The sequence below is a fragment of the Lycorma delicatula genome, chromosome 2 (assembly GCF_047948215.1).
Source record: "Lycorma delicatula isolate Av1 chromosome 2, ASM4794821v1, whole genome shotgun sequence".
Taxonomy (NCBI): domain Eukaryota; kingdom Metazoa; phylum Arthropoda; class Insecta; order Hemiptera; family Fulgoridae; genus Lycorma; species Lycorma delicatula.
In genome coordinates this window covers 159,916,951-160,023,081 of record NC_134456.1, presented here as the reverse complement: position 1 = coordinate 160,023,081, position 106,131 = coordinate 159,916,951, and the positions used below count along the sequence as shown (strand labels likewise).

General features: G+C 29.6%; 1 protein-coding gene across 1 annotated transcript; it reads left to right on the top strand.

Annotated features, from left to right (window-relative positions):
- The first annotated feature begins 23,887 nt into the window (after window positions 1-23,887).
- On the top strand, window positions 23,888-94,728 carry LOC142319369 (uncharacterized). Its single transcript, XM_075356582.1, has 6 exons — window positions 23,888-24,044; window positions 71,975-72,093; window positions 77,076-77,360; window positions 81,739-81,787; window positions 89,519-89,853; window positions 94,300-94,728. Exons 2-6 carry the CDS (start codon window positions 71,980-71,982, stop codon window positions 94,345-94,347), a joined length of 831 nt encoding a protein of 276 aa, XP_075212697.1. The 5' UTR covers window positions 23,888-24,044; window positions 71,975-71,979; the 3' UTR covers window positions 94,348-94,728.
- Window positions 94,729-106,131: the final 11,403 nt, after the last annotated feature.

Here is a 106,131-nt window from a genome sequence, read left to right as displayed (position 1 = left end):
GTACAGTACTGATTTTTTTCAACTGTTATTTTAAATAGTGAATGTTTCTTTGACTTGTCGAAAAATTAATTAATTTAAAAAAAATATTTACTACTACCATAATTTTTAGTCAAACATTAGTCTGTAGCTATCCATTCCTTCATTTCAGAAATTTATTGATTTTATCTGTTTCTTTAACAATATACCTCATTCTCTAGAAAATTCACACACTCCATAAGTTAAACACAAATATGTATGTTAAAGTATAATGTTGACAAGATGTGTTTAACGACTGGAAAATTTCTCTAAAACATGTACAAACCTCTTGGAAGTTTTGGATTCATATCCAGCTAATTTCAAATTTTAGTTTCCTTTATTTGATAACAATACTGCTATTGATAGCACTTAAACTGTATTCTATGTTTTTTATTTTTCATTTAGCCATACTTCATTAAAAAAAAGCAGTACCATTTGTGTACATTTTTTTTGTATTAATATTATTTAGTAACTGTTTAAATAAATTACAAAAGATATTTTTAAAACACTCAACAATTAAAAAAAAAAAATCTAAATTGAAATTTTGAACAGATCGTATAGATGTTATTATGCAAGTACCTTTAATTAAATATTAGTTTTACTGTTGAAATTTTTAAACAGAAAATAAAAAGAAAGTATGGTCTGGAAAGTGTTCTATTTTATAATAAATTAGATATTTCTGTAGGCTTTTGATGTTACTGTCCATGAATACTATAACAAATTTAATATTTTTACTTTCTTCTGTTTTAGGTTCTTTGAGCAACCGCTAATATTCTTCAGATATTTATTCTTACTTTTGGATGCAGTATTACTCATGATTTACATAGCCAAGCAGGTTTACTCGCATGCTTTCATATAAAAGCCCTTATAATGACAGAATGATCTCTTCTTTGATTTCATTTTTATTAATAATATTTTACTTTAGATCAACAGGCATGCAAACAAAGCAAACTTGTATTTTAGTCGATGTACAGAAGATATCTCATGCTGATTATGCTAGTTTGATTGTTAATCAATGAAATGACATATGTTACTAAGAGAGATGTATTTTCTGCTCCTTCTTACAAACTCTAGGAAAGAAGTGTCATATCTTATCTGTTTTAATAAATAAAAAGGAGACTATCAAGCAAGCACCTCCTGGTATTTGCAAAATAATTAAAATTTAATTCTTTTCCCAGTGATAAAGTTGAAAATTATTATTACTCTCACTAAATTAATTACATTTTTTATCAAAAGAAAAAAGATGTAAAATGATTTGTCTAGAAACAGCATCAAAATTATCTCCTATTCAATCCTGTACTAAAGTACACTGTTTTAAGGTGATATAAAACAAATTAATCCTCAATTGACAGAATTTTGGATTAATTTTCTGAAACAAAATAAAAAATTCATCTTGGAACTCTGAAAAAAGCCTAAAATCCTTTACCACCAAAATAGTATCTCATTTAGAAAAATGAAAAATATATGTTGAAATTTGTAAAAAGTTTGAAAATTTCATATTTAAAATATATTATTTAGGAGTTTATTTAGGATTTGGAATATTTTTAGGAGTGGAATGTTTACCTTCAAGTTTCTAATTAGATTTTAGAATGTTTATATTGTGATAACAATTCATTTAAAGAAAAATATTTGAGTCAACAAGTTAGAATAGTAAACAGTAATAGGTATTCACTGAAAGCATATTTCTACTCATATAATGAGGGTTTATTATCATTAATACACAATAAGGTTTGAAAACTGCTCCTTCTGTAAAAATGTTTCATTAAGCTAATAAAAATAAAATTTCAAATGGGTTGTTGGTTGGAACATGAAAGTGTACCCTGACATTCATACTGGAGGCATGACATACAAATGACTTACAAAAAGTTACCTTTAATAAATTTTAAAGGACTGTGCTAAAGCTCATGTGCTATCCCAATATCTCATAATTGTAACAATGAAATATTGATGAATTAAGACCTTCTGTTATTTATCCACTGGCATTCCAGTTGTGTACGTAAGTCCAGCAGTCAACACTCAGAAATTCCTTCAATGAGAGAAATTAATTTGTTCTCATATACTCCATAGGTTTTGGGCATAGTCTACTCCAACTTGGTGTGATCCAGCCCACTTTCTGCATCAAATGAGGAAAATTGCGTTGCTTTGAGTAACTTATCACTGAGACATGGCCTATAAGTGATTTTACAATCAAAATTTAAATAATTCTAGATGCAGAGAACATATTGTCCAAAAACACAAAGTTCTAGGGTGGTTTTTTTACCAATACCAGTAAACTACGAACTAGTTAATGAGGGCTTGTTGTTCTCATATATAGCTGAAAAAAATGTTTTTAGTTGTAGCTAACAGCTGAGAAAGTAAAAAAAAATAGAAAAAATGTATTTTATTCATAGTATGATTTAAAATAATCATACTAAAATTGTATTTCTGTAATAACAAAAATTCAAATATATTAAAATATAGAATACTTGTAATTAATACTGTGCATTACCTATTATCCAGATATCAGACATTCAACTACCTAAAAAATTCAGTATTGGGATTTTTTAAATATGTGTTAATATTTATAACACTATAATATATATATCATTATAACACTACATATATACTCGTAGCATCCCATCGCGACTTCATCCATGCTATATGTGTTTCTCAATGCAATCAGGGATGATTAGACAATCAAGTTTAAACAACCTTCTTGTCTGGGCCCCCTTGTGTTCATTAAACTCATGTTGTTAAAATAATAATAGTAAATAGAAATTTGTAAAAATTTCTGTTCTGTTCAATTTGTAAAAACTATTAATTAGTGTATTGCAATTTCTTAAGAAAAATAGTTTGGTCAGTACAGGACCCACTAAATGGTTTTTGGATTTCCCATCGTGGCTTCACTTGTGAAATATAATCAGATTTACAAGCATAAATTTCCATCACATTGATGTAAATCTCAAAAAGATTGATTCAGAAGCAGTAGCATAAAATGAAAACATCCGACATCTCACGTACCTTTGCAACCATCTTCACAAACATTTTCAGAGTCAAATCTTCAACCATACCTAGTCTGACCCCACTCCCCGATGGTCAGATAATGCAATCTCATCTGAGACTTCTCAATAACCAATCCTACAAACATGGTCGGCACTGACGAGAGTCAAGTTTGAAGTTTACAATTTGAACTGAATCACCGGTAATCATAAATTTTTGTCTCCAATAGCTCTTGACCTCAGAGAATTGATAAGTCGGTAAATACAACCAAATCTGCAGTACAGATGTTGGTTGAAAGAGCAGTAGCAGCTTAATAATACCAGCTGCCCTATATCAACCCAAACCAACACATTGCCACTGTTGCAATGCAACATCAGTATACTCGCCTTTACGAAGCGGATGGCAGAGTCTTTCTGCAAACCAGATTCACTGCCATTCATTATTTATTGCCTAATACCATGACATTTGGTTCAGAAACCACCTTTACATCTGTGCCTCTCCTAATGGCCACCTCCGAACAAGCATTCATAAAAGCTCAGTTGCAGTATCTTCATTTAGACTTATTACCTAACCTTGTGCCAATTATGTGGATCTCTTCATCACAGAAGGAAGACATCAGCTGTCTGGAGCACTGCTACCTCTTATGGCTCCTTTTCTTCTTCCACAATTAAAATGGAACGCAGAGTGGTCTGGGCCCTTACATTTACCTGCCACATGACTAGCCTCCCAGCATTTACAATAATGCTGCTCCCCTCCCCCCTCATATTTACTCAGCAGAGTACTGTGCCATGGGTAGTGTATCCTATTCTTGCTCGTAATAACTCTATCAGCCTTGGCTGACAGAATAACTGATGGATTTTTTGTATAACTGATGGGTGGTCTAACAAAATATACTCAAAACTGTTCATCAGTACAAATCGCCTTCATGATCAACTTCCTGATCACGGTTTCATCAGTATATGCATCAGTGTCTTTTATATGATCTACTACTCTTCTATCCATCTTAGAGAGATAAAAAACATTCAGTACTACGACTCTTTCCTGCAGAACAGCATTAAGGCAACCTGTAGTGGTCTTGTCTTTTACCTTAATTCGGATTTCTTCGTTGACTCCTTTCCTCAGTAAAAGGATATTGACAACTTCCTCTTCCATAAATCTCTCCTTGACCTTTTTTAAGAGATTAGCATATGAGTGTTCATTCATTTAAACTTCTGAAGTTCTAGTCCGGACTATGTTTTGCGTGTGACTTTCAGATTCCGCTTCTTCTTGGAGTCCTTCTTGTTTGTTTACCTGTGAAAATGAACAGTGAATATTACTTCTAGATTCATATTTCATAACCCATGGGTGCAGGCTTTTCAGATTTCAGAACCTGAAATGTCAGTACAACTTCATCTGGAAGAAGTACTATGGAACTACTCAGGGCCTGTTTCTTTATTGGCTGCACAAGTCTAGTGGCTGAGAGCTTTTTGAATAAAGCTGGACCTCCTAATTCTCCTCCCAATAATCTATTATGCAGAATTTTGTATTGTTAGTAAATAGTAACACTATTTTTTTTTTAGCAAATGAACTTGATAACTTATACTTCTGTGTTGGGAAGGAGCTTCCTAGGCGGTGTATACTTGTTAATTAAAATATACCATCCAATGTCTACCACAACTAGTTTCAAAACTGATCTATATTACAGCTTAAGTAATACTCAATAGCGCATTAGTAAAAAATATGATTTAAAAATGGTTCTACCTCATAACAATCTCTTTTTCAGTATCAGATTATTTCCTGGGGATAATGTAAGGTATTTTTGAAACTAGCATTCTTTATTCATTATAATTATAAAATGGTTCTATATGAGAGCCCACTTTTCTTTAGGCATAAATAGAAATTTTTTTTAAAAGTAATTTTCTTGATAAAAACTATTTTTACTTTTTAATATTAATTGTTTTGTTTGTTTTTGTTACCCAGTTTATTTGAAATAAAAACATGTTTTTAAAAAATAAATGTATTTTCTACTTTTTAATCATAATTAAATGATATTGCTATCAAATTTTACATATATATGTAATTTGAAGAAATTAAATTCTCAAAAGTTATAAACTCTTTTGGTAAAGTGGTTAATTTTAACATTATTATTATTATTTTTTTTTTAATTGTGCAGTATAAGTATTTAAACCGACAAGCAAGTTTTTATTTTTGTTGTTTTAATTCCTTAGCAAACAAAAGAATATTTAGGTATATGCAGTTTTATTCTATATTATAACCTGGATAATTAGTTTTCATTATTATAAATGATAGCAGTTATTTATTACTAAATCAGATGATTAGAGTAGATAAATTTTAGAAGGTAAATTTACACTAGTTAAATTAAAATCTGCTTCAACAGTCACCTGATCTACTGATACTGAGTTAACAGTCGAAATCGATCAGATTTAAAGCTATATCTATATTTATTGCTATATCTTTCTGATTCAGCTCCCTTCTTCAAGATGTTTCCCTTGTATTTATATAAAATATAGAAATATATAAAATTAAAAATGGAATATTGTATTGTCACCTGACTTTATACTGTGTAAAATTTCACCATTGTATGATGTCAGGAAATGAGTTTAATTAAGGTTGCAAGATTTGAGGACACAGTTGAACCATCGTAAGTTAAAGAAAAGCATATAATGAGAGCACTTTTTTGTTTTAGTTTATTGCTGTCTTTTATTTCTACGTTGAATTTGAGTTTTATTTAGTATTATTTCTGATAGTTTAAATTTTTATTTAATACTTCATTATTTTAATTGTTCATTATTCCATAATAAATGTTTTACATTAACAAAATTTTGTTTATATTTATAAAATCCATAACATGTTTATGTATGTGCTCTATCAGGATATATTCTTGGAACATAAACCATTGTCAAGGTTTGTAGAAGTATTAAAGTATGGCTACCTCCAGCTGAAAAAAAACCCCTTAAAATAAACCAAAATATATATTTAGTCCACAATTTTCTTTACAGGTTGAAAAATTATTTCCTACTTATATGGAATAAAGACATGAAAAATTTTATACTTTGGTAAATAATCGTAAAAAAAATTGTAAAATGAATAATTAAAAAGATTAATTTGTCTCATCCATGGGAGGAATATGTTTTCTAGATGTGGCATTAAAATGTTCTTTGGTACAAGTACAAGAGTACTTGTTTCATTTTCCTCAATAAGGTTTTATTTTTTGTGCACTACAGCTGATGAAATAGGGTATTATTAACTGAACTCTAAAGGTAAATATTAATAGAGATAAAAAAATCGACTTAAAATATAAGTCGAGGTGCATGTTGTGGGCTGTTCCAAGCATTTTGTATTAAATTAAACCTTACTACTTTTTTCTCCAATCACAATTTCCTAACTAAATATAAAAAATTCCATTTAGTGTATCATGTTTTAAGTTTCAAGTCCAAAGGAACCAATGAAAAGAAAAGATAATTTTTTATGTCTGCCTTTTTTCTAAACTGTTTAATACTAGATTTCTTTGTTCACAGTTATTTATTAGGAATATTAATTTGTATTAAGTAATTTTAATTCATAACACGATATTATGATGTCTTTGAGTACATTATAAGAATATATTTATTTATTATATAGTATAATGATCCATCATTCATTGTTTAATATACAAACTGAATTATAATTATTGTGATTCATCTTTTCTGTTTCATAAAATGGTTATCTTTTTCCCTACCAAACTTTATGCAATTATAATTTCATTAATTTACAGAAGAACTGGACATTGTTAGAATTTTTTTATATAATAATTTAAAGGTGACTGAGAATAGGTGTCAAGTAGTAGTTGTTATTTGAGTAACTGTTTAGTGTGTATTCTTTTGAATAGAAAAAAAAGTAATTTAGATTGATCATAACGACTGAAGTTCAAACCTACAACTTTGATACAAGAAAGAAATTACTGCACCCAACTGTACTTCTTTATTATTGATCTACTGTATAATCTCCATTCTTTATTAAAAAAATATGGAGTCAAATATAATTACTGGTGATTCTATGTGCATTATTCATCAATATTACAAAGATATTGTTACTTTAAGTTCTTAAATGGATTCTGTTTAGTATGGATTCTGTGGCATTCAGCCTAAACCCACAGAATACCACGAAAAAGAAAAGATAAAGAAAAAAGGAAAAAGGAAAAGACTTTGTAAGAGACATTCCATCCATAAAAGGGCTACAAAATGAGAGGAACCCAAATGAAGAACTGCTTCAACGTGCCGAGTTGCTTATTTGAGGATCTTATGCTATCTCAGGAAAATGCGAGTCTTTACAGGAAAGTAACAAAATACTGATAAATAATTTTCTCTTTTATTGATTTGGATGTATGTTTTAAAAAAGTAAGTATAGAAGTAATGCCGATCTCCATGGCGCAAGTGGTATCATCTTGGCCATTCATCTGGAGGTCCTGGGTTTGAATCCTGATCAGACATGGCATTTTTACACATGCTACAAATCAATCATCTCATCCTCTGAAGTAATAATTAACAGTAGAGCCAAAGGTTAAACAAAAAAAAGAAAACTATAAAAACAAAGGTTGGCAGTAGAGAGTGGTCTAATTATTATTGCAGATCATGGCTGATGAATGGTTTCTTGTATAGAAGAAACATTTTAGTTTTTCATGAGAAGATAGGTTGTAACTGAAAATTGTAAGGAATAATAACTTCAACTTTAGATAAGCATTAATAAATAAAAAAAGAAAATAATAATAAAAATTTAATTTAATAATAATAAATATATATTTTACTAATACAATTCACAAATAAAAGAAAAGTAAACAATTCTTGAAATAATTGTCAACCAGCCATGTCTGTCGGGAGTTTAAAAGCTCAATACTTACTAAGTTTTATCTTATAATAGAGTAAACAATAATTTAGAGATCATAAATAACAATATTGACAAATAATAATTTATAATGACTTTTTTTTTAACCTTTGGGTTCACAGTTAAATATTGCTTCAGAGGATGAGATGATTGATTTGTAGCATGTATAAAAATGTCATGCCTAACCGGGATTTGAACCCGAGACCATCGGGTGAAAGTCCAAGATGCTACCACTCGTGCCACAGAGGCCAGAAATTTATAATGATTTAGTAAACGATTCTATCACCTACATTTAGCTATATATATATATATATATATATATATATATATATATATATAAATAATAAATTATAAAATAAAAAATAAAATTAGACAACGGCACCTAACTCAGGAGTATGGCATTATGAATACTAGGGAATAGTCAAATACCTTAAATTACTCTCAATTTTAAGTTTAAATTAATTTATAGCTACTAAAACTGCCTGAAAATAATTCTAATCCTCTAAATTTAAACTTAGAAGTAGAAATGTGCTGTGAAAATGCGACCTATTAGCTCTTTTACTGCATTTATCTCTAAAAATGTTTATCATCAAAAACAGAGAATCTAGTTGTGCCCTCTAACGTAAATCCTATTCAGACCATCACATAACACATTCAAAAACATCAGCCAAGATCAACCACTAATCACCCCTCAGTTTCTTTTCCATCATTACTGGAGTCAAGACATGTAGCAGTCAAAATTTGGAGAGATTTAGTACTTCTATCATATAATTATAATGCAATTTAAATATTAAAATATGCTGAAAACTCCTACCTGTTTCCAGATACATCACATAATTTGAATGAGAATAAATTTCTGATAAAAAATCTGAAAAATTTTCAAATTTTCATATATCCTACAACCACAGCTGTTCCCCATAACTTACAATAGATCTAAATACTGCATCAAAGACATCCTATTTAGCCTTCAGTGAGACATCATTAAAAATAAAAATTTAATCTGCATCTACCAATTGTGTTTCTCTCATTTCTTCTCTCTGTCAGCCCATTGCTGCTAATAATACAGTGCTAATAATTGCTGCTAATAGTAATACAGTGTAGATCTGAATTTCCGTATCGTTGCTCTACTCTGCAGCAATGACTACAGTCAACATTACATGTCATCTGGAAAGAGCATCCACATTTGAATGCTTCCACATCATCCAAGTAGAGTAGGTAGAATTCGTAAGTTAAACCACACAAGACTGACTCCATTAGTTGTTCAAATATTGCTGATGCATTGCATAGACCAAAATGCATCATTGATAATTGCCACAGACCTCGTCCAGTTGAAAATGAAAACTTCTTCTTGTCTCCTGGGTGCACAGCAACTTCCCAGTATCCTCTCTTCAAATCTAATGTAGAGACCAATTTTGTACTCTACACACTCATCGATTCATAGTTGAGGGAAGCAGTCCTTCGTAATGTCATTCAGTCTTCTGTAATATATACAGAAATGCACCTCACCCTTCTTCTTGACTAGAACAGTAGAAAATCAGGGACTGTCTGAATCTTCAATGACTCCTTTATATTTCATATCCTTCACCATCTTATCTACTTAATCTTGTTTCACTACAGGAAGGTCTGTGATGAACTGGCTGGGCATCTTTTGTGTCGATGCGGTGATACAATTTATTTTTACGGCTCTAAGAATTTTCTTTTATTGCAAAGAGAGCTTGATATTCAACAATAAACTGCTGAAGTTGTTTCTGGTCTTCAACGCAGCGTTTGCAGCCGATATTAATTTCTGTAAGTGCTCATCCATTTGTCCCTTCTTCGGCAATTTCTCTTCCGAATCCCTAGGAGTTGGCGAGGTTCGCACTTTCCTGGACCGGTACCTCTTGACTCAGTTTGTTCGATCGTTCCGAGGTTTACCATCCGGACGGGAGCCTTCCTCGTATTCGAAACTAAGGAACGGTCAACTTTAACTTCCTTACTGGATACCGTACTGTCAGTTTCTATAACTCCTGCCGCTGCCCTGAGAGGATTTGACAATTCGGGCAATCACCACCTTTTCACTTCGTGCCGGAATCGTCTCGTCTTTTACAGTATCACTCTCGCTGAACGCGGTTCACTTCCCGGACTCCACATCGCTACTTCTTCGTTGTTCAGTCACAGGAGATGTCGTCCGATGTCTACAGTCGCGTTGTAAGCTCGCAGGATGTCCAGACCAAGGATAAAGTCGTCTTTAATCTTAGCGACGAATACCCATACTCGAAGACCGAAGCGACCGAGCTGTAAATCTACGCAGGCCTCGCTGATAAACAGTTAGAATATCTCCAGATGCAGTAATGACAACATAAGGTCGGTCTAGCATCTTCTTTTCATAGATACTGACGATATCTGGTCATTGTCGAGACGTTTAACAAGACTTGGCGAGGGGAAGGTGATGGTAGCTCCGGCAGATCCCTCCTCTGACCTTAGTTATCCTGCGGCTGAGCTGAAGTCGTAGACTTCTTCTTGCAGTCTGCTTTCAAGTGGCCTTGTTCGCTGCAGTTCCAGTTCCGTTGTAATCGTTCTGGTAACCGTCGGCGCCTTCGTAGAAGTCTAGATGTCGTTCGCTGTCACCACGATGTAGTCGATTCCCATTCTTTGAAGGCGAGACGTTTGGTGACACAGCGCGCCGGCTGCCTCCAGTCGCAGAGCCTGAGTAAAAGTGTCGTTGACTGACTTCACTGATCCGATAAGAAGTCGCTTCTTGATCTCGGCGTCCCGTAGCCCATAGATGAAAGTGTGTGCTACCTCCTCCTGGATGCACCCTGGTGGCAGCCCAACTAATGCCCGTTAAACTAGCTGCTCGATAACGGAGATGAATTACTACAGCATCTTGTTGGTCTTCTGGACTCGTCTGCGTAGCTCACACCTGTGGTTGGCCAACTTGTGTTATCCGAAGCGACCCTCTACGTTGCGATGATGTCGTCATAGCCGGCCGTAGATAGTACACCTGAAGAACTTCCGCTGCCTGGTCCTGAAGTGCGGTGATCAAGAACGTGGTCTTCCCCGCTGTTTTCCAACCATTATAACTGGATGCCACTCTAACTGCCGCTTGAAGACAGTCCACGATGTAGTTTTATCAAACATGGATAGCTTCACCGCCGTAGGACATCCCATCGATGCGCCTAATCCTTGGTCCTGTGAACTGCTAAAGCAAGATTCCCCGGCGCTACGAGCTACTTCTGTTTCCCATAGAATGTCCTTGCAGCTAATTTCTATAATGTTATTTGTATTAGTTCCTAGGTTAATACTGACTAACTGTTTGACTGCAGTTAACCTATCCTCTAATTTACAAAAGTCACACTTACACTGTCTACTTCATCTCTAAGTTCTGTATAAATTTATCCTCAATATAAGATATGATTACTCATTTCTTCTTTTAGTTTATTCTCATTTTCATTCATATTATATCTTATTTCATTCAAATTCTCCTTTAGCATATTAACATTTTCTTTCAGTTTACTCACACTATCATTAATATTTTCTTTGATACTTTTATTTATTTGGGTTAACAATGCAGTTATGTCCTTATTAGTAGCGGCCACCTCAATATTAATAAATTACTATTACAAACACAAAAATAAAAATAAAGTAAAAATTTAATAAATAGAAAAACCTTATCAATAACTTACAAAGCTATTGGCAATTTAACAAGATATCAAATCTCAAAATAAATAATACAAGAGTAAATGAAGCAATAAACAAACAGATACGCAACTTCCAATAAGAAAAAAAATTAATAAATAAAAATAATAACCAATAAAGATAATAATAGCAAATAAACCTTAAAGAAATATAACCCATCACTGACCCTCTAACGCTCTCAGTATACCACTTTTGACACCAGTGTCGCGTGTTCGCGGCTCGACCACGATATTGAAAGAATAACAGACTAAAAATTCTTATAAATACAATTTATTACTCTAAAAACAAAGAAAATCAAATAAATAAATAATAATAATAACAAAAACAGCAATAATAATAATAATAGTGAATATATGTCATACAAAATAATAATTCAAACCAGGACAAGATTTGTTTCAAGATAATTAAAATAATAAAAACCAGAACACAGTCTGATTTAATAAAAACCTTATAATGACCGCTAATAAAAATTTCTATTATTGTATTAATAACAGGATACGATTAGGCTAGACTAAAGTTCATACAATTCCATTCTCTGCAAATATTATTACTTTTATTGTTTACAATAGACTCCCCTTACTTTATGAATGAATTCAATACTCTCATTTTCACTACTATTTACCGATATCTCACGAACAACTTCCTGCACTCAACCAACGTCCACACTGGAATGCTTGTGACGTATTCTTCACTCGTTACCAAAAGCTTACTGTTACACAATCGCAACGAACATGACCTCGCAGAACTATTCGTAACTTAACTACTGACTGTTCCCGCTGATCCTGGCCGTATTTTTACTTCCTTGTACGAAGTAAAGGAAGTAAATGTGGTCGCAAAAAATTTCGGTTTTCAGATTTTTAGATAAATCTAAACTAAAAATTTCTAGATTAAATTATAATAATCTAGAAAAAGATTAAGGCAAATATAATTTAAATAGTTTACACTTTAGATATTTTTTTATTTTTAATGGAATATCCAATTTCATATCGATTATAGTTGTTCTGAGTAAGTTACATGATTGGTATAGATTTTAACAAAGAATTTTAGGTGGTACATATAACAAAAATAAATGAAACAAATAACGTGTAAATAAAAATAACACAGGAAAAGAAACATTCTTTAGAAAAAAGGAAGTAACATAATTAATACGAAAGAATACATAATAGTTTTTTCAAAAAAGGTAATCAATAGTTTCTTCAAAAATCGTATCTTTAATAAATTTGTTCAATTTAAAATTATATTAATTACAAATAACTATCATTAAATCCAATGGTACACGGAGACAATCAAACACACAACAGCTTCGCATATCACACTCAAAGCGTAGTAGCAAGGTTGATTCTACTCTACCTACTACAAACCCGCTCAGGCTGTTTTTAATATTTTACTGGGTTGTTTAAATCTAATAAGTAGATATATATATATATATATATATATATATTGCAGTGTGGTAGGTTACGCGATACTTAACAAAATGTCTTGAGTTGTTAGGTACATCCCAATCCCCGTAGGGGAAGACACCCACCTTATGACGATTCCGGTCGTCACACCATCACCCCGTTCCTAGCCCTGATGGTCTTTAACGGAGGTCGTCTTTTTGACCCTCTAACTGATTACATCTTACATTCCAACTCGGTGGCATTCCAACCACTAGTTGGAATGCCATCTATGTAACTGCTTCGGTAGACATTTACATCAGTGAATTTTTTGACTCAGCTTTTTCCTTCGCTGTAGGCTTCTTTCGTACATCTTCTCTGTTCTGTCCTACATCGTTGCCCTTTGACTAGACAAGAATATTTTTTTTTTTTTATAAGTGACAGTAAATTTCTCATACTTCAGATGCACTTTAGTACAGAGTTGATTAATCTCAAAAAAGTTCCTGGAAAAGTAATTTGATCAATATTTCAGTTCGGAAACGGGTGAAATGACTTCAGCCAGTTCGATGATTACTATAAGGTTAATGAAACTCTACGTCCAACCGAAGAGGCCATCACCAAGATTTAATTTCGAATCTCAAGACATTCCCATAAGTTGAGCAATGTAATTTAGCACAACAGTCGAGTACTTCGCAGAAGTAATATCACCACCATTTATTTAAACACTTCACTAATACCTTAATTAGTGAAGTGTAGTGCAAAAATTACCATTATTTACAAAGCTTAGCGTAAATCAATGAAGTGGTTGTTACGTAGCATTTGAGAAGCAGTTGACTCAATTCGATCTTTTTATCAGCTGAAACATGAATTAATCTACCATACTTTGTGGTGTTTATAAAACATCTGACTATGATCTGCAGACAATCTACTCAAACTATGAATGATATCTTTCTACGACCTCTGGTTGGAAAGCCGGATCGCAAACACAGATCAGTGAGTCAACAGTCTTTAAAAAAACCTCTCCTCTATTCCGTTCATGCGACGCAGAGCATTTTTCTATAGACCCACATTTCGAATACATCAATTTTTTTCCGGTCTTCCACCTTAATGTTCTAGGTCTCAAAGTTGAACATGAGTCTGGGAAGACTAGTACCTAAAGCAGTCTAAGCTTTGTATTCTTTGTGATTGCTCTATTCAAAAAAATCTGATGTGGACAGCACATGACTTCCTTGTACGTTTATTGAATTGCATAAACATATTTTTGCTTCTCTTCATTTAAACTTACTTCATTTAAAAGTGAGATATGATCCTCCAATTCTTTAATAAAAGTGGACAGTTACACAATTGTTAAAATATTAATTTTTATTAACATCAAATATGTATGCAGTTATTAATTCAACAATCTTGCCTGAAATATTAGGTTAGAGTAAAAGTCCCTTGATTACTTTTTAAATAAATTGTTTACCAATTTATTTTTTATTTTTTGTCTTCAGTCATTTGACTGGTTTGATGCAGCTCTCCAAGATTCCCTATCTAGTGCTAGTCCTTTCATTTCAGTATACCCTCTACATCCTACATCCCTAACAATTTGTTTTACATATTCCAAACGTGGCTTGCCTACACAATTTTTTCCTTCTATCTGTCCTTCCAATATTAAAGTGACTATTCCAGGATGCCTTAGTATCTGGCCTATAAGTCTGTCTCTTCTTTTAATTATATTTTTCCAAATGCTTCTTTCTTCATCTATTTGCCGCAATACCTCTTCATTTGTCACTTTATCCACCCATCTGATTTTTAACATTCTCCTATAGCACCACATTTCAAAAGCTTCTAATCTTTTCTACTCAGATACTCCGATTGTCCAAGTTTCACTTCCATATAAAGCGACACTCCAAACATACACTTTCAAAAATCTTTTCCTGACATTTAAATTAATTTTTGATGCAAATAAATTATATTTCTTACTGAAGGCTCGTTTAGCTTGTGCTATTCGGCATTTTATATCGCTCCTGCTTCGTCCATCTTTAGTAATTCTACTTCCCAAATAACAACATTCTTCTACCTCCATAATATTTTCTCCTCCAATTTTCACATTCAGTGGTCCATCTTTGTTATTTCTACTACATTTCATTACTTTTGTGTTGTTCTTGTTTATTTTCATGCGATAGTTCTTGCGTAGGACTTCATCTATGCCGTTCATTGTTTCTTCTAAATCCTTTTTACCAAATAATTCAATAATAAAAACTGCTACACCGTAATGTCAAAATTAATATTTGTAACCAGTATACATGGGTTCACTAAACGGAATAGTTTAATTATTATTAACTTTTATTTAAACGACACACTAGAAACCTGAAATACACACCAGAAATCTTGTGCATATTACGCACAAGCGAAAATATTTTCAACAATCACTTCAAATTGAATACAATTCAAAAATGTATTTTATTTTTCTGTCGAATTATTAAATAAAATTATTTTTTTTTATAAATATACAATTTTTATAAGAATTTGCTAAGAAAATCCAAAAATAATACGATTCTAAATTATAATTTTCAATTTATATTAAATAATCGGATGTTTCACACAATATATTATTTTAATTTTATTTTACTTCTAATTTATTTTCATTTTTTTATCAATTATGATATATTGTAAAAATTATTTTACAATCACGGGTTAATAATTATTAAATCAATATACTCGAATTTAAATTTAAAAAAAAAACAAAAAAACAAAAGGAGATGAAGTCTGATTCGAGCCGATGTGTCTTCCCTTTAAGATCCAAATATTTAATTAATTAGAATTTTAATTTTAATTTCAATTGTAATCAAAAAGAGAGGTGAAACTAGTCAAAATGAATTCAGGGATGGTCAAAACGGATATTTTCGTTGAAATATGAAAAGTGAATTTTTCGCGATCACATTATTTCCTTTACTTCGTACGAGGAAGTAAAAAAAAGTTAAAAAATTAAAAAGGAGACAAAATCTGAAGACTCAAATTTTTCGCAATCACAGTACTTCCTTTACTTCGTTGAAGAAAGTAAAAACCCTTATGTGACATCATTTCACTACTACATTTGAAATCAAAAATTAAGAAGTTATTTAATGAATATATACATTTTTTGTCGACTAGTATAATTCTTCATTTGATTAAAATAATGAATATATAAAGTAAGGCGAATCATAAGGTCAGCTCTAATTTTTAACTTTACCCATTGGGGACGGAAGAGTTAAATTATAAACAATTTGCTAACGCCGGAAAAATTCAATAAATCTACTTTTTTTAAGGTTTATTCTTTAGTACATAAAATTATTTAATCGACCCATATAAAGAATTAAACCGGTTTTATAATGAAAAGTTGAAATAAAAAGAATGTAATGAACAGTTCGCGTATCATTGTATGATGATGAACTTCGCTGCTTATAAAATACGAGTTTTCATTTTAAATAATTTAGAGGTTATTAATTTTACTTCGATTTCGTATACTAGAAACGATAAAGGAAACTGAACAAATTTGGCAATCGGTATTTTATTATTAGTATTAATATCATTTGATTCCTACTTCCTGCATTCTGCACGTTGAATTTTAATAAAGATTCTTTGTACATTGTTACGCCCTACTTACTGCTTTGTTTGGAATTAATCATCATTATAATACGACGGTAATCTGATTATGCCCGTACGAATAAAATAAATAATTGCTTCAATCGAAAGAGTTTTATTATATTTTTTTTAAATGTAATAACATTAACCGCAATAAAATCTGCATAATTACAACACATACTATAACTGAATATCGTTGTAATTGTGTAACGTATTTTGCGTAATTTGTAATAAATAGTTATAATTAAATGTTTATCGTATAATTTATTCCAAATGCAATTATAATATAATTAGTTTTTGTTTTATTAAAATGGCTTTAATTTATTACCAAACTTCTAAATACGGTATCATACTCGTATTAACAATCCCCTATTAATGTTAATGTACATTTATACGCATTGTAACAGCTTAACAGCATAAATTTTCTTTAAATTATATCTCCAACTCTTCCACTTAATCTTCTTACAAGAGCAGTGTACAGCGTACATCCAGATTTAAAAAATAAATAAATGAATTGAACCGAAGGCTATAATTCATAAAAATGGAAAAGTTGTAATTTTTGTAATCTCATCAAGTGAATCTTATCAAAACGATTTGAAATGATGATTCCGATAAGTGCGAAAGTAAGTAAGCTAAAGAGTTTAAAAATAACCGAATCCATGGCGAAGACTTAAAAATATTATTTACTATTTATCGTCATGAATCTCTCTGTAGCCATTTCTGTTTCATAGAATCCGCCGTCCATTATAATTCTTCTTTGTTTTTTTGCACTTGTTTTATCATCCTTTTTGTTCAGTTTTTAATTTTCATCAGCAAAGATATGCTTTCTTCTTTATAATCAAACAGTTGTTAATTCTAAAGTGGTATTGGGTACAAGATGATTTAAAACAAATAAATATATGAGCTAATAGAAAACCATGGACTACAACCATTTAAATAAAAAAAATTTAATTTTTGAGAGCCTCCTTCCTCTATTATGTGGCGGCTGGGAACAAATAAAACGCACTTTTTTATACAAAAATCAACATTAATCTGTTGTTTTGTACTATCTGCTCTAATTTTTTTTTATGAATTACGAATATTTCAAAACATCTAAGATACTAGTGGCACCAGTCTAGAATTGATTTCTTTTCAATTTTTTAACAGTAATGACGTTAATTATACAGTAGTTCTTATCGTAAATAGTAATTTTGGTTAACTTATCATGATGATGTTTTTTTTTCTTTTTTTTTATAAGTAACTTTAAAAATTAACTGTTTACGGTATCAGTCGGTTTGATGGACTTTGATGAATTTTTTATTATGCTAATCATTAGATTTTAACATATACGAGAATTTTTCCTTCTGAATATTTCCTTTTTTTATTCTAACCTTTATCTTCTAAAGTTTTACTTTTTGCACTTTCTTCTGTTTCTGAATTAACCAACCTTAGGCGCTTTAATATAAGACGATGAAAAGAATTTTCAACTGTTTTAATAAGGATTTGCCACAGCCAAATCAATTTTGTCAATTCGTCTTTAATTTCTTTCATTCATCTTCATTAATATCTACTTTATCATCATATCATATAACATATCTACTTTATATCCGACCTAATAATGTTCAATATTCTTATTAAATACCACATTTCATAATTACAATTAATCTAAATTAGGTGGTATTATTTTTGAGTGTCTAATACAACTAAAAAAATAAAGAAGAAAGGAAATAGCTAAATAAAAATACAATTTCTCACAAAGCTTCTAAGAAGACAAGGCTTTAATGGTGGAGCTTCTGCATAGGTTCATACAGATCCATGATGTCTTATCTTGTATCATACGGCATTATGATGCTCATAATCAGACAGATGAGTAGGCATGAGACGGATTCTCATAAGTCTGAAAATGGGAACATTTCACTATAGAGAAAACTTGGTCTGTTCTCAATGAGCTCTTAAAAATCTGAAGAAAAAAGTAGTACAGCATACGTATAAGCTGATAAGCTCAAAATCAATTATCAGTAATATACCCCAATGTATCAACTAATTATGGGTGAGATGAACCTCAACTGCCTGAAAGGTGCTTAAAGCGTACCATTACTGGATTTTTTATCTCGTTTCACAGTTGGTCTTTAGGTTCATCATGAATTTTGTTTCATCTTTTCATTATCTTTGATCCCCTTAGTGTTGAGCAGATTTATGTTCAAAGCTTTGTCTTTTAGACTTTGTATAAAGCTTAACTTCAGACTTAACTCGAAAGGGATTGAAATATTTTCTTTTACATCAAGTACTTGGTCCTGGATAATGTTAATTTGCCTTCTCTCGTCCTTCTTTGTTCTTCTCTCGTCTTTTTCTTTGAGTTTGCAATTTATGAGATCTGTTTGCAGTTTGGGTCCATCTTTCGTACGTAAAAAACTCTCATGTACTCCCTTATTTGCTACAGGGGCAGTTTGAGGTGCAGCAAGAGTAATTACAAACTTAATTTCGGCAATCCCATATACAGGAGAAACAATCGTTTCTCAACTAAAAATTTGGATTTCATCAGCTAAACATTTAAAATAATTTAACTCAAAGGAACGTTTTTTTAAAGCTTATAAGCTTTTTCTTTATTCTGTTCTTTCTCAATTTGCAACAAAGTAATTTACTCTTAGGGAACAACATATTAATAAAAAATATAAATATCATAATTGCATATTAAAAATAGAAAGCAGCTAACGCTGTCAGCAAAATTCATTAAAAAATATCTGATCAATTAAATTTACAAAACTATGTTTATTAGACACAATTTAAAATCATTAACGTGAGAAGAATGAAAAAAAAAGGTTGGATGGTCTCAATTGTTACTTTAAAATCAACTTTCTTTGAAATTTTAATAGCAAATTATATCATTAAATATTAATTACCTGTAGTCATTTTCAGCCACCTGCATTAAAATGTATTAATTCTTGACCTAAATACCTAAATTTTCAATTGGTTTTGTAATATATAATTTTTAACTTTTTCTATGAATTTTAACTATATTGTCTACTCATAAAGAAAATAATGATTAGTTTTGTGAGAAGTTATTCGTTAAAAAAAGTATAAAAAGAATAATAATTTCTTCAGCAGTGACGTGATTTAAAAGTGTTATAGTGACTTATACTTTATTGAATCTTCAGTTTATTAAGATTTTATGTACTCGTTCTAGAATTTTACTTTCAAATTATGATCTTTCAAATAAGAAAAAAACTGATTCTTAATTTTATTCACAGACACATCTTTATCCATGATTAGTCAAGAACTATAGGACCGAATTTCATAACTTTTTAAATAAAATTTGGAAAGAGCTTGCGTGAATGTGTTCTTCGTAATTAAATAAATTAATGGATAATGGAAAACTCTTTTTATTTTTTTTTTATTTCTATTTTTATTTTATTTATTTACATTTTTTATGTTAATCTAACAAAAATATTTTTTATCTAAACGTAACATATATTAAACTACAACCTAAAAAACAAAAAAAAATGCAATACTTCAGTACTTAATTAAAAAAAGAGAAATAACTCGCCTTTAGACATGAACTATGCTTCAAGAAGGTATTCTAAAATTATATTTTGCTCTTCTTAACAGTTCTGACGAAGACCCTTTTCGAAAGCACAATTCTAAAGAATCAATCATCGAATTTATTTACGCTTGAAAATATGTATCTGTAGTAATATGAGCTAATCGTTTATCGCTATGACAAAATATTAACAGTAATTTTTATCAAACAAGGCATCCAACGTGGAAATAACAGAAAAACTTCAGAAAGCATATAGACACACGTTTTCGCACTATACCAAACGAAGTATATCGAGTCAGGCGAAACTCAGATATTACAGGACAGTTGCGCTACCGGAGGCACTGTACGCGTCAGAAACTACTACAATTGAAGAATTAGGCATCATCACAGAAACAGAAAAAAATCGAACGAAAAATACTTAGAATACTATTTTTGGAGCAGTACATAGAAATGGCAAATGGATGAAGAGAAACAAACGAAAATTAGAAAAAGGGTTATATAGATTGAAAACGAAATTTGACAAGGCAACCGGAAATCAGAAAGAGTCAAAAAATCACTGAAAACAGCAGTCATTGATGGGCGTAAGTTGAATGTTACAAATAGAAATTTTACATAAATCAGCAAACCACGTTAATCATCAAACTATTAGAAGATACTGTGATCGTACAAGATCTTTGAGGAGCTTTTAGAATAATAGTTTTAAGATAATATGAAAGGTTTTCAGCCTAAAACCCTTAACCTATTACGCTTAACCTTTCAAATCAGCGTTAAAAGTTGATAACCAGAAATAGTTTTCAGTGAAATTGAAACGAGAGTATTTCATTTACTTTTATGTCGAGTGATAATCTTTTTAGATGAAATTTCGAGATTGAACTACCGAAATGATATCTGGTCAACCTTTTTGAGCATTTCTGATAGTGAAAATCACCATGAAATAATCTTTTGGTTCAGAGTGAAAAGAATAACCTGAATGTCAAAGATAAAGGCGAGTTATGGATTAACAAATATTAAAGGAATGTTGTTTTCTAAGACTAAGACTAATACCATTTCTTCTATTTCTTCTAAGTAATAATACCATTTTTACAAAACCCAAATGATTCTATTTAGTTATACGTAGAAGAACTGAAAGAAATCTGTTTTCTCCAAGCTAAACAAATATTTCAAGGCAAATGCTACTCAGAAATGGTAGAACGGTTGGGTAGTACATCTGAATTTCTGGGCACTACTTTATCTTATTTAGGACAAAAGCGGAGTATTACTATTGTCTTCAAAGGAATAGCACTTTCAGATTGGGATCTGAAACAATACTTAACTTAGACATACTTTGTACGATGTTTTTGAGTTTCTTTTGGTAACTGAGAAATACAGAACCCGATATAACTAAATAATTTTATGAGGCAATTCAGACCTGTTTTTCATGACGTGGGGAGATATGCACTTTATTACATTTTTTTTTTTTAGTTTACTTTATTACTTCTCTATCTTACAAAAACCAGTGATCGACATTCCTAACACTGATATGTAAAAATGTTATTAAAACTAACTGCAATCGTATGGTGTACTTTATTCCTTTTAGAAACCCCTTCATAACGATTTTGAACAACCTGTAGACGAGATGAGTTTTGGGGTGTGATAGATGTGCTTTTTTTAGAGCAATAACTTTTTGTCGTTTTCACCAACTTACTGTTATTACGCATGGAAGCCGAGAAGGATCCCAAACACTTCAACCTGTACTTATTGTGAACTCCAAAAAACTAGCCTCACTCATCCATTTCTGTGTAAGGGTGCGAGCACTTATACAGTCCAGATCGAAATTTCAGTACTCCCACAAAGACAAGATAGATATATAAGATAACGTGTTTTGCAAATCCGGAAACTGATGATAAATTAGAAATTTGTCAGAAAACATCAAAATGGTATAAATGTTAAAAATTCACCTTCAGATTTATCACGGTCAGTAATGAAAAAAAAGATCATTCCTAAGAAGCCGCAATTACTTTACAATTAGTCTTATAAGGGCCTACTAAATCTGAAAATTAGTATTTAGTAAGAGGTTTTCAGTGTATTCATGCTAAATTGTAGTGTTTCATTTGAAAACACTTAAAAACCATAGTTGGCCGCAATTATATTAATGATATGAGCAGTTTCCAGACCGATTTAAGGAAAAAAAACTACTAAATTTTAGTAAATCACTGTTATCCCTTTAGCTCAATGTACTGACAGTCAATGAACCTCTACTTTAAGAAAGTAAATTATAGTCTATGTTAACACTTTCACATCAGCTTAGATTTCAATTGATATGAGCTACGTCCTTAAAGAACGGCTAAGAATCAGAAAATATACGTTTGCCTCTGCAGCCTCTTCTACAATAGTGATTAAGTTTCCCTAGAATTGGCATAGATGATTTTTGGATAAAAAGCTCTACCTCCTTAATCCAGGTTAAATGTATAAAACCATGAGATAATTGAAGTCTTATTATTTATCATGAAACCCATCCATTAAACACTTTACCAATATTAGGTTTTTGAACACCTCTCAGCTCAATGATCCAGTACGCTTCTAATTGGCTTCAGCAGTCATCCGTAGCTATTGATAATGGTTTATATGACCTTCCACAGTAGCAATCGTTAAGCAATCTCTAAATTTGTAAGAATGTTCCTTAAAGCCTTAGAGATAATTAGAAACGCCACCTGTGGAGAGTTCTAAGCCTTTTCGTCATCGTAAACTGCTGGTGTTTACTTCACATCAAAAAATAATACGTGATCTACGGCTTGACTATAAATATCCACAAACGCCGATAGTCTGCTCCAGTTTCTATCTAGCAGGTGTCTGCAGGTCATTAGTGACAGCCTGACATTTCAATATTTTTTCTTACACAGCATTTTATTAAGTTCCGAAACCAGAAAACTGCGGAAGAACCCAAAAACACTTCATTTGAGAATTCCATAATGATGATTTTGAATTAATGTGTTACATTAGAATGACATATTCTGGTATAAATAGCTTGTTGGTCTGCGTGAACAGTTATATATCTATATCAGTGTTTGCTTAAGTCTGAGAAACCGATTTTCCGATCCGAACGATTCTATTAAATAATTATTTTTATATACTTACTGTCATTTCTGTAAAAATTTAACAATAAAAATAAAATTCAAAGCAATTTTATCAAGTATTCTCTTAGAACCCGAACATCGGTAATACAAATTGTTTAAAAAGTATATTTATACAGCGGTATTCTTCAACCACACTTATTTATTGAAATAATCAGTAAAGTGCACTCTGAAGAGGAAAGGTATTGATTAAACCAGTGACCATTGATTTAAAAAATTTCTCTACAGCAGCCTACAGTTTCTGCAGCAACTGATGCTAGAGTTAATTCATCCTTAAGGCTGATGTCCATACATTAATATACAGCTGTGTTATTACGTCATATGAGATTTTATGATGTATATGTATACTCAAATGTTTTTATTTTAGGTACGAGTATAAATATTTCTAATAATTTTTTAATACTATAAGAAATAAATAAATTATTATAATTGCTTTCGAGATTGAGTCTTGCTGTAACAAAAAGTATCTACGATGATGATGTGTAAAAGTTTTGATTACAATTTTAAATTATAAAATTTTATTTCTTGAGAATAAACGTCAACCGGATCTTTGTTATAACAAAAATTACTGTTTAAATTATTCTAAATATTATAATAACAGCAAATGTACTGTATAATAAGAGTGATGATAATATGCTTATTCCGTCATCCTTAATCTTTTTGTACTATTTTATTTTTAATAAAAATGTAATAAAGTAATTTGACTGAAGGAAGACCAGTAAGGACATATATAATTATTACCAGAACTCCCAACACTTGTTGCATGTTGTATTTCCATTGTATATCGCTCTCTCTTCACCAGAAGTTACCTTTAATCTATTGTATGTTCACCTCGGTTTCAGTTATTCGCTTGGCGTCGAAGGGAAACAACGGCAGTTGTACGTAAACAGATTAGCAGAAGCGGTAATATATATTTTTATTATTTAATAGTTTGTTTTTTATAGAATTACTTTATTATATATCTTAATATAACATTAAAGTTTTAATTTCTTAAATATCCGTTTTCAGTTAAACGAGATATTAAATAATACAAATATATAACGCATCGTAATTACTGATAATTTTCGAAATATTTTTTGATATTTTAAAAAAGTAATATTTTTATTTTATTTATATTTATAAATAAGATAAAAATAAATGACCAAAAAAATGTTTGAGCCGTTTACTAATAGATCAAAAATATTACTTTAATATAAAAATATTACAAAATAAGAAAAAATTACTTTTTTAAAGTAAATTATATATAGTTTTTAAAATGGCTTAAATGGCCATTTAAAATTTAATAATAAATTTAATAAATTTCATTTATATAAGCCATAATGGCCATTTAAGCCCATTTTAAAAACTACTTTCGTTTATGTTGAGTTATGAAATGAAATCCAGCATTACATAATTATAAGAAATATCTTTTCCCAGATCTTCATTTGATATGCTACTTAATAGATTTCAAATAATGTTGGTGTAATAGTTTAGAAAAGGTTATACTTACTATTTATCATTTTGTTTATTTTAAGTTGTCACGCATCTTTGATTCATACTACAAGGAATCAAGTGAACATTAAATATACCTCCTGTAAAAGATAACCCCCCCCCTGCAATAGTCTGATGATAAAAATAATTAATACCAATCAAGCTAATTAAAGCAGTAGAAACAATTTATATTTTTATAAATAATGAAAAAATTGTTTCAATATTGATATATTATTTAGAAAAATTTACCTAGAAATATCTCTTTTGTATAACTGTAATGTGAAAGTGATTTAATTTTACTTTCGCTTAGGCGGGTTAACTTGGTTTTATATCTTAAACAAATTAAAATGCACTGTAATTTTTGATCACACATTAAATATCTTTCTTCATAACTGGCATAAATCATCAGCAATAATCTTCATTTGTGATTTCAGTTGAAAAATAACTATTGTAGTTAAGTTATACATATTTGTCACTGTATATTAAAAACATACTATTATTATTATTTTTTTTTAATATTCTCATGTAATAGCTATTAATAAAAGAAAAAAATATCCCTTCGGTACCCCGGAAGGCGGAGGTAGATTTCACCGGTGCTAAGTAGGGGATAAAAAATATTTCCACCTCAAAGTTAAGAAAACTTCAAATTTACTCAATACGACAATGGTTGCATGTGTTAAAAGATTTCACATGTTTAGCATACGACAAGATCCATCTTACAATTTCAACAACATTTTGGTCATCCCTTGCCGTAAGGGAGTAATATCAAAAATTGTTTCAAAGTTTTAGGTAATGTTTAGAGGACTAACGGCCACTTTAAAGCGATTCGATGCTGTGCCTATTAAGAAAGATATGATTTTTTTGTCTACAAAATGCCATTTTTTTCACCCCTGGCTGGTGATATCAAACGACTTTACTTAGATAAGTTTTAGGCCCTTATCCAAAGAATAGCAGGAACTATAAACGAGTTCGATATTTTACTTAATAAGAAAGTTATAGCGAAATTTTGTTTTTTCGAAAAAGCCCCCCCCATTTTCACTCCATGATCTGATTTTTCCCATTAACAAACTCCACCGAAACTTTGGGTCGTTATATTTTATATATCAATTTGAAAGTGATTGGCGCAAAATTACGGCAGTTATCGTGTCGAAATATATATATATATATAAACTTTTGAACGGACGGTTGTTTTGGGGTCTAGAGGATATGAAATGAGACGATATGTCGAAATTTTTCGGAGTCGAATCATGGTACCCATTATAATAGGTAGCTTTCTTATGAGACCTACCTAATAGCCGATAGCTGAAAAACGGCTGGATGAAAAACGTCACTTATAGTAACTGAGTGTGGATTTTGAGAAAAATTAATAATTTGCCAGTTAGGATACTTTTTTTACATTTTCTTTTGTGATTTTCACTTGGATGTTATTAAAGTTACCATAAAAAGGATTTAAAATGGTTGGTACAAATTTCAATCATACTTGTTTAAATTTTCTGTAATGTATATATTTTTTTCTTTTGACGAAACTACAGCAGAGAAAAAAATTGCATAAATTCAAAACAAAAAAAAAATTGGGAATTAAAATAAAATGTCTCACCATTTTTTACCTTTTATTCGAAGCGAAATAGTAAACTTCACACTAAGTGTAAAGATATAATGTAGCCAGTACTATTACAGATAATGATGAAAAGTACCCGCGTGGGTGTCTCAGCACTGTTTTCGAGAAAAAAAAATTTCAATTACGTAACAAATTTGAGACGTAGCTATTGCTTTACCACAATATTAATACCTGAATAATAACAGCTCAGTAAAAATGTTATTTCCTTATATTTATTTACGTTAGTTTGGACCATAATTAAATAATTTCAAAAGTACAAACATTTTTCCTTTGTTTTGGTTATTTTTTTTTTGCTTTGGTTTACAAAAAGTGTAAGGCTATGATTTGTAGCAGTGCTAAGGATAGCTTCTTTGTATTTCTGTTCACAAATATAATTGTACTTAGGAAATATATATATATGTATATCTATAAAACCCCGAAAATGGTTTGTAGTTATTTACATGAAGAGTATTTTTAAGCTCAAATCGAGTGAATATTTCGTTTAGAATAGTTGGAAATGGGGAAAATTTGCAATTATTGTTCAAAATATCTTGAAATTGGTTTTTAGCTATTTACATGAAGATAACACATACAAAATACCAAGTTACTATCTTAATTTGTCACCGAGAAATTAAAAAATTAGTAAATTTCACTGTTGCGCCATTTTAACCTTTTGAACTCAGAATTTCAAAAAATCCTTCCTTAGTGTGCAATTGCACCACAAGAAGAACATGTGTACATATTTTCATCAATTTATCTTTAGTAGTTTTTGCTGGGCATTGATGAATCAGTCAGTCAGTCAGGACAAGTTGTTTTATAGGTTGTGTTATAGTTGTTTTATAGGTTTTATAGTTGTTTTATAGGCTATCTGTTGAATTATTCTGTCATGGTCAGATTACGACAGCTTCGTAATGTTTCATTAATTTTAATTAAACTTTTCTCCGTTTTATACTTTTTCTTATAAACTGATTTTTTTTTATTTCCATTATGTTTTAATTCTATTACATATTAAGCTAGCTTAATATATCAACACAGTAGCACATTTAAATAAATATATATATACGTTTATGTGAATTACTGTTAGTTTGTATACAAAAATATTTTTGTATAAAAAATTTGTTCTTTATCAAAAACTGATTAAATAGCGAAGCCAATACTTTCGATCACCAGAAAACTCTTTACCGAAATATATTGGTTTTTACCTTTCATTTATACCCGCTCCGCTTTCAAATGTATTAACGAATTCGCGATGGGAAACTGGTATAATAAATTATTCTCTGTTAGAACACTACATACCTTTTCTTTCTTTTTCCTGTTTAGCCTCCGGTAACTACCGTTTAGATAATACTTCAGAGGATGAATGAGGATGATATGTATGAGTGTAAATGTGTAGTCTTGTACATTCTCAGTTCGACCAATCCTGAGACGTGTGGTTAATTGAAACCCAACCACCAAAGAACACCGGTATCCATGATCTAGCATTCAAATCCATGTAAAAATAACTGGCTTTACTAGGACTTGAACGTTGGAACAGAACACTACATACCTGAAATATGTTTTCAGTGAGTAAAAAATTAGAAACGTATCTCACATGTTGGGGGAAGGGGCCTGTGATTAAATAAAAAAAAACTCTTACGCAGTTCTGCGCAAGAAGATCGACGTCTCGTTATTCTATTTTGTTTTTTCCCCCCGCTCAAACAAATACCCAGTTATCATGACCTTCAAAGTAGGTAACGCTACTTGAATACGCTGAGCAATATTGCTAACAATAGTTATCGCATATAAAGAAACGTCAACGTTCCAACTTGCAGGATCATTACGAACCACATTTCTAACTTGCCCCGGTCAGTTTTTCCAACATTAAATTGAGCATAACACAAGAACGATTCCACCGATCTTAATGAAATTTTCACATGCACATCCTCAGATACTCTACTACAGATTATCTAGATTCCAATGGAATATACTTAGTAGTTTTGGAATTTTTGAGATTTTATACGTAGTCCTATAAAACTATATAAACAAAAATGTAAATGTTCTTTTCTTCAGAATCTTAAATCTCCGAAAGTTCTTCACCGATCGCTTTGAAATTTTTACACAACGTTGCATTCGAATACGCGCGTGTTTTTATATACGTATTATTTATATAACTAATATGTCGCACCTGTGACAGGTAGAAACATAATTTTTTTGAAAAACAGCGCTATCTGTTGGTCATAAAAGCAACACACGTTTTACTAATTATTTTACGATTCCATTTCAATGTTTCCGATATATATGTCTGCTGTAGACTAAAAAACTACTGGACCGATTTACGCGCGGGGAAAATTAAGAAAAGGAAAAATCGGAAAAGGGAAAAATCGAAAAACGTAAAAGGGAAGAAGGGGAAATGGAAAAAATAAAAAAGGGGAAAACGAGAAAGGAAAAGGAAAGGGGAAAGTAAAAAAATAAAAAGGGAAAGAGAGAAAGGGAAATAATATATAAAATAAAAGGGGAGGAAAAGGGAAATGAGTGAAAGGGAAAAGAAATATGGTAAAAATGAAAATTGGAAAAGGGAGAATGGGAAAATTAAATGGGAAAGGGAGAAAGCGTAAAAGGGAAAAGTTAAATTTTGTGAAGTTCCGTAATGTTCATTTTGTTAATGTTTTATATATATAGAACACAATTGATTTCATGTATGTATATACTCAAAATTAGCAATAGCGAAGCAATACCGGGTCTGCTAGTAAATATATAAGGAAACTACAATTTAAGAGAATGGTATTTCCATACTACACAAATCTCAAAAGGTAAAGATGATTAATTTTCATCCTCCACTCCCATCATACGATGAAAAGTAATTCTACACCTTTCTTCGAAAAGTCAGTAAAAATCTTTTATGAAAGTTGTTAAAATTTAAAAAAAATTCGTTTTCTTGAAATTTGTAGCTAAAATGAATTTTTAGTTAGTGAATATTAAAAAATTAAAAACCGTTTTCAAAAATGAGATATATCTGGAATCAGAATTAAAAATCAAACTTCCTTGGATTGTAATTTCAAATTTTGTCTTCGTTTTGCGACTCAAAATACCCGAAAAAAATACACTATATAAATAATGTAACATATTTTACATGTTCTGAAAACACGAAAAGTTACATTATAAATAGCGAGACGTTATCTGTTTTAACTTTTAAAACAGTGGTCTATCGTGAAAAAATGTTTAGATAAATTTACGTCTGAAACCTTTCTACGGTTCATTTATTATGACTGTAAAAGAATCATTAAGATTGATCCTGCGGTTCAACAGATATAAATAAATAAACGCACGCTAATACTGTTTAATATAAAAAGAAATAAGCGATGGATTTTTACGTAACTTATTGGGTGATTTTATTTTGACTGAGTTTAAGTAATAGGTTACATAAATGGTAATTTTTTCTGGACACTCCGCTTTCTCTCGATGAAATGTATTTTATAATAACAGAAAAAATGTATTTTTATAAACTGTTTAATAATCAGTTTTAAATATCGTGAGGAAGGTTTTTTTGTAAGCATAAACTATAATTGTAACTTACTAGGCTCGCATAAATGCCGAAGTCAAAATAATTGTTGTGGTTGTTTACTATCATTTTTCAGCTTTTTTCTTGAAAACCAAATAATAACTTTAAGAATCTTTCATAGATTGATTTTTAAATATTTTTCATTAATTTCTAATCTAGTTTTTATAACTCTTAAATTTCTAAATTCCTCAAAAATCCGAAATTTAAGTATATTTAAATAGTAGGTATAAAGAATAAGTAGGTAGTATAAGAAGACCCACCGGGTTGGTCTAGTGGTTAAGGCGTCTTCCCAGATCAGCTGATTTGGAAGTCGAGAGTTACAGCGTTCAAATCCTAGTAAAGCAAGTTATTTTTACATGGATTTGAATACTAGATCGTGGATACCGGTGTTCTTTGGTGGTTGGGTTTCAATTAACCTCACATCTCAGGAATGGTCGAACTGAGAATGTACAAGACTACACTTCATTTACACACTCATACATATCATCCTCATTCATCCTCTGAAGAATTATCTAAACGGTAGTTACCGGAGGCTAAACAGGAAAAAGAAAGAGAGAGGTAGTATAAGAAAGCAATTTAATGAAGATATTAAATTAATATAATAGAACAGCTTACAATGCTAATCAATTGTTATTTATCTATTTTTGTAGGAATAAGTTAACAGGTTTTAATGTTTGACTGGTTACATATATAACATTAGTGTCAGTGAAACCTGTAGATTTTAACATTTAAAAAATTAGTTTAAGGGAAATCCCAAAAACAGTTAACCGTTCATAATTGTACCAAAGATAATAATTTAATACATCCTTAAATAATATTGATTCTCAGTGGAATCTGATCAGTGGTTACTGTTCATAAAAAATATGGTGGTGGAAACAGATGTGTCTTTTCGCAGTATGGGAAATAGAAACATAGAGTCTATAACAAGATTTCAAGTAGATATAGTGAAGGTTGTATTTGTTAGTTAACTAATTATGATTATGAAGAAATACTGCTACTTTATTTGTTTTTACTTAGAATCATACTAATATGTAAATATTATGTGTTTTTCATGTCTATATTAATATTTTTATTCTCCCGACTAAATAGTATAACTGCATACTGAGACAGTATACAAATTCGGGACAAATTCTGTATGTGGGAGTTTATGGAGGGAGATCTTCATGATTCCATGTAAAAAAAAATTACAATTTTAGCATTGAAAATGTATGAAAGATGTATGTAGGTACGTTGGCCAGCTTTTATTTTAAGATTGGAATATCTCCAGACTGGATGGACCAATCGGAATGAAATTTGGCAAGATAATTTTTGTATATGGGGCAATGATGCGTTTAATTTTGGCCACAATTGACCAAAATAAAAGAAAAATATGGACCGCTCATGGGTACTGTATATCAAAATTTTACTCAAAGGAAAGGTAAACTTTTTCGTATTCTTTAATGACATTTATGTAGGTAGCTAAGATATTTCTGATGGTGTTTTGACATAGTCAAACCCCTATTAGGGAATAAAAACACTTTTTTAAATTAAATATTTTTAAAATACATTTTTAAATGAAAATTTGTTGGTTAATAAGTACCAGAACTGTTTGCTTAGTTAGTAAAGTAGACTACTACTTTAAATCGCATATTATGGTTTTGTTTTTTTTTAATAAAAAAATAGAATTAATAGACAAATAGAATAAACATCCCGGAAATTATGCAACTCTTTGCCGGTTTTTTGTGATAAAATATTAAGCATATGTAAACTATTTAGACATAATATTGATAGATAAATTACTATTTTCAACCTTACGTTATGTTACAAAAGCAAAATAAATTAATAAGTAATAAATTAAAATCTAATCATTAGAGGTTTATTAAATATTAAAATAATTTTATTTTAATAAATTTAGCACTTGTTCCATTATTTAATAAACTTATTAACTATAAATTTTATAACTTATATATTTTAATAACTTTTCGTATACAAATTTTAATGTAATTTATTAATTTAATTTTCAAGAAATACGAGTATGTCATCGGTTTGATAATCTTAACAGTTTTCATAGGAATAATGTTACCAAAATTTGATAAGAAAGCATAATTAGTAAATGTAGAGCGCCTTGTCGAAATAGTGACAGCTTCTTGAAAAAAGATGATGAAAAAAGGAATCTGTTAAACTTAATATGAGTTGGTTTGGACAAAAGAAGTTTGTGATCATCGGCGAAAAGTAATTATTTATCAAATTTTCAACATCGTTGAACCCTAGATAATTAATAATTTTTAATTGTAAAGACAGAGTAAAATTACCTTGTATTACAGTTTTTAATTTACAGTAAAATGTTTCAGACATTTTGAAGTGTCGGTCAGTTTACTTATTTTATTTAAACCAGTAAATAAAATAGAATTTTTCAATTTATTATCAAAACAGGTTAATGCTTAAATATATTTTAAAATTTATATGTTAATTCGGTAAATACAAGCTAGTTTATGTGTGTGTGTGTGTGTGTGTGTGTGTGTGTGTGTGTGTGTGTGTGTGTGTGTGTGTGTGTGTGTGTGTGTGTGTGTGTGTGTGTGTGTGTGTGTGTTTGTCAACATAAAAGCAAAATCTTGTCACTGTATCTCATTGTACCCTTATCTTGTACATGTTGTATCTTTTCCTTAAAAAAAAATATAAACAGACAAAATGACAAAAAACTTGGCAATGTAATTCTCTATTCCTTAATATTTTGAGCTGTTTTAAACGTACATATAAACATATCTAAATTACCCTTTTAATGTCCATTGCAACAAGCAGCCTCAATTGTTTGGTTTATATGTCTAAGTTTTGTATTCTAGTCATTAACAACAACTGTTACTGATTAGCAAACAAAAATTTATTTGTAACATCGATAACTTTATTACAAGTATAACAGTGATTTATTTACAATATTATTCTTTATAAAATAAAACATTTATCGACACAAATACTAAGTGGGTATACAGCATTTATTAAAGGAGAAATTAATTTTTACACCTATTAACAACCTGATAAATAAAAAATTAATAATATACTCGGAAGTAGGAAATAAATTTTCATATAAAATTCAAAAAAATATAAAGTTTGTCAAGAAAAAATAGTTTAAAATTGAAATACAAAGTAATTGGTTAAAAAATATATAAATAGTGTTATGCAATGAATAATATTATATAAAAATAATTAATTAGAAAGAAATTTTATTCAATCTTATTCAGTCCATCAAAAATACGGTCAGTAGGCACACAAAACTAGCTCAATATTTTTATCACTGGACAGTGGCTGACTTTCTACACGAGAAAGCTGCTCTGTAAAACGGAAAGTGCGGATAACTGAAAAATTCAGAATAAATTCGTATTTAATTAATCTCTCTTTTGTTTTCAAAAATTGATCCAAATTTATAAAAGAGGATATTTTTTAAATCTTTGTTGCAAAACTATTTCCTACTCTTAAAAATTAATTTCTATACGATAACTGAAGACGAGTAATACTCGTAATTTTTTTAATCACCATTATCACTGAAATAATCAACAAAATACGTTAAATGTAATAGGGTAAAGTTGAAGTTTCAAACTTATTATAATATAATTTTGTTAAGTATGGCCCATTGGTATAAATTTATAATAACAGTTAATATTAAAAAAAACGCTTACCAACAATTGAATTTTATGCGTTCAAGCACTTTCGGAATTAAATTCCATCTTCAGGAGCTCTCATATTCATCCTATTTATAACATTAATTAAAACATTACATGTAGATTGTAAGAAAATCGTGATATTTGCGTAAAAACACAACAGTCGGTCGTCATATGTTTTAAAATTGTCAACGTAAATGTCTTGTCAATTTGGTGGTCTCAACTGTTCTCATATCCAACTGTTCAACAGTTGAGACTACCAAATTCTGACAGGACATTTACGTTGACATAATTTTAAAACATATGATGACCGACTGTTATGTTTTTACGTAAATATCACGATTTTCTTACAATTTACATGAAAAGTAAATTTTCATGTAAAGTTTTAATTAATGTTATAAATAGGACAAATATGAGAGTTCCTGAAGATGGAATTTAATTCCGAAAGCGCTTGAACGCGTCGAATTCAATTGTTGGTAAGCGGTTATTTGTATATTAACTATAATTAGTATATGCTAACTACATTTTTACAAACTTTTTTTAAACTTTTAACGTTACGAAAGTGAATGTACCAGATAATACGCTTAAAAACTGAACTTCCTTGGGTCTTTTCCAAATACTCGTTTCAGCGATGGATTTCTTGTCACTTAAACCAGTTTTTTAGCATAAAGATAAATTAAACTAGATCTTATTTGACGCTTATAATATTTTATTATAAAATCCAGGATGCAGAATTGTAACAATCAGGCATCTTCTTGGAGAGTTAAATTTTTATTTCCTTCACGAACTCATTATAAAATTTAAAAATATTTTTCATGAACAATATTATATATTATACCTTTAAGTCAAAGGATGCCAATTTTAATAAAAAATATAAACTCGAAATTCACAAATATTGTAAAATATATTTTTTTTAAAATAGCATTCTATGTTTAAACATCAATCTATCAATCAAGTTAAAACTTTGCTACGTGTAAAGAATGCTGTGATTAAAAAAAAAAAAAAAAAAAAAAAAATTAATTTTATCTTTATCCGATTTTATTTAGATGTTATTCGTTTAAAGATATTTAAAAAAAAACTGCTTAAACCTGGTTTTTCCCGTTTCTTACACCAGTTGTGCACATAAATAATCGCAGATTACTGCAATATTTTTTTTTGTAGTTTTTTTTTTGAGAATTATAAATTTCTACCAATGAAAAGCCTTTAGCGAAATTTTACAAAAAATACACAAATTTAGTAGTATATTTTTTAATATTTTATATTGCAAGTTGTTAACATATTATTTATCGATTAAAATATTTATTTTCTACATAAAGTATATTTTATTCTGGTTAGTATGGAAATCCCCAAATATCATAATAAAATTGTGTTCTTTGATGGGAGAGCGGTTTGTTTATTATTATTTCATGAAACATAAATTGCTAGAAATTCCATCATCTCAAGGTAGTAATAACCACGATTGAGCAATAACAGCTTACACTGCGCCGTCTTACGTAGCACCTTCATTTCCGTGTTTCATTTATCTTACTGGTTTGGCTTATAAACCTGTAACTGAAATTAAGGACTGATGATCTCACTATATTTTTAAATACTAGGTTTAGATCAATAATTATTAGAGTTACTAACATTTAAATGTAACAATAATTAACATAAATATTTTTGTAGTTAACATTAATATGATTCTGTTATAAATAAATTTCTTTTCAAAATCAATCTATTTTGACGATATTAAAAATACTCTCATTAAATAACACTCATAAATTAGCTATTTTAATTTATTTTCAATTTTATACGTAAAAGAGTAATCTACGCTTATTTAAAATTAATAACATTACTTTTTTAACAACATTCCTAAATTTACAACTAAAAAAAGATGAAAAATTAAAAATAAATAAAAATTAAGATAAAAATTAAATATATATATATATATGTAGAATGTTAATGTTAATTAAATATATATATATATATATATACGAGGTGCGACAATAAAGTAATAAGACTGATGTGAAAAAAATTGTTGCTTACCGTTTTAGTCATTTTAGTGTTGTCTCCTTCAAAGTAGTTCCCCTCTGATTGCACACACTTATTCCAGCGCTTCTGCCACTGATGGTAACATTTCTGGAACTCATCTTCTGTAATATCCTCCAAGACCCTCGTCACAGCTTTTTGGACATCTTGTGTTGTTTGAAAATGGTGACCCTTGACCGCCATTTTGACTCTTGGAAATAGAAAAAAGTCGCACGGAGCGATATCTGGTGAATAAGGTGGCTGTGGTAGTACTGAAATTTGTTTTGAGGTTAAAAATTGCTGTACTGACAGAGCAGTATGGGATGGCGCATTATCGTGATGCAGAATCGAATTATCAGCAATGTTGGCACGGACACGAAGAACTCGTTTACGAAGTCTTTCTAAAATTTCTTTGTAGAAATATTGGTTAACTGTTTGTCCAGGAGGCACCCACTCTTTATGAACAATTCCCTTGGAATCGAAGAAACACACAAGCATGCATTTCACTTTTGACTTTGACATGCTAGCTTTTTTTGGTCTGGGTGATCCCTTTGAGCACCATTGCGAACTTTGGCGTTTTGTCTCTGGATCGTATTGAAAAAACCAACCTTCATCACCAGTGATAACACAACTCAACAAATCTGGATTGATTTCCGTTTGCTCTAACAGATCGGCTGCCTCATTTTTCCGTGTTTCTCGCTGTTGTTGTGTGAAATTTTTGGGGACCATTTTTGCACAAATCTTTCTCATACCAAAATCCTCAGTTAATATTAGACGAACCGTTTCTCGATTGATGTTGAGTTCTTCTGCAATCATTTTCACGGATAATCTTCGATCAGATCGTACGATTTCACGCACCCTGGTCAAGTTGACATCTGTCCGTGAGGTTGATGGTCGTCCACTACGGATTTCATCTTCAACTTTCGTTCTGCCGTCACTAAAAATTTTATGCCACCCAAAAACTTGAGCTCTTGACATAACCTCCTCTCCAAAAGCTTTCTGAAGGTTATCGTAAGTTGTCGTCGGGTTTTCACGCGATTTAACGCAAAAAGAAATGGCATACCGTTGCGCAATATTTTGCGGTTTCATTTCTGTGACGAGAGACACAAACACGTGTTCACTTATTACAGCACAACTCACGACTGAGGAGTTGCATCAATGTGCCGCTTGGACTAGAAGTAGCTTATAAACCAAGGTCAAAGATGGTGTGCCTACGCAAGCTGCAGGGTTGCCACATCTTGCAAAGAAAAATCAGTCTCATTAGATTATTGTCGCACCTCGTATATATATATATATATATATATATATAGAATGTTTCTAAAATTGGTGAGCTGGCTACTTTTTGGTTTAGGTAAGCTGGAATGATTCCATTGTATGGATGGATAGTTGTTTTGTCTCAGCACTGATGTATGAAATCCACAGTGACGAAAAAATTTGATTCTGTCGTGGTTAAAGTGGTTGAGAAAAGCACATGCAGGTGTCATTCTAGGATCTTTGTGATCATTTGTCAACATTTTTGAACCCATCATGCACATAATTTACAATAGCCTAGAGCGTCAGTCACAATTCTTAACAATGTTATCCATGAAACTTCTAGACATTCTAGAGAAAGTTACTAATCGTAAAGCAACACAATTTCTCTCATTTTTGTATTCACACATTCATCATAATCGTCAGTCCGGACATTAGGCCTGCCAATTCTCTGTTAGTCATAAACATTTGAATGGTGTTCCTTAAACTCATTACATTGTTGCCTCATTTTTCTTTCACTGATTGTGGTAGGCCCATATGTTTCACACAATTGACGGTGAATTTCATTCAGCAGCATTATATCCTCTTGTGTTTAGAAATCTAATCACTGACTGAACTTCACAATTGGCAGGATTTGTTATTAGTGGACTCATTTTAACACACTATCTTTCAAAGACCACTTAAAGCTACTGTGGATGTGCAAACCAGTCAGTGTTGTTAATCACTAGTCATAACTCATCAGCCCTTACTTTTGAAATGCGCCTCGTAGATGGTACTAATTTTGTAATTGTAAGGAAATTCACTCCAAAGTAGTTCAACAGCATAACTGGAGTGTCGTGTCTGTTAATTTACTATACAATTTTTCTCAAATTTATTGTATGTAAATTTCTTACTGTTATTTATTGGTAACAGTGCAACATTTGTACTCAACTGCGTACAGATGTGCTGAATGTAACATTTGACTACTGTAATCTATACTATTACATAGAGGAAGAGGGGTTTTGTTTGTTCGGGATAAACAAAAAAAGCTACACGATCAATCAAAACCAAATTTTTAACCATGTTCTTGGCGTAACTGAGAAGGTTTTAAGATATATTTCATCTAGAAAAAAAAACTAAAAAATATATGTAATAATGGAGATTTGCCGGTTGAAGCACAAACTTTAATGAACAGTTAACTGTGAGTCTCTATCACTGAGTTAGCTAGGTTTGAACTTAATGATTCATCAAATCCATCGACTGAATAATATTACAAAAATAACAAAATTAGATTTATATTAAATAAAATAATATATTAAATGGATTTAAAAAAATTCTGTTTAACAATAATGGGGTTTCCATGGGGACTGCGCGTGAGGCTAGAGTGGTGAGGTATGCAAACACCTCCCTCGTGGGAGGCAAGACCAATCATCATCATCAACTGGTAAATATCAGGGTGTGTTCCTGGCACGCTGTTTTGGGAGGTGAAATGGGGTGCTCTTATAATATCTCTGCAAAAAATCGTCCAATTTTCAAAATTCAAACGTGGTATTTGTTAGTAGGTTAAAGGCTAACTTTTGCATGCATCAGGTACACTCTCGATCTAACAGATAACAATTATTCGGAAATATATATATATAAAGTTTGTTTATTTGTTATCGCATTATGAGTGAGCTGGCTATACTTTTGTATACGTATTCCACTTGTAAAACTAAACAAAAAAATATTCTTAGGAAAAATGGCAATTTCTCCTTCGTTTTTCCCCTGTCGGTCATTTTGTTATTTTTATATGAAAATCTAAATCTACATCTAGTTCAGATAGACGAATCCCATTAATATTTGATAAGCGTCTTGGTAATAAAGTTTTAAAATTAGCAAAAAATCAGGACTTAAATACCTTCGCAAATTACAAAATGGCGGTTATGAATTATTTTTCAATCCGTTTTACCTCCAAAAATATTTTCTTTTTTTCAAAATTTATGTTATTTGCTAATATATTAAGCATTTTATATGGAAAAAAATGCTATTTTATTTTTTTTAATCGGTTAACAAATAGCCGAGTTATGGCAGAAAATTGATGTAATTTTGTCTGTTTTCATGTCCTCCACTTTACGTTCAATTCGGTTAAATATTAATTGTTGTAACATTTATAGTTAACTGTAGTATATAAACTAGTATTAAGTTAATTAATAATTTTCCTGCAATAATAGGCCTAATAATTATGACACAAAATTACATCAATTTTGTGCCATAATTCAATTATGACTCCATAACTCAACTATTTGTAACCCATTTAAAAGAATAAAATGTCAATTTTTTTCAAAATAAAAGGCTTAATATTTTATCAAATAACATGAATTTTGATAAAGCTAATATTTATGTAGATATAACAGATTGGAAAATAAACACGGCCGCAATTTTGTAATTTTCGAAGGTCCTGATTTTTTGTTAACCATAAAATTTTATTACCAAGACACTTACCTTATTAATTATTAACGTGATGCTTAACTTGACGCTTATTAATGCGATTCGTCTATCCGAACTTGAGATATAAATTTTTATATAAAAATAAAAAATGACGGACCGGAGGAGAACGAAGGAGAAATTGCCTTTTTCGCTAACGATATTTTTCGTTTAGTTTTACAAGTAGAATCCAAAAAAGTACAGCCGGCTAACCATTTTAGAAACATTCTGTATACATACATATATATAGCATTTGTTTTGGAAAACTTAAATATATATTTCCCTCTCTGAAAAGTGAATAGATGTTGAATGTCTACAATTGACTTGGAGAAAAAGCTCGACAGCAATTTACTCCTCTATATTCCATTTTATTCTCATTCGCACTCTGTAATAGCTGCTAATGGACTATAATGATATTAATTTTTTTGCAGCGTGTGAAAAATGCGTGACCAGATTCAAACTCAGAAACTCCGGATGAAAGGTAGAGTCGCTACCGCTACGCCACTGAGATCGGCATTGTTTTTTTACAACTGAATAACATCCATACCAGTAGTTATTTATAGAAGTTTTAGATATTCGGTCTTTATGACCATAATGGAGGAAAAGAATAACAATGGTGATTCATAACTCGTACACATCTTTTATTAATTACATCTTCCACGATTTTTCTCAATCCCTTAATTGATATAGAGCTTAATATATAACCCCTTCTTCCACTACTAAATTTGAATAGCATTTATGATTACAACCTTACCTGTAAATTTATTTTATAAATAAATAAAAAATAACTTAAGTTGGTTTATTTAAAATGTAAAAATTGAAAAATATGTAAAAATGAAACCCAATGCATGGTACTCGCCGTACAGTATTAGTATCATAAGACGTAGTATAGAGTATATCCCCTTTCTATTCTGCCTTCGGTTTAAATATTTAAAAAAAGATTTATTAACATTGAACCTAATTAACTTAACTGTTATTTTTAAAGTGTTACTTAAATTGAGACAACGATTTTTTTTTTTTTGTTACGCTTTAACGGCTGCTTAACTTAATTTTATTTAAGCGTTAACAATGATTGATTGTTAGATATAAATGTTCTTGTTATTTATTATTCAGAACTTTTCTCGTTAATGTTTGTCATCAAAAATTTTGTTTAAATTAATTCCCTTTAAATTTTTTTCACCAGATATTCTCTTTATATTTTTAAAAATAATAATTATTACATCCGAAATAATTAAATAAAAAATTATATTTTGTTTCTTTGAATGACGCGTATTTATATAATTTTGCTTGAAAATTGATTAAGTATGATGCTGGTAGTCACTACTAACAACATAATATATGTGTAGTTTAATGATTTTTATATCAGTGTTACGAATTTATTATAAAATACTATCAAACTTTACTGTTATTTGTATATAATTAGAAAATAACTGTACACCAAGTTTCTTTGTAGCGGCCGTCGTGAAATAAAAGTAAGGTAAAAATTAATTTTTTTTCTCATATCACGTAAATTGTACACAAATTATTTTAATAAAATTTAAATAAACATATAATAAAAATATGTTTTCATTAATTTTTTTATCTGTTTTTGAATCAAACATTTTATTTTAATTTCGTTGAAATATTGCTGATTGCCAACTTTTATTTATATATAAAACATTAAATTAAACATTTAGAGCAAAAAGTATTTTAACAAAGCTTTTCAGGGTAGATTTTTATGAATAATGTAGTAGTTTCCCGGTACGTCTATTGATTATAAATGAAAGAAGACTGCATTATAGATCTGGAATTAACGTAAATCAAATTTTACGGAAAAAGGTCAGTTAAAATAAATTATTATTTTTAAAAATAAAATATATACATTTTACACACACGCGCGCGCGCGTGTGTGTAAATATATATATATATATATATATATATATATATATATATATATATATATATATATATATATAATATGTTAAAATTATATAAAATGATTATATATATATAATAATTTTAAAAACTCTATAAAAACCATGATAGAAAAAAGGAAAATAATGATAATGGTGAGTATAGATCTTTAAGATTTTCTTTATTTTTTATTAAGCGCAAATATCTAATATTTATGAGAGTTTTGTCTTGATTTTATTTTTTGGTGGTGACTATATAATTTTTTTCAAGTTATTTTTGTTTATTTTTTTGTTTGAGTTTGTGGTGATTTTATATATATGAACACATATATATATAGATATGTTTGTGTGTGTGTTTGTATATTGTTTTAAGTGATTGGAAACTATACGTGACTACTCTTTGAAGAATTCGTGTATATGAACGTATGTATCCACTCGTTTGCTTTTTCTTTTACGGTTACTTAGAATGCTGGTTGTAGAACCAATGTTGTAACTAGGATCTGAAACAAAAAATTTCAATTTTTCCCCACATAAACCTCATACTCATACAACGATTCAATCTTCTATTATTCAAGTTAATATTGACTATATCTGCGGCTTCAGTCATAATATTAAATTAATCTAAATTATTTTTTTATCATTAAGTAAAAGAAAGCCATTAATTCTGAGATTAGTTCAAGATATTAGTATAAGATTTTACAAGAAAAATAAAAATAATTTCATTTTATATTTTTTTAACAAAACAAGTAAAAAACCTAAAATCTATTTATAATGATATAAATAGAGTTTGAACGGTTTTTTAAATTAATTAGAAAAAATTTAAAAAGTAATTTATTCATTCACTTCCAAATATTTTCGTTTTTATAACTCCTAAGCTTTTGAAAACTGGTATATCTTTAAAAAGTTTGATGTTTTTTGATATTATTTTAACTCAAGTCTTATCAAAGATTACAATAGAAACGTGGACATTAGTCTACCCTCTATGATAAATATCTGACTATTTTATCAGCAATGATAAAATTTAAGTATCAATCCTGTCTGTTAAACACAGAAAAGCATAAAAGTTTCACTTATCTTCTTATCACCGGGACAATGTTCAAAGGCTTAAAAATTTGTCATAACTAAAAGGATTTGTTGATCTTCGATTCGTCCTTAAGCATTTCAGTTTTAAAAATCAGTCTTAAAGAAGTTTCCATGCTCGATAGAAGGAAAAGGTTTTATAAAATTTACGATTAAACAGAATTGAAAAATTTGATCGTATTTGCATACTCAGAATTAACTATTATTCTACCTATTACTAAAGGGCGTTTGTATGTGTGGCTGTCTGTCTGTGTGTGTCCGTCCCCCTTAGCTGACCGGCACCGGAATGTACTGACCACTACCGGAAAATTCCGATTCGTTAGTACACGTATCGTGGTGGTCAGATGTATACTTTTTCTTGTTTGACCTCCGAGACCACTATTAGGTATTACTTCAGAGGATGAGATGAATGATTTTTAGCGCGTGTGAAAAATGCCATGCCTGATCGGGATATTGCCATGCTTGAGGTGTATACTTGTCTTCCACTAAAACATCATCTTGAATTGAAAAGTTTGCTTCAAATGTGGCACGTAAAATTGTGTGCGTCATCATTTTTTTTCTCATAAGAAAGGATGATGCGGGGATTTGTTTGTTTGTTTATCGCATGTGCTCACATTTTTATTTTAGGTGGGACATTTTTAATTTTATTTTGGCGCAGATTGGACCAATGGTGGTGCCCCGGGCGGCTGCGCACGGCGATTCTCTTTCAGCCGACTCTCTCTTGCTAGAAACAGACAGTTGTCAATTAATTTAAAAATTATTTATTTAATTTGTAAGCGTAGACTATTTTTATTTATATTTTTATTTATTATTATTATTTATTTAATTTTATTAATAAAAGAAAGGGATTGTTAGATAATATTTAGCAGTAAAAAAAAGGATTTTTTATTTAGCGAGAAAGAGTCGTTGGCGCGCATCCGCCCGACACATCACATGGTCTACTCTGCCCCAATAGCAGCAACTGAACCGGGAACTAACACAACCTTACACGAACACACACACAAGACTATACGAAGAAGCCAACTCCCTGTTATCAATATGGCTCGCGTTAAACATTACATTTCTATTAATAACCTTTAAATTCTATATATAATCACTCCTTAAGCCGATTTTAAATACAAAAGCACCAAAATGTTAAGAAAAATATTTTCTACGCACTAATATTTATTTTCTTAAAACATCTCTGTAAAATACTTAATATTCTCACAAAAATGAGGATATGAACGCGTCGACCGTCCAGGGAGCAGAGCCCCCGGGCTAGATGGTCGGCGAGCGAAGCGATCCCTGACCGGCTAGTTATTTCACTGTTATAATAATGTCTTATGTAACAAGCTACTTATTTGCTGACAAGAGTAAACCCATTTTTGCAGAAACTATAGTGAACAAACAAGTTTTGTGCCAGATCTGTGTGCAAACAAGTTTGCCCATATTAAGATTTACAACTTGATGGCAAGCAGAAAATCGTGTCACGTAAGATACATAAAAAAAGAGTATGTTAATTGAAATTCGTTGAGAATGGTTTGCTTAAAACGATTTTAATATGTATATATGTATGTGTATATATATTTTTTTTCTTCTTCTTTAAAGGGTCAAGGTTAAAGCTTGACTTTACTTCAATATGAAGTCTCTCTGATTAATTTATTTTAAATTTCATTCGATTACGTAAAATGCCTTAAAGAGAAGAACTTTTTATTTATTTTTTTCGAAACGTTTCAAATTGCTTGTAGATGTTAAAAATAATTATACGATTATAATTTTTACAATAACATTTACATACGCGTTAATGTTTGTGATAGTTCCCCCGACATCTGATTTGAGCATACACAAATACAAAAATATAATTTAAATATGAAGGTATAAAAATAGTTAAAATAACCTCAGTATATAGAAACTAAATAATATCTCTATTAACAGTCTAAGATTTCTTAAGCCTCTTAAGAAAATTTGGCTAGGCAGTTTTCTGTGCGGTACAGTAACTGTGCGCAATTACCATTACGTAGGTAAAAATATATGCTAATTATTCCACTCAACGGTAATAATAAAAACTTCACCAAAATTTCCCATTTAAAAAAAATTTCAACTTTGAATTTTCTCAAAATTATTGGTCGTATTTCTCAATCAAAATTGGTAATCTATTACATTTGAGATTTTTAATATCTTCCATAAACAAAATAAATTAAAAGAAAGTTAGTTCTCATTGTTATAATTTTACATATTACGGTGGCTTAGTTGCAGAATATCTAGACAAAATTTTACCGATTAAAGAATTGTTTTAAACACATTCTGTTCACTTCAATATCCTATCAAAAGCCCTTTAAATTCCAAATGATATTAAAAATATGATTATTAAAAAAAATATATTTCTTTAATTTTTATAAATTCTGAATTATTCTATTATAAGTTGTTTTAATTATTATATATAAATATAAATAAATAGTTATAAATTTATCAACATTTTTAAAGTTTTTTTGATTGGTATATTATGTTTCATTAAAATTAAAACCGTAGTGTACGTCATGAAATTTTTTTATTACGGAGTTGTTTATTACCTTCTAAAAAAAAATCACGGTTTCGGGAAGCGTACGTATTTTAAATCAAGGGCATCAACTTGCAACAGCAACTGTTCGTACTGTTATTTCCAGTTTAAATAATTCTACCTTGTATGAGGTAGCATATATTTATTACAAGTTCCTGTCCGAAAACAAGATTTGAATACAAAGAAATTACTCTTAAGACCACAAACTTATAATTTTTAATAGCGTATGCGGACATGGAAGAATCGTATATACACTCAAGTTAACTCTGTTAATAGTATGGTGCTCTTTACCTTAGAATATACGATGAGCTATGTAAAACTTGATATGGATTAAAATAAGTAGTATTCCACGTTATTCATTTAAATGCGTAGTAACGCACGCACAAGCACGTAAGTTTCCTACACAATGTCACTGATCAAGGTTATTTATTTTATGCATTACAACTTGCAATAATTATAAAAAATTGTATTCTGAGTTCTATTTTATTATATTATTTAACTGTAAAAAAAATAAGCGCTGCCTACTCTGTTTACAAACATTTTGTATTGATACTGAAGGGCGTCAGTACCCTGAACTCCTGTGATGGCCCAATTTCCCATTTCTCTCGTGAGTAAAATAATAATAATAATAATTTAATTACACTTTCACAGTTTCTGAATTTTATTTCCCATCTCGTATTTTATTCTCTTCTGTGGTAACTCCTACCCCCAGAGAATCGCTAAAAGAGTCTAGTAACTGGAAAACCCTTCATCAGATTATCAAGATTTTAACAACAAAAATAAAAAAATAAAATGTTTATTTTATCTAATTTTCGTTAATCTGTTTAATTTTCTTTTACAGAATATATTTTTTATTTCCTAAAATAATTATGGCGGTTTACATACACCCTTTGAGAGCTATTTTGAAAAAGGCGTAAATGTTTTGTGCAGCCTTTTTCAAAATGATTTAGTAAAGAACGCTAAATTATTTTTAAATAAATTTTTCATGGAGTACGTGAGTTCAACGTTGAAGTAATTTAACTTAGTAAAATTAAAAAATAAATTAACAATTATTTCTAATGGTTGTAGAGAAATTACAAATCATAGCTAAATAGAGTATTTAATAAAATTTTATAACAATTTTTGAGATATTTAAGCAAGTAGAAAAATTCGGTAAACTACATTGGGATGTATAGTTAACTTTAAATTTCTTAAAATAAATGAAAATTAAATTATTCCATTTCTTTTTTTCTTTCAACCTTCTGTTTTTTCATTAAGAAAATGTAAGTCTTAATTTATTTTTGAACTGAAATCTCATAAAAGATCTCCGTGACGGAATCGTAGCTTCTCTATCTTTTATCCGGAAATTTTTGGATTCAACTGCTGGTCAGGCTTGGCGTCCGAATATCTTCCAGTATTTGCAGTTACTCAAAGGTTCTTGCTCGCGTTCTAGACTGCGTACCCAGTACAGTTAAGGTATATCTTTCTTTTCCGTGACAACTATGGCTAAACTAAAATAAAATAACCTCTACCTTGACAGATTGAATAATCTTAGGAAAAATATTAAAATTAACGATGACTTTAAAGTTAATATGTTACTACATAAGTAAATCTCTACTGGTGTAGTTGGATAGCAGTTTTCTCAAAGCCGTTTAATTATTTTAATTCTTCATTTTCAGAATCAAAAATATTTTACTTTATGAAAATGTTATGAAAACGTTATGAAAATGTATATATATATATATATATATATATATATAACAACAATACGTAGTAAGTAACAAAACAAAAAAATAAAAACGATTTTTTATGCCTATGTTGTGACCAGTGTAAGATTTATCCCATTCGTTTGCTGATAGAAATAAGAAATACTGTGCCATTGTTGTATTGCTTAATAATGCAGAATAATAATAATTGTAATGTTATGTCATACTGTTGTAACTTCTTTTCTTTTTCTTTTTTTTAATAAGGTACATGAGTATATGTTATGCTTTGAAAATTTCTTTATTTTATTATTTAATAGCAGATAATGATACGTAACTTTAGAGTTGGCCTGTAGTGTTACTTGTACCGCGGCAGCATAATAATGAGTATAGACCGATTCTTTCACCATTTTATCGTCATATATTATAATTAATTTATACCGTGACCAACTGATGTTGCTCACGTCATCCACCTAATCACTGAATCAAAAATAAAATATTGAAACGAGATTTTTAACGCAACACTACTGGAATAAACGTTTTTACTCAAGTTATTGTTTGTTTTAATCATTTTGATACTTAATTATTTGTCATAAATTAAATAACTTGTCAAAGCTGTTAAAGTTAATTTAAAAATATAATTTTTTTAATCACAAACCGTGGAAAATTATACGAGGGCTGTCCAGAAAGAAACTTACGTTTTGAAACAAAAAACCAACCAAATAAAAAAAAAGAAATTTTATTACACTCGTATATATTTGAAAGGGAAACCCTAAAACTATTTTTCTACATAGTCGCCATTTAATTTGAGGCACTTACAATAACGATGCACAAGCTTTTCAATTTCTTCTCAGTAGAAATCTGCCGTCTTAGATTTTTGGCACCCATCTTGCACAAAACATGTGATAACCAAGCTTCCCCGATCGTATAATCAAATAATTTTTATAACAACAATAATTTTAAAAAATAAACTTGAAGTAACTGCAACAGAAGCACCAGTCGTTGAAGACTGTCGTAAAGACGACTGTAAACTTCTTGAAGTAAGTTATTAAAAATTATTTTGTTAGAAAATTTGAACTCGATTTGTCATTACAAAAGTTGACCTTTTTAAATTATTAGCATAACTGACTTATAAACAAAAACCTGCTGATAATTTAAATTAATTAATTAATTAAATTTTTTAATCATTAATATGCCGCTGATACAACAGCCTGAAGTCCAATAACAGACAGTGACTGAGAGTAATAAATTTTCTGAGCACGTGAAAGATGTTATGCTTGACCGGGATTCGAACCCGGAACCTCCGGATAAAAGGCAGAGACAATTTCAATTGTTTACGTGTGCGCACAAGTGTGTAAATACATATACACACAAAAGAGAAAGAGAGGATATGTAGTCCATAATCTCTAATAGTACTCATAAAAAAAATATAAATAAAACTCATCTAAAAAAAACCATCATCACTATCATTTTTCGTTGGGGTTTTATCTATAATTAGTACTAAAATATGAATACTGTTTCCAGGTAGATTTAACAAAATTAAGAAGAAAATTCTTTAATTTTTTTTCTTATATTTCTAATTTTTTTATTTTATGGAAATTCTTCATTAAATTCTTTCTTTAGAAATTCTTCTTTCTTTATTAACTGGATTAGAAAAACAGGTCGCTATCGAATAAATTTTTATTTCTTTTTTTTATTTGAAAGTACTTTAATAGCTTAATATCATAAAACTTAATTATTTTAGGTGTGCACAAAATATAACCGATTTAAAGTCTAAATGGTATTCAAACATGTAAAATAAATTTATGTTGCAAAATACGAACTCCTTTTTTGTTTAATGTATACTTTTAAAGTAGATAGTAGAATATAGTTGCGTTATATTTCACACAGTTTAACAGAAATATGAATATGAAAAACCATAAATAAATAATTAAACGATGTCATGTTTAACTTTAACTTCAAAGTACGCAAATGTTGAAATATTTCTCACTTCTTTTTTTTTTTTTTGATTACGGAATAATTTATTTAGTGGATTTAAAAACGTTTCTAATACCTCAATTATAGAAATAATTACGTTTAATTTTTGTTTTGTTATTAAACTATCAAAATTAAATTAAAAATTTAGAACTTTTAAAGAATTTTAAAACTTTTTAGCGTTTTATTTTGAATACTGCAAGAAAATAGGTAATGATAATATGAGTTATTGTGTTTGAAAAGAAGGATTTTAATATTTCAAGAGGAAAGGTATGTGGTAGAATCTTGCATATAAAAACACTAAATCAGTAAGCCTTATCTTAGTCAGATTTATTTTATTTTATTTTTTAGTAGAAAATAAACTTTTATTAATTATTTTTTTATTTTTTAAAAGAAAGAAGAGGTGTAAAGCGTAAAGTAGGGCAAAGATTTATGCGAATGAATCAGATAGATAATTGAAAATTCATAATGAAGAAAATATTCAGAGAAAGAAAAGCATAGAATCATTTGCTATTTTAAGTCTATTTTACGTATTACCTTAATGGCCTTTTTTTAAAAAGTACCATGAGATTGAAGAAATTTTTTTTTTTTTATTACTATTATATTCCTTTAATATTGAATTTACTCGAATTTAAAAAAATATATACATTTAATTCATTCAAAAATTTTCGGATTGTTGTATGTTTTATGCAAAAAAAGGAAAACCAAATTGAATTAACTTTTTTCCTCGTTACATTCAACTTGTTTCCTCATTGGCCTAGTTACATCAGTAAGTAACCTTTCAATATTTAACCCCTTAAACATAATTTAATTTTATCTTAATATTAATAAATTATTAAAGAAATCTGGGATGTTATTGCTATTGCAATTTTTTGAGTGATAATTATTTATTATAATTTAAAATCACGAAACATACTGACTTAATTTATGATAATATTAAATTTGGGATAATAAATGTACATATTTAATTTATGACAATTCTTTAAAAATATAAATTAATCACATTTCAGTCGATCTACTTTATTTGCCGATTGTATTATTGAATAAATTAAAATGATTAATTTTTTGCCTGGTGAATAGATAAGAGACTTTTTACTTTTATTTCTCTTCACAAAGTAAAAATAAACATAAACTGTTAGCTGAAAGTATCTATATCAAACTACTTGATATAACATATGTACTACACTGCATATATGAAACATAAAAAACATCGTCAAAGCTCTTTTATCTGAGAATAATAAACATTTGCTAAAAAGCCTGCTCAAGTAATAAATATATTGAAGACTTCGCTGAAATTAAGGCTGAATTTCAAATATATTTCAGCGGAAAACATATGGATTGAATGCAGAACCAAATGACACCAAAAAACATTCCTGTATGAAAAAATTTAGTCCGTCTAAAAAAAATGTTCAAAAAAAGAGAAATAAGGAATTTATTTATTCACAAGCGTGTGTATTAAAAATCATTTAGAAAGATAATAATGGTAATAATGCTACAATCAACTACATGAGGAGTACCGAGCCATGATAATGCTTTCGAAGATGACGCTTTAATCCTTTCCTTTTCAAATCAATATAGCCGATGATGACTTAAACGTCTTACTTAAGACAAAAGCTTTTACGACGGAATTTAATATATTTAGGGTAACTCAGAAAGAACGTAAGAGACTCTCAAACTTCTTCTACTGGTGAAAATAAAGAAAAAAAATTCAGATAAACATAGGTCTGGAAAGGTTTCGTTACCGAGTGGCGGCTAGCGAAAAATTTCCCCCTAATCTCTTCGCCTTCGGTAACATTAAGCCAGACTGTTGTTCTAGGAACCTAGATTAACAGGTAAGTTTAGTATTTTTCTATGAAACCTGACGTGAATTTAGTCGTTTTCTATGATCTGAATTGAAGAAAGTAGATCCAAAAATTAAATTTTTAGTCGTTTTCCAGAAATCTAGAATAAAAGACTGGGATCAAAAAACACACTATTTTATGTTTGGTGTAAAATAGTTCTGTTGGATGAGTAATAAACAGATTAAGTTTTAAGCAAAACTTGTGGAAAATTTAATTATGAGTAAAATGATATGAATAAAGTCCACAGAAACAAAATACAAACTTAATAATTTTGAAGTTTATTAAAAACCAAATTATCAAAGTCTGGCAGATTTTAATTAGGTATTAAAGAAAACAAAAGAATGAAATATTTTACAAAAATAAACAATCAAACTTTAAAAAAATACTTTTATCAATCTTTCAGGTAAGATTTAAAATAAAACTACTAAATTGTATTCCTTAATTTGGGTCCCAAGAATTACAGTCTGGCTTATATTTATCGAAGGCGCAGAAATCAGGGCGAAATCTTTCCCCAACCACAACTCGCTAACGAAACGTTTCCGAACCTATGTTTATATGAACTTTCTTCTTTATTTTCACCAGTAGAACAAGTTCTGAATGTATATTTCATTCTTCGTGAACCACTATGTATATGTGTCCTACACATGTTTACACAGTACGTATTTCTTTCGGTTTTTTATGTTGTTATTTGAACTTATATACGTTTGTGTTTTAGTTTATTAGTAGGGAAATAATCGCTTGTTAAAAATAAGTTATAAATAGCCATGCGTCTCCCATGCTTAATCCATTTACCGAATAAGCTTAATAAAACATGTGTGAAGGCGCCCTTCAATTAATTCTGGTCGCTTAATTATTTTATAATGTTTTGCACGCATTTCCTTCTCAGATCGGTGCCTTAATTTCAGTAATCAAACCTATTCCCTTTCTTTTAACGTATCTGAAGCCTTAATTTATTTCATAATTTATATTCAACAGCCACAATTTTTTTCATTTCATCCAGTATTTAGTTGAATTGTTTTTTCAATATTCATCAATAGCCGCTAAATAAATCTAACTGAACAATCGTATAAACAAAATGAACCTAGTTTCTGGGAGCGATATTAATTTCTACCTATCTAGTTTGATAACAAAATATATGTTGCCGTTAATTTTTTTTTTTTTTTTTTTAATAAAAGAACGACAACTCGAATTCATTAATTTGTTGCTTTAAACAATCAAGCTCGCCTTTCTTTTGATTTTGATAATATCAACCAGTTCTGTATAATCGACGCAATACCGAGTTGCTTTTTCAGAGTAGTGAGTTTATTACACAGCGATTCCTATGTTGAACAGAGAGATCACTTGTAAAGTTGAATAATATCCGCTTTTCTACGGCCATGATGATAGGTAGCAAGATGGCAAACTCAATGAAAAACGCAAAAGAACCTATATAATTCCTCGATTTTTCTATAAAGCCTGACAGTGTACAGTTTTTTACTTCCTTATACGAAGTAAAGGAAGTATTGCGATCGTAAAACATTTCGATTTTCAGATGTCAACGGAACTATCCAGTTTGACCATCCCTGAATCCACTTTGACTACTTCCGACGTGATGTCTGTACGTACGTATCTCACATAATTAAAAAACGATTAGCCTGTAAGATGTTAAAATTTTGGATTTAGGACTGTTGTAACATCTAGTTGTGCACCTCCCCTTTTGATTACAATTGACTTGTCCAGAAGTGTCCAAAAAAGCCAAAAATCCAAACAATTTGGATTTTGGACTTTTTTTTAATTGCGGCAATAAGCCCTCGTTGAGAGCTTTTCAACGATATATCATACTCTTAGGTGGTACTTATTTTCATTGGTTTCAGATTTATAGCAAAATAAAATTTTAATGAATGAAATATTTGGATCTTACAAGGGGAAGGCTCATCGGTTCAAATCCGACTTAATCTCCTTTTTTTAACTTAAATATATTGATTTAATAATAATTATTAACCTCTGATTTTAAAAAACGTTTTACAGTAAATAATTCAGTAATAATAATAATTAAAAAAATATATGAAAAAATATCAGAAGTTATTAATGAAATAAAATTTTATGTACTTTTCATTAAAAAAAAAAAATATTTGTAAATGTAATTTAATAGGCGTACAAGCAAGTCATGTGGTGTCACATCAGATCTTCTTTTCATGAATGACTGCGTTATTTTTGGGAGTGATTAGTACCGCCACGTAACGCCACATACAAATCTAAACATAACTATCGCACATCTCGATTGGAGCTGGAGTAAAATGTTTTTACTCGGTGTTTTTTCATATAATCAACAGAATTCTTTAAAAATATACATTTTATTTTTTTTTTATTAAAAATTTTCATAAAATCTGAAAGTGTCTTCAGCTTTATGTATTGTAGCCTATTTCTGACTATATGTCACATGACTTACGAATTTTTTAATCGACTCACTTGAAATATTTAATTTTTTTTCTAAATGAGGAGGTACTACAGTGGGAATAGTTTCTGTATTAGAGGTTAATAAAAACAATTTCTAATAATAAATTGTTTATACATTTCTCTAACTTTTTGCTTTTTTAACACATTTTTAAAACATTTAAGTTAAATGTTTTGCTTTTTTAACCTATCAACTTAAATGTTTTTAAATTATTTTTTATTCGGTGTTTTATGGGTGAAAATAAGTTCTATAACAAGGATATACAGTAAATTTTAACGTATTTCTATAATTACATTTTATTAAAATAACTCAATATATTGTTATTTAAGGAATTTAATTGTATTTTACTTTACCTTATAGCGGAGAATCTTATTTAACTCAAAGTTGTGATTCTCTCAACTTTTATAAATTATTTGTTGGTTTAATATATCATACTAGAATATTCTTATTCTTATTTTTTTTTCTTACTATGTTTTTTCTTTATTTTTGATAACTTCTAAGGAGGATAATAATTTACAACTTGAAACACTTAGACAACTTAAAAAAAATGGTAACAACTCTACACAAATTCCGGGATGGTTCAGCAACATTATTGCCAGATTTTTATAATAGTTAAACACAAAAAATTTTGGAAAAGAAACTTTACGTATAATATTTGTGTAAAGATCAACGAGTTTTTAATGCAAGCAATAAGAATATCGGTCATACTAAATTAACAGCTTTTACATTCGTCAAGAGAATTTTTTTCTAGTTATCTGGAATAAAATATTTTATTTATCTAGTTCCACTCTGGAATGAACTGGTTCACGATTGTTGTCATGCATTCATCGCGATGTAAATAGCATATAGTTTTGGCCTTATTCTTTTCGTTACGTGATCAATTCGATAACCTAACACGGGTTTGTATAGTTGAGTTATGTAACTTGAAATACCTGAGGCGTAAGAGATTGTAACATTGTCATCTCTGTTCTTCATACAGCAGTAAATCAAAACAAGTTTTGCTATATGAAATAGTTACACTGCAATCTACATCTAGCGATTGTACGAGACTTTTTGAATAAACGGTATGAAAAATTTCGTTGAAAAAATACTCCTGTTAATTTTAATTTAAAATTCCTATTCAATAATTTTACTTTTTATAAAGTTTAGAATAATTTATATATGTAGAAATTCTTTTAACAATGTATGAATAAACACCATCTTCAATAATTGTCTATTCTGTAGTCATTTTATGTTGAAGATCTTGTTAAACGTTACAGTATTTTTTTCCATGCAAATAAATATTCCTAACCCAGTGGAATGTAACCTCCTTTATTCAGTTTTAAATTAAGAAAAAATATTTATTAATAAAAATATTCGTTAAAAATAAATCGTTCTAGTAATGAAAAATTCCATAAGGAAGTAACGAAAAGGCTTCTTTTATATATTGTCTAGAATTCATGGTATCGAAATTAAATATTAGAATAATTTCTGGTTTACATTATTAATATTTGTAATTTTAAATGTTATCTGAAGGTGTTATTGGCATAATCTGAAGTAACTTTTCGTGATATACAGCTAATTGATTCATATATCCGACTAGGATGGACTTACAGACCTGTAGTGGAAATACTCCCTATACTAACTCGATAACATTATTCGACATTATAAAATTGCATCATCGCTAAAAATTATTAAATTATTGATTTTTTAATAGAGCTATATACAAAATAAGTTTATTTTTTTACAATTTAACAGAAAAATAAACAACTCAAATCATACATTTACTCGTACACATAAATACGAAAGTTTTTTTTTTACCTCCGGGACCACCGTTAGGTACTGTTTCAGAGGATGAGATGAAATGACAATTTTTGTAGCGTGTAAAAATCCCATAGGTTGAGATGCTAGCCTCCTCGAGGGTTAAGATATTAAAGATATTCATTAAAGAAACGAAAATTAATCCGTTTCCTTCCTTATATTTCTCTCGCCATGGCAACAGAAATTTAATGAACTAAAATGACTAATTCTTTTTTCTTTAATGAATATAAGAAAAATATTTAATATTCTCACAACCATGAGAACAACAAAAGCATCGAGGGTCCAGGAGTTCCGCCCTGACCCGCTAATCTATAATATTTACGCCGATTTCCAAAAAAAGTGCATCATTATTAAAAATAACTTTACATTTTATCTTAATTATATATGTAAATATATATATTTTAATATTTAATGAATTAGAAATGAATATTAAAATCAACATTTTTTTTTTCATACGAGTAGGGTAGTGGTTGGCAGCTTAATCCCGAACAGTTAGGAGTTGCTGTGAAAATTAGCCTGCAACTAGGTTTTATATACAAAATAAATTTGAAAAAGAAGTGTTTCCGTTTGGCAGTTGTTTGCACAGAAATATGATGAAATCTCGAAACTACACGATATTACCTAAAAATATCTTCTTAACTTCTTTAAAAATTATCGTATGAAAATAAAGTACATTTTTATGAAGTAAAATTTCAGCTTAAAATTATAGAATTGATTTCCTTACTTTATCGTTTAAGTATTCTGAAAAACGGTTTTTATTATGTCCCCTTTATTAATTTAAACATTCATCGCCGTACTATCCCCTCTTCTCAAAAATAATAATTTAAATCACGAGCATTACGAAGTCGTTTTTGTATTATTGATCGAGGAAAATGCTTTATAATGAAAATAATGCATCATAAATTTTTTTTTAGGCTTTGAAAAGACGTAATCATAAATGACGTCCAAATTATTTTTTAATGATAGATGAATTTAATTAATTTGAAAAAAATACCCAATTATTTAAAATTACTTTTCTTTAGTTGCAGTTTATAATGAGATAAGCCTTTTATAGAACCTACTATGCCTTTAACTATAAAAATGAACAAATTACGTTAATAACTGTATAATTATATACTGAAATAACCATTCAAAGGCTGCACTTACATATGCTTCAAAGAATGAAGTACCTGTTAGATAATTTCTTCAGAAAATCTTATTTGCAACTAGTTTTCCTTGTTGAAAATGACGTAAAAATCTTAAATCATTATTATTTTGCGATACTTTAATAATACGAAATAATAAATAAAAAAATATTTAATCACCAACGTGTAGATTAATAAGCAAATAATATTCAGTATGTTAATTTAATTTTTTCCTCATCTTTAGGTTTTTATTGAAACTTCTGCAATGATGGTCATGCATTTGTTTATCTGCTTTCTATCAGTAGATATTGAAACTTAAGATGTTCGTAAAATTATAAGCTGCATAAGTGTATATTCATCTTTTATGGAATATTGAAACTATTAACAAAGAAATCCTGACTTTTTTTTTAATTTTGCTTTCACGCATTTAAAAAAAAAAAAAAATTATAAATTATAGTTATTAGTTATTATAACCAACCGAATGTGTTGTCAAACCATATTCTATTGGTTGAAATTAAAAATATAAAAAATTAACAACTTAAAAATATATGAAGAAGTAAGGACATCAAGATAATAAAAAACTGAAATTACTACTTTAACATATGAAATGTACTTCATTAGTTAGTTTTTTATAAGATTATCTTTGCCTGAAAAATACTGTTCTTTTTATTTTCATTTCTATTTTTTTAAATTCATTCTCTTTATCCTCTGAAATTTTATACAAAGCAAATTTGCAATCAAAGAATATTGTTAAACATTTTTTATTGATTTTAGAAATTTTGATTTTTATCTAACCATTAATACAAGTATCTTACTCTGCGATTGTAAATTTGAATTTAAAAAAATAATTTAGAATTATAAATCAGTGTGGAATATCTTTGATACAAGTATTTAACACTGTGGTGCTTGTAGTTGAAATTTGATATGACTACTTGTTTTAAACACAAATATATATATATATATATGTGTGTGTGTGTGTGTGTGTGTGTGTGTGTGTGTGTGTGTGTGTGTGTGTGTGTGTGTGTGTGTGTGTGTGTGTGTGTGTGTGTGTGTGTGTGTATGATATATTGAAGCAGGTAAATTCAATTTTTATCATCTTGATGTCCTTGGTTCTTCAGTATTTTTAATTTGTTTCAACTATACATAATATTGTATGTTCATCACACATCTGAGGTTTTGTTTATGAAAAAAAAAATTTTTTATTATTAAAAACATGATTTCTCCAGATATAATAACCTAAAATTTACTGTTCCTGTAAATTCCATAGAAAAAAATTAAGAAATTTGACTTAAAGGATTTTTTATTGAATTTCATTTTTAAACTTAATAAACATTGGTAATAATGTTTGTTACATTTTAGAAAACTGGAATTTTGTGTATTACTATTTATTTATTTTCATTACAAAAATTATAAACCTTTTAAAAATATGTTTAAATAGTATAATTTTTTGTTCTTTTATATTAATTTTTCCCTGGTATTTATGGATTTAGGTTAAAGGTTTTGGTATAATTTTATAGTTGCATACTTTTCTAACATACGTTCCATAGAATGCCATTGAGGTATATCATAAATGAATAATCACATCATTTTACAGTTCTTTCTTGTAACTAAATAATAATAAAATTAGTACCTATTTAGATTTTTCAGTACTTATTTATATTTCTATTAATACCTTATTTACTTACTTCTTAGATCAAAATACAACTTAAACTTCTGACACTAGGAAATTAGAATTTTCCAGAGGGCTCATTAGGACCTAATAAGAAGTTTTTCTGTTTAATTTAAGCCCTCAAAGACAAAAGGTTATGATAATTCTTTCTATTTTTAATTACCAAAATAAAAAATTGAGCATTTCAATTTATTAAATCAATATTTCACTGGCAGGATTTTCAATTATGAATTTATAAGATTACATTACAGTTGAATAATAAATTCTCTGCATTCCTGCAGAGAATTGAATTGAATCAGGTGAATGTAGAAATATTGCTTTGTTTTTATTCAAACTACTCTTAGAAAACTTACAAACCAGAAATTCTGTTAATGACACATAAGGATTTAGTTTGATAACAAACTTAAACTCAGTGTATAAATATGAAACCACTTACTCATTCATCACATTGGCTTCTGGGACCTCTAATTCTAATTTTAAATTTAGATTTCTTTGTACCAAATAGAATTTACACTTTTGTAAAGAACTGTTCAAAGTTGTCACTACAATGACTGCCAATAAGGTTTTGGATGATCTCATAAGGTGAATCACAGTTACATATATAATTATTATAAATATACAACCTTTTTCTATCTAAAATTACGATTCAAATCATATTAAATATGGCTAAAGGAATAGAAATGATAAATTTTGATGATACGGCCCTTGTCTGTAGCATATAATATCATGAAAATGATACAGATATATGTGCCGACATCCCTTTAAGAAGACTTGGAAGAGACTTGAAGAATGATAGTTACTCTTAGAAGAATATAAACTGTTTAAGGGTAAGCTTGTGTGATGATCTGATCTTCCGGCAGCAGGAAAGACAAATAATCAAAATAGGCTAAAACACTGTAATGTATTTTTAAAAGTGAAGGGCTACTCAGTAATTATTTTTTTATTAAAAAATAAATTAATTTTATTTTAAAAACACCTGTAATAAACTACCGATAATCTGCTAACATCAATATAACATAATTATAGGAATAATAGTATTTTAATTATTATTTAATTAGCTTTCCTTTTGTGAATTATATTGTTAAGCTATAATTAAATTCTATTACTATAATTATACAATTTATGTAGACATGTTTTAAAACATTAACCACCAGTCATGGTACAATGATCTACTTATTTCCCTATTTGAACAATAACTTTCATTGTAGTTGGTGCTTAATGTTTTTTAGTAGTAAAAAGTAAATTAAATAATTAAAAGTAATTAATATGTGATATATCAACCTTACCAGCAAATGAGTGTTAAGTCCTTGAGATTTTTCGGTTTTTTCAAACCATCATCAGGAGTTAAAATATTATAATTAAGTCAAAAATTAAAATAATTAACTCTTTAATACTAAAGAGTATACTGTTAACATGCAAATAGTCATGACTGTATACATATTTTAACTTTTGACTTAACTATAATATTTTAACTCCTGATGATGGTTTGAAAAAACCAAAAAATCTCAAGGACTTAACACTTATTTGCTGGTAAGGTGGGTATATCACTTATTAATTACTTTTAATTATTTTATTAAAATATACCAGCAGAACCACGTCGAAGAAATTAAAAAAGTAAATTTTAAATTGCTAAAAAAAGGAAGCATTGCCATTTTACAATAGAATTTTAAAAGGTATTTATGATATTTAAGGTGAGAAAATCAAAAATGAAAATTTTGTAAACTAATGAGGTGAAAACTGAACAATTAACATTTAGAACATTTTTTACTAAGAAGAAATTAACTTCTGATTTGTAAAAAAATGCATCCAGATAAAACTAATTTAATATTAAGTAGGTAGTAGAAATTATATAATAATTCAAGATTTGGATCTATATGAAACTAATAATTCAGAAGACTCGATAGTTGCAGAGATGTTTAAATTCGCGAAAGATGAAATAAGCGAAAAACTAGAGAACAGCTTCAATAAAATTTGGGAAAAATTCCCGAAAATTGGAAAAAATTTCAAGAAAATCCCCGAAAAATGGAAAAATGCCTTAATCCATCCACTTCATAAAAAAGGCGGAAAAACCGATATAAATAATTACAGAGGAATCTCACTGCTTTCAGCCTCAGTAAAATACTATCCAAAACTCTACTTGACCGCATACAACCCGCAGTAGAGAAAGAACTTGGAGAATACCAAGGCGACTTCAGACCAGGCCGAACCTGCGCAGAGCAAATTTTTAACCAAACAAATTCTACAATATCACAAAATAAAAACCCCAAAACAATAACTGTTTTCGTTGACAGCAAACGACTCCATACACCGCGAAACCCTCTTTAAAACGCTCGAAGAATTCAAAATAGACGCGAAGCAATAAGCATAATCAAATAAACTGTAACCAACACAAAATCCAAAGTTAAGTTCTTGGGTGAACTTTCCGACCCTTTTAAAATCAAGACAGGAGTGTGACAGGGAGATAAACTGTCCCCAATCTTGTTCAATTGTGCACTGGAAAAAGTGATCATAAAATGGACCAAACAACTTGAGAAACTATACATCGCGAACACCCTATTTATAAGAAACAAAGGACCTAAAATAAACACACTACTGCTAGCAATTGCAGATGATAGTGCCATCTTCGCTAAAAACAATCAAGATATAAACTAAAATACAAAAATTAAACGAATGCGCAAATAAAATAGGATTTCAGATCTCCTTCGAAAAACGGAACGGTTACGGAACGGAACGGAACGGAATGGAACGGTAAAGGAAATAAAAAAACCGAAATCAAAATATCAAAAATCAGTTCCAAAATTTAAATCCCTCAGCAAAATCATAACCCGTAACGTTTTAGACAAAAACGCAATGAGAGATAGAATCAAGAAAATGAATTTCTCCTTTAAGTTAACAAGAAACACCTACAATAAAAAATCACTAACATATAACACTAAACTAAAACACAAAAACACTACAACATAGTCATTTTACCCGATACCTCGTATGCAGCCGAATGCCCCAAACATTTTCAGATAAAGAAATTTTCATAGTGGAAAAAAGAATCCAGAAACATAAATAAAATCTATAACAGAAAATGAAGGTTACAATTTTACGGCACTTATATAGTATGGACCCACAAATAGTTACAAAAAAAATCCTTGATAGATTTAATGCAGCAAAACCCTAAACTCACATGGTTCTCGGAAGTCGATAAAGACATTAAAATATGAGACATAAACGAAAACACAGAAGAAGACCAAGTTTTAAAAAAAACTTATAAACGGTAGACTCCTAGAGAAAGCCAAAAGGCCAGGCATAAAATGGACTGAAGAAAGAAAACGAGAACAAAGTAACAGAATGAGAGAATACTGGACGAACAAAACGAATAATTCTGTTTGACTTTATGTGTGCGTGCTCCCTAGAGGCCTAATCGAAAAAAAGAAAAAAAAATGTTGTAGAGAAAAAATTAATTCAGGAAACCTGACCAATTATTTTATATACCATTATTATTATTATTTTGGTATCTTATCTACCATTATTTTATCACTATAATTATAGTATTATTGTGAAGGTAAAAGTATGTTTACATGTAAATAGCAATTATAATTAACTGATAGAAGCTTATATATTCTAATATGCATATAACTGCATAACTGCAATAACTTAATTAAAAAGATGAAATGTAAAACTTATTATAAAATTATAATTTGTTATGGTTGTATAATATAAATTAATAATTTAATTGTTATTGTTTTCCTGTTATAATTGATATTAAGATATAGAAATTATGTATAATGTAACCGAGTAAAAGATAGTAAATAAATTAACTTTTAACTTTATGTTGACTTTTTCTTTATACATTACACAAATTTATATTATGTGCAAAATAGTCCATGAAACTTTTATTTTCTGTTGCGTTTTACAGATGATCATGAAACTTTTCGTTTAGCTGAAAAATAATTTTATACTAGCAGGATTTTGAAATCATGATTTTAATTGTGGCACTATGTTAATGTGCAGCAATACAAGTATTAAGTAATTTTAATTGTTTGTTAAATTAAAAAAATATTTTTGAGTGTTTCAACTATTAATTTATATTTACAAAATAGTTATAAATTTAAAACAAAACTAAATGAAGTATACTTGCCAATTATATGTAAGAAAAATTTTGAAAATCATTAAAGAAGTTGGAAGGACATAAATTTTAAAATGTGATTTTCATATGATAGTTGCATTAAAAGTAGAAAAAATATTTAAATAATCTGTAAATCACAATTAGCTACTTAAGTAAATTATTGTGCGGTTGGATGCTCACCAATGTTACAGTAAACTATTACAAAAAATTTCTATACAACATTGATGTAGAATACTAAATTAAGAATTATGGAATAGAAGCTTCCTTTCACCCTTTAAAGCATACTTTATCAGTTAGGGATTGTCACTTCCAATGGATCTGATTAAACGACTTATAATTCAATTGGGTAATTCCATATTCTGCCAATCTCCAAATTTGTTCCTTAGGAAACTTATACCTATTGTTGAATGACGTTTTTTTAACTTTAATGGCAAAGCAATTTTTATTGTAGATTTAAACAAAATTGTTGTTCAGTAATATATTTTCCATCTAGTTAATAAGGCCTAATTCCAAGGAACTGTGGGCAGGATGGGCAGCTGCTGCCTGGAGATCCTTGAACTTTCCTTTGGGTGGAGTTTTTTTTTCTATTCCTTAAAAGATAGATCATCCTTTCTCACTCCACGCTCTTTTTTGTTTTCCTTGTTTCCTGTCTTCCCAGTTTTAGTTTTATGGATGTAGATCTACATTGAGGATGGTGGGATCCAGTTAATTTTTTGTGTAATCTGGTGATGGGCTGTCTACAGAGCAACTCAAGGACTTTGTTTCCTTTCTGATGGCTGCATAATAAGCCTAACAAGTAAATTGCCTTTTTGGTTAAACAAGGTCTCTTAATTTCTTGTAAAATTCAAATACAAATCAGATAATGATTGTTATTTTAGCTCAAAGATAAATACAACAGTGTTATGTATAATTTTACCCTGACATTCTTTTTTATGTAGTACTTACTTTACACCCTTTAATCTACAGGAAGCTACACGCTGAGTAGTTTTAGGTTTTGCAGAAATATCAGGTAAAGAAATGAAATATTATCTTACCCAATTAACTGTCATCTCATAGCTTAAGATATTATTTACAGCGAAATGTATAATTAGTATTCATTTTAAATAATTTATTTGTATCAAACATTTTTGTTTTATTTTATTTGAATTTTTTACCTCTTATGTTTCTGATGTTTTTCATATTGTTTCAACATTATAATTTATATTCACTTAAAATTATATATTATTCTAATTTCAGTGCCATAAAATTTCAAAGTCCACAATGTTGTTTGAAGAATTAAGATAGCCTTGTAATTAGAATTATGTATGTGTGAGTTACATGTATTTTAATTGTAAAGTAAAAAAATTACGACTTCTTACAAAAAAAATATGCTGCATTACAAAAATTGTAATTTAAAAGCTACCTTCCTAAAATAAATCAATATATTTAATGTTTATATTTAAAGTTTAGTCTGGTAATTTCAGTTCATTAATTGTTTAAATATGTTGTTGACAAAACATTTTTCTTCATTATAATTTTACAGTAATTTCATAGTACTGCATAAGTCTATTGGTGCATTATTAAATTCTAACTCAACAATGTCTGTATTACATATGTAGCACTAAATAAATTTTATAATTTTAGCCAGCCTAAATAGAAAGTTGATTTAAACAATTTCATCACCTTAGATTACTCAGCCTTAATCTGTTCTGAGATTCTTTAAGTCACTTAACATTACTGAATATAACTCACTGTTAACATTTGATTTTGTTGTTGAGAGCAACTTTAATATCATTAAAATACAATTAACTTATAACTGGGTGCTGCAGCAAGTTAAGAATTCATTTTTTTTATTTTAATGTATGATTAATAAACAGTGTTGTGGGAATGAGATTTTCATTGTTTTTTGTTTTTTTTTTTGAGGTCACTGATCAAATTAACTGTAAATTAATGATTAAATTATTTATAAGTACAAATTACGATACAGAGTATCTCTAAAAATATTTTTTGCTTCTTGTACTCCATTGTTTTAAATATATTTTTATGACCTTATTTTTTTTATAAGTACTTGATTAAAATCATGTACTTGACCATCATATTTTATTAATTAGCAGAATAATAATGACTAACATTATTTTTTTTTACACTATTGTGTATTGTGTTCATATAATATCTTTATGATGAAAGATAAATCAATGCCATATTATATAACATTTTTACTCCTTGAACCCATGTGATTGTTTTGTTTTGCTTTCAGTGTTTTGTGTTTTTGTTGTATAAATTATGTAACTTTATTATGTTTTTTGATATGATAATCTTTTATGGATGTAAATATTAAAAAAAAGAAGAGATGCTTCATAATTTGTGGAATTTTACTTCCAGAAGATCTTGTTGGAGCTAATTATATGGTTTCTTTGTCAGTAGAGGATAATCAGTAACAAACAGATAATTACTGATCAATATCCTAAAGTTAACTTAATTATAGATGCTTTTAAGGCACTGATAAATCTAAAATTAAACAGTGATTGGAGTTTGTAGTAGTGCTGGTCATTGAAAATTAAAATCAGTAGTGTTGTTCTGTGAAAAATTACTTTTGAGGAATTAATTTTAGAAGTATTGGCTTTTAAAATCAGAGTTAATGGTTCAAATATTGCTTAGACTAAATAATATTTTAAACCTAATGTTTAACTGCTTAAACTGTAATAGGCACTTCATATTAGCTGACATGTGATCAGAGGTGGGGCTAGCAACATCTCTTCCTTGGGTATAATTGGCTGGGAAATGTATGTAGCAACACTTTTTTCCTTTGCATATTAGGGAAGAGCTTTTGGTTTAATATCACATCAATATAATCTTACAAAGCTATTTGTCTTAAAACTGTTTACCCTCATACTTCATTGGCTGCAGTAAAGATTTATGTAATCATGTAGGTTTCTGTCACTGTAACTTGCCCTTCTAAATGTAATTGAATGATTATTTTCATGATACACAGTATGTCTGAAATCGCCTTCAACTGCTCGGTGCAAGCCCCTTGGAAGGCTGGAATGTCGTTGAAAAAGCGGCCTTCCATCTTCAACTTGAGTTTTGGGAACAAAAAATAAAACAAGTCGGGTGAATAGGGCGGGTAGGATAAGACGATGATTTGATTTGCATAATAACGTGTTAAAACTCAAGGGGGATTGACGATTGCGACACATCAGGTGTTTCATTACTTTCAAATAAATAGAATTTAGAATTCACGGTTTGACCAGTTGCGCGCGCACTTTCGCAACGTTTTGGTCGTGCATAGCTGTTGACGGCCTTCCGCTTCGTTCGTTGTCATCCAACTAAACTGTACCGTCTTTAAACCGTTTCCACCAGGTGTATGTTGTACGAGATGTGGGTTTATCGCCGAATGTTTGCTGTATCATAGATACAAGTTTCAACAAAAGATTTTTGAAGTCAAATATAAACTTTTATCGCGCTTCTCTGTTCCATGTCGCGAGCTCGCACAAGGTCACATGAACACAACGTACGCGGCCGAATATAACTCGAGACTTGAGTGACGAAACGTGATGAAATTTTGTACACATTCATCAGACATCGTACTAAATAGTTCCTTGGTTGTCCGAGAGATGGCGCTACTTGTATAGACTACAAAAATTTAGTTCGGAAATTTTTCACTGTACGTTAATACTTTTTTAGTTTTTTTATTGAAATTATAACAAATATATTTAAATTTGTAGATAAAAAGATATAACTACATTTTACAAAACTAGAAAATAATGTATCATGATATACCTAAACATGTGTGACAATAAATAAGAAGATCAACATGAAGGATTAAGTTGAGAATAGGTAAAAATCAATTGATTCTAAAATGTTATTAATTATAATGGCTTGAAAGTAAAAGTACAGGAAAAAAATAATTAAACGCATTATTTAAGGATTTTTTTTAGACAATTAAAGGTGAATCTGTAGTGGTGATTTATAAATGATCGGAAATCTACAACCAATGACAAATTATATGACAATGGTATTAACAAATTATTTAGAGTAACCAAAACAATTTTTAAAAACTATACTTCGTTTTGATCAAGATAAATTTTTCCAATAATTTACATTGGTCTATACTGGATGAAGAGTCCAGTTCAGTGCAGTAATTAGAAAAGTAATATATTTTCTATTAGTTTTTGTAATATAAAAATAAATAAGCTCTTAAAAAATACTTTTAAGTGAAATTTTTTATTGTACAAAAATGTATATAATTTTGCTTATATCTTTTTATTAGTAGTCAAATATTACTCATTTGCCAAATAATTTTTGGCAGATTTCAAGAAATTACTAAAATCTTAATATACATTACTTTATTATTTTTCTTTTCACTAGTGTAAAGATTACTTTAATGTAACTTTAGATGATATGGTCAAGGATATTATGGCAACTAAACTAAGATTTCCAAAGGCAAGGTTTTTATGATCAACATGGTTATCTGTTGTATAGGTACATTTCCACTAGAATTATTGATGCGATACATTGTAAATCAGACGCTGGCACACCTATCAAACCTATTATTATAAATTATTTTATTATGTTGGGTTTTTCCCGCATACTTCTTTTTATGCGTTTATTAACAACAGACGTAGCTATTTGATAATAACTAGTCAATCCAGTTTTAAAACAAGTTAGAATGAATTTTTTTCTTTATTCACTTTGTTATTACTTAACATCCGTTGTAATTTTATATTCCGTGTAAAATCAATGTATCATTTCTTTGGAAAAAGCCAGAAAAAATTAGTCCTTGAAATTGTAAAGCTTGGAATCATGAAATAGTTTACCTTCATCACAAATTTATATTTTTGTTAATACATTTCCAGAAATGAATATTTTGGTAAACTATTTAAAAGCTTTAATGTTTTGTGTTGGATAAGAAATTAAACAAAATTGTTCTATTTCATTTTTTTAAAGTATTTTTGTTACTATTAAAATTGCAGGGTACAGTTAATCACAACTCATTAGCCATTGTTATTTAAATTAAGTGAAATTTTCCACAGAATGTATTAGCACACATTTATTTCCAATTGGAGGACTCTTCCAACTACCTCGTTTAAAGTGCATTTTTTTATCTTGATTTACCAACGTGCTTCCATAATAAAAACAACTCGCGTATTAAAAACAAACAAGGAATTGGTTTAACTGGTAAAAAAGGATCTGAATTTTACTTATTTTTTTATTGTTAGTTCAATTTGAAGCCAAATATCTCTTGCAATTTATGAATATAAAAATATTATATATTTAAATAATAATATTTTTTTATTATTTATATTTTTTTTATTATTTAAAAATAATATTGTTAAGCAGTCTTAACCATTACTATATAATTATTTTTCTGTACATTTCAGAAATCTGAACAGAAAAATAATTATTTTAAAATTGGATTTTTTTATTTTATAATATTATAAATGAAAACACCTGAAAGAGGATTTGTAGGTCTTTCATTATTACAAAGTGTTGATTAATTATTCACTGACTTTTTCTTAATCATTAAGTGATGCATGATGAAAACATTTTAAATAAATGCATAATTAATTTCAGAAATGTTATTAATAGTTTTCTGAATAATAGACCTTGCTTATGAATTCAGAGACCTTCATTCGCCTTTATAATGAATTTAATGAAAAGAGCTCAGCAATAAAATTGAATTATTAAATGAAAAATATTAATTGTCAATCAGAATTTATCGCGGAAGGTTTGGTTAGTGACAAAAATACATTTATGTATTAGCAGTGTTCTAACCATTGTTTCCAGGAATGTTGGATGTTTAATGACCTATGACTGAGGCGTATGACCTATGACCTCTATACTTGCGTTATTTTATTCAATAAGGACAAAATGTTAAAAAAAGAAGAAAACCAGCATATAATTATGAATATTTAAAAGGCATATTGTGGTACTGAAGTAAGAGTACAATCTCAGAAACAAATGTTAAACTTAAAGATGGAGCGTTAAGAATGGATAATCAAATTAAGTCCTATTTTAACTCAACCTTATGGCATTTTGTGTGTTTGTATCTTTGTGACGCAGTTACGACAGAAAGGGTTTTCAGTTTTTATGAAATTATGCATTGCGGTTCTTTTCTACTAGCGGGAACCATAAATTTATAACGATTTCTTTTATAATTTTCTGTTTCTGATGGCGATCATTAATTGGTGCCAGTTAAGCTATAGAAAACCGTGCCAATTTTAGCCTCAGTTACAGTTACCCTGAAGGGTGCTCTTTGTACATATTACTTTGTAAATGCTAGTAGTTCTGTAAGCAATGAACCTCGCTTGTCTTATAATGAATTTAACGAAACTGAATAAATAAGATAAAAATTAAAGTACAAAACAAATTTATCGAATGTAACTGATTATGATCAAAATAATCTAACTATTAGTAAAACCCTAAGCTATTTTCACTATACAGAGCATCACACTGATGACTATCAAGGAGGTAGTTCCATTATATTTCCATAGATATGCAGTGTATTTTTAATAAGGGGTTTGGTGCAAAACAAAGAAAAATAAGTTTCTTAAAAATCAATGAAAGATTAATGCTGTACTGTAACGGCCTCAGAAACACTGATAAGTATAAAAGTAGAGAAAATGTAAAAGAGTGAAAAATTACATTTTTACCTCGTTTTTAAGTCCGAGTATTTTCTCTTGATTTATTAATGTGGAATTCCCTAATAAAAACAATCAAGGAATTATCTGACTGATAAAAAAGGTATCCGAATTTTACATAATTTTTTCGTTAGTTCTATTGAAGCAACGTATGTCTTGCAATTTAGAAATATAAGAAAGATACATATACGTATGTACATGTTTCTTTTGGAAGACACATTTTTGAATATATCTTAATATATTAGCAAAGTTTTTCTTTTTTTGAGAGGAGTATGGAAATTTTTTTTAAAATCTCGTTTCGGAGACTTTAATAAAGAGGTTCAAACTCTTTATACTAACAATGAACATTAAAAAAACTAAATATTAGCGTATTTAATTTTTCTTCAAAAGAATGAGTGAAAAAAGTCAAAGTGCGAAAAATAAGTCTATACAAAAACTAATATTTCCTGTTTTGTGTAGTAGAAATCTTTGACCTGGGTTAACTGTATTCTAAGATATGTAATTTCAATAATGTAGTGGTATACATCTAACATTACCAATGATGCTGGTTTAATCCAGTTATAAATTCCCGCAGGCCTAACCACATTATATTTATTGTCTTTTTATTCTTGGCCTTAACAAGTTTATGCTTTTACTTGCCATTTAAAGTATCTTCTTAAATTGCAATTAATCGACGTTGTTTATTAATATATTTAAGTAATCTTTTGTATTTATTCAGTGTTGATAATTGGGTCAAAACTTTAATTTTTTTTATTATTATTAGATTTTTACATCTTAATTTAAGAATTGTCAGTTTTCGTAGACGAATATTATGGTAGAACAATTTCCATTTATTAACTGAGAATATCAGTTTATAACTGGCAGCCTGCGAGCTGTTCAAGACTGCAATATGTTTATCGATGAGCTACCAACTTACACGAGAACGAAATTTGTTTATATTTTGTTTTACGGGTCAAGAAATTAATTTCTAATCGACTTTAAAGACCCCCAAAATCTTTCAAACAACATATATGTTAATAACAGATGCTATTTGCCGAAATCTTTAAAATAAATGTTAATTGTGCCAACTAATTGAAAAAGACGTTTTAAATTATTTAAAGTTTACATATTAAACTTTAAATAATTTAAAACGTCTATACGAGCGACACAGTTTATGTCGTATTCAGATTTTATTTTTAAATTTTAACGCAATATCAATATCGTTTTTAAGGTAAAATAATGTTGAAGCTTATATTTTATCCATATACTGAGTAGGCTAGATTTTTTTTTGGAGAGGTGGGGAATCCATTTTACAAACGCTGAAGCAGTGTCGGGGTCGCTAACAAGCCCCGCTATGTTTTAGGAAGAGCGTATGTATACCTGCGCACTACCGACTACACTTCCACCCCTGGCTATCCATACTCCCTGGTAAAGCTAATAAAGCATTCCATCAGGAAGGGGGTGATCGCTCACACACACAGTCACACGTCATATCATACTACAAGTAGAGATCGTAAGCTGAAAATTCAATACAAATTCTTACATGAAATTAAATAATCAGAACAAAACACAATACAAACATCAAATGAACAATGCAGTGAGCAGCATCAGCACACAGAACACTGCGCAATACTGCCAGACACCTATGTACAAACACAACTAATCAAGGAACATAATATACACAACAAACAATGTAAACAACTTTTTTTTTCTTTTCTTTTTTTTACATACATGTTACATATTACCTAAAACTAAACATCATATACATAATAGAAAATAAGAATTTACAAAGTATGTCACACCAGCAGCGCAACCCACAGAAACTGTACACAGCTATTACTCGTGTCACAGGTACAGTACACACCTAAGTCCAGCCACCCAGGCCGCCATCCAACACCTTTGCGAAGTACCCGCAGCTTCATCGCGCCAAGGTGACCCTAACACGCCCGGGGGCCCTCTAGTCGCTCGGCCGAGAGCCTACCCTCCGATGCCTAGTTCTTATGCGGGTCTCCTCTCAAGTATTTAGGTCCTTTGAATACTAGATCGTGGATACCGGTGTTCTTTGGTAGTTGGGTTTCAATTAACCGCATATCTCAGGAATGGTCGAATTGAGGCTGTACAAGACTTCACTTCATTTACAATCATACATATCATCCTCTGAAGTATTATCTGAAAGGTAATTACCGGAGACTAAACAGGAAAAAGAAAAATGTATTTAGGTCCTGCAGGACTGTCCTTGTATACTCAGCAACAGCCCTCAAATTCATCTCCAAGAGCAGTAATATATCTTGCACTTCTTCTGGTGTGAACATACCCTCTTTTTATAAAACATCTAATAGATCTTTTCTCTCACGATCGTATCTTGTGCACTTAAAAAACACATGCTAAGCGGTTTCCTCCTCGTGGCAGACAGGGCATTCATCGGGATGGTCCAGGCAGAATCTGAACCCTCCATGGCCCGTCAGCAACTACGTTAAGTAATAGTCTAGGGAGTCGTGGCGTCTGCCGCTCCAGCGGTTGACATCACCAAGCACCCGATGCGTTCACGGTCCCTTCTAGCACCGGTCCCATCTCCGCTGCCATAAGTTGTTCATCTCGACCATTATGTTGTTATTTTGCTGCCTCCTTTCTTCTGGTGGGAGAGCCCCCTCTAATCTCCCACATCCTTCTCGGTTGCTCAACCACCAGTTCGATATGAAGAAGTCCCGCTAGAACCTATGCAGCTGCTCCTGAGATAGTCCGGTATCCGGATATGACACGTAGACAGCACCGTCTGTGATGTGTCGCCAGTATGAGTAAGCAAGCTATGTGACTCGGACACTAACCCATGTCAAGCGATGGGAATGACTGTATGATCCTCTTCATATTAAAAAATCATAATGAAAATGATACGAAAGTTTGAAAAAATTGGAAAAGTTTTAACTAAGCAAAACGTAATATTTAAATGTTATTGTAAATCTCTTATATATCTGGATGTAGAATTAAAGTAGAAACATCCCATTAAAAAATTTTATTTAATGTTGTTTATTAATTGATTTTAAAAAAAATATATATGATTACTTTTCACAGGTGTACTAATTTTTTTCAGTTTATGTAATTTGTGTTCATCGTTGGTTATTTACAACTCATCACATAACGGTCGCACCAAATCTATGGTGCTATAGTGACCATAAATTATACTTTTTACTACACTAAAATTAAGTTAAAAACTAGAACATGAAGAAAAGTTATTTGCCATTTTGATAAAACATTTCTAGCCTTTTTAAGTCTTGGAAGAATTAAAGTTGTAAAACGGAATGAATTAAAGTTTGTTATTCGCCAAAAAATTAGTTAATAAAATAATAAAATTAAGTTTATTAAAAAACTCGTAATTCGGAACTGTTAATTTTATTTAAACATAGATAGATAAGTTTGAAAATCTACTATTAGAAAGTTTTGTTTTGTTTAGAAAGATGACAATTGTAGTATATGATAACATGTTTTAGCTAGTACAATTATTTTAAATCTTTACTAATTGCGGGTAATTTTCTCATATCTCGAAGGGTTTCAGCCCAACCAATTCAAATGATTTTTTTCGTAAATAGTAAACTTATCATTAATTTAACACTTTATGAACCGAAAAAGAAAAATTGTCGGTGAATTTTTCATAAATTGCGACAGAAAATCAAGTTGAATAGAAAACTTACTGAGCTTCATTCGCTCTTTAAAATAAGCTAATATTCTTATAGTTATTAGATATTTTAATTTAAGATCAAATGAATGATTCCAAAAATTCCGGATTCAGATCCTTCAAATAATAATCAAATAACCACGTTACAACCTTAGTCTAATCTTTGATCTTATTCTAAAAATATGCATTTTATTTGATAGAAGTATCATTACTCTTTGTTACAAAAATAACTGGGATCTGTTCTTAATAGTTCTATCAGATTTTTGCCAAGATAAACTAAGGAACCTTTCTTCTCCTGTTTCATTGAATTTTTAACTAACCCAAAAGATGCTTTTACAGAATAATTGGTTGAAATTAAAATTTTAAAAGGAATAGTAGCTTTTTGAAATTGGTAAAAATGATAAATGTATCACTAGAAATATTTATATTATACATCTGACTAAAATATTTACTATATTTATGTGTTTATTTTTTTCAGATAAAATGGAATTAACAAGAGTATCAAGAAGTATTTTTGTACTTCTAGTTGCATTGTTGGTTGAGATTTCATCATTACCGAGCCCTAATAAAAGGCCAGTTATTATTGATTCACCGGAGGTAAACATTTATTTATTTTAGTAGCTAGCTGCAGGCTAATCACCAAAACTATAGTTATTCATGAAATATATAATGTATGAAAAATACCAAGACTTATTGGGATTCAAACCCAGAATTCCAGACGAAAGGTGAAGACACTCTGACAAAGAGGTCGATGGAGTGGACCTCTTTTCATTGTCATTGGTGGTTTCCTTATTGATGACACCACCCGTGTTAAAACTCCATTCAACTTATTGATATTAAATAAACAATTAACAGTTTTAAAAGTAGATACATGCATGTATGTAATAACTATTTATGATTTAATATATTATTTAAACCATTTTATTCTGTCTAAAAGATGTTAAGATGCAAGCATGTTAACATAAGCATGTTAGTGTTGCAAGCAACACTAACATGAGCACTTTTCTCTTACTGTAAGGATGAGGTGTTATTACACAGCTTAGCCCAGTGATGAATAGAGTGAAATTTTTACTAAATATGAACAAATAAGTTTCCTATAGCCATCTGCTGTTTGACACTACAGCGCATCAAGTAATTCATGGATTTCATATGCTGTCATATGCTAATGATGTTCCTACAGAAAACTACTGAATCATAATTCATCGTATTCTTTCTGATTATGTATTCACAAGTACATTATGGAGCATTATAGTACTAATACACATAATTTGTGTTATTTTGGAAAATGCTACCATGGGCTGAAACTATTTTAAAGATGCTAGACTTTTAATTTTAATGGAACTATACAATGTCTTAATCACCAGTCCAGGTGAGAGCCTTTTATTCTTCCACCTTGCAGAAGGTGAAAGCTTCCAGGTTTTTGATAATATTTTGGCCTAATATTCTCAATACCATTTAAATGCATAGAGTTAAAAGATAAAAAAAACTCAAAGTGCTTAGTTTTATCTTCTACCTCCTCTAAGAGTGAAAAAAGATAATTTTTTTTAGACAGAATGGAATTAATACAAGCATCAAGAGTATATTTATAGTTCTGGTAGCCTTATGACTTGAGATTTCATCAAACACAAGTCTTCATAAAAAGGCTGTAATTACTGAATCACCAGAAATGATTACAGTTATAAAATTAATTGTTTAATTTTATAACTTATATCAATATATAAGTTAGTATTCCTTTATCAGAATATTCATAAGTTATAAATATTAAGATTAAATAAAATCTATACAGCATGAGTTCTTTGTAGATGGCAATTAATTACTTGCCCACAGATAGGTTTTACAAGAAATAGCAAGCAGTTAAATTAATAAAATTTCAATGTGCTCATTCCTTTGAGACATTAAGGAACTGTGAGCCCAATGAATAACAGTACTTCAAACTTTTAATTTTCCAAAATACTTTGCAATTTGGAGAAGTTTAAATACTGTAAATACACATACGTAACTTTTATTAATTTTATACCCTATATTCATAAAAAAAATTATGTATTTTTTATTACACAAGAAAAAAGTTAATAATTATATGTAATGCTTCAGTAAGTACTGCTATGTTAATACGTAATTTATCAAACTACATCTAAGCAGCAGAATAAATTTGTAAGAATAAAACTTCTATATTAACATTTTTCTTTTCATATTCTGAGAAAAGGCATAATGTTTAAATTGTATGTTTTATTATTTTAATGTTTTTAGTGATGGCCCTGTTTAATGAAAAAAATCTATCTTATATACTATTTTAATAATTTGATATTTGAAGATCATGTGAATTTCTAATGTATTTTAATCATATCTGACGACAGACTGACAATTATATTGATGAAAACCTCTATGGTTTGTTAATGGTAAGCTTATTTATGTTGATAAGTTGTTTTAAATAATATAAGATGTATTTGATAATGAAAAATTTTAGTTGTTTTTTCTCATGATCCCACTATTTTAAAAAGAAAAAGGAATATGGTTTATTTTCAAGTGTTTCACAGTTTTCATTGTAATCACTCCTTTTTCTCAGCCTTCTTTATTTTATTAGATATATATATATATCTAATAAAAAAAAAATATATATATATATATACTTCCTAACTTATGTATGCTGTCTGTCTCATAACAGTTTTTTATCCCAAGAACAATGCAGTAAGTCAATTTTTTGTTGCCTTCCTGTACAATTTTTATCCTCTACTACCAAAATAAAAGATCCTCATCTCTTAATACGAGATCTGTTCAAAAAATAACTGAACATTTTTAATTGAACACCAGCTATTTAGTGTTGTGCAGTTGACAGCAGCATTGTGTTCCGCATAACCTTCTTTGTAACCACATGTTCTTGGATTGTTGATATCTCATTCAGATTTTGTGTTATTGTTATTTGAGTGCAATGTGTTAAGTGTTTTTGTAATGTGTGATTTCTGGAAGCAACGATACAATGTAAAATTTTGCTTGAAACTGGGGAAAACTTTCACAAAAACATTTCAACTTTTGAAATAAGCTGACAGAGATGATGCTCTGGGTTGTACGCAATGTTACGAATGGTTTTCATGATTTAAAAGTGGTCATCAGTCAAGTGGAGTTCACCTCAACCAGAAAGGCCTTCAACTTCAACTGATGACAACCATGTTCAGAAAATCAGTGATCAACTGCAAATCGCTGACTGACTGTCAGAGAACTTGCAGAAGTTAGCATCTTGATTGGATCATGCTATGACATTTTGCCTGAAAAACTGAATATGCATCAAGTTGCAGCAAAGTTTCTTCCCCATCTGATGACCGAACAGCAGAAAGAATATTGAGTGGACGTTTGTCGGCAACTTCTTGAACAAGCCGATGATGAGGAAAGGATCATAATGGGAGACGAAAGCTGGATTTATGGTTACGACATCAAGACCTCCATGCAAGGATCTCCATGCCCCAAGAAAGCACATCAGTCTCGATACAGTGTCAATGGGAAGGTCTCTGTTTTTTTCGATTTTAATGGAATTATGCATTTTGAATTCTTGCCTCAAGGTGAAACAGTGAACCGTGCTATCAAGGCATCTTACAACGGTTACGTGAAAGAATCTGCAAAACGAGACCATTCATGATGCAAGACAACTCATGATTCCTTCACCACAAAAATGCGTCAGCACACTTAGCTTTGTCAATTCATCAGTTTTGCAGAAAAAATCAGATGATTGTTCTTTCTCAGTCCCCCAAACCAGGCTCCTTGCGATTTTTCTTATTTCCAAAATTAAAATCATTGATGAAAGATGCCGTTTTGAGAATATTGATGACATTAAAGCAAATTCATCACGATCCTTAAAGGCCATTTCAAATGAAGCTATCCAGGACTGCTTTGCAAAGTGGAAACACTGCTGGGAAAAGTATGTGATTAGAGGCGGGGAGTACTTTGAAGGGGACAAGAACAAAGCTTTATAAAAAATTCTTAACTTTCCGCCTCCACATTGTTTTCATGGAAACAAAAATAATAAACTCCAGAGGCTGGAGTAAATGAGTTATGTGGGATGGAAATGTAAACTTCTATTACAATAGTTATATGGTTTGCATGGGATTGCATTAATTACGGAATTAAATGGGTGAATGGATGGAAGAGATAATTAAATATTAAAATTTAATAAATATAAAAAATATTTTATTACTTGTCCCTACCATTTTTTGAGATAGAAACCACAGGATTTTGTAGGGGTTTTGATTTGACATCTTCAAATATTATCTAAATTCTTTAAAAACCAATAAACATGGTCCCAACTGTCTAGAAGTAATAACAGTGAATAGTGCTGGTTTCTCACATTTACCTGTGGCTGGCTGAAATACTTTCTTAGCTCCTTTCAGTGAAATAGATTTACTTGGTCTAGGAATCAGATTCAAACCAACCTCATTCAAGTTTCAGATCAAGCTATAAAACAGAACATTTTGTTTACATGATAAACATGCAAAATAAAAAAAAAATTGGTCCACTGATAATTCTGTAGTTGCACAGTAAGCTCTATTTATATTTTCTGGTAAATTTATAGCCAACCCAAGCATTCTTTAAAATTGTGCTGCATTTTCATCTCACTAATGACAACATTGTTAAAAGGATGACTATTTCTAGAAGAAATCTTACAAACTCCTGCTTTACATCAGTTGTCGATAACACAATATCCAAATCTTACAGCTAAACAACATATTGAATTAATTTTAGTTTATCTTGCTGAGTTTTTGTTGTCAAGATTTTTACTAATATAACTCATAAGTGTGTTATAAAATATGAAAAAATATTTGGCCTATCTATACGTCCAACCATTACACAATGTTTTGAAAGGCTTCATGAATTTCTTTAAAACATTATTTCTTCAGTACTTTCCCTCTTTTTTTAACTTCCATTCTGAAAAAAAATACAAAAAATGCTTTAGGAAAAAAATAAAGAAATGTTACAATCCTAAGTTATATAAAGTATTCCTACTCCACTCATGAAGGGTTATTTCCTGGGATTATTTTACATTTTATACAAATTTTTGTATGCCTATAATAATTAAACTCTAACATATTTTTCCACAAAATCATATCGATTCTTCTAAATGAGATGGCAGAAGTTACCAGTTATTCTGTATGACTATTCAAAATTAGGCAATGATTAAATAATTTTGAAGCAAATATTTCTGAAATTAATTATAGCACATTTTGTGATGATTAGACCACACAAACATCAAATATTTTTTTTAAATAGCCTATCGGCTAAAATAAACATTTTCTAAGACAAATTGACATTCTAAAACAAATTAACCTTTTCTAATTAATTAATAAATTACAGATGTAACATACATTAACATAAAATAATGCACAATATTTACTAAAATTTTCTTATCATTTATATTAAAAATTAGCATACATGTAATTTAGTTGTCACCATAACTAATTACATTATGCTAATAATGTATGTATTTAATTTTATATTTACTATTGCTATTTACTCTTTAGTTTGTTTTAACTTGTTTTAGAGATTATACTTCAATTTAATGCTATTTAAAAATCTATTTTTTAATGTATTTTCAGATTAACACCATTGGCAAAGGTGAGGTGGGTGCTTCATGGGGTGGATATTCAGCTAGTGCTGGACTGGGAGGTGGACTTCATGCTGAAGCAAATGCACCTGGTGCTGGGGCAGCTGCTGGTCTTGGTGGAGTAAGTTATGCTGGAGGTGGTGCATCTGCTGGAGCAGGGGCCAATGCTGGAGCAGGGGCCAGTGCTGGAGTAGGAGGTGCTGGTGCAAATGCAGGAGCTGGTGCAAATGCAGGAGCTGGTGCTCATGGTCCAGGATTCTTTGACAATGTTTTTAATGTAATTACCTATTTTTTAATAATTCAGCTAAGTATACATACCTGAATTGTGAATTTACTTTTTTTTATTTTCAGTATCATTAGTCAGTTAACTCGTTTGATGTTATTCTCTATTCTTTTTTTATGCTAATCTTTTAACATCATCCAACAATCAAATTATCTGTTTTATATATTTCAATCTTTGTCTTCCTCAACAGTTTTTACTTTATATTTATCTTAATGCTTGGCTCATTAATTGAGTTGATTTCTTTTCAAGATTCTACCTCAAAATTTCTCTCTTCTCTTATTTGTCTTCATTTCTAATTTTTTTGACAAACCTAAAATTCAATATCTTCTCTCATCATTCTTTTCAAACCATATTTCAAAGGTCTTTATTTGTTCTATTTGCTTTTCCTAGGACCATGTTTCACTACCATGCAGTTCTTCAACCTAAACAAATATATTTTTTATTATATTACACCTTATATCAGCAGTTTTCATCTTTTTTTCATGAAAACAATTGTTAATTGTGCCAGTCTGTTTTTGACTTTTGTATTAATTTCTCCACCTTACGTAATTTTACTTTCTAAATAACAAAATTCTTCCACTTTAAGTATTTCACATTAACCTATTTTAACATTTAATTCCTCAATATCCTCCGTTATCAAATTTCATTACCTTTGTCTTAGTCTTATTTATTTTCAGATTAAATATTTCTTCTAGCGAAAAATTTCTTCTCTCATCTTTGGTTTCTGCCAAAAGAAAAATAATATACTAATATAATAAACATTATTGATAACTAGTTAGTAAAAAAGTTACTTCTTAGTATTGACTAAATTTAATAGTAATTACTCTAATTTAATTAGAATAAAAATATGTGTTTACAGTGTAGAAATAATTGGAAAACTTTTGGTGTCTTGTGAGTAACCATAGATGTTTACTACTTAAATAAAAAAGTTTTATGAAGTGCAAATATCATTAACATGAAGACATTTCAACTCAAACCATATTATTAAAAGAGAATATTTCATGGTATACATTATAGTAAAATTCCTAAGTTTTTTGCCAGAGTTGAGATTTCAGACATAGTTAGTTTTTGGGTTGATATTTCTGTACTAGTTAGGTATGAGGGTATCATTCAGGGCAAAGTTGTTTTCAGCCATGAGGATATAGTTTAACATCAAAAAAAAGTTATTAAGTTTGGTTTTGTTTAGATCAAACATGTATGAAGGAGACACAAGCATGTAGCTGTTTGGTGTAGTGGTTTGAGTAGCTGCCTTAGATTTTTGTATGAATGTTTTATGTTTATGAGCAAACGGGTAAATGAATCAGTCAAAGTTGGCCAGAACCCCAAAGTGAGAGAAACGTTTTTTTTATACTGATATAAAGATCTTGCTAAAAAGGGGAAAAAATCAGACTATTTTTATAGATCTATTGTATTCATTGGATCATCAGTTACATTTCTTTACCTAAGTGTATGCAAACTATATCATATTTCAAGAATTACAATAAGAATTTGGATTTATTTTCTGTGCTACTGTTTATATTATCCCTGATTTTAATTATCTCAATTGATGCCAGAAATCTTATCCAACAATTTTCTTTCCAAAAAGTTTGGTCAAATCAATTTGAATGTTTGTTCTAAACAAAAAATGTTATGCAACTAACTCCACTGTGTAGACTTTCATAGATTCACCATCTCTTTTTATTCCAACTTTTCAGTCAAAAACTAGAAAATCAATGCTACTACATTCAAACCATAACATGAGTTTTTTTTTAGGACAGTTGTATTATCATATTCATAATGGAATTCAGTTTCTTGGAAAGAAGTAGCCACTTCTTAAACATAATTGAAAATAAATAAACAGTTATTGATGTATTAAAACACCTAGAAAAAAACCTCAGTAGGGTTTTCTAAACAAAAACAGTATTTATATATCTCTAAGATAATTGGGCAAAGAAATAAAGCCCAAAAGAACCAGCTACTTTCCTACTCGCTATAAGACATATACATACATTATCAATGCATCTCTTGCCTAACTGGTACATTTGCAAGATAATATTTGTACAGTAAAATTGATCTATTTTCAGTAATTTACTGATTAAATAGCACTAATCAACTAAGTTTGGCTTAATTAAGTTATCTGGGGAGATAATCAATTATAAGCATTAATTCATATGATTTTAAATTTATTTAATGTACCTTATTTTATCTTGCTCACCGATTCACTTCGGTATAAATGACAAGAGAGACAGAGATTATTCACCACAAATGCAATTTAATAGTGTACGGTTTATAATTTGGAAAACATAAAGATTAATGAAATAATACTTATTGCAGTGGTACAAAATTTTGTGAGGATAAAAATATTAGCTTGACATTGGTATACTTGTCAAGCAATTTACAAATTAATCTTTAATATCTAGAACAAGTAAACTGCTACTGCATTATTCATTATCATGCCTTTATTTGTTTATATTTCATAATAACAATTTATTAATTTCTTTACTATTTAGGATAGATACTTTTTTTTATGTAAGTAACAAATTTACAAAAGATGGCCAAAGTGAAGATATCAAGTAGAGAAGCAAAGCCAGAATAACTTTCATTCAGATAGAAAGTTAATTGTTTAAACCATACATTTAACAGTTACAAAATAAATTTTTCATCATTTGGAGATAATCATTTCATCACAGTGAAATATGAACAACAGAAAATTAGAAAGACAAAGTAGAAGTCTTTCAAAAATTGGAAAATGCTGAACATTAGGTAGGTTTATAACTCTAAAAATAGAGAAGAGATAATCTTATAAAAAAAAAAAATAATTACAATAAAGTTGGTGTAGGCTGTCTAAATTAAGTCATTTAGGCATAATTAATTTGGTTGTAAAAGGAAGCATAAATGCAAAAATAATCTGAAGGAAGAAAAAGGACTACAACATATAAAACAGGATGGGGCATATAGGAGGTACACTGAAGTTAAAAAATTAGCAGAGTAGAAAAAGACGGAAAGAAGCATAAAAAAAGACTGATAAATTTTTAAAAGTAGTGTACATAAAACAATCTTGTCATTTATGGTTGAGTTACTGAATTATACTCAATTTAAAGGAAAAACATTTTGAGCAGGGAAAGTTAGAAGGATGGTTTGTTATGATGCTACAATTTGGAATGTTGACATTTCTTTATCTGTAGTATCCAATGTTACCAATACTGTTTGGTATAGTGTAACCTACTTTGAAGGTCATGATGATTGGATATGTGTTTGAGTGGGGCAAAAGGGAACAAAACAATGAAAATTTTGTCGGTCTTCTTGCACAGAAATGCTTTTCCAACTATATTTTTCAATCTATAAATTTTCTATACAAGATTTTTTTTATATTAAATTCTAATTATAATAAATGAAATGAGACAAAAATTTGGGTCTCATAAAATTTCATTCAATGAGATACAAATTGATAGCTCAAAAAAAAAGATTAATTCAGTGAATGAGACCCAAATGTAGGTCTTATAATTACAGTCCACTTTTGTTTACAAGGATTAAATAAGGAAAAATGAGATATTTCAGTCATCTAAAATAACAAAATCCAAGAACTGTAAATTTATGTGGTTCACAACACACATTTTATTGTGTTATTAAATTTATATCCAATTTGTTTTATATCACTCAAATTTTATTTAATGTGTCACCTTGTAATAACATAGTTCAAAAGTAATTTAAATATGGAAAAAACAAAATATTCCTAACAATGAGTTTTTGAAAATATTTAAAAGAATTTACACTATTTACAAACTATTTTATCAATAATTATTTTAATCTAATGGTAATTTAGAAAAAAATAATCCAGGCACATGTGCTAGCACATCTGCGACACTGGGTCGTAATTTGTTTGCAGATCTAAATAACAAAATTATTCTATAAATTAATTTTGTAAAACCCAGCTATTATTTTAGCAACTTTTAAATGAGATATGCATAAAGAAGCTAACTATACTCTTGGAATAATTGTAATTTGTTGTATTACAGTATGACATTTTTGTTCTGATATGTTAGAAGCAGTAATGACCCTTAGCAGTTGGAAATTACTATAAATTCCTGACACTTTAAATTGCCTTGTCTGAGGATCAAATTAAAAAAGTCAGAATGGTAACCACTATATCAACTGCCTTGCCAGTTGTATGTATTTTTCAAACATTTGATTTCAAAACTTGTTAGATACATCTTGATAAGTTGAACATCTGAAACATTACTTAATATACTTAATGATTTTATTATACTCACAGTAAATTTACATTCTGTAAAAAAAAAGTTTATAATAATTAAGTTTTATGATCTACAGACTGATTTTTAATAATTATATGATTGATTATTTCTAAATGTATATTATTTTTTTATTTTTTCAGATCCCAATTTCTGTTTTACAAGCAGTTAATTCATACTTAAACCAAAAAGGTAATTATTAGAACAAGTCTTTTATACTTCCTTGTACAAAATAAAGGAAGTATTGTAATTGCGAAAAGTTTCGGTTTTCAGATTTCAATGGAAATATCCATTTTGACTAGTTTCAATGTGATGTCTGTATGTACGAACATATGACTCAAAAATCTTGCATAACTCAAAAACAATTAACTGTAGAATGTTGAAATTTTGATTTAGGACTGTTGTAACATCTAGCTGTGGACCTCCCCTTTTGATTGCAATTGACTGGGCCAAAAATGTATAACAGTCAGAAACAAAGCCGGGTTTCAATTTTAGATTTTGAACTTTTTCTTACCTGCTGTAATAAGCCCTCATTAAGGGATTTTCAACAATATTTCATAAATGGTAATTATTTTCATTGGTTCCAGTTACAGCCAAATAAAACTTTAGTTAATGAAATATTTGGATTTTACAAAGGGAAGGCACATCAGTTGAATCTGACTTCATATATACATTTTTTAACTTTTTTTTTTTTAATTTAAAAATACTGATTTATTAATAATTATTCTGGTTGTAAAAAAATTTTAACAATAAATAATAATTCAATAACAACAATACAAAAAAAAAATATGAAAAAAAATCATTAGTTATTAGTGAAATAAAATTTTATGTACTTTTCACTTTAATCCAAAAATCATTAAATCAGAGGTTAATAATTATTAACCTCTGATAATAATCAATCATATAATTAATCAATATATTTAAATTAAAAAAAAGTTAAAAAAAATATATGTATATGAAGTCAAACTCAAACCGATGTGTGCATGGTTACAGATCTGACATGTTCTCACTTACACCACATATCTACTACAAAATTAATATATAATCATAAAATGCTAAGGAAATTTTTAGGGTCATTTTTCTACAATATAAGTGAATATTACAAGTTAGTATTTCGTGATGAAGACACGTAAGCGGTATATTGTTTTAAAAAATTAACTTAAAATTTAATTTTTTTTTATTATGCATTTGTTTCAGTCTATTTGATAACAAATATTGCTATAAAATTTAGTAACCTTCTGCTGTTTCATTTTTATTTTTATTCTGTTGATGGTTACTTCATAATTTAAAAACATAGTATTAGATAGATAAGACTTACAAAAATGTAATAAAGGGACTTATACTCTATCCTAATATTTCAGGTATGATTGTTGAATTAATAATTGTATAAGTAATTGATGTTAATAAAAACTAATATTGTAGCAATTGTGTAATTGTCCATTTTATTAAAGAACTGAAGGATCATATCTCACTTTCAAGTTTAAATGAACTGCAACAAAAAATGTAAATATGTAATTTAATAGGCGTACAAGGAAGTCATGTCGTGTCCACATCAGGTTTTTTCTTATAAAAATCATCAATATATACAGCACATATTAATTCAACATTTTAATAATGTTTCATGTCAAATCTAAGAACAGCAGTTTAATAATGTTTCATATGAAATCTAAGAAAAGATCATCATTCAATGTTTCTTATTGTTAGATGCCTGAGCTAACTGTGCAATGCCAGTTTTTTCTTAATAACATGAAAACTACATCCAGTGACCATATCAAAAAATTATTTATTGAAAAAAACTTAAGGCATCATTACTTTCAAAGGTAATTTGAATAGTATGTGAGCAATTAATTTGTACAATCTATTATTATCAGCTCTGATTTTCTGCATTATTCCATCTTTTGCATCATTTTATTTTCATATGTTATTTCTATTTATTTTTTTATGTGGACAACTACATGTAGTTCATGCATAAGTAAATATTCAAACTTAACACTTTCTGCACTTTTAATGAGTCCAACTTTTTTCAGCTTTTACTAATGTATAGTTTACCTTGTGAGCTAGATATTCTACAATTCTAAAATTGTGAAATAATCAATATTTTACAAGTTATTAGAACTTTTTCTTCCATTTGACCTTGCAAAGTTGATTAAGAAGTCCCTTCTACTGTGCTTTTACTGGTAGCTGTCTTGTTAATAGCACCTTTATGACTTCAACAATAGTCACTATTACCGTTGGTAACTCCAGGGAAAATGATGCTGCTAATTAGCTCTGAAAATCCCTTTGGAAGAAATTTTTCCAGTATTTTGAAACAAAGACATTTAATATTTGATAATTTAAAAGTTTTATGATGTTTCATCTTGCTGTTCAACAGACAACACAATTGTTTGACAACATCAAATCTTACAATTTTTTCACATCACAGTATTTTATTAATGCCCTATGAAAGCAGTATAAAGCCAACCATGTGAAGCAGTATTTTACAACTAAACTGCCTATTTCCAACAGGAAAGTCTTCAACATTGCAACATTTGTTTTTAATTTAAGCTTAAAAATCAGAGAAAATCTAAAACCTCTTACTGCAAAAATCTTAAGATTCTCAAAATGCTGCAATCAAACAGATGAGAGTTCAAACATGACCTCTGCGAAGTACTCTATTGAAATAATAAAAAGAGAAAAGCAGTTAATAAAAAACGAATCTTAGCATAATAAATTCTTCTAATATAGAAAGAAATTCCTTTCTTATCTTGCTAAAAGAAAATTTTTATTTTATTTTATAATGTCTTTTTATAATAACAATAATTGACTGATAATGGAGTAATAATTTAGAAGTTCTTTGCTTGAAGGTTGATAAGTCCTTTTTATACTATCATCAATGGTTTTTATATAATATTTTTATTATAATTTACAGTACAGTAATATTTCATCTTAATTTAATATTGAAATCTTTCTTTCAAACGCACCATCTACATCTTCAGTTATGTAGTATTTATTAAAATATTTTTCACACTATTATTAGATATATAACTTGTATAGTCAGCTAAAAGTCAACTGAATTATTGCTACTGCTTTGGTTTGGTTGTTATTGCTAACTTAAAATTAGATTAATTATCTTCACTTCCCTCTCAATTTATGTAAAATACCGTACTTACTAGTATTATTCATGTCATTATGTAATTCATGCACCCAAATTTAAAAAAAAAAATTTTAAATATTCAAAAATAAAATATTCAGTTAAATAAAATTTTCTTACTAATAATAAAATTTTAATTTTATTATAAACCTATGTAAAATTGTTTCCTCACATAGATTACACACCTACCTTTGGGTAAAACATAAAGGTCAAAAAAGTGCTTGAATTACATTTTATGATTTATTTATTTAGCATATGGTACCAAAACATACACCAATTACAGTCAAAATTACAAACAAAGATTTAACAAACTAATATATGCTACTGATTCTGGAGTCGCCATCAGGAAATCTTCAGGATTCCCTTCATAAGCTGTCCTAGGGCAAACTTCTGTGATGTGTCTAACAGTTTGATTTTCACCACACTCACAAAGGGGAGTCGGTGTTTTACCCCATTTATACAGGAAATAGGCGCACCTACCATGCTGAGTTCGTATTCTGTTTAGCATTGACCATGTCTTATGTGGCAAGTCAAAACCCGGTGGCCTTTGAGTAATACATGGGATTTGGTTATTCTGCTTTGTGGTCCATTCTTCACGCCAGGCGTCACTTAGGTTAAATTCCTCCTCTGTGGCAGCAACTGCTGTTTTGATAGGTGGCTTTCTAGATCGAAGGCGACCACGATTGGCATACTCAATGTCCTCATGTATTGGTAGGTTTCGATTGTCCATAATCTTCTTGTACTCTCTTACAAGAGCATTCATACAGCGCAGGTTTCGGGGTGGTATGTGACTCAATACTGGCAGCCATTCCACGGGAGTAGACCTGATAACATCAACAATCATTCTCATAGTGTTATTAAGTTGAGCATCAATTCTATGAACATAAGGGCTGTTAAGCCACACTGGCGCACAATATTCAGCAGCTGAGAAGACCAGGTTCAGAGCTGATGTTCGCAAAGTGGAAGCCGATGCTCCCCACTTTGTTCCACAGAGCTTATGTATAATGTTGTTTCTCATTTTCAATTTCCCTGCAGTTTTCATTAGGTGCTCTTTAAATGAAAGCGTTCTATCAAGTTCACGCCTAGGTATTTCGGTGTCTTATTTGAAAGAGCCATGTATCCTCAAATAGAATTTTAAGCTCCCTATTAGCAAACTTGTTACTCAGATGGAAGCATGACACCTCTGTTTTACTAGCATTTGGTTGGAGGCACCATCTCCGGAAGTACCTTCCCAGTTTCTCCAGGGGTCAGCCATTAGGACCTCCTCCGACTCTTCAAATGATCTAAATTTTATTGTTATCACCCAGTCATTGGCATAGCCATGCTTTTTAGATCTTTTTAGATCTGTGGACATGCCAGAAACATGTCCACAACATACAGGCTGAAAAGGAGAGGCGCAAGTACCGACCCTTGTGGCAGGCCGATCCTGCCACAAGGGCAGGTTTCCTCGGTGAGCTTATATCCGATCCCATGATAACTTGGAACATTCTGTTGTTCAGCATGTTATTAAAGAGGCAAGCTGTTAGTTTGCATGGGATTACATGGAGGACCTTACAAATCATACCTTCTCTCCAGACAGTGTCATAAGTGGCCGATAAATCAACGAATGCAGCAGAAGTTTTAAGATTTCTTTGGAACCCTGCTTCAATGTACGTTGTGAGTGAGAGAACTTGGTTGGTGCAACTTCGTTTTGGCCTAAAGCCTGCTTGTTCAATTGGTATAACATCATATATCCTCTGACAGATTCTGTTGTAGATAAGCCTTTCTAGTAATTTATATGTCACTGATAGCAATGCTATAGGCCTGTAGCTCTTAGGTAAGTTTGTTGGTTTCCCTGATTTTAAAATAGCTACTACTTTAGATCGCTTTGCACGAAAACAGTAGTGTGCTACTACCTTGCACACTACCGGTCTGCATTATGTCAGTGAAGAATCTGGCTAGCCAAAATTTTGCGTATTTTCCGCAGTTTAATAAAAATTCCGGATTGATACCATCGAAACCTGGTGCTTTCCCTGCAGCAACATCTTTGAGCGTCGACTCAATCTCTTCAAGTGTAAAAGGGTGAGCGTACTCAGTCTCTCTGAGAAACCCTCTGGGGATGCACTTCTTAGCGATACTTATTATTGCTCAAATAAATCTGGTATAGTTTTTGATGATTGGTAGTATCCAACCTAGGCATTTATCCAGATCCCTAGAAAAATTTTCCCAATTAGCCTTTTTGAAGTTCCAACTAGGGCGGGGTACACAGGTCATGAGAGGAATTCGGCTACCTGCCTCTATAATAACTGGACAGTGCTGGCTGTGGGAAAAGTCGCAGAGAATTTTTCGGGTGACTAGCAGCGGCCGACTTTTGCTATCAGTTGAGGTGAAACATAGATCCGGCTTATACTCCTGCCTCCAAGCCACTGATTTAAAAGTAAATCGGTCTTTAGCATCAAAGACAAGACTAAGATTCTCATCCTCAGCCCATCTCACCAGAGCCTAACTGTTCGCATCACAATCCTTATATTTCCATTGCTCATGATGGCTATTAAAATCATCCAAGTAGACCGCAGGATGAGGTTGTATTTGGATTACTGACGTTGGCCATGATACAGCTGTAGGTTTATAGATATTGGACACTGTTATACTTCCGATTTTAATTACAACATTATGAATTTCATTGCCTGTGGAGGTGGAGATGAGAGTGGCGTTTTCTATATCACACCAAACGTAAGTAGTGACGCCATACGCATCATGGTATATGGCACCAAGTAATTCATACCCAGGTATTTTGCCTCTTTTCTGCAATTGTTCCTCAGTGTTACAATGTGTTTTCTGGATTGCAACCAGATCAATATTGTTGTTCTTCAGTAGTTTCGATAAATATTGGCTCCTAGAATAACTTATGCTTTCCATATTTATGTGGAAAATTCAGATTAAAGCTCCAAGATTTCTTGTTGGCAAGTCCTGAAAAGGACTGTTGGGTATATCTAGCAACATGCCCTGCAGTTTGTAACACTGTAGGCTTGTGTCTGCGTGATCAGGAGAACCTATCTTCTTGGTTTGTCTGACTGCCAGTATCTGCTAGCTCATTTAGCGTTAACCAGGGTGCACCACATGTAGGCGAACTAGCTTTACACCCTATGCATAATTTAATGCATAAAATTTAGGCATGTGAAAATATAGATGATTAACTGCTTTCCTTATAACGTGATATTTTTAGGTAGATTTCATAAAAAAGCTACCTATTGTAATGGAAACCATGATTGACTTCAGGAAAAGTTTGACATATATTCGCATTTCACATCCCCCAGACCCCAAATCCACCATCAGCACAAAAATTTATACAAACATTTATATATATATATATATATATATATATATATATATATATATTTCACTTTCTTGTGGACACAACAACTGCGGTAACTTTATGCCAATCACTATCAAATTGTTTCTTAAAAATAACTCATCCCAAAATCTCAGTCGAGTTTGTTAATGGCCAAAATTGGACCACGGGGTGGAAATGGGGAGTTTTTTCAAAAAAACAAAATATCACTATAACTGTCTTATTAAATAAAATATCGAACTCGTTTAAAGTTCCTACTATTCTTTGAATAAGAGCCTAAAACATATTTTGGTAAAGTCTTTTGATATCACCAACCATTGGCCCAGGGAGTGGAAAAAATGGGGTTTAGAAGAGAAAAAAAATCATACCTCCCTTAATAGGCACAGTATCAAATCGGTTTAACGTGGTCGTTAGTCTTAAACATTACCTAAAATTTTTGCCTGTAACAATTTTTGATATGACCAACCCTTACGCCAAGGGATGCCCAAAATGTTGCTGGAATTGTATGAAGATGGAGAAAGTTGTGCCTTAGACAGTAAAAAGATATGAATGAAGATAAAAAAAATATTAGTATCCAAAATCATATTCAATGGCTCTTGTAGATTACTTAAATTTAAAAAATTATGTGAAATTTCTTGCTGTTGAAATTTTTACTCCCACATGCTTTTGGCATTTATTATCTGTTACCAATCTACTTACTTTTTAATTTATTAAAAAAAAAATTAGCATAAAAATCATTTACACATTAAATGTACATTTAAAAAATTATTTTAGCATGTAACTTTTAATATTTGAAATCATAATATTAGATAAATAACATACTCAAATTTGAAATATTTGTGAATTCTTTCTGATAATGTAAAAATTATTCAATATCGAAATTGGAATTAATTAGTTCATTATTGAACTTAATTTATTGTGGAACTCCACAAAAGGTAATGAATAGAAGTGCTCCAGAACTGGCTTGAATGTTTAAGGAAAACATTGGAAAAAATTTGTGTAGTTATTTAAATACGTGTTTTGTTAGCATTTAAAGAAATTAGTTTTATTTAATTTGTGGTATTATTTAAAAACCTATTGACAGTTTTTTTTTTTTACCAATCAATTCTTAAAATCCTTTAATTTAAATTAAAATATTTTGTATGAAAAATCTTTTAGTTGGTTTAATAATTTAGTAGAAGAGCAGACTGAAGAATTATAATAATGCTGCTTCTCACTGGATGAAATATTATGCTGTATAGTTAAAAAATAGTTCAGTTTTTTGTTTCTATAAATATTCCACAAATGGATAACAAATCCCTTTTTTATTAAAGTTAACACACATGTAATTATAAATCACAAATATTACCTTTGTTTTTTCAAGGTTAAATCTCACTTCTAAAATAAAAAAGGAAAATATAGTGTTCTGATTGTTGTCTTCAGTAATAATAATTGTGTACTAATTAAGTTAATTTCATTTTAGGCCAACCTGGAACTCAACATCCACATCCTACAGGTCCTCACAATTATAAAAAATCAGTAGCTGCTTCTGGAGGTAGTGCTGAAGCAGCATTACCTGCATCAATACCAGTTGAACGATTTTCTGATGCAGAAGCTGGTGCTCATGCAGAAGCTGGAGCTGGAACTGGTGTAGGTGCAGGTGCAGGAGTAGGTTCCTCTGCTGATGCAGGTGCTCATGCAGAAGTTGGTGGTTTTGCCGGTGCTAGTGCTGGTACTGGTTCTGCAGCAGCTGGTGGTAATGGATATGCTGTTGGCAGAGTACCACACAGAAATAAGGATTATGATAATATTTTCAATGTAAGTGTTTTATGATAAATCAATCCTATATAGATGAAAGGTATGGGTATAATTTTAGATATGAGTAAGATTCTCTTCACAACAATATGGGTTGAACTAAAATAAAGTCTATTTTTTGTTAAATTTCCTCAGACTTCTGTAGATTTATCTTGGCTTAAATATCAAGCAAAAATATTTTTTTTAGCATTACCTTGCATAATAATTACTTTATTCAGTTAACAGCATTTGTCACAGAATCTAACAAATGATTATTATTATTTTATGTCAGTATTTTGTTATCATTGTTTTGATAACATTTTTCTTCATTACATCTCTTCTACCAATTGTAATGAATCATGTGACATAATTTTATCGAACTGATTTCAGTTGTAGTTCAGTTATCCATTATATCTAGTAGATATCATCCATGGGTCTACTATATGTTTATATAGAATAATATTCAAGGTTTTTTTACACAACTGCCTAAAAAGAATGTAACGTTTTTTGGGTGTATGTAGTATGTGTACTTGTATGCTTGTTCCACCGTATCAGCTCAATAGCCAAACCGATTTAGATGTATGAACCCATGTTGGAATTCTTACAATACAGGGAGTGTCATAGGGTATATAAATATGTACACAAGTATGTTTAATTGTAACTAAAAGGCCACAAAAAATCATATATATGATTCTAAATGGATAATCGATAGTATTTTCAGTACCAATTTATTTGTGTCAAAAATGTTTGTTTTAAGATCTGCTACGATATTGTATGAATGAATTACAGTAATAAAATTTATTAATTTATTTAAAATTATTATTGCTGTTGTTATTTATTGTTTATAAACATTTAAGAAAAAATCTTATGATTTGATGACAGTATGTTTGATCAAGTATGTTATTTCTTTTTGCTCTTATTTGTTACTGTTACTTCTTCTTACTTATTATTTATAAACATTTAAGAAAAAAAATTTTTGAAGGCAGCATGTTCGATCATGTAAGCATGTTCCTTATTCTTGCTCTTATTTGTAGGTGTTGCTTCATCTTATTACTGCTAAACATTAATTAACAATCCCTTTCTTTTATCAATAAAAATAAAATTAATAAATAATAATAAGTAAATAAAAATAATTATAAAATATAAATAAAAATAATTTACACTTAGAAATTAAATTTAATAATTTAAGCAATTGACAACGGACCCCTTCTAATGGAAGAGATTCATGGAGGCAGCCTCCTGGTGCACCACCATTGGTCCAACAACCACCACTGATGGAAATGTTGTTATATCTTCGCAACCAATCTTCCAATTTTCAAAATTGAAACGAGGTATTTGCTACTATACTACAAAATCACGATGGAACCTAACCAGAACAAAACGTTTATCAGCAATGTTTATTCAGCAGTTGTGTTTTTAATTTTTAATAGTTATCTCTTGTACTTTATTTTATTTTTGTGCATTTTATTGTAAGTGCTGTGTAAAATTGATGAATATGCAAACAAATACATTATTTATTCAAAAACTAACTGCAAGCTTGCAATGCTAATCTAATGCACATGTCAGAAATAAAATCATTGCTTGGCTTAACCTATTTAACAGATTAAATATGATAAACATGATTTAAACAGCACAAAAATGACAAACAGCATGATAAATTTGCACCAGAAATATATCAGAAATTTTTGTTGTAGGTAGCCAGTTATGTCATAGTATAGACACTTGACTAAATTAATTTTTTTTCTGAATTTTATGGAAAGTATGGCTTCAGAAAATATATACCAAGGAAGCATGATGAAAAGTATGGTATTAATTTTTTTTCTTTTACAGATCCAAGGTTATATTATATTATAGGTTTAAAAATATGTCCTGGGTGAAAGCCAGATGGACCATTTCAAATAAATAGTAGGCTGATAGTTTTACACCTTAAATCTTGTATTGAAAATGCAGGGTGAAATAACACTCTTGATAACTGGTTTCAAACTATGATGAACTGTAGTTGAGGCAATAAGGGACAATTTCATTTGTTTTAACTAACAATTCACTCAAAAAATATTTTTTGATCAATTTTCAGGAAATCATATGGTAGTATATTTTCATAAAAAAAGAATGCATTGTTATCACCATTATCATGTAACTATTGATAATAGCACATGAAATGAAAGGAAACTATAAATTTATCACATTATATTGCCACCATGTAAGGCATATATGCCACCATATGAGGCAGGTATGAATGACAAATTCTGCACATAATATGTGAATAACTAAGGTTAAAATGTCAGAAGTTGGCCAGTGGATGTCTTCTAGAGTTTATTGAAATATTGCTGATATGAGCGTATCAATTATTTACAACTCTAATATAAGAGAAAGGCCATTACGTTGAAGAAATCTCTTGAAGAAACATGCATTAACGCTAATAAATAATCATAAAAAAATCACTATTAATGAACACAAATATTCCAAGAACTCTAAAATGAAAATAGAAAACATCAGAGTGTGGCACTAAATTTTGCTCCAGATCCTACCGATTGAAAGTGTTGCAATATTTGCTCTAGAAAAGAAAAGAAAAAATAGAAAGAAAAATAGAATGACAAAATTTTTGAAAAAGTTTTATTTGTTTGTAATATCATAATTTAATTTGTATAAAAAAGTAATTAAAACTGATTAAACCAAATCTGTGAATAATTATGAAAACATATTATTATTAGAATAAAGATATATTACTATTCTTTGTTTTCAAGCAAAATTATTATATATATATATATTTTTTTTTACATATTTTTATTTATGGTTGCAACAGCAAAATATTATTTTATAGGTTTCATGTACAATAAATTTTATTTTTTAAATACTTTAATTTATATAAATTTTTGTCAAATTATTACTATTTATCATTTGACAATTGTTATTAATATTACATAAATAAGTCTCTGTAGGTGTGATGTTTTCAAATACATTAAAAAATTGTATGTTTTATTTTATTTACAAGTATATTACATTTTTAATTCAATAATAATTTGTATAATTAGCAAACATATTTAAAATTTAATTAGATTTACTATTCACTTTACAATTACAAAATTTAAAAAAATTATACTGAAATAAAACAGTAGTTTTTTATACTACTAGTACTTTTTTTAATACTACTTTTATTAATTTTTAATTTATGAAAAATATATTCCATTAAAAATAGAAATTGGCTTATTAATACAATAAAAATACACCTTAAATTTGATTATATATGATGACACCCGATAGATACCATGTGATTATTAGTGAATAAATTTTCTGCATGACTTCAGCAATATTAGCCATATTACGAAAACCAATCACAATAAGTCATATAACCTTACTCAATAACCAGTCTGGCCTAACAAAACTCACACATGCAGGTGCGATCTAGTTTACTTTATTCCAGCTACAGTGTTACTGACCTCTAATGGACTAACTACAATTTTACGTAGAGTAATACAACCATTAAAACAAAATTGAAATCAAGCTTTCATTCTAAAAGAGCAGTCCCCTTAAGCTGAACACAACTTAAAAAAAAAACTTCTATTTTATTTTAATCCTGAAAATATTAATATTTATCTAATTCTTTGGAATAATTTTGAGGCATTTTACAAAGAAATAAACTGTTTAGAAACACATTTATTTCTAATTTATCTATAAATGTACCATAATAAGATTGGAATGCTTGAAAGAGTATATTCTGCACTTATTATTTATTTATATTTATCGAACTGGATGTTTGTAATGGAAAATTTAATATAAAATTAAATATCTATACATTCATGCCAACAGACTGTATAATTTAAATTTATTTTTAAAAAAACGTAATATCTTTTCCTTTCATTCAGCAATGAAAAACTTTTAATTTTTAATGTCACACTAACCATCTTTAATGATTTTGCCACAAAATATCGCAGTAAGAGTGAGTGATTGAAAAAGTTATGAAGCAAATTTTTAAAAACATTATTATCATATAAGTTTTATTCAATTTTTCATTAAAAATTAATAGTTCTGCATGACTGTAAAAAATTATAGGCACTCTAGTTCTTTTCATAAATACAAATTCGGATAAAACTATTTGCTCTTCCATTTGTAATTTAAGTATTGTGTTAAGTTTATGCTGGCTCTAGTTCATACTAATTTTATTTATGAGACTAGTATGTTTTTTGGATTACTGGCATAAAATTAGGCAATGATAGTATAGATAAATATGTCAAAATTATATGCCAAAATTACAGTTATAAGTTACACATTGCATAAACTTTTGGTATAATTGCAAATACCTGTCATGAATTATTTCAATACAAAATAATTTAATTTAAAAGATAAAATTATACAATTTATTAGTTATTCTATAATGCAGTTAGCTCTAAATAATTATAATTATTAAATTTTTGTTTATATTTAGTAAATAAAAACTGTTGAAATAAATTCATAAATTTTTATCTGTTTCAGATTCCAATTTCTGCATTGAGATCAGTAAATCAATTGCTCAATGGATAAGACTTAATTAAAAAATATACTTATTTTATTATAAACTATTTTTCAACATGATGTCATTTTTTAACTATATGTGATTTGTTATAAAATTTATATATATAGTTTTAAGTTGAAATATTATTTTGTACAAATACGGTATAACTCATAAAAATAAATTTTTTTATTTATTTTACCATCGTTATCTTTTGAAAAATTATAGACCGCTCAAATGTTCTACATTAAATAAAAAAGTAATATTATTATGTTATTATTTATCCTCGAAAAGGAAATGAATATTAATTTAAGAGACTGAATATAAGTATTTCATTTCTGATTTTTGTAAAGAAATAACATATTTATTCTCATGTTTAATTTATTATGTCACAATAAAATTTTCAAAATTTGTTTATTTATTTTTCTTTAAAAATAACATATAGCATTAGATTTAACTACATGTTATATCTTTAGTAACCGCATTCAAATGTAAAATTTCTTCCATTCTACTTGTTAACCTTTGAGATTATCACTGGATTTTTTATCACTTCCTTTCCTACTGTTGTTATATCCTTCCAGTGTTTACATCTTCCCCCTCAAAATTTTGTTGGAAGCCATAACATAACTTTCTTGAGCAGTATTCATAATTTATTCTCATTAAATCTCTATGCAGTTTTAAATGTCTCACTTCTACTACATCATTTTTTATTACATTATTTATTTACATTATTACATTATTTATTTTAACTTCATGCTGCACTAGACATCAGTAGCATATTTCATTAGCAATAACTTAATTCTATTCTCCTTTATTCTCCCATCACTTTTATCACTGTTTACTATTCATTACATTCAACATATCCTGTTTAATTACTTGATCTTGTATTTTATATATATATATTAGAATCTAATGTATAATATAAATATACATGTAATAAAATGCATCTATTATATATAGCATGTGACACACATTATTTTAATCCAGGGGTAAAATAATTTACATAATTATAACAAAAAGTTTTTTCTTATATAAATAATACTATGAATTATTTTACTAGAATATTTTTCAGATTCACATTATTCCAATGCATTGTTAAATAATAATTAATATCTATTAAAATAAACTACCTAGTACAGAATATTGAGATGACACATATTTTAACTTAATTTTACCATGAAAGTATTTTCATGAGTCAGAAATCATCCTATCATGATTTTTTTTAATTATGACTTTTTTCAGTCAGTCATGACAAAAAAATCACGACTGAGAATGTGGGACGCACGAAAATATTTTCATGTTAAAATTATATTGAGATATATTTTATCTCAATATTCTGTACTAGATAATTTATTTTAATCGAATTTAAATATAATACTTTTAATATCTTTTTAGTCTTAGTTGAACTGCAGCCTAGAGGCAGACACAACTCTTATTTGTGCTGTTAATGTACCTATGTCTTGTTTCATCTCAGGTCTATTGGGTGAGGATATAACGTTAACTCTAATCCATCAACAGGAATGCGGTTAAAAGACAATGATGAATATGTGGCATCCCAACTTGGTTTTGTTTTTTCTACCGCCTAGTTTGGCAAGATTCTTCTATATATTTCTCTCTTCTTATATAAATCTTAAGAGACCTCTCTATTTCAAATTTTATTTACTAACCTACTTCTTAACACCCTTCTTTTCAAATAACCTTTCAAAAACCTTTATTTTTCCCTTTCCCTGCCCATGTTTCATTACCATGAAATGTTATATTCTACCTAAATATTTTCAAGGATTTCTTTCTAATTGTTATCTCTATCTTGATAGTATTGCAGTTTTCTTATTGTGTTCATGAAAACTCTCCTTATACCAGTTTGCTTTTGATGTCTTCATTACTTTCTCAATTCTTTGTTTTTACAGCCTACATAATAAATTCTCCCACTTTTGGCATATTGTGTTTCCCTATCTTAACATTTAACTCATATCCTCCTATTTCACATTTTCATTACCATTGTATTAGTGTTATTTTTTTTATGTTAATATTTCTTAGTAATAAATCTGTGGCAATCAATATTCTTCTAATCATCTTCTGTTTTTATCCAAAAGGATATTGTTATAAGCCAGTTTTATTAATATATTTACCTTTTCTCCTTAAATAGTTACTTCACTTTCAATTTTTCCTTGAAAAATATAAATATGATAATTATTCTGAAGTAGTACTGAAATTACTGAAGATTCATTGAAGTCATTTGGATTTACTCCTGCAGTAGTAGTGCAGTTCACAAGAAGAATAAATCAATCAAAGGTCAAAAACTATAGTTTGACAACTATTTTGTCAACCTGTTTCACCGTTGTTATGTTGTCTGAACTTGTAATTTCAAAACTGGGTGCTCAAGCTAATTTCATTGCATCCTTGTCTGAAATTAAAGGCAGTTTACTGAATTGACTCACCCAAACAGTTCCTGCAGCATAAATATTTTACTGAGACAAACACTTGAAATAAATTGTATGATGAAAAGTAGTTGTCAAAATATAAGTTTTGACCTGATACTTGATTTATTCTTCTTGTGAACTGCAGTATCACTGCAAGACGAAATCAAAATGACTTCAATAAATCTTCAGTAATTTCGATACGACTTCCCTGATACAAGATAAACTCGTATACTATATCACTTTTACCACAGAGCATAAAAGTTTGACGGCCCATGGATTTGGTTTTCCTTTTATGTATTGTTTCACAGAAAGTTTACCAGTGAATTGAATGATTGCTTCATCAAAACATAATTGTTCTTCGAGATGCAATTCAGAACATCTCTTCTTTATCATATCATAAAGTGGTCGCATTGAAGAACCTACTACCCTCCCTTATTTTCTTCTGGTATTTTAGTGTGGTAAAGTTATTTACCAAGTGCAAATTTGAATGCAATTCAAAAACCTATCATGGGCAATATTATCAATGAAAAGATACATTTTTAAATTAGTATTCCAGTACATCTTAAGTCTGGGGAACTTAAGATTCTTAAGATAACTTAAGATAAAGTGTAATCATTGTTTGTATTTTTATTGCTTTGAAGTGCATAGTTATTTGTTATTACTTCATCCGGTACATATCTTTTGAAGTATCCTACTGGAGGGAGTATTTCTAAATCATCCTCTTCAGCGATATTATTATTTACATAGGCAGGAATGTTGACATCTAAAGATTTGTTATTCTATTGAATTAGGTTTTTATCTGTTAGATAGAAGTCAATATTACATCTTTCATGAGAGTTACTTAGAAAAGAATAATTGTGATCTGTATGAAAATTAGAATTTGAAAAACTTGGATCGTCATAAATTTCATTATTACTAAGAGACTGATCCAGATCATCTAAAATTATGTCGTTAGACCCTACCTTATCAGCACCAAGACGTAAAAATTTCTCTACACTTTGGTTAACATAATATTCTATATTGTCTTCACTACCACTGAGGTCACTACAGTTAAATATATCAAAATTCAATAACAGTTCTTGAATTTCTAACACGTCTTTTTCAACATGAAAACAAGTTTTACAACTTGGTTTGTTGCTCATCTTTACTGTAGATATTTATAATAAGTAATAAGATTCAAATACAAAAATGTTCCTAAGTACTCACTAAATAAACAATAAAAATATGTTGATACTAGAAATTATATTTTGGGATTAACCATTTACTACAGAAATCAACTCCCAGTGTCTACAATTGTACACATATATTATCTCACGTATAAAATACATAGAATTAAGAAAAAAATTAAATTTTTTCCACTGTAGGTCTTTAAAATATGTTTAAGAATGTAAACACATTTTTCTTGCTGTCTAAAAACACAAAAACAGAATTACCTAAACTACAGAACACTTTCACCTAACTGCAGACAACAGCTGACTACAAAGAAACATGTGAAGAAAGTTCAAACACTTCTCAACAGGAGCTCTCCAATCTTCATTACACACTAGCACTAATCTCTATATAACTGGATACAGGATCCTTATGGCGTAAAATGCAATTAAGTGTTCAATATTGAAACATATTCCAGCACCGCAGAAAAGTGCCTGAGTAATAAATAAAACCATTGTACGCTTGCTTACGCGACTATAATCGTGATGGTAGGGATGTTTATTTTACAAAAGTCAGATAACCAAAAGAACAGCCATTTTCGCGACACACGCAGAAATTTACAGACAGTTGTAGAAAATGTATATGGAGATCAGATATATAGTTATATATAGATCAGTGTTCAAAATACAAAATCAGAACCCTCCTACAGCATCAATTTAAAATGTGGTTTTATTCCCACTGTTACAGTTACTTCTGCACATGTGCCCTTTTATTTTATTCTAGCCACTCATTTGGTGGCACTAGTTTATGCTTCAAATTTTACCAATTCCAATACATGGGATCCTCTATCCAGTTACATAGAGATCAGTGCACAGTAGGAGTATTTGTACAGATACAGACAACTAAAGAAAACTTAAAAAAAAACAGCTGATTCTACAGTTACATCAGTTTAAAGTTTATGTGTACAAATGTACACACCAGGTCTGAAGAGTATCATTCAAATCACTTAGTTGTCCTACTACTTTATTTTTAATACCAGGTAAATCATTAATATTATTTATTCACTGATAGAGTAAGCTTGTGATCCTCAAACTGAAAATTTATAAGAAAATAAAAACAACTAATAAATAAGATGTAATGCTTTCTAGATAAAGGCAATAAGGATGTCGCCTACTTTTTCACAAGAAGATTACTTTAACCCATATCATGCAACAAAATAGCATCATATCATGAAGAACTAATGTGTATACATACATCTACATCTAGGGATCTCAAATAACATTTATTTTTCAAAGGATACAGCTCATTTTTTCATCAATTATTTTTCATCAAATTTCAAAAAATCCTTATAAGATAGGATACAATTTTTTATTACTAATTTCTAGATTATTATACTACAGAAATTTGCATTAAACAATTATGTTATTCCTCATAAATTTTATTTACATATAAAGTTGTTCTTCAATATTGAATTGAAACAGTGAATAATGCAGTGTTTCGCTACACAAAAGGAGTATATTAATTTGATATTTCATATTATTTGTCCTGGACTTTCTTATAGCTGTATTGCATGTCAAGCCTCCGAGGTATAAGAGACCAATAGTTCCATGGGTTTCCTCCTTGAATTCAGGGCAGCACATTATGAATCACTTACATTTTTGTCCGCATATTTTCAGATGTCTTTTTTTATTGAAATAAAATAGTAGACACTACTGTCTACAAGATTATGCAAATACTAAAATGTTGGTGTAACATTTATTACAAAGATGTAAATTCAAAAAGTAAAACTAAATCTCAAGTCTTTTATAGAATAATAAAATACATCCACAACAATGAAATACATTTAATAAAACCACAGTAAAGAAATGCAAGTGACAGCTTTCCTTCATGAATACTTTAAAGATATTGAACACCCCAGAACTTTTTCAGGAATAAGGTTTAAATTACACTCACATAATATAGCTATAGCAAATATGTATCATATTCTGTCTTACGCCCTAATTTGTTTACACTATTCATTAATGATTTACAAATCCATCTTTAAATTTTTGTAGTTGACACAAGCATCATTAAAAGTAGATAAAGACTCTTACAAATGAAAAATAATTGATATTTATATAAAAAATATTTTTTCAGTCATTTTCAATAAACTGACAAGTTCTAAACTAAAACAATAAAAAAAAGGAAAAAAATTAGTATTTTAAAAATTTACAATAAATATAATCTCCAAATTTCTGAATAACCAATCAGTAATTCTACAATAAAAAAAATCACGTAATGCCAGAACATTAGATCAAATTATTACATCAGAGGTTAAATAGGGTAATTGTAGTGATCATTTACCCTAGAAAAGGCATTCAGCTACTTTTTGGCTTTAAAATATTGGGCACCTCAATGAACTAGAGAGCATAAAAGGTGGCAAAGGTGACTTTGGCAACATACACAGCCTCTTGGGTTGGGGGTGTTGTACTTTGGGCTATTTCTAAGGAGAATTTCTAAAGCAGATTTTTGTATAATAAAAGTGGTAATAATCACTATATGAATACACAAAATACGTTCCAGAGATTCTTTTACACAGTTACATTTCCTTATCATGATATTTAAGAGACAGATCAACTCATTTCAGAAAAATTTGTTTCTCAAATTACTTTAATCATTCATACTGTACCAGGAATAAAAATCAATAAATCATAATAAAGATTAAGCTGGAAAAGTTTGAAAATGCGAAATCTCACTATGTGAACAATATTGTGACAGATGACAAAAATTGGTTGTTCTATTATGACCCAACCACGGCTCAGAACAAAGTATGAGTGTTCAAGGATGAGCAGAGTTCGTGGCTGTTGAAAAATCCACATCAGTTAGGAAGAAAATGGCCATGTTTTTTAGCTGAGAAGTCTTTTAGAGCAAGTTTGGAAACAAAGAAGACAGGAACAGGGAAGTGGTATACTGAGGAATGCCTGCCTAAAGTTGTCCAAGCTTTCAAGAAGCTACAGCCAAACTTAAGAATAGACTCATGGTTTCTTACCACAACAACACTCCAAACTTTGTTCTGAGTTTTTGGCTCAGGAAAAAACAGTTGGAGCACTCTCCCTACAGCCCTTTTATTTTTTTTATTTTAGCCTCCAGGAATTATCGTTGAGGTATTACTTCAGAGGATGAATGAGGATGATATGTATCAGTGTATATGAGGTACACTAAGGTGGACCATTCCTGAGATGTGTGGTTAATTGAAACCCAACCACCAAAGAGCACCGGTATCCACGATCTAATATAAAAATTGGTATAAAAGTAACTGCCTTTACTAGGACTTGAATCCCTACAGCCCCAACCTCGCTCTACGTCACTTCACAATGTTCCCCCAGGTGAAAAACATACTGAAAGGGTGGCATTTTATAAGTATTAATGATCTCCTAAGGGCTTGGGATGAGTGTGATGGAAATTATTTTAAAAAATTATAGAATGTTGTCATGTTTCAAAACTTTTCTAATCCCCTTTGTATAAAACTAGTAAAAACTATAATTATAGTTAAACTAGTAAAACTATTTAACAGAATTAATTGATTGTTAATTTACTGATTAAATCAGAAATTCTCTGTCAAATTATTTTTTAAATCTGATGTAATTGTTTATCAGCCGGGATTTTGTCTGCTAAAGAACTATTTTCATTTTTTTGAGATGACTGATGTTGAAAATAATTTTCATCTGACCTACTAATAATATGGTTAAGCTAAAAAGATATTTAACTAACCACTTACAAAATAAAGAACTGAAATGATTTTCATGGTTTGGAGATATTGAAGAACAGCTTCAGTATCTTTGGAAAAAAGAGCTGCTCTCTGTTCTCTAAAGTTACAGAGCAGTTTGTAATTTCTAAGTCAGGATTAAAATATAAAACTGATAGATCCCTCTTTCTGGCAATCTGTAAAAATACATAACAAAGGTTTCTTAAATTATTCTAAATCTGAATAGGCCAAAAATGTAATGACACATTTGCAGAAACTTGAGAAGCAAAACATTTGAAATTACTTTTTTTAGAAAACCATTGATTTCTTTCTAATAATGATGAACTTACAGCCTAATAATAATAGTGCAGCATAATTACTGCCAATTTTTATAAGTTGCAATTCATCTCATCATTTCTGTTTGACAAATATTATATTTTGAAAAATATATTGTACAATGATCAATAAAAGTGTCAGTATACCACATAATAAAATGTACGATAAAACTAATTTATATGCGTATTTAAAATTAAAATAATAGTTTGAAGTTACCCTTCATTTCTAAGATCCTTCAACTTCCATGTCAGCCATCTTAATATATAGATTTAAGGGGAGGGAAAACAGATTTTAATTGAGATAACTCAGTTACAAGTTTTTTTGTAAAACACTTCGACATTAGAAGATCATAGTTGCCGTCTCGCTGTGTACCAATGAAAACCTGCTGTCCTTCCAACCGCTAGCAGGTGGCAACCTGAACCACAATGGAGCCAAACCAAATTCTACGGTATTTATCCAAGAGCAGTCTATGTGATGAACTCAAGTAAACTGCTCTGGTCAAGGTTGTTTACCGATTTACGGTCGACTAATCAACAGTCAATCAAACGACGTGATCAGTTGTTCTTTCCGGTTGTAGATTGACAATATAACCAAGAACTCAAACCCCTTAAAACAGAACTTTCAAATAAATTTCTTAGCGGAGATCAAACTTCTCAAAAAAGTGTAATTGAATAAAAGAAACACAGAATTAACTTAAAACTACTTCTTCAGACCGAATTAGTTTTCGATATTTAAATTAGAGCACTCCATTACTTTCTGTTATATCTCGATAACAAAAATTATAAAGCTATTAATTATAAAGTAATTTAATAAAACTATAATTATAAAATTATATTTGAAAAGGCCCATACTTATTTATTTATTTCACAATGAGTTTTATTAGAAAAACGTTTAGGCCCGGCACAGACGAATATTAGATTTAGACGAAATTCAGATATTTTACGTGCGTTGTAATGCAAGTTGCGACGCACGTAGAAGCATTACTAAACTTTCTGTACGACTAGTCATACATCAACGGAAGTCTGGTTTAGCGTACGTTTCAAATGTACGTACAATACTGAACGTCTGTATCATGCTAGATGCACGTTGAAACTTGTTCACGTGCATTGCAGCGTTCTGTTTGTACCAATACGAGCAAACACACGACTGCGTTTTCAACGGCCGTCAATTAATAAAATACCAACGTTTGTACGAGGATTTTTATTATAATGATAATAGAAGAAAATAGAAATGGTAGATTCCGAAGTTTTGATTAATGAAGTAGAAAAACGGGTTGTTTTGTGGGACACATCTTGTGGAGATTACAAAGATAAAAAATTTAAAAACGCAGCTTGGATGGTAGTTGCTTCATCTTTATTTGAAACATTCAACAATAAAACAGAGGCCGAAAAAAAAATACTAGGTTAAGTATTCACATATTTTAACGTAGTTTGTAATTCTAGACTCTGTTATATTGCCAAGGCAATTGTCCAGCCTCACTTAAAAAATGATTTATGAGTGCATTTCGGTAGCGTTTAATAGATCTATTTACGTTATATTACCGTCGAAATCAAAATCTCCTAATCCCACGATAGTTTGGGTATCGTCAAAATTATAACCATCGCCTTTGCGGACAAAATTGTGCAATACACAACACTTTACAATGTCAACAGCAAAATCTACATTGACATCAATTGGCCTGTGAAATATACGCCACTTGTTGCTAAGAATTCCAAAGGTACATTCCACATAACGACTAGTCCTTGACAACCTGTAGTTAAAGACTCTTTTCGGTACTGCTAATTATTTGCCAGAGTAAGACGAAGAAAATTAGGTGGAGCACAAATGTTTCATCTCTCAGAAACGCAAAAGGTTAAGTATCATAACACCCGATACTTGTTTGTGTCTAGGAAGCATTAGTGTGTTAGTCTCCATCTTTCTTATAAAGAAACATTTTTTAAATTCGTAGAATCCGAGTCTTTTCCAAAAGATCCAATGTCGACGTAGATAAAACTGTAATTTAAATCAGCTACTGCTAATACAGTAGTACGATGGAAAAATAATGTTTAGAGTTTATACATGAAGATCCTCTTGCAGTTGGTTTTATAATTCGAATGTGTTTACCGTCTACATCCCTCACACAGTTGGGAAAATTAGCTCGATTTCTAAAACCCTCCGCTATATTATTCCAATCTGCTGTATTATGAACAGGAATATATTTTGGTTTCATCACATCCCACATTGTTCTGCACACAGTTCTTACAGTTTCACTGCCGTTGAACGTCCAATGCCGTCGTAGTCCTGAACTACGAGTAATAGCGCAAATCCTTTAAACTGCATCCACTGCCAAGATACCTGAAAATAAAACCAGCCCTTACAATTGGACAACTCATGTTGTTATTATTTTTTCTTATATTGTCATTTCTTTGTTTTTATAATTGAACAACTCAGAAATGTTATTATTTTTTTACAGTACAAGATACAAAGAAGAAATAGAGAAGTATAAGAGATAACTTTGTCCGAAACCGCAAAAATAAAATAGAAGCCAGTAGGTCGGGCTCTGAGGTAAAAAAACATAGGAAGTACGTATATGAAGAATAGCTACGTTTTTTTAGAAAAGCCCATGGAATTGCGAGCTACCGACAGCAATATTTCAGAAAATCTAGAACAGGAAAATAATAATAGTATTGATAAGGAGAGTGACAGTTGTGAAAATGATGTTGAGGAAACTGTAGATCAGCAAGTTACTCCAACTTCAAAACAACCTGTGGTAGTAAATTCTGCAAAGTGTGCTCGAAAAATTAATTATATTGAAGATAAGTTGATCAGTTTTATGGATGCTCATCAACCAAAGCAAGATTTATGTGAAGAAGATGAGGATCTATTCTTTCTTGAATCTGTTCTGCCTTCAGTTCGGAAATTAAATTCTGAACAAAAGTTTACATTAAGAATGCATACACTGCAACTTGTGCAAAGCTTGCTAAAATCTGCAGATACGGCAAATAGTGCAGAAAGAAATAACTTAAATGTTTCTTATACGCAAAAATTTACTGCCATGCATCTTAAAACAAATAACAGTACTACTGTTTTTTCTACATTTTTCTCGAAATTTATCTAAGACCGTCATCAACAGCTAATTTTTTCAAATTTTTCTTCCAGCTGCTACTCTGCTGATGAATCACATGTCGAAGATGGCTCACTCAGTCCACATTATAAAATTTGTAATTTATAAATATTGTACTTATTATTCTTATTTTGCGAGTTATTTTGTAGGCAGTTCACAGTTAATAAAATTAAATGTATTGAATAAGTTTTGGTACTTACCTTAAAGTAATAGCAAGCATTTCTGCGCTCCTCATACTGGTATCTTGCCTTGCTATGTGATTTCTTATAGATGCAGCAGCTCATCAATGGAATTTGTAGACGTCCGAAAATAATTAAAAAATTTGTCTTCATCAGCTCTAAGACATGCACACAGAGTATATAAATGACCATACAGATATCTTTCAAAATTTAGAGGATGCACCCACCACTTTCTTTTTTTATGCTTCTTTTTATGTTTTTAGGTAAAACCAAATATGAAAATTTACACACTTTAACATCGTTCATAGTGTCTGAAGTGAATATAATTTCACTAAAAATGTAGCTAGTGCACTTTTGTAAATATACAACGTTCCTGTGACAATTACTAAACGTGCGCTAAAACGTTCGCTAAAAACTACGTGCATTACAACACACGTAAAATAAACGATCGTCTGTCCCAGGCCTTAGAGTTGGAAAAATAGTCGTTTCTAGATGTAATATGAATATTTTCTTCTAAAGGTACGCTACCTGAATACTGGTTGATCATAGACGAGCTGGACTCCTCCAAAAAGTCGCTTAGAAATAATTAAAAGGGATAAAATCGTTCTAATCGCTAATTTTGATCATACTTTATGTTTTCGAGGATGCTGAATTCGAATATGAAGTTTAACTTGATTTAAAACTTTTGAGAAGCATTGTCTGAATTGAATTTTTAATCAAAAATGCGAAATAGAAATTTTAATGTTTTTTTTTTCTTTTAACTCACGATATCTCGTCCAAACGTTAACATTTCTCTTTGAATTTTTTATAAAACAATCTTCAAGTGATTTTTAATCAATCAAAAATTTAAAAAAAATGTTTGGTGCGTTTTCATGAATTTACTTATTCAACTGAAAAAGTTGAGT

Coding starts and splice junctions, on each gene's coding strand:
- LOC142319369 (XM_075356582.1), top strand. CDS start 71,980: ATGGAATTAACAAGAGTATCAAGAAGTATTTTTGTACTTCTAGTTGCA. Junction 72,094..77,075: donor TTATTATTGATTCACCGGAG/GTAAACATTTAT, acceptor ATGTATTTTCAG/ATTAACACCATTGGCAAAGG. Junction 89,854..94,299: donor ATTATGATAATATTTTCAAT/GTAAGTGTTTTA, acceptor TATCTGTTTCAG/ATTCCAATTTCTGCATTGAG.